Here is a 144,179-nt window from a genome sequence, read left to right as displayed (position 1 = left end):
ACTTTCATTACTTTTTACCTCTCTCCCCGCTGTTGAATTGGTAAGCCGCTCCTCACTGCTCCCACAAAGGTCCGATGCTCTGGTCGGGCCTCGCTGCCGGTTTTAAGCTCCGCCGCTCCTCACTGCTCCCATACAGGTCCGATGCTCTGGTCGGGCCTCGCTGCCGGTTTTAAGCTCCGCCGCTCCTCACTGCTCCCACACAGGTCCGATGCTCTGGTCAGGCCTCACTGCCGGTTTTAAGCTCCACTGCTCCCACAGGTCTGTGATGGTTGACCAATCCTACGGGGGAAACGCGCTGCGTCACGGGGGGGCGTTTCATGGCGTGTGTGGGCGGGGCCTAATCCTACAGCCTGCCGTTAGTGCAGGAGCGGGAAAAACCGGAGCGGGAGCTCATCAGGGGTCAGCCCGACCGAAAGCGAGGTGAGCAGCGACGGCGGTCCAGAGCGGTAGCCGCCGCGCACGGGGGCTCCGGGTCACCAAGGCCGGGCTCTGAGTCCTACCCCTTCCCCGCGGTCTCAACCGCATGGCCCGAGAGCCCAGGGGAGAGGGAAGCCGGCTCTATTACAGCCCCGGGGGGCTCGGGGTGTGTGAGAGAGACTCGGCGCCATTCCCTCCTTCCTCCCTGCCCCCACACACCTGGGGGGGGGCGGGGGGGGGGGGCTGGGCTCAGCTCACACTCAGTGTGAAAGAGGAGGAGGAGGAGGCCGGGGATCCTCGGCCTACCACCTCAACGTCAATCCCCGAGCTCAGAGCTTTAGCAAAGCGCAGAGAGAGAGAGAGACTCACCTCAGATGGTGTCCAGTGGGGCTGCGGAGAGTCTCCATCTCCTCACACAACACACACAGCCCGAGCGATGAGAACCTCTGGCTTCACCTACATCTCCTCCCTCTGGATCCTTTAAAAAAAAAATTAAACCCACAATCTCGCCTTCTTCCTTCCTTCGGCCGCCTCGATTCAAACTTCCCGCCGACCTCACAAAATGGCGGCCGCCCTTCTTCACCCGCCGGGCTCTGAGTCCAGCCCCTTCCCCGGGGTGTCTTCCTCTCTTTATCTCCTTCCCCCTCTCTCTCTCTCTCTCTCCTTCCCTCTCCTTACCCCCTCTCTCTCTCCTTCCCCCTCTCTATCTCTCCTTCCCTCTCTCTCCTTCTCTCTCCCCTTCCCCCTCGGTCTCTCTCTCCTTCCCCCTTTCTCTCTCTTCCCACCCCTCTCACTCTCCTTCCCTCTCCTTCCCTCCCTCTCCTTCCCCCCTCTCTTTTTCTCTCCCTCTCCTTCCCCCTCTCTCTCTCCTTCTCCCCCTCTCTCCTTCCCCCTTTCTCTCTCGCTCCTTCCCCCTCTCTCACTCTCCTTCCCCCTCTCTCCTTCCCCCCTCTCTCTCCTTTCCCCCTCTCTCTCTCTCTCTCCTTCCCCCTCTCTCTCTCCTTCCCCCCTTCTCTCTCTCCTTCCCTCTCCATTAACAAAAAACGAAGTTAAAGAACCACCTCCTGGGTGCTTAGGAAGAGTTCTTCAATCCCAACAGTTTTATAAACATGGCAGCGGTTTCTTCATTTCCCTCGGAAACGCCGGGTACTCCAGCTAGTATATAATAAATGGATGTCTGTCTGTGTGTATGTCTGCGGTAAACTCAAAAGTTATAGAGCGTACCTACACATATGTTATATCAAAACAAAGCTTATGATTAGGGGAGTTTCATAGGCATATTTACTTTTTGGTCAGACAAAAATTGCTCCGACAGTATACAGAAAACGTTCAAAAAATGGACAAAATCCAGTCATTAGCGTTGAGTGACATGATGGTTGACCAGTCCTACGGGGGAAGCGCGGTGCGTCACGGGGCGTTTCATGGCGTGTGTGGGCGGGGCCTAATCCTGCAGCCTGCCGTGAGTGTGGGAGCGGGAAAACAGATACACAGACATAGACAGAGACAACCACATGGCCCGAGAGACAGCGAGCATTCACACACAGAGACAGATACACCCGCGCGGCCTGAGAGCCATCGAGCGGGAGCGGCGGGCCGGAGTGCAGATACACCCGCGCGGCCTGAGAGCCCGAAAGACATCGAGCAGGCGAGCGGCGGCCCGGAGCAGGAGCTGAGCTGGGGTCACTCGAGCCGGGCCTGAGGCGCTACGCCGTGCACGGGGGCTCCGGGTCCAACCCCTTCTCCGGGGTGTCTTCCTCTCTTCTCTATCTCCTTCCCTCACTCTCTCCTTCCCTCTCTCTCTCCTTCCCTCTCTCTCTCTCTCTCCTTCCCCCTCTCTCTCTCTCTCTCTCCTTCCCCCCCTCTCTCTCTCTCTCCTTCCCCCCCCTCTCTCTCTCTCTCCTTCCCCCCTCTCTCTCTCCTTCCCCCCCTCTCTCTCTCCTTCCCTCTCCCTCTCCCTCTCTCCCTCCTTCCCACTCCATTAACAAAAAACAAAGTTAAAGAACCACCTCTTGGGTGCTTAGGAAGAGTTCTTCAATCCCAACAGTTTCATAAACAGTTTTATAAACATGGCAGAGGTTGCTTCATTTCCCTCGGCAACGCCAGGTACTCCAGCTAGTATATAATAAATGGATCTGTCTGTCTGTCTGTGTATATGTCCGCGGTAAACTCAAAAGTTATAGAGCGTACCTACACATATGTTATATCAAAACAAAGCGTATGATTAGGGGAGTGTCATAGGCATATTTACTTTTTGGTCAGACAAAAATTGCTCGGACAGTGTACAGAAAACGTTCAAAAAATTGACAAAATCCACTCATTAGCGTTGAGTGACGTGGTGGTTGACCACTCCTATGGGGGAAGTGCGGTGCGTCACAGGGGGTGTTTCATGGCGTGTGTGGGCGGGGCCTAATCCTGCAGCCTGCCGTGAGTGCGGGAGCGGGAAAACAGATACACATAGACAGAGCCAACCACGCGGCCCGAGAGACAGCGAGCATTCACACACAGGCCGCGCGGGTGTATCTGTGCTCCGGCCCGCCGCTGCCGCTCGATGACTTTCGGGCTCCCAGGCCGCGCGGGTGTATCTGTCTCTGAGAGCCCGAAAGTCATCGGGCGAGCGGCAGCGGCGGGCTGGAGCACAGATACACCCGCGCAGCCTGAGAGCCCGAAAGACATCGAGCGGGCGAGCGGCGGCGGCCCAGAGCGGGAGCTGAGCTGGGGTCACTCGAGCCGGGCCTGAGGCGCTACGCCGCGCACAGGGGCTCTGGGTCACCAAGGCCGGGCTCTGAATCCAACCCCTTCCCCGGGGTGCCTTCCTCTCTTCTCTATCTCCTTCCCTCACTCTCTCCTTCCCCCTCTCTCTCTCTCCTTCCCCCCTCGCTCCCTCTCTCTCTCTCCCCTTCCCTCTCTCTCCTTCCCTCTCCTTCCCCCCTCTCTCTCTCCTTCCCCCTCTCTCTCTCCTTCCCCCTCTCTCTCTCCTTCCCCCTCTCTCTCTCTCTCCTTCCCCCTCTCTCTCTCTCTCCTTCCCCCTCTCTCCTTCCCCCTCTCTCCTTCTCCCTCTCTCCTTCCCTCTCTCCTTCCCCCCCTCTCTCTCCTTCCCCTCTCTCTCCTTCCCCTCTCTCTCTCTCCTTCCCTCTCTCTCTCCTTCCCCCTCCCTCTCCTTCCCCCTCCCTCTCCTTCCCCCTCTCTCTCCTTCCCCCCTCTCTCTTTCCCCCCTCTCTCTCTCTCCTTCCCCCCCTCTCTCTCATTAATGTCAATGATAACATTGCAAAATTATAATTCTGCTTGCTACCTCCAAATTCACATAGAAGGAAAACTGTAAAACCTGGAGTATATGGCTACTGGCGATCCCCATTAACAAAAAACGAAGTTAAAGAACCACCTCCTGGGTGCTTAGCAAGAGTTCTTCAATCCCAACAGTTTTATAAACATGGCAGAGGGTTCTTCAGTTCCCTCGGCAACGTCGGGTACTCCAGCTAGTAAGATCGCCTCTCATTCTTCTGAATTCCAATGAGTAGAGGCCCAACCTACTCAACCTTTCCTCATAAGTCAACCCCCTCATCTCCGGAATCAACCGAGTGAACCTTCTCTGAACTGCCTCGAAAGCAAGTATATCTTTTCTTAAATATGGAAACCAGAACTGTATGCAATATTCCAGGTGTGGCCTCACCAGTACCCTGTATAACTGAAGCAAGACTTCCCTGCTTTTATACTCCATCCCCCTTGCAATAAAAGCCAAGATTCCATTGGCCTTCCTGATTACCTGCATACCAACCTTCTGTGTTTCATGTACCAGGACCCCCAGATCCCTTTGTACTGTAGCACTTTGCAGTTTCTCTCCATTTAGATAATAACTTGCTCTTTGATTTTTTCTGCCAAAGTGCATAACCTCACACTTTCCAACATTATATTCCATCTGCCAAATTTCTGCCCACTCACTTAGCCTGTCTATGTCCTTTTGCAGGTTTTTTATGTCCTCCTTACTCACTGCTTTCCCTCCCATCTTTGTATCGTCGGCAAACTTGGATACGTTGCACCTGGTCCCCTCCTCTAAATCGTTAATATAGATTGTAAAGAGTTGGGGTCCCAGCACTGACCCCTGCGGAACACCACTAGTTACTGATTGCCAACCCGAGAATGAACCATTTATCCCAACTCTCTGTTTTCTGTTAGATAGCCAATCTTCCACCCATGCCAGTATATTACCCCCAATCCCGTGGTTTTTTATCTTGTGCAGTAATCTTTTGTGTGGCACCTTGTCAAATGCCTTTTGGAAGTCCAAATACACCACATCCACTGGTTCCCCTTTAATCCACCCTGTTTGTTACATCCTCAAAGAATTCGAGCAAATTTGTCAAACATGATTTCCCTTTCATAAAGCCATGCTGACTCTGTCCGATTAAATTATGCTTATCCAAATGTCCTGTTACTGCTTCCTTAATAATGGACTCCAACATTTTACCAACCACAGATGTTAGGTTAACTGGTCTATAGTTTCCAGCCTTTTGTCTACCTCCCTTTTTAAATAAGGACGTTACATTAGCAGTTTTCCAATCTGCTGGGACCTTTCCTGAATCCAGGGAGTTTTGGAAAATTACCACCAATGCATCCGCAATCCCTACTGCTACTTCTCTCAAGACCCTACAGGAAAACTATTTTTTATCCGGCACCAACGGGACCGGCATGGTGCCAGTTGATCAAAAAGTCCGGATTACAAAGAAGTATACTTACCAAGGTACGAGAGTCCCGTACACGGCCACAGGTGCAGGAGCCCCGGTTACACAGCACTTGTTCAGGAGTCCCGGTTACACGGCCACAGATCCAAGAGTCCCTGTTGCACGGCCACAGATCCAGGAACCCCGGTTATACGGCCACAGGTGCAGGAGCCCCGGTTACACAGCACTTGTTCAGGAGTCCCGGTTACACGGCCACAGATCCAAGAGTCCCCGTTGCACGGCCACAGAACCAGGAACCCTGGTTACATGGCCACTAATATATAGTAAAACTTACCTGAACCTACTCCTGAATTTTGCCGGCTAAGAGAGATTTCCGGATATTTAGGTGCCGGTTAAATGAGAGTTTCCTGTACACAGTTCTATCAGAATCTGTAAAGATGACAGGCTAACATTTTGGATAAACTCTTCGTCAGAACATTCGGGGGAGAAAGTCAACTTGGTTTAATCAGTTTTTTTGAGTGTAAAATTTTAGCACGTGATGTTCCAACGCCCAAACTCCCCGTCTCGGGTGGCCGTCTGAAAGTGGTGGCGGGGCTTATTACATTCAGTTGTGAGAGCTCCCCCATTCACTGATTCTTAAACCTGCCCAGTAATTCTTGTTGACACCAGTCAGGAGGCAAGCTTTTTTTTTTAATTCACGGGATGTGGGCGTTGCTGGCAAGGCCAGCATTTATTGCCCATTCCTAATTGCCCCTTGAGAAGGTGGTGGTGAGCCGCCTTCTTGAATACAACTGACTTGCTAAGCCATTTCAGAGGGTAGTTAAGAGTCACATATCGGCCGGACCGGGTAAGGACGGCAGATTTCCTTCCCTAAAGGACATTAGTGAACCAGATGGATTTTTACGACAATCCGGTAGTTTCATGGTCACCATTACTGATACTAGCTTTTTATTTCAGATTTATTTATTTGAATTTAAATTCCCCAGCTGCCATGGTGGGATTTGAACTCACGTCTTCAGTCAGTAGTCCTAGTCTCTGGGTTACTAGTCCAGTAACATAACCACTATGCTACCGTACCCAAGCTGTAGCAATGTTATTTAAAGGGATCCACAGCTACATTCTAAATTGCCAAGTGGTGGCAGTACAACTCCAAACTCTCACTTGCCAATACCCTGTATATATTGGCGTCCAGAAAGGACAAGGGCTATCTCTTCAAAATCAGACAGCTGCTTCAGCACAACTGGCACAATGGTCCTTTCCCAATGTGAACTGTCTTGGCGTGTAAGCAGGAGTACAATAATGAAACTGTTAGCAAGTGCCTGAGCATACAAAATAGAAGCCCTGTGAAGCCCATTGAAACTGGGTCTCTTTACACAAGTCTGCATGGTGCTTTTCTAACATAGCACTTTTACAACTGAACAGTGAAGGATTGTGTGTGCAGTATTAGAAGGGGAGGAAGGCCTGCAATATCGCGGCACGTAGCGCCACGAGCAGTTCAACATTCCGTGTCGAGTCTGAAGAAAAAGTGCACGTGTAATTCAAGGTGGTGCACAGACCTTAGCTCTTTTGGTGCCACTAAACCTGTTCCTAATTTATTTCCAGGTACAGCAGACTGCATTCACTTCACGAGTGACCTGCATCTATGCAGCTTGCACCTGGCCAACAACACCACCCTCCTTCACTTCTTGCATCAGCGATTCCAAGGAATCATTACTGAAGGCTTTGAGCCATCCTCAGCCCACACAATGCTAAATCTCTTGTCCCTTCAAGTACAACAGACAATTCCCCTTCCATGTCCTTTAAGAGCTGTTGGTTTGACCAATTTATAACTTCTGGCCAATCAACCTGCATACATTCTCCAAGCACAAAGAGTCGTTTCTAATAAAGGATTGGGGCTTGCCTATAAAAATTTAGCAAAACCAGCCCTCCCTGGTATTGGTGGTCCATACCACGGAATAGCACAGCCCCAACCTTGCCATAATTGGAAAAATAATCAGGACTAATTGTATACACCCCCGCCCCTCTGGCCTTGAGGTTCCTCTGCTGTGGAGATGCATTTTTAGTACAATCTGGGCAGGTAAAAAGAAAACGATTATATAGCGCCTTTCATATCCTCCAGGCATCCAAAGAGTTTCACAGCCAATAAATTGCATTTGAAGAGCAGTCATTGGTATTTGTGGTGTTGAGGGAAAAGATCTTGGCCTGGACATCAGTAGAACTGCCTTGCTCCTCTTTAAATAGTGCTATGGGAACCTTTATGGTCACCCAAACAGAGTGACATTTGGGTGGACAGGCCTTGGTTTTACCTCACCTGAAAGATGGCATATCAGACTATGCAGCACTTCCTCAGTACTACACCAAAGCGTCAGCTTAGATTGTGTGCTCAATTCACCAGAATGGGCCTTGAACCTTCTGACGTTGAGGTAAGGGTGCTACTGCTGAGCAAAGATGACACTCAAGGGGGGGAAAATTGAGTCGCGCCCCCTTTGCGGCGCTAACTTCGCCCCGGAAAAACTAGTGCCCCCGCGGTTGAAACTGAGTGGTAGCTGTGGTAAACCGCTTTTATCGTTCACTATCGTTACACTATGGTTATCACTGTTTACACTGTTGTATCGCTACACAAGGTCACCTCTTGCCACGCTGTTATACCTGGGCTGACCACAGCTGACTCCGCCCATGGCTCCGCCTGCTTGCCCAGGTATAAAGGTGGTCGACTGGCTGGTATTCCTCCTTGTTGGATCCGATCACCCACGAGGGTGGGCTCTGTTATTTAGCCAATAAAAACCTATAGTTACTAACTTAACTCGTCGCTTTTCATGAACTGAATTGATAGGTATATCAATTTTATTGGCTAAATTTTGAAATGTCTACAACGGAGCAGCCAAACGACCAGTCAGGCGTACAGCCTCAGCCAAACGGCCATCTACAACAGCCCCAGCAGCCGGCCTGGCTACGAGCCCTCCAGCCGCCGTACCTGGATCTAAACCCACAGGCTGCGAATTCAGCCCTCGACTTCGAACACTGGCTGAGCTGCTTCGAAGCCTACCTGGGAGAATCCGGCGTGCCTCCGGCATCCAAACTAAGAGTTCTGACCGCTCAGGTGAGCCCTAAAGTATTTGCACTCATCCGGGACATTGCCACATACGAGGACGCCCTCAACCTGCTAAAAGAACAGTATCGGAGCCCTGTAAACTCAGTGTACGCCAGGCATCTCCTAAGATCCCGCTCGCAACAGCCAGGAGAGTCGGTTGATGATTTCTTACGGGCGCTGCAAATACTCGGCAGGGACTGTGACTTTAAAGCCGTAACAGCTGCAGAACATACAGATGGAAACATCCGAGATGCCTTCGTGAAAGGCCTTCGGTCAGACTACTCACGGCAAAGACTGCTGGAATCAAAGGACCTCGACCTGAAAACAGCTGCTATCCTCGCTCGCTCCTTGGAAGTGGCCCATCGGTACCTCGAGGCGTACTCCAGGTACTTTGCTGCGCGACCCTGGGACTCGGGCCCGACCCCGGCCGCAATACCCCTCGCACCGCCGCCTCTGGGACCTACCACAGCGTCGGTGTCCCGGAACCGATCGGGACCGCCACCCCCGGTACCGGCTGCGACATCGGAGCCCCGCGATCGGGCCGCCGGCTACTTCTTCTGTGGCCAGGCGAAACACCCGAGGGCGCGCTGCCCTGCAAGAAACGCGACCTGCTCCGACTGCCACAAGAAAGGCCACTTCGCGAAGGCCTGCAGGGGGAAAGCCACAGACACCAGCAGTGCCTCATGGAGCTTCCACTCCCCCACTGTCCAAAGGCGCTGAAGAGAACCCTGGGGCTCTTCGCCTACTATGCCCAATGGGTGCCCAATTATGCGGACAAAGCCAGACCCCTCATGAAGTCCACCTCCTTCCCCCTGACGGCAGAAGCATGCGCAGCCTTCTCCCTCATAAAGGGAGACATTGCTAAGGCCACATTGCACGCGGTGGATGAGTCTATCCCTTTCCAAGTGGAGAGCGATGCATCCGACTTCGCCCTAGCTGCAACCCTTAACCAGGCGGGGAGACCTGTGGCCTTCTTCTCAAGGACTCTCCAGGGCCCTGAGATCCGACACTCTTCGGTCGAGAAGGAGGCCCAGGCGATCGTGGAGGCAGTACGACGCTGGAGGCATTACCTGGCAGGCAAACGATTTACCCTCCTCACCGACCAGCGCTCGGTCGCTTTTATGTTTAATAACAAGCTGAGGGGCAAAATCAAGAACGACAAGATCTTGAGGTGGAGAATCGAGCTCTCCACCTACGATTATGATATCTTGTAAACTGAACGAACCCCCAGATGCTCTATCACGAAGTACATGTGCCAACGCGCAAATTGATAGACTGCAGACCCTCCACAACGACCTCTGCCACCCCGGGGTCACCAGACTTTACCACTTCATTAAGGCCCGCAACCTGCCCTACTCCATCGAGGAGGTCAGGACCATGACCAGGAACTGCCAAACCTGTGCCGAATGCAAACCGCATTTCTTTAGGCCGGACAGAGCAAGCCTGATCAAGGCCACCCGCCCCTTCGAGCGCTTGAGCATCGATTTTAAGGGGCCCCTCCCGTCCTCTGACCGTAATGTGTACTTCCTCAACATTATTGATGAGTACTCCCGTTTCCCCTTTGCCTTCCCCCGCCCAGACATGACCAGTACCACGGTCATCAAATGCCTGAACGACCTCTTCGCCTTGTTCGGGTTCCCGAACTATATACATAGCGACTGGGGCTCATCCTTCATGAGCGAGGAACTTCGCCAGTTCCTACTAGCGAGAGGTATTGCTGCAAGCAGGACCACCAGCTACAACCCCCGAGGGAACGGCCAGGTGGAAAGAGAGAACGCGACTGTCTGGAAGGCCGTTCTCTTAGCCTTAAAGTCTAAGGGCCTCCCAACCTCTCGCTGGCAGGAAGTCCTCCCGGCAGCGCTGCATTCCATCCGGTCACTGCTTTGCACTGCCATTAACGCCACCCCCCCATGAACGAATGTTTGTTTTCCCCAGGAAGTCGACTACGGGAACCTCGCTACCAACATGGCTGACTTCTCCGGGGCCCGTCTTGCTGCGAAAGCACGTGAGGGCCCATAAAACGGACCCCCTGGTCGAGAGGGTGGACCTCCTGCACGCCAACCCCCAGTACGCCTATGTGGCATACCCAGACGGGCAGGAGGACACAGTCTCCTTACGAGACCTCGCACCCTCGGGCACCCCTGAGACACCACCGTTACCCCCCACCACCACCCCAAATCCAGCCCAGGTAGACGGCATGCCGGAACCCCACGAGCCTTCGCCGACCACGCAGACACCAGCATTAACATCGGATACTGCACCACCGCCGCCGCTGCTGTGCCGATCAGAAAGGCTTACGAGGCCTCCGGACAGACTGACATACCCGAACTGGTAGTACACTTCACCCCGCCGGACTCAAATTTAAACAAGTGGTGAATGTGGTAAACCACTTTTATCGTTCACTATCGTTACACTATGGTTATCACTGTTTATATCGTTACACTATGGTTATCACTGTTTACACTGTTGTATCGCTACACAAGGTCACCTCTTGCCACGCTGTTATACCTGTGCTGACCACAGCTGACTCCACCCATGGCTCCGCCTGCTTGCCCAGGTATAAAGGTGGTCGACTGGCTGGTATTCCTCCTTGTTGGATCCGATCACCCACGAGGGTGGGCTCTGTTATTTAGCCAATAAAAACCTATAGTTACTAACTTAACTCGTCGCTTTTCATGAACTGAATTGATAGGTATATCAGTAGCGCCCCAAGAGGGAAGCGGGGCGCTACTAGAAGCACCCCGCCTCCCTCTTGGGGAGCTGCGAGGGAATATCATGGTGCGGTATTGCAGGCCTTCCTCCCCTTCTTAAAGGGGAGGGGCCTTGCGCAGCGCGACCCGGGGCCCAGCTGGGCCACCGGGGATCGGAGTGCCGGCAAAAGAGTCTGGCACACAAGTTAATTGCCAGGCTCATGGAGCGCAGCCGGCACTCCTTGGGGGAGGGGGGGCGGGTCAGGTGGCCGGGGACGGCAGCGGAGGAAGGTGCTGTCAGGTGGCCAGCTACAAAAACGGCCGCCCGGCACCTCGCCTTTAAATAGCACCGCCCTGGCCACAGGTAGGCCCCCCTGACCCCGTCGGGCATAGCGTCCGGCAGTAAGTCAGGGTGCGCTACCAAAGTTTGCTGAATTTCGTGGGAGGCGTTGGTGGTGCCGCGTCCAGGCGCTAGTTGCTTAGGGCGCTAACGGGAGGCGCAAAGCAACCGAATTTTTCCCCCAAGGAGCTTTAGCAAGAGACGGAATTTGGGGGGGGGGTTTCTATTCTACTAAATCTCTGCCCCTTTATACATCCGTCCAAAATTCCCCAGCTACTATGGCCCTGCAAAAGAAGTGCCTGCACCCAATACAGTGCGTGTATGGAAATAACAGGATCATGGTGGGGGGTGAGGTCGCTGTCCTAAACCCTATCATTTCCAATAGATTTGCACCCAGTGTTAGAGACACCTGTATAAAGCAGTCACGCCTGCTGGATTCTTATTTGTAAACAACTTCTTGCAGCTACCCAGGGGCTTTAAAATGTAGCAGTAACACAGGTGCCTCTGACCTGCTCTTGTAGCCACAGTATTTATGTGGCTGGTCCAGTTAAATTTCTGATCAATGGTGACCCACAGGATGTTGATGGTAGAGGATTCGGTGATGGTAATGCTGTTTCTAGCCCCGGCATACAAACCGCTCATCAAAAGAGTGAGAACATCAGTGAGATCAGTGAAAGTATGGCCAGAGGGGACAGTCTCGGAGCTTCAGGATTGCTTCGAACGCACTGATTGGGGCATGTTTGCCCATAATGACATCGAGGAATAGGCATCCACAGTGCTATTCTACATTAACAGTTGCGTCGAGGTCGTCACAACCCATAAAAATATCAGGACATACCCAAACCAGAAACCCTGGATGAACGGAGAGGTCCGCTCGCTGTTGAAAGCACACGACGCAGCATTTAAATCTGGCGACGCGGCGGCTTACAGTGCAGCTAGGACCAACCTAAAAAAGGGTATCAGGACTGCCAAAAGGAAACAGACACTGCGGATAGAGGATCATTTCCACAACAACTCGGACCCCCGGCGCATGTGGCAAGGCATCCAATCCATCACTGACTACAAGAGTAAAAACACCAGCCCCCCGGTTAGCGATGCCTCCCTTCCGGAGGAGCTTAACAACTTCTACACTCGCTTTGACAGGGACAACAGGGAGCCGGCTACCAAAGCCTTGCCACCCCCGGAAGACCAGGTGCTCACTCTGTCGACCTCCGACGTAAGGGGTGTTCTACGCGGAGTGAACACACGAAAGGCTGCTGGACCGGATAGCATCCCTGGACGGGTACTCAAGGAATGTGCTGATCAGCTGGCTGATGTCTTCACCGCCATCTTCAATCTGTCATTGGCCCAGGCAGTAGTCCCTACATGCTTCAAGACCGCTACCATTATTCCTGTGCCAAAGCAAACGGCTGTGACGTGCCTGAACGACTATCGACCTGTCGCACTCACACCCATCATAATGAAGTGTTGAGAGAGACTGGTCCTGGCTCACATCAAAGCCAGTGTTCCCACCTCTCTTGACCAACATCAGTTTGCCTATCGTGCAAACAGATCAACGGAGGATACAATCACAACTGCTCTACACTCTGCACTGAATCACTTTGATGGTAAAGAGACCTACATCAGAATGCTGTTCATAGACTACAGCTCAGCATTCAACACTATCGTCCCCAACAAGCTGGCCACCAAACTCCACAATCTTGGCCTGAACACTTCCCTCTGCAACTGGACCCTGGACTTCCTAACAAACAGACCCCAGTCTGTCAAATTAGGTAACCACACCTCCCCCCCGACCCTGAACACGGGGGCCCCACAAGGATGTGTGCTGAGCCCCCTCCTCTACTCCCTCTTCACCCACGACTGTGTGGCTGTTCATGGTTCCAACACCATCATCAAGTTTGCGGATGATACCACGGTAGTAGGCCAGATCACCAACAACGATGAGTCAGCCTACAGGGAGGAGGTCCAGCATCTCGTGAAGTGGTGCGCCGATAACAACCTGGCCCTTAACATCAAGAAAACCAAAGAAATCATTGTGGACTTCAGGAAGTCTAAAGCCGGAAGTCACACCCCCATCCACATCCATGGGGCTGTGGTGGAAAGGGTGGACAGCTTTAAGTTCCTCGGAGTCCACATCACGGAAGACCTCTCCTGGTCCCTCAATATTTCCTAAGGAGGCTGAAGGGATGTAACCTGTCACCCCTGATCCTCTCTAACTTTTACCGCTGCACAATAGAGAGCACCCTGACGAACTGTATCACAGTATGGTATGGCAGCTGCAGCTACTATGACCGGAAAGCCCTGCAGTGGGTAGTCAAAACTGCCCAACGAATTACCGGCACCCGGCTACCGACCATAGAGCACATATACCAGAAACGCTGTTTACGGAGGTCACGGACCATCATCAAAGACCCTACCCACCCCAGCCACAGTCTGTTCGCCCTCCTGCCATCTGGGAGACGCTACAGATGCATTCGCACCCTAACGACCAGATTTAGGAACAGCTTCTTTCCCAGGGCTGTCATCCTACTGAACTCCACAAATAAACTCTAAAGCCTGCACATCTGCCAATGCACTTTATTATGGTTATGTTTATGTTAATGTATTACAAGCCAAATGTATGTTGAATGTTTAAATGTCTTAATCAAAATGTACACTCTCGGGAGCCGCAAGCCTACATTTCGTTGTACTGCACTTGTGCACTAACAATGACAATAAAGTTGATTATTATTATTATGATTATTATGAATGTCATGGGGAGGTAGCTAGACTCTCGCTTGTTAGAAATGGTCATTGCCTGGCACTTGTTTAAAATTGTTTAAGTCGCGCCACACATCATAAGAAGGAGTACACCATCCGACATCTACAAGAATGCATATACCCTGGCGTTCTCTCCATGATACGAGCTATGCATCAGGTGGCTGTGCTTTATGTGGGAAGTACTGCGGCAGCTAGGTGATTTGCTACATGACCTTCAACCTAGTTCAAGCATTCGGATGATACTTTCAATCCGTGTCAAAGTCACCATCGCCATCAATTTCCTCACCACCAGCTCCTTTCAGAGTGCAATAGAGGACCATGCCAACACAAGTCAGTTTTCTGTCTACACCCGATTTGTCAGGTCACTGATGCACCGTTTAGTAAGGCTGCACAGTTCATCGACACCTACACATCTCCCATCAGCAGAATCAGAGGGCAGTGACCAGGTTACCGAGGAGTTGGCTTCACCAGAGTCTAAAAGGTAATAGATGGTACTTGTGTGGCAAATCAGGATACCATCTATTAATCCCCTCAATTATCTGTATAGAAAAGGTTCAACCCGTAAGGGACTGGCACAGCAATATCCCTCACATGAATGAATGCCAATATTTTGGCTGCAGCAATCCAGCATCTTGACTTTATTTCAACTAGAGGGGGGCATATCTTGTTGACATCTGAGAGACAAGAACTACCCACTGCTATCATGGCTCCTGACAGCAATGCATGCTACCAAGAACTGTAATGAGGAACAGCCTGTGCATCAAGCCACATCGTCATAGAGCACAGCACTATAAGGCTGAAGGACAGATTCTATTGCCTACACGGTCCAGGGGAACCCCAGTATATCCCTCACTCTACCATCACCATCAATCCAGATAACCAACCCTGGTTCAATGAGGAGTGTAGAAGAACATGCCAGTAGCAGCACCAGGCATACCTGAAAATGAGGTGACAACCTGGTGAAGCTGCAGCACAAGGCTGCATGCATGCTAAACAGCAGAAACAGCATGCTATAGATAGAGATCCCACAACCGACGGATCAAGTCAGAGCTCTGCAGTCCTTCCACATCCAGTCGTGAATGGTGGAGAACAATTAAACTAACGAGAGGAGGAGGCTCCACAAACTGCACACATGGACTGCAGCAGTTCACCTTCTCAATGTAGGTAAAAAGAGGGAGGAGGTCCTACAAGCTGAATTTAGGGAGTTAGGAGCTAAATTGAAAAGTAGGACCTCAAAGGTAGTAATCTCTGGATTGCTACCAGTGCCACGAGCTAATAAGTTTAGAGAGAGTAAGATAGATAAGCTAAATACGTGGCTTGAGCAGTGGTGCAAGGGAGAGGGATTTAAATTCTTGAGGCATTGGAACCAGTTCTTGGGGAGGAGTGACCTGTACCAAGGGGACGGTCTACACCTGAACTGTGAGGGAGCCGATGTCCTCGGGGTAATATTTTCTAGGGCGGTTCGGGAGGATTTAAACTAATTTGGCAGGGGGATGGGAACCTAGGTAGTGCAAAAGAGGGAAGTCATATGAAGTCAGAAATAGATGGTAGAAAGGTGAGAAGCAATAAGCAAAGGAGAGAAACACAAAGGGCCAAACTAATTCATAATGAGAGTGTGAAAAAAGCAAGCCTGAAGGCTTTGTATCTTAATGCTAGAAGCATTAGGAACAAGGTGGATGAATTAGTTGTGGAAATAGAGGTAAACAAGTATGATTTGATTGGGATTACAGAAACGTGGCTGCAGGGTGGGCAAGGCTGGGAACTTAACATCCAGGGATATACAATATTTAGGAAGGATCGGCAAAAAGGTAGGGGAGGTGGGGTAGCATTGCTGGTAAAGGAGGGGATTAATGCAATGGAAAGGAAGGATATTAACTCGGATGAAACGGAATCTGTATGGGTAGAAATGAGAAATAGCAAGGGGAGGAAAACGTTAGTGGGTGTGATATATAGGCCTCCAAATAGTAATATGGAGGTGAGGGAAGGCATAAAAAGGGAAATTAGAGAAGCGTGCGATAAGAGCACAGCTGTCATCATGGGTGACTTTAATTTACATATTGATTGGACTACCCAAATTAGTAAAAATTCTGAGGAGGAGGAATTCCTGGAATGTTTTCGGGACGGTTATCTGGACCAATATGTCGAGGAGCCGACTCGAGATCAGGCCATTTTAGACTGGGTATTGTGCAATGAGAAGGGACTTATCAACAATCTTCTTGTACGAGGCCCCTTGGGTCAGAGCGATCATAATATGATCGAGCTCTCAGTCGAGATGGAGAGTGAGGAAATTGAATCAGAGACTAAGGTCCAGAACTTAAATAAAGGGAATTACGAGGGTATGAGACGGGAATTGGGTAAGATTGATTGGGTGGTGTTTCTGGGGGGATTGACAGTGGATAGACAATGGCAAGCATTCAAAGATAGAATGGAAGAATTCCAGAACATGTTTATACCGGTTTGGCATAAAAATAAACCTAAAAAGGTGGCTCAACCGTGGATAACGAGGGAAATTAGGGACAGCATAAAATCAAAAAAAAGGGCATATCAACTGGCAAAAAAAAGCACCAGACCGGAAGACTGGGGGCAGTACAGGATACAGCAAAAGAGGACAAAGGGATTAATCAGGAAGGGGAAAATAGAATACGAAAGTAAACTTGCAGCAAACATAAAGACAGACTGCAAAAGCTTTTATCGGTATATCAGGAGGAAAAGACTGGTAAAATCCCAAGTCGGTCCCTTGCAGTCCGATTCGGGAGAATATATAATGGAGAATAAGGAAATGGCAGACCAATTAAACTCATACTTTGGTTCTGTATTCACAAAGGAGGACACAAATAACCTCCCAGGAATATCGGCAAACATAGGGACTAATGAGAGGGAGGAGCTGACAGAAATTAGTATCTCTAGGGATATGGTGTTGGGTAAGTTGAGGGGACTGAAGGCCGACAAATCCCCGGGGCCTGATAAACTACATCCTAGGGTACTTAAGGAGGTGGCCCTGGAGATAGCAGATGCTCTAAGGATCATCTTCCGGAACTCCATTGACTCGGGAACAGTACCCGTGGATTGGAGGGTAGCTAATGTTACCCCAATATTTAAAAAGGGGGGTAGAGAGAAAGCAGGGAATTATAGACCAGTAAGCCTTACATCGGTTGTGGGCAAAATGCTAGAGTCCATTATTAAGGATAAAATAGCGGAGCACTTGACAAATGGGGAAAGGATCGGACAGAGTCAACATGGATTTACAAAGGGTAAATCGTGTTTGAATAATCTGCTGGAATTTTTTGAGGAAGTAACTGGTAAAATAGATGGGGGAGAGCCAGTGGATGTGGTGTACCTTGACTTCCAGAAAGCCTTCGATAAGGTTCCACACAAAAGATTATCATGCAAAATTAAGGCTCATGGGATTGGGGGCAAAGTATTAACGTGGATAGAGAACTGGCTGGCGGATAGAAAACAGAGAGTTGGAATAAACGGCTCGTTTTCGGAGTGGCAGGCAGTGACCAGCGGGGTGCCGCAAGGATCTGTCCTGGGACCCCAGCTGTTCACAATATATATAAATGATCTGGATCAGGGAATTGGATGCAATATTTCCAAATTCGCTGACGACACTAAACTAGGAGGAGGGGTGGGCTCTGATGAGGATGTCAGGAGGCTACAGTGCGATTTGGACAGGTTGGGGGAATGGGCGGATACGTGGCAGATGCACTATAATGTGGATAAATGCGAGGTTATCCACTTTGGGGGTAAAAACAGGAGGGTAGATTATCTAAATGGCAATAGATTGGGAGATGGGGAAGTGCAGAGGGACCTGGGTGTTCTTGTGCACCAGTCACTGAAGGAGAGCATGCAGGTGCAACAGGCGATTAAGAAGGCAAATGGTATGTTGGCCTTCATATCAAGGGGGTTCGAGTATAGGAATAGGGATACCTTACTACAGCTGTACAAGGTGCTGGTGAGACCGCATCTGGAGTATTGTGTACAGTTTTGGTCGCCCCATCTGCGGAAGGATGTTCTTGCCATGGAAAGAGTGCAGCGGCGATTCACCAGGCTGATACCTGGAATGGCGGGAATGACCTACGAGGAGAGATTGAATAGTTTGGGCTTGTACTCACTGGAGTTTAGAAGATTGAGAGGGGATCTCATCGAAACATATAAAATTATGGCAGGCCTGGACAGGCTGAATTCAGAGAGAATGTTTCCAATGGCAGGGGAGCACAGAACCAGGGGCCACAGTCTAAAAATAGCGGGCAAATCATTTAAAACAGAGATGAGGAAGAATTTCTTCACTCAAAGAGTGGTGAGCCTGTGGAATTCCCTGCCACAGAGGGCTGTGAAGGCTAATTCAATAAATATTTTCAAGAGAGAATTGGATATATTTCTGAAGGCTAAGGGGATTAAGGGTTACGGAGAAAAGGCGGGGACGGGGTACTGAACTGGTAAGATCAGCTAAGATCTCAGACGAAGATCAGCCATGATCTCATTGAATGGCGGAGCAGGCTCGAAGGGCCGAATGGCCTACTTCTGTTCCTATCTCTATGTTTCTCTTATGTTTGTTTCAAGAGCAACTAGGGATGGGGAATAAATTCCGGCCTTGTCAGTGACACCCATATCCCAAGAATTATAGAATTAGAATGGTTACAGCAGAGGAGGCCGCCATTTGGCCTGTCGAGCCCGTGCCGGCTCTCTGCAAGAGCACTTCAGCTAGTCCCACTCCCCCGCCCTTTCCCTGTAGCCCTGCAATAGTCAAGTCTAGAGGTAACAAAGGCATGGATGAGGTTTCAGCAACAGATGAGCTGAAGCAAAGGCGGAGTCCGGCAATGTTACATGAGGTGGAAATTGGTGGTCTTAGTGATAGCACAGATGTGTGATCGGATGCTCATCTCAGGGTCAAATATGACACCAAGGTTGCCAACAGTCTGGTTCAGCTTCAGACAGTTGGATGGAGTCAGTGGTTATGGAACGAAGTTTGTGGCAGAGACCTAAGACAATGGCTTCGGTCTTCCCAATATTTAGTTGGAGAAATTTCTGCTCATCCAGTACTGGATGCTGGACAAGCAGTCTGATAATTTAGAAACAGTGGAGGGGTCGAGAGAGGTAGTGGCCAATCATCATTCTAGGCCCAACCATCTTCAGCTGCTTCATCCAGCATCTTCCCTCCACCAGAAGTGCAGCTTTCTGCTGATGGTTACAGTATTCAGCTCCATTTGCAAGTTTTCAGATAATGAAGCAGTCCATGCTCGCACACAGCAAGACCTGGACATATCCAGGCTTGGGCCTAATATGTGGCAAGTATCATACACGCCACACAAGTGCCAGGCATTGACTAGCTCCAACAAGAAAGCTTAGCCACCTCCCCCTGACATTCAATGACATTACCATGACCGAGTTCCCATCATCAACATCCTGGGAGTCATCAATGACCAGAAACTCAACTGGATCAAAGGCTGGGTATTCTGTGGTGAGTGGCTAACCTCCTGACTCCCCAATGTCTCTCCACCATCTACAAGGTACAAGTCAGGAGTGCGATGGTGCACCCTCCAGTTGCTTGGATGAGCGCGGTTAAAATAACACTCAAGAAGCTTGACACTATGCAAGACAAAGTAGTCAATTTGAATGGAACCTCATCAACCAACCTAAATGTCCACCCCCTCCATATACCGTGGCTGCAGTGTGTACTATTTACAGGATGTACTGCACTTCAGCAGCACATTCTAAACCCACAACCTCCACCTCCTAGAAGGACAAGGGCATCAGGTGCATTGGAGCACCATCACCTCCAGGTTCCACACCATCCTGACTTGGACAAATATCGCCGTTCCTTCACCGTCACTGGGTCAAACACCTGGAACTCCGTATCTAGTGGGAGCACCTTCACCACATGGACTGCAGCATATCAAGAGGGTGGCCCAGCACTGCCTTGTCAGTGCAACTGGGGATGGGCAATTATCATCGGACTTACATAGAAGATAGGAGCAGGAGTAGGCCATTCAGCCCCTCGAGCCTGTTCCGCCATTTAATGAGATCATGGCTGATCATCCAAGTTCAGTACCCTGTCCCTGCTTTCTCCTCATATCCCTTGATCCCTTTAGCCTTAAGAAATATATCTAACTCCTTCTTGAATATATTTAATGAATTGGCCTTAACTGCCTTCTGTGGTAGAGAATTCCACAGGTTCACCACTCTCTGGGTGAAGAAATTCCTCCTCATCTCTGTCCTAAATGACTTACCCCTTATCTTTAGACTGTGACCCCTGGTTCTGGTCTGCCCCGCCATTGGGAACATCCTTCCTGCATCTAGTCTGTCTAGTCCTGTTAGAATTTTATAAGTTTCAATGAGATCCCCTCTCATTCTTCTAAACTCTAGCGAATATAAGCCTAATCGACCCAATCTCTCCTCATACGTCATTCCTGCCATCCCAGGTATCAGTCTCTTCGCTGCACTCCCTCCATGGCAAGAACATCCTTCCTCAGATAAGGCGACCAAAACTGCACACAATATTCAAGGTGTGGTCTCACCAAGGCCCTGTACAACTGCAGCAAGACATCCTTGCTCCTGTACTCGAATCCTCTCACTATGAAGGCCAACATACCATTTGCCTTTTTAACCGCCTGCCGCACCTGCATGCTTACCTTCAGCGACTGGTGCACAAGGACTTGGCAGCTATGCCCACATTCAGAGAATGAATATTTTAAAAAATCTATCTCGCTTCACACCAGCCAATCTGTGGCTCCCCTAAATAAGATTATCCATTTTTTTTTGCTAATCCTGAATTAGGGACTTCATTCTGTGGGTCAATGCAGCATAAGACTTGGATTGAGACTGCCCAAATTAATGGCAGGGCATTTTTAAACATTTTTTTAACCAAAGTAGTAGAATCAAAAAATCTGTTTGAGATGTTTTGTCAAATTTAAGCTGAAGAAAAAAAGCTGGAATGCCATTATCCAACGCAGGCAACTGCTCTGGGTGGGAAACACCCATTTTTACATTTTGTACAGTTTGAGTACCATAAAGTGGTGAAATACAGGTTTGTAGTCACGATTCCCCTCACTTTTTCTGTCAGTGGGAAGTGTCAAGCCAAGATGAAACATTTCCCACACACCTCTTAGTTGTTAACTAAAGAACTGCATTAATGAGGATGAGTTGATAGACTCACCATCTTACACCAAGGAAGTGACATGCAGTGCTGGAAAGTAATGAAAAGGAAAAAATAAATAAATTAGTAGGTCCAGATGTAGACTTAAAAGAACTAGTTTCCTAAGAATGCTGGATAAATCTAAGTTAAGATTCTGGAAACTGGTTTAGAGTTATACAAATACTCGAAGAGCTGGAACATTTCTCCAAGGATCTAACAGTATTACTATTAAATAAATCACAGAATCACAGAAACCCCACAGTGCAGATAGAGGCCATTTCGGCCCATCGAGCCTGCACCGACACATATCCCACCCGATCCCTGTAACCCCTACACCAACACATATCCCACCCTATCCTCGTAACCCCACGTATTTAATCCCCCTAACACTAAGGGTCAATTTATCATAGCCAATCAACCTAACCTGCACATCTTTGGACTGTGGGAGGAAACCGGAGCACCCGGAGTAAACCCACGCAAACACGGGGAGAATGTGCAAACTCCACACAGACAGTTGCCCGAGGCCGGATTCGAACCCGGGTCCCTGGCGCTGTGAGGCAACAGTGCTAACCACTATGCCACCGTGCTGGAATAAAAAGCTGGAATAAAAAGCGAGTATCAGTAATGGTGACCATGAAACTACCAGATTGTTGTAAAAACCCATCTGGTTCACTAATGTCATTTCGGGAAGGAAATCTGCTGCCCTTACCCGGTCTGGCCGATATGTGACTCCAGACCCACAGCAATGTGGTTGACTCTTAACTGCCTTTTGAAATGGCCCAGCAAGCCACTCAGTTGTCAAGAAGGCAGCTCACCAGCACCTTCTCGAGGGCAATTAGGGATGGGCAATAAATGCTGGCCTTGCCAGTGACGACCACATCCCATGAATGAATAAATAAAAAAAATTCTTAATGAATTTTAAAAAGAGCCAGAAGTAAAAAAGAGACAAATAAAATTTTAAAACTATTTCTCCATGCAACCAGCGAGAGGTGGTACCTTCAGGACCAGGGGATTAATGTTTTTTGGGGTGAGCAGATTCCAAGACATTTCTAAATACCTTACTGAGCTGAAGGCACATCCACAGTATAACAACTTCCATTTAAATAGCACCTTTAAGATAGTAAAACATTCCAAGGCACTTCACAGGAGCAATTATCAAACAAAATTTGACACCGAGATATCAGGAAAGGTGACCAAAGGCTTGGTCAAAAAAAGGTAGATTTTAAGGAGCATCTAGAAGGAGGAGGTAGAGATAATTCTAGGAGAGAATTCCAGAGCTTAGGGCCAAGGCTGTTGAAGGCACGGTCGGCAATGGTGGAGCGATTAAAATCGGGCATGCGCAAGAGGCCAGAATTGGTGGAGCGCAGAGATCTCGGAAGGCTATAGGAGATTACAGAGATAGGGAGGGGCGAGGCCATGGAGGGATTTGAAACAAGGATCAGAATTTTAAAGTCGAGGCGTTGCTGGACCAGGTGCTAATGTAGATCAGCGAGCACAGGAGTGATGGGTGAACGGGCAGATTGATGTCTTCTAATCCTTCAACAAGTTTCAGTATTTCTGTAAAGGAATGCTGAACAACTATGAGTGGATTAACACCCATTGAAGGTTAAATGCTTTTGGAAAATGTTCACCATATAGCTTTTCTCAGAATCAGAGCAGTAAACTTTTTAAAGTATTTTAGTTTCTCTTATGCTTCCCATTAGCAAATACTGCAATATTTTCCCACTGTTCTTTGCTGCATAGAATCTGATTCCAGAATCATTCTGGAATGCAAAGACAAATCCCGGCTCCTGTTCTCTATTGCTAACCATCTTCTTAAACCCGTCTTCTTAAACCCCTCTCCCCTGTCTCCTTCACACTCACCTCCAATAACAAGTGTGAGGAGCTCATGGACTTCTTTGTCTCTAAGATTGAGACCATCCATTCAGCTGCCTCTGACACTTCCCTTCCTTCCCCTAGCCCACTGGGCCAAACTTCCTCTAAGGTTTCCCCCTGTCCTAAACTCACATCTTTCTCCAGTTTCTCTCTGATCTCCCCTCATGGCCTCTGTGCTCATCTTGTCCAGGAGACCCACCTCCTGCTCCCTCGACCCTATTCCCACCAAACTGCTGACCATCCAACTTCCTTTTCTGGCTCCCTTAGCTGATATTGTTAACGGTTCTCTCTCCTTAGGTACTGTCCCCCTCTCCCTGAAATCTGCCGTCATCACCCCTCTCTTCAAAAAACCAACCCTTGACCCCTCCGTCCTTGCAAACTACCGCCCCATCTCCAACCTCCCTTTCCTCTCCAAAGTCCTTGAATGTGTTGTCGCCTCCCAATCCGTGCCCATCTTTCCCACAATTCCACATTTGAATCCCTAAAATCAGGTTTCCTCCCTTGCCACAGTACTGAAATGGCTCTCATCAAAGTCACAAATTACATCCTTTGTGACTGTGACAAAGATAAACTATCCCTCCTCGTCCTTCTTGACTTGTCTGCAGCCTTTGACACGGTTGATCACTCCATCCTCCTCCAACGCCTCTCCACCGTCGCCCAGCTGGGTGGGACTGCACTCGCCTAGTTCCATTCTTATCTATCTAATCGTTAACCAGAGAATCACCTGCAACAGCTTCTCTTCCCACTCCCGTATCGTTACCTCTGGTGTCCCCCAAGGATCTATCCTTGACCGCCTCCAATTTCTCATCTACATGTTGCCTCTTGGTGACATCATCCGAAAACACAGCGTCAGTTTCCACATGTAAGCTGATGACACCCAGCTCTACCTCACCACCACTTCTCTCGATCCCGCCACGGTCTCTAAATTGTCAGACTGCTTGTCCAACATACAGTTCTGGATGAGCAAAAATTTTCTCCAATTAAATATTGGGACGACCAAAGCCATTGTTTTTGGTCCCCACCACAAACTCCGTTCCCTAGCCACTGACTCCATCCCTCTCCCTAACATCTGTCTGAGGCTGAACCACACTGTTCGCAACCTTGGTGTCATATTTGACCCTGAAATGAGCTTCCGACCACATATCCGCAGCATAACAAAAGACCGCCTACTTCCACCTCCGTAACATCGCCCGTCTCCGCCCTTGCCTCAGCTCATCCGCTGCTGAAACCCTCATCCATGCCTGTTACCTCTAGACTTGACTATTCCAACGCACGCAACACATTCCACCCTACGTAAACTTGAGGCCATCCAAAACTCGGCTGCCCCGTGTCCTAACTCGCACCAAGTCCTGTTCGCCCATCACCCGTGCTCGCTGACTGATCTACATTGGCTCCCAGTTAAGCAACGCCTCGATTTCAAAATTCTCATCCTTGTTTGGGGGGGCGACAACACGTTCTTTGGAGACGAAAGGCAGGTTGGAGATGGGGCGGTAGTTTGCAAGGACAGAATTTTTCAGGAGGGTGATGACGGCAGATTTGAAAGGGCGGGGGGGGGTGGGGGGCGGTACTCTGCCTGAGGAGAGGGAATTGTTTACAAGATCAGCTAGCTTGGGAGCCAGGAAAGGAAGTTGACTGCTCAGTAGTGGGAACAGGGTCGACGGAGCAAGAGGTGGGTCTCGTGAACAAGATAAGCTCGGAGAGAGCATGAGGTGAAATAGATGAGAAATTAGAGAAAGACACAAAGAACGATGAGAAAGAAGCAGAACAATCCCACTGAAACATAAAATTCTTAAGGGGCTCGACAGGGTAGATGCTGGGAGGATGTTTCCCCTGGCTGGTGAGTCGAGAACTAGGGGTCATATTCTCTGAATAAGGGATCGGTCATTTAGGACTGAGACGAGGGAGAATTTCTTCACTCAGAGGGTGGTGAATCTTTGGAATTCTCTACCTCAGAGGGCTGTGGAGGCTCAGTCATCGAGTATATTCAAAACATAGAAGATAGGAGCAGGAGTAGGCCATTCAGCCCCTCGAGCCTGCTCCGCCATTCAATGAGATCATGGCTGATCATCCAAACTCAGTACCCTGTCCCTGCCTTCTCCCCATATCCCTTGATCAAGACAGAGATCGATAGATTTTTGGATATTAAGGGAATCAAGGGATATGGGGATAGTGCGGGAAGGTGGAGTTGAGGTCGAAGATCAGCCATAATCTTGATGAATGGTGGAACAGGCTCGAAGGGCCAAATGGCCAACTCCTGCTCCTATTTCTTATGTTCTTATGTACAATGGCACACCCACTGGTGCCCAGATTGAGAATTGGAATATTTTGCTGTTAGACCCCACAGATTACCAACAGAGTGCTATGCAAGAGTTCAGGAAAATAAGGGGGAACTGTGTTAATTAAGAAAATCTGACATAATGCCTCTCCGCTGGCAGGAGGGTTGGTAACCAGAGGACACAGATTTGAGATAATACGCAAAAGAACCAGATGCAAAATGAGGAGATTCTTTTTTTAAACCACAACTGTTGTGATCTGGAATGCGCTACCTGAAAGGGCGGTGGAAGCAGATTCAACAGTAACTTTCAAACGCAAATTGGATAAATACTTGAAAAGAAAAAATTTCCAGGGCCACTGAGAAAGTGCAGGGGAGTGGGACTAATTGGAGAGCTCTTTCAAAGAGCTGGCACAGGACGAATGGCCTCCTTCTGTGCTGTATGATTCTATGAATTGATAGTGCCATGTAGTAGAAGTTAAAGGAGTCTTTTAAATGAATGCGGAGATGAATTGTGTACTTGGGCGTACAGATTGTTGCTTCCTTGCCCTTGGTAGCATTGTTATATTGCATGCCAGTAGAGAAAAAAAAACTGTCAGATGACCCTTCAAATCATTACTGAAATGAAAATTCAGTTTCCCATCACAGGCTTTTTTTTTTGCAATGAAACTGATGAACATATCTATATAGATACGTTGGAAAATTTATGTCAAATTATTGAAACTCCAGTTAATGAATTCAACGTAAAAAAAATTGAGGTAAATAATTCAAATGGAGGAAGGCAAGTAACTCATGGGGCTGCATGCGCTCAGCAACTTCCAGGCATGGGTTCCTGGTGGAGCGAGGCTGAAAATTGTACTTACATCTCTGCTTTACCCGTATTCCTCCTTTCAGGATATGTTAAACACAGAGCAGGGCTAAGTCTCCTTACAGGTACTTTGACATCTCTGGACAATGTATATAGCTCAGGAGGAATGCACTCCATATCAGCCGTGGCTTAGTGGGTAGCACCCTCGCCTCTTAGTCAGAAGGGACTTGAGCACAAAAATCTAGGCTAACATTCCAATGCAGTGCTGAGGGAGAGTTGCACTGTCAGAGGGGCCGTCTTTCAGATGAGACATTAAACCAAAGACCCGTCTCCCCACTCAGAAGGTCGTTGAAGATCCCTATTAAAGTGCCGCCATTCCCACCCGCTTTCCCCCGCCACACGGTGTCCAAGCCAATATTTATTCCTCAATCAACATCACTAAAAGATTAATTTATTGCTGTTTGTGGGAGCTTGCTGTGCGCAAATGGGCTACTACGTTTCCAACATTATAACAGACAACACTCCATTGGCTGTAAAGTGCTTTGGGACATCCTGAGGTCATGAAAGACACTATAGATATGCAAGTGTGCTCTGTGTGAGTGATATGCGCGAGCCCGGGGGGCTCAGTGTGTGGGCCCGGGGGGGGGGGTTGCTGTGTGTGGGCCTGGGGGGGGGCCCTCAGTGTGTGTGGGCCCGGGGGGGGGGGGGGCTCAGTGCGTGTGGGCCCGGGGGGGGGCTCAGTGCGTATGGGCCCGGGGGGGGGGGGGGGGGGGTCTCTGAGTGTCCGGTCCCAGGGTCTTTTGGTGTCCGGGCCCGGAATCTCTGAGTGTCTGGTCCCGGGGTCTGAGTGTGTGTGGGAGTGTCCGGTCCCGGGGTCTCTGTGTGTCCGGTCGCGGGGTCTCTGTGTGTCCGGTCCCGGGCTTTAAACTAACCAGTGGGGGGGAGGTTCCTAGAGAGCAAATAATAAAAATGACAACAGAGAAGGTCATAGACTTAGGTAGCAGTGGGGAAATTAAAAACCAGAGCGTGTCAGGAAGGGGCAGAAGGTATGGAGTAAAAGGTATAAAGTAATAAAAAGGGCAAAAGCAGGAACTACGTGTCACAAAACATCTTTGAAAGTTCTCTATCTGAATGCACGTAGCATTCGTAACAAAATAGACGAGTTAATGGCACAAATAACTACATATGGGTATGATCTTGTGGCCATTACAGAAACATGGCTGCAGGGTGACAATGCCTGGGAATTAAACATACCAGGTTATTTAACGATCAGGAAGGGCAGGCAGGAAGGAAGGGGAGGTGGGGTGGCTATGTTAATAAAGGAAGGAATCACTAATACAGAGACATGATATTGGGTCAAAAGATCAGGACAATGAAACAGTTTGGGTGCAGGTAAGGAATAATAAGGGGAAAAAAACACTAGTGGGCGTAGTCTATAGGCCTCCGAACTGTGGCAACTCTGTTGGACGGAGTATCAATCAGGAAATAGTTGAGGCTTGTAATAAGGGAACATCTATAATTATGGGGGATTTTAACTATCATATTAATTGGACAAATCAAATTGGGCAGGGCTGCCTTGAGGATGAGTGCATTGAGTGTATTAGGGATGGGTTTCTTGAGCAGTATGTAACTGAACCAACCAGGGGTCAGGCAACCTTAGATCTGGTCCTGTGTAACGAGACAGGATTAATTAAAAATTTCCTAGTAAAGGATCCCCTTGGAATGAGTGACCATAACATGGTTGAATTCCATATTCAATTAGAGGGTGAGAAGGTTGGATCTCAAACAAGCGTGCTCAGCTTGAATAAAGGAGACTATGAAGGTATGAGAGCGGAATTGATTAGAGTGGATTGGGAAAATAGATTAAAGGGTAAGACGATACATGATCAGTGGTGTACATTTAAGGAGTTATTTTACAACTTCCAAAAAATATATATTCCACTGAAAAGAAAAGGGTGTAAAAGAAAAGACAGCCATCCGTGGCTAAGTAAAGAAATTAAGGATAGTATTCGACTAAAAACAAGGGCATATAAGGTAGCCAAATCTAGTGGGAGGATAGAGGATCGGGAAAACTTTAAAAGACAGCAAAAAATAACAAAAAGATTAAGAAAGGGAAGATAGATTATGAAAGTAAATTAGCAAAAAATATAAAAACAGATAGTAAGAGTTTTTATAGTTATATAAAAAGAAAAAGGGTGGCTAAAGTAAATGTTGGTCCCTTAGAGGATGAGACCGGGAAATTAATGGTGGGAAATATGGAGATGGCAAAAACACTGAATGAATATTTTGTATCAGTCTTTACAGTAGAAGACACTAAGAATATCCCAACACTGGACAAACAGGGGGCTAAAGGGGGGGGAGGAGCTAAACACGATCAAAATCACTAAGGAACTGGTACTCGGTAAAATAATGGGACTCAAGGCGGATAAATCACCTGGACCTGATGGCTTACATCCTAGGGTCTTGAGGGAAGTGGTGGAAGGGATTGTGGATGCATTGGTAATAATTTTCCAAAACTCCCTGGACTCGGCAAAGGTCCCGGCAGACTGGAAAACTGCTAATGTAACACCCTTATTTAAAAAGGGCAGTAGACAGAAGACTGGAAACTATAGACCGGTTAGCCTAACATCTGTGGTAGGTAAAATTTTGGAGTCCATTATTAAGGAGACAGTAACAGGACATTTGGATAATCATAATTTAATAGGACAAAGTCATGTTTGACAAATTTGCTGGAGTTCTTTGAGGAAGTAACATATAGGGTGGATAAAGGGGAACCAGTGTATTTAGACTTCCAAAAGGCATTTGACAAGGTGCCACACAAAAGATTATTGCTTAAGATAAAAAATCACGGGATTGGGGGTAATATTCTAGCATGGATAGAGGATTGGCTATCTAACAGAAGGCAGAGAGTTGGGATAAATGGTTCATTCTCAGACTGGCAATCAGTAACCAGTGGTGTTCCGCAGGGGTCAGTGCTGGGTCCCCAACTCTTTACAATCTATATTAACGATTTGGAGGAGGGGACCGAGTGTAACATATCAAAGTTTGCAGATGATACTAAGATGGGAGGGAAAGTAGTGAGTGAGGAGGACATAAAAAACCTGCAAGGGGACATAAGACAGGCTAAGTAAGTGGGCAGAGATTTGGCAGATGGAATACAATACTGGAAAGTGTGAGGTTATGCACTTTGGCAGGAAAAATCGTAGAGCAAGTTATTAGCTTAATGGCAAGAAACTGGAAAGTACTGAAGTACAAAGGGATCTGGGGGTCCTGGTGCACGAAACTCAAAAGGTTAGTATGCAGGTGCAGCAAGTGATTAAGAAGGCCAATGGAATGTTGGCTTTCATTGCTAGGATAATAGAATATAAAAATAGGGAGGTATTGCTTCAGTTGTACAATTATTGGTGAGACCGCACCTGGAATATTGCGTACAGTTTTGGTGTCCATACTTAAGAAAGGACATACTTGCTCTCGAGTCAGTACAAAGAAGGTTCACTCGGTTAATCCCGGGGATGAGGGGATGGACATATGAGGAGAGGTCGAGTAGATTGGGACTCTACTCATTGGAGTTCAGAAGAACGAGAGGCGATCTTATTGAAACATATAAGATTGTGAAGGGGTTGGATCGTGTGGATGCGGGGAAGATGTTCCCGATGATGGGTGAAACTAGAACTAGGGGGCATAGTCTTAGAATAAGGGGCTGCTCTTTCAAAACTGAGCTGAGGAGGAACTACTTCACTCAGAGGGTGGTAGGTCCATGGAATATGCTGCCCCAAAAAGCTGTAGAAGCTACATCATTACATAAATTTAAAACAGAAATAGACAGTTTCCTAGAAGTAAAGGGAATTAAGGGTTACGGGAAGCGGGCAGGAATTTGGACATGAGTCTAGGTTCGGATCGGTCATGGCCCTGTGGGTAGCGGAGCGGGCCCAGGGGCCGTGTAGCCTGATCCTGCTCCTATTTCGTGTGTCTAATTCTGTTAGATTCAGGAGATGGTTCTGTGATAGTGGATTGGCGGTTAGGATCAGATCAGCCATGATCTTATTGAATGGCGGAGCAGGCTCGAGGGGCCGATTGGCCTACTCCTGCTCCTATTTCTTATGTTCTTGTGTCTCTGAGTGTCCGGGCCCGGAGTCTCTGGGTGTCCGGTCCCAGGGTCTCCGAGTGTCCGGGGTCTCTGAGTGTCCAGGCCCGGGTCCTCTGCGTGTGTGTGGGCCCGGTGTCCAGGCCCGGGGTCTCGGAATGTCCGGGCCTGGGGTCTCCGTGTGTCCGGGCCCGGGGTCTCCGTGTGTCCGGGCCCGGGGTCTCCGAGTGTCCGGTCCCGGGGTCTCTGGGCATGTGGACCCGGTGTCCGGTCCCAGGGTCTCTGGGCGTGTGGACCCGGTGTCCGGGCCCGGGCTCTCTGGGCGTTTGGACCCGGTGTCCGGTCCCGGGGTCTCCGAGTGTCCGGTCCCGGGGTCTCTAGGCGTGTGGACCCGGTGTCCGGGCTCTCTGGGCGTTTGGACCCGGTGTCCGGTCCCGGGGTCTCCGAGTGTCCGGTCCCGGGGTCTCTAGGCGTGTGGACCCGGTGTCCGGGCTCTCTGGGCGTTTGGACCCGGTGTACGGTCCCGGGGTCTCTGAGTGTGGGGGTGTCCGGGGTCTCCGAGTGTGGGAGCGTCCGGTCCCGGGGTCTCTGAGTGTCCAGGCCCGGGATTTCTGAGTGTCCGGGCCTGGGGTCTCTGAGTGTGGGGGTGTCCGGGCCCGGGGTCTCGGAGTGTGGGGGTGTCCGGGCCCGGGGTCTCGGAGTGTGGGGGTGTCCGGGCCCGGGGTCTCGGAGTGTGGGGGTGTCCGGGCCCGGGGTCTCGGAGTGTGGGGGTGTCCGGGCCCGGGGTCTCGGAGTGTGGGGGTGTCCGGGCCCGGGGTCTCGGAGTGTGGGGGTGTCCGGGCCCAGGGTCTCGGAGTGTGGGGGTGTCCGGGCCCGGGGTCTCGGAGTGTGGGGGTGTCCGGGCCCGGGGTCTCGGAGTGTGGGGGTGTCCGGGCCCGGGGTCTCGGAGTGTGGGGGTGTCCGGGCCCGGGGTCTGAGCCGCCCCGCCGGGTGACCGCCCTCAGCACGCGGCCGTTCCCGCCCAATCGGGCGACGCCGCGCAGGCGCGGGACTCCCCAAGATGGCGCCCCGCCCCAGCCCGCCCAAAACTCGGGACTGAGGGAGATGGCGGCGGCGGCTGTTCCCAGTATACACACCCACTTATATATCCCACCCAGTCTACGACGCCTCATCTCCCCCCTCACCATTTAAGTTGAGGAGAGGCGGGGACTAGGCCCCCAAATGGATCCTCGGTGCTCAAGTAGGCTTTGCCAGCGACCTTCCTCCGCGGGCCGAACCCGAGCCGCACGCGCCGCCTTTTGAATGGAAACGGTCAGCGAGCTGCGCGCGCACCTCCACTCCTGGGATTGTTGACGTCATCCCCACACCCCGGCAGGCACGTGATGATGTCAATCAAACCCAAAGCCCCGCCCACCCTTTTCCGCACACACAGGGACAGAGGGGCGTATCCTCCTTAATTGCTGCCTAATCTGTTTCTCTTGACCTCTTCCAATGAAAAGGGGATATGGTAGCATTCGTTCATGGGATGTGGACATCGCTGGCAAAGCCAGCATTTATTGCCCATCCGTAATTGTCCTTGAGAAGGTGGTGGTGAGCCACCTTCTTGAACCGCTGCAGTCCGTGTGGTGAAGGTGCTCCCACAGTGCTGTTAGGGAGTTCCAGGATTTTGACCCAGCGACGATGAAGGAATGGCCGATATATTTCCAAGCCAGGCTGGTGTGTGACTTGGAGGGGAACTTGGAGGTGGTGGTGTGTCCATGCGCCTGCTGCCCTTGTCCTTCTAGGTGGAAGAGGTCGCGGGTTTGGGAGATGCTGCCGAAGAAGCCTTGGCGAGTTGCTGCAGTGCATCTTGTAGATGGTACACACTGCAGCCACGGCGTGCCGGTGGTGGAGGGAGTGAATGTTTAAGGTGGTGGATGGGCTGCCAATCAAGCGGGCTGCTTTGTCCTGGATGGTGTCGAGCTTCTTGAGTGTTGTTGGAGCTGCACTCATCCAGGCAAGTGGAGAGTATTCCATCACACTCCTTACTTGTGCCTTGTAGATGGTGGAAAGGCTTTGGGGAATCAGGAGGTGAGACACTCACCGCAGAATACCTAGCCTCTGACCTGCTCTTGTTGCCACAGTATTATGTTACTGGACTAGTAATCCAGAGGCCTGGATGAAATAATCTGCAGACGCGAGTTCAAATCCCACCAAAACGCTACAACAAAGTCACACGGACTGCAGCGGTTCAAGAAGGCGACTTGGATGGGAAATAAATGCTGGCCTTGCCAGTGGTGCCCACATCCCATGAATGAATCAAAAAATAGTTACCTCTAGACTTGACTGTTCCAATGCATAAACAAAATCCTGGGGATGCTGGAAATCTGAAATAATTTTTACACGGGTAAGGGAAACAGAAACCAATTAAAATGAACAAGGTCCAATGCATTCCTGGCCCAGCCTCTGCTGCCCCGAATCCCAACTCGCACCAAGTCCCATTCGCCCATCACCCCCACTGTGCTCGCTGACGCACTCCTGATCATGTGGAGCCCTGCAGTATACACCGTACAGGGTCTCCGGAATGGTCGTGGTCTGCTGTGCACAGAGGAGGAGGAGCTGGCGGAGGAGGACAGAGCGCCGGTCTATCGACCAGCAGCAGCGGCAGCACGCGAGCACATGGCTGCCCGTGATGCAAGGGATGAACTTATCCTGGCCAGATTTGCATAGGTTGCCCAAGCTGGCACGTGTCCTTGGTTCCATCTTAAGACTTCACAGACAATGAACATGACTCTCTGGCCTCCTTTCACTCTGGCCACCAACCTGACAACGCAAGTGTCGCGGAGCCCGCAATGTGGAGCTGCCTAAGGCGAAAGAACAGATGCCATGACGCCAAGATTTTGCCATCAAATAATTTTAATGCTTTCCAACAGGGATGGCATTTCATCAATACGCATAATCATTCACCCAATCTGCACACAGATCTGGAGGTTATATCCCTTGCCAGCTGGACCCACACAGCCTTGGTTTCTTTGGGAGGCCTCTTCCTCCAAGATGAGGGGAAGAGCACCTCCCGGCTAGCTCTCGCCCCCTCAACCAACATTTGCAGCGCATCATCCAAGAGCCTCGGGGAGGCCCTTGCCTTGGAATTAGACAGAGTGGTATCTCAGAATATGTTGCCGGTGGTGCAGCATTGGCAGAAATCCAGCGGAATGATCCAAGGCAGCCCTTAAATCAGGCTGGAAAAGTGATGTCAGCAGAGGAGAGTTTCAGTCCCAAAACACTCATTGACCAAGGGCAACCCACACCTCTAAAATCAAGTGGCCAATCAGGGGAAAATCGCAATTTTTTCAAACCTATCAGTGGAGGCGGGTTTTGAATCCACCCAAACCGAAACCCGCCTCCAGTGAGAAAATCGCCCCCTAAGTGCCACCAAACAGAAACAAAATCAGTATGGCAAGTACGGCACCATTAATATAATGAACAATCATTTTTTCTCTTGAGGTTAGGCCTCAGCTGGAGTATTGTGTCCAATTGTGGACACCACACTTTAGGAAGGATGTCAAGACCTTCAAGAGGGCGCAGAGGCGATTTACTCAAATAACAGGGATGAGAAACTTAAGTTATGTGGAGACTAGAGAAGCTGGGCTTGTTCTCCTTAGAGCAGAGAAGGTTAAGGGGAGATTTAATAGCAATGTTCAAAATTATGAAGGGTTTGATGAAGTAAATAAAGAGAAATAAGGAATCGAATACTTTAAGGGGAGAAATTTGCAAAGCTATGAGGAAAGGGCAAGGGAATGGGACTAATTGGAGAGCTCTTTTAAAGAGCCAGTACAGGCATGATGGGCCGAATGGCCGTCTCCGATGCTGTATCATTCTATGAACTTACTAATGCTAATCTACTGCTTCAAGGTGCTTCCTCGGTAAGACAAGTTTGAGAGATGGGGGTCTGGATTGGTCCCCTTGTAGTCTTAAGAGATGACTCTCATCTCAGGGTTGCAGCTGTTCCAGGTTCTGGCAGCTTTTCTTTTACAGTGATGATGAGATGTAGAGCACATTGTCCCTTTAAATGAAATGGCCTTGAAGACTGGCTGCAGCCCTTGCGGCAGTCTGTGTGAGTTGGCAAAGTGGTTTTGAGTAAGGAAGGTGCTTTTTTGCAGAGGTTTCCCTCTGGAGAAGTGAAGTCCCTAATGCTGAGAGTGAAAGAGTACGAAGGGTACAAGAGGTGACTGAAGGCTGTCTGATTGGTATTGGCAAGCTACTCTTGTGAAGTATTGATCCTCCTGCAGCACTGACTTTGTCACGTCCCTCCCCATTCCTCTGATGGAGCTTACCCCCACCCCCCCCCTTTCAGTGCCAAACAATCTTGCTCTTTTAAGAACATAAGAATTAGGAGCAGGAGTCGGCCATGTGGCCCCTCGAGCCTGCTCCCCCATTCAATAAGATCATGGCTGATCTTCGACCTCAACTCCACTTTCCTGCCCGATCCCATCCCTTAATTCCTCTGGAGTCCAAAAAGCTGGATTTTCTCAATGGAGACGTGATGGAGGTGGGACTGCTGCTTGCCGGGTCTATGTCCCGCCTCCATCAGCCTCTGGCCAACCTGCGGGATTTTCCTGATTGACCTGGTTAAGCCCGCCCAGCGGGCTCAGCAGGCCAATTAGGGGGAAGTCACTGACAGAGCACATCAATGTCTGACGTGCCATCTGTCAAGATTTCTTGAAAGAACAAATGGCTCTGTGAAGCTGTCAAACACTGACATTCTGTGTAGTTTGATGAGTCCTTGTGTTTAGGGCTCATCAAACCTTTCAACTTTGCAGAAATCACCTGGCTGTTGGTTTGGAGGATCCAACAGCCAGTCTGTGAAATCTACAATGATGTCGGGACTCCGGATCTACCGCGGCTGAAGGCTGTAGGCAGAAACAAAGGTAAGTGAACATTTTTATAAGACTTAGCTCTCACCTTACATACTTACCACTCCACACTTGCACCCATCACTCACCTCTACATCTCACTTTTAGACCCCTCCTACCCCCGCAGACCTCCTTCACGTCTCCTCCACCCCGGCGGGGTTCTCCGAGGTCAGGAAGCCTGCACTTGAAAAGGTAAAATAGGACTAATCTTTTTTTCTGCCTGTTAACTAACTGTTAACAGGCAGTTAAAAGGATTTAATCCCTTTCCCGCCTCGAGAAGATTGGACCCGGGGCAGGAGGGCTTTCCGCCTCCTGGCAAAAGGGCAGAGGCGGGATGGGGGCGGGTTTGCCAGCCGCCCCCACATTCTGCAACTTTACTGGCAGTCCCGCCTCCATACCCGCATCCTCAGGGCTGACAAAATCCAGCCCTATATCTCAGCCTTGAATATACTCAACGACTGAGCATCCACAGCCCTCTAGGGCAGAGAATTCCAAACATTCACAACCCTCTGAGTGAAAAAAATCCTCCTCATCTTAGTCTTAAAAGGCCGGCCCCTTATCCTGAGACTATGCCCCCCTAGTTCTAGACTCTCCAGCCAGGGGAAACAACCTCTCAGCATCTACCCTGTCAATCCCCCTCAGAATCTTGTTATGTTTCAATGAGATCACCTCTCATTCTTCTAAACTCCGGAGAGTATAGGCCCAATCTACTCAATCTCTCATCATAGGTCAATCCTCTCATCCCAGGGATCAATCTAGTGAACCTTTGTTGCACCTCCTCTAAGGCAAGTATATCCTTCCTTAAAAAAGGAGACCAAAACTGTGCCCAGTACTCCAGGTGTGGTCTCACCAAGGCCCTGTACAATTGTAGCAAGACTTCCTTACTCTTGTACTCCAACCCCCTTGCAATAAAGGCCATCATGCCTGACTTCTGGCAAAAAGGACTTAAGGGGATGCGTCTGATAATCTATGCGCCCTTACAGTTACTGACATTCCCGAGACCAGTGATGCTTTAGCTATTTTTTCCAGTGATACTCCATCACCAAGACCGCCTACTTCCACCTCTGTAACATCGCCCGTCTCCGCCCCTGCTTCAGCTTATCTGCTGCCAAAACCCTCATCTGCTCCTTTGTTACCTATAGACTAGACTATTCCAATGCCTCCCACCTTCCACCTCCGTAAACTTGAGCTCATCGAAAATTCTGCTGCCTGTATCCTAACTCGCACCAAGTCCCGTTCACCCATCGCCCCTCTGAGTAAGCTTTTAGTCACCTCTCCTAATATCTCATGTGGCTCGGTGTTAAATTTTGTTAGCGAATTGGGATTTTTTTACTACGTTAAAGGCACCATATACAGGAAACTTTTTTTTATCTGGGACCGACGTGGTGCCGGTTCATCAAAGATTCCGGATAACCGAGAGCTATAGTTAAAAGATACGGAGAGCTCCGTATAAAGCAACAAACCCTGTTGCTTAGCAACAGGTTCAGAACAATGGCCACAAGTTCCAAGCGTCTCTGTAGCTTAGCAACAGCTGCAGCCACACCCTTGCACAGCAACAGATCGAGGAAGGCAAGTAATAAAACTTACCTGAACCTACTCCTGAATTTTGCCGGTTAACCGGGATTTCCGGTTATTTAGGTGCCGGTAAATCGAAAGTTTCCTGTAAATGCAAGTGGCTGTTGTTGTTTCATTTAATTGGCTGCAGCCCTTACGCACCAGAACTGTATTTCTCTCCCTTCCAGTAGCAGTAAATCTAGGGAGTGGCATTTCCACTCTAAACTTGCCCTGCATGGCAAACTAAGGTTCTGGGAGGAAGTTGCAGTGGGTTAGTGGCGGATTCACATTGGTGGGACTCCTACTTTGCCACTAATAGGAGGGAAAATCCAGACCCTGCTCTCCCAATCCTGCACTTCCTTTGCCAAATTACTCCTTTGGCACAGGACCACCGATATGGCCCTTATAAGCATCTCTTGTTCACTTCCTAACAGTCAGCTGAAGAGTGGCAAAGGCGTAGGTGTGGGATGAGGTTGCCAATTTGCTTTCCTGGTTTACATAGAATTTACAGCACAGAAACAGACCACTCTCGGCCCATCCAGTTCATGCCGGCGTTTATGCTCCACACGAGCCTCCTCCCACCCTACTTCATCTCACCCCATCCTTTCTCCCTCATGTGCATATCTAGCTTCCCTTTAAATGCTCATAAGATGTGGCTTAATAAGTTTGGAAAATAGGACCAACAAGTCAATTTTTACAAACGGGAGCAGGGGAAGAAACATCAAAATATGCACAATCTTTGCAAGGATTTAAGCAGGGATTAAATGTATTACCTTGCAATTAGCAGGAAGCAGTAACTCGGACATTTCCAAATAGATTAATGAACAAGAGCCAGAAGGCAGAACTAATTGGCAATAAGATCTTTATTGCACACATTCTTACAAGTTTTTTTTTAAAGTACCAGGGTTCACTAACATAACTACTGTCTTCAGCCTTTTCTTAGAGTGTTTTACTTAAGAAGACATACCCCACACTGTCTTTCCACACAGGTCAGAAGAGGGTAGAAAAGTCCTGGTTCTGTCATTTATTCTGCTTTGGTTTCTGCTTCTGCTTCCGTTTGTGGTTCTGGTTCTGGTGATTTTGGTTCTGGTGTTGTTGCTCCTGGTGTCGCTGCTTTTGGTGTCGCTGCTTTTGGTGTCGTTACTCCTGGTGTCGTTGCTCCTGGTGTTTTTGCTTCTGGTGTCGCTGCTTTTGGTGTCGCTGCTTTTGGTGTCGCTGCTTTTGGTTCTTCTTTAACAGGCTTTGCTTCTCGCTTCTCATCCTCTCCTTGCTCCTTGGTCATAACATCAGCAAGAGATTTAATGCTGTCTAACAGACCATCCATCTTGGTTCCCAATGCATCAATCCTGCCATTTACCTTTTTAAATCCCTTATCAACAATGGAAGGCAACTGCTGGTCACTGCTTTTATCTTTCACGTCGGTTTTGCTGGATTTTGGAGTCGTTGCAGTGTCTTCTGATTTTGAAGATCTTTCTTCCATCGGGCAACTAGCACCTGCCTCTGTTGTCTTCTCCTCTTCTGCAGAATCAGCCTTTGCAGCCTCTGCTGTTTTTGAAGAACTATCTTCCGCAGCTGGCTCTGGTGTCTTCTCCTCTGTGGGGGAAGCTGAGGTGTCCTCTTTACTTGGGAAAAACATTGGGCAGCTAGCACTGTCTTCAGTCTTTTCAGGCTCCTGAACACCTACATTAGAAAACAAAGACTACAATATGAATGGAATCTAAAATGGGTACAAAGCAATAACTTATATTTGTACAGTAACTTTAATGTAACATTCCCAGTGCTTCAAATAGGAGACAAATGAACCAAGCACTAGCAGAAGAATGATGAGAATTGACCCAAATGCAGAGCTAAAAATGCAGAGACAAGATAGTAGATTTGCCACTAAGTGAGAAGCATTAGGACAGGAGGATGCATAACTGGAGCACAGATGGATGGAGCTAGGATATAGGGCTGCAGTAGGTTGCAGAGAAGGATATGGAAGGCCATGGTTTGGAGGACAATGCAGGTCAGCTAAAACATGAGCATTGGGCGAGGCAGGACTTAGTTTGGGATAGGATGCAGATGGCAGGGATTTGCATGAATGGAGTTTGTGTTGGGTTAAGCTTGACTAACGAGGGGGACACTGGGAAGTCCACGTAACAAAACCATGGATAAGGGTTTCAGCAGCAGAGTGAGTGAGGTAAGAGTAGAGACAAGAAGTGTTGTGTATATGGAGGTATGTGCTTTCAGTAATGGATAAATTATTGGGTTTCAAGCACAGCTCAGGACACTCAAGTCATGCATTGTCTGTTCAACCTGAATAGATAGCCACGGAAAGAGATAATAAAGACACCTTTGGTGGTGAATGGAATGGTGCCTGAGCAAAAGAGAGCCATTTATGATGTCAGCGAGCATTGTAGCAAGAAGAGGTACTTAAGTGTTCAGGAGTTGGCTGGGGAAGGGGTCAAGAAAACAGCAAATAGGCCTCTTGGAGGAGATGAGCCTGGGGAGGACTGGTGGAGATGAGGAGAAAACTTCAGTGATATGAGGGGCAATTTATTACAGCTGGCTGACCATTCCTTGCCTGGATAAATAAATGGGCAGCAATTGAAAATCGGGAGGGGGGGGGGCGGTGGGGGAAGAGGGGGCACCTTGGTCGCCCCAGTGACACCCACGGCCCGTCTGATGCAATTTTCAGGCAGGCCTATAAATAGGCAAGCGTTCCGCCCACCTGAAACAGGTGAAGGCTGCTTAAATTGTAAGTATGGGTCATTGATTTGTACCAGCCATTGAGCAGCCTAATTGGCCTGGGAGAAGAAGAATTGGAGGAGCGCAGAGACCTCGGAGGGTTGTAGGGCTGGAGGAGGTTACAGAGATAGGGAGGGGGGGGACGAAGCCATGGAGGATTTGATAACAAAGATGAGAATTTTAAAATCAAGGCATTGCCAGACCAGGAGCAAATATAGGTCAGCAAGCACAGGGGTGATGGGTGAACAGGACTTGATGCAAGTTAGGATATGGGCAGCAGAATTTTGGATGACCTCAAGTTTACGGAGGGTGCTAGGTGGAAGGCCGGCCAGGAGAGCATTGGAATAGTTCAGTCGAGAGGTAACAAAGGCATGGATAAGGGTTTCAGCAGCAGATGAGCTGATGCAGGGGCGGAGATTAGCGATATTACAGAGTGGAGGTAGGCTACGAACACTTATGAAGGAGCACCTCATTAGGAAGTGAGATATATACACCATACACTGGCCCCCAACAATCCACAGCAAGTCCTTTGCCCGTCAGAATTGGTATTCCTCCCCAAAAATGTCCCTCACCCCTCCATATTTCTGATAATTTTAACGCTTCATGTGAACATCCTGCCGAGTTCCCAGCCACCTATGTAACGTTCTGACAAAAAGTCATCGACTTGAAACGTTGACTCTGTTTCTCTCTCCACAGATGCTGCCTGACCTCCTGAGTCTTTCCAGCATTTTCTGTTTTTATTACCTATTTAATGTACATTAGAATGGGACCAGTGGGCACTGTAGCCCTGAATTTCCCGATATTATGCTTGCAATGCACGCGGGGTAAGTTAGAATACAAAACGTAATAATAATCATCAATAATAATAATCAACTTTATTGTCATTGTTAGTGCACAAGTGCAGTACAACGAAATGTAGGCTTGCGGCTCCCGAGAGTGTACATTTAGATTAAGACATTTAAACATTCAACATTCATTTGGCTTGTAATACATTAACATAAACATAACCATAATAAAGTGCATTGGCAGATGTGCAGGCTTTAGAGTTTATTTGTGGAGTTCAGTAGGATGACAGCCCTGGGAAAGAAGCTGTTCCTAAATCTGGTCGTACGGGTGCGAATGCATCTGTAGCATCTCCCAGATGGCAGGAGGGCGAACAGACTGTGGCTGGGGTGGGTAGGGTCTTTGATGATGGTCCGTGACCTCCGTAAACAGCGTTTCTGGTATATGTGCTCTATGGTCGGTAGCCGGGTGCCGGTAATGTGTTAGGCAGTTTTGACTACCCGCTGCAGGGCTTTCCGGTCATAGTAGCTACAGCTGCCATACCATACTGTGATACAGTTCGTCAGATGCTCTCTATTGTGCAGCGGTAAAAGTTAGAGAGGATCAGGGGTGACAGGTTACATCCCTTCAGCCTCCTTAGGAAATATAGGCGCTGCTGGGCCTTCTTCACCAGAGAGGAGGTATTGAGGGACCAGGAGAGGTCTTCCGTGATGTGGACTCCGAGGAACTTAAAGCTGTCCACCCTTTCCACCACAGCCCCATGGATGTGGATGGGGGTGTGACTTCCGCCTTTAGACTTCCTGAAGTCCACAATGATTTCTTTGGTTTTCTTGATGTTAAGGGCCAGGTTGTTATCGGCGCACCACTTCACGAGATGCTGGACCTCCTCCCTGTAGGCTGACTCATCGTTGTTGGTGATCTGGCCTACTACCGTGGTATCATCCGCAAACTTGATGATGGTGTTGGAACCATGAACAGCCACACAGTCGTGGGTGAAGAGGGAGTAGAGGAGGGGGCTCAGCACACATCCTTGTGGGGCCCCCGTGTTCAGGGTCGGGGGGGAGGTGTGGTTACCTAATTTGACAGACTGGGGTCTGTTTGTTAGGAAGTCCAGGGTCCAGTTGCAGAGGGAAGTGTTCAGGCCAAGAGTGTGGAGTTTGGTGGCCAGCTTGTTGGGGACGATAGTGTTGAATGCTGAGCTGTAGTCTATGAACAGCATTCTGATGTAGGTCTCTTTACCATCTAAGTGATTCAGTGCAGAGTGTAGAGCAGTTGTGATTGCATCCTCCGTTGATCTGTTTGCACGATAGGCAAACTGGTGTTGGTCAAGAGAGGTGGGAACACTGGCTTTGATGTGAGCCAGGACCAGTCTCTCGAAACACTTCATTATGATGGGTGTGAGTGCGACAGGTCAATAGTCGTTCAGGCACGTCACAGCCGTTTGCTTTGGCACAGGAATAATGGTAGCGGTCTTGAAGCATGTAGGGACTACTGCTTGGGCCAATGACAGATTGAAGATGGCGGTGAAGACATCAGCCAGCTGATCAGCACATTCCTTGAGTACCCGTCCAGGGATGCTATCCAGTCCAGCAGCCTTTCGTGTGTTCACTCCGCGTAGAACACCCCTTACGTCGGAGGTCGACAGAGTGAGCACCTGGTCTTCCGGGGGTGGCAAGGCTTTGGTAGCCGGCTCCCTGTTGTCCCTGTCGAAGCGAGCATAGAAGTTGTTAAGCTCCTCCGGAAGGGAGGTATCGCTAACCGGGGGGCTGGTGTTTTTGCTCTTGTAGTCAGTGATGGACTGGATGCCTTGCCACATGCGCCGGGGGTCCGAGTTGTTGTGGAAATGATCTTCTATCCGCAGTGTCTGTTTCCTTTTGGCAGTCCTGATACCCTTTTTTAGGTTGGTCCTAGCTGCACTGTAAGTCGCCGCGTCGCCAGATTTAAATGCTGCATCGCGTGCTTTCAACAGCGAGTGGACCTCTCCATTCATCCAGGGTTTCTGGTTGGGGTATGTCCTGATATTTTTATGGGTCATGACGACCTCGACGCAACTGTTAATGTAGAATAGCACTGTGGGTGCGTATTCCTCGATGTCATTATGGGCAAACATGCCCCAATCAGTGCGTTCGAAGCAATCCTGAAGCTCCGAGACTGCCCTCTCTGGCCATACTTTCACTGATCTCACTGATGTTCTCACTCTTTTGATGAGCGGTTTGTATGCCGGGGCTAGAAACAGGGAGAGGTGGTCAGACTTCCCAAGGTGGGGGCAGGGAATGGCCTTATAAGCATCTACAATGCTCGTGTAGACTTGATCCAGTGTGTTCTCCCCTCTTTTGGGGCAGGAAACATTCTGGTGGAATTTCGGTTGTACAGATTTTAGGTTTATGTGATTGAAGTCCCCCGCGACAATAAAGGCTCCGTCTGAGTGCGCAGTTTGTTGTTCGCTGATGGCCCTGTAGAGGTCCTTCAGTGCTAGTTTGGCATTAGCATGTGGTGGGATGTAGACCGCAGTGATGATAACAGCCGTGAATTCCCGAGGCAGGTAGAAGGGTCTGCACCTTACCATGAGGAATTCCAAATCAGCCGAACAGGATCTATCGATTATGTCCGTGTTAGTGCACCAGGCATTGTTAGTGTAAGGTGCAGCTTGTAAGAATATTATGTTTTTACATTACTTTTATTTCTAACAAAGACAAAACAGTAATATAGACAGTGAATAACGTAGACAGAATTGGTTTAAATCGTGTTATCGAAAAGATTGTCTTTCCCCCTCAATGGTGACAACGACTTGCATTTATACAGCGCCTTTAACATAGTTTCAGCAGCAGATGAGCTGAGGCACGGCGGAGTCAGTCGATGTTAGGTGGAAGTAGGCAGTCTTGGTGATGGAGCAGCAGATATGTGGTCGGAAGCTCAACTCGGTGTCAAATACGACACCAAGGTTGTGGAAGGTCTGGTACAGCCTCAGACAGTTGCCAGGGAGAGGGATGGATGGAGTCGGTGCCTTTCAATTTTGATGCAATCTTTTTTTTTTGCATTCAGTCTGCACAGCCTTGAACTTGCTTCTGGCTGCCTTTGGGGCTTAAAACACCATGAGACTTTGGGGCCGATTTTCCTGCAGGTGTGGGGAATTGTCGGGTTCCCTGAATGTCGGGGTTCCCACACAAATGTAAATGGGTCTGCCAGATTGATACAATTTTCCCTCAATTGGCCAATTAATTTCCAGCGTGTGGGAAGCCTTGCTAATTGACTATTTCCAGTCAGAAAGTCGCACAGTATGATGTCATCATTCGTGGTGCTTTTAAGGTCCACAGCAAGCATTGCTTCCTCTGCAGGCTTCCAAACGAACCATACAGGATGGCAGAGGAGCCTGCAGCAGCTGTGGCCAGTGCCAGACCCCGAGCTGCCTCCAAATTCGACGAGGCTTCACTGCAGGCATTATTGGATGGGATCAGGGCCCACAGGGAGGTCCTCTTCCCTAGGTCAGGGAGGAAGAGGCCTCCCACTGAGACCAAGGCTGCATGGATGCAGGTGACAGCAGAAGAACCTGGATACAGTGTCGGAAACGATTCCATGACCTTCACCGTACAGGAAAAGTAAGTATGAAGTTTCCATCACCCTCAAACTGATCCCCATTGCCTTTCCCCACCAGCACTCAGCTTTAGCACTCTCTTCCTCCACATCCCACTTCACAGTCACATCCATGCACCCTTACCCATTCCCTCTCTCTCTATGCTCACATTCACCTAACTATTCCACCATGCAGCCCTCACACTCCCTCTCACTCTGATGCTTTGAACACAACTGACAACGCACAGGGAGGGCCCTTGGTCTTGCAGCCTCACACCATCTTTGTCTCCCCCTAAGTATCTATGCTATGCAATCTCTACACTTCATTCTCACTCAAACTCCACTTGTCTCCCTCATTGCAGGAAAAGAGAGCTCACAACAACAGAGAGCGAGCCAGGACTGGAGGAGGCCCACCCTCAGTAGCCCACCTGACCCCCTGGGAGGAAGGAATGCCAGAAATTGTCGGGGCTGATGTGGCTGCGAAAGTTGGGAAAGGAGAGACGGGGGCAGTCCCGCAAGCTGGTGACAGAATAGTTTTCCATCTCTCTCATTGACATAGCATGAGTCGCTGTTATGATTCTGAAGCTACATCATTTGGACTTATCATCTGCAAAATCCAATGTGCATGTAACCTTGGCATCACATCTCTAACTCTTTCCTTTACTCCCCCACAGGACCATCCAGAGCTCCCGTCCCCACTGCGGAGGAGGAAGAGGCTGAGCAGCCAGACTCTTCAGAGGAAGCTCCAACCACTGAGGGCGCAATGTCAGCAGAATTCAGCGCACCCAGCACCAGCGCAGACACTCATACCTCGGTGGGACCTTCGCGAGATAGAGTAGTGTTATCACCTGGTGTATCACAGCTCACAAGTGAGCATCAGCAGATGGTGGAGACAGGGACAGCAGTGGAGAGTCCTCGTCGGAGGGCACAGGACTCTGCCAGCTCAGCTGCATGTCAACCCTCTGCCTCTGGGTCCATCCGCAAGAGAAGAGGTGATGGATCTCCATGCACAGATGCAGGAGTCTCTGGCAGGTTTTGTCTCCAGGGTCGCTGCAAGTGTGGAGCGAATGGAGGAGTCCATAGCGAACATGAGCAGAGCCTTTGTGGAGTCATTGGCGCATGAATGCATCACCACGGAAAAGATGGCAACCTCCGTGGAAAGGATGGCTACAGTAGAGGAGAGGATGGCTACGGCCATGGAGGAGCTAAGGCGCCAGAGTGTTGAAAACATGGTGAGTGTTCAGAATAGACTGACATCTCTGGAGGAGCGATGGAACAGAGAAACCAGACCTTCATGGCAGACCCTCTGAGTAGGACTGCCATTGTAGAAATGGGTCCCCATGGCCCCCCTGATGTGCAGCAAGCTGCTCTCAAGCCACTTGCAGGCACTGAGGGGGACCTGACCCATGAGAGGGAGGTTGGTGGCAGACCTCAAGGAAGTGGGGGCTCCTCTCCAAGCGCTCACACTTCCATGCCACTGCAGAGCCCTCGGTCAGAGCCCCGCCGGAGTCCACACCCAACTGAGATAGACGTCTCAACTCCTGCACAGCCGCAGGAGCAGCAGACTGCTGGCGAGCCCTCACAGGCTCGCCATCCCAGAGGACACCCGCCAAAGGTGTCGAGACAGGAGCAGCAGGAAAGTGAGCAAGGGGCCTCCACATCTGCTGAAGCCACAGAGGAACCACTACGTAGGAGCACGCGTAAGAGGAAAATAAGGCACTAATAGTCACAAGGGTAGTCACTTGGGTGAAATGTTGTGTTTACTTGAAAAATGCCATCAGTTGGTTATTGTAAATAAAATTTCTGATGGCAACTTCTGCAGTTGTGGCGTGTGTCATTTCGCGAATGGGGCTGGAGGTCCTCTAATGCCAAGAGGGGAAGGAAAAACAGGCCTCCCATGCTTCTGGTAGGTGCCTCAGTTGAGGAAGCGCTGAGTGAGGGTGGCGAGAGGGGCTTCCCAGGAGCTCACACTGGAGAAATGTGTGAGGCTCCAACCTTCCACAGCTGTGCCTAAGCCTCGAACAAGTTGCCCCAAGCCTGAAACAACAAGGTCCTGCAACCTACAAATGATGTCTGATTAAATCTCTTCTTTCCTGATTGACCTGCAGCTGATAGTCAGCAATCCGATATTGTTCACGCCAGGTTTCATCAGCGGGGTTCCCACCAGGCGTGTTTAACGTGGGAAAAGGCTGAAAATAGCAAGGGCCCCTTAAAATGGCATTATAGATGCCAATTATTGGTAAGGTGCCTGAAGACCAGTCCCACCTGCTGTGGGCGGGAGTGATTCAGGTCGGACAGAAACGCCTGGGTGAAAATCGGACGGGGCGGGGAATCAGGCGGGGGAGGGGTCGCGACCCCCTATTTTTGCGATTCCCCCCCCCCCCCCCCAACATGCCTGAAAGCCCGTCTGACGGCTCCAGGAAAATCGGCCCCTTTAACTCCACCCCCCCCCCCCCCCACCCCTAGTGAGAGGTTCTTGGGATTAGCTATTGCATGCCATTATCATGGAAGAGAGAGACAAGTAAAAGCAGGAGAGGATGGAGAGTGAAGCAGCATTTCTAAGGATGTGCCCCACCAGCTATTACCTCCCTCCCTGAAGAATATTCAGGCAACACTATTTGGACCTTTAGTGAGGAGATGACTATTAGAAAAATGCATTTCACCAAAAAGGCACCAGAGGAGCTTTCAGCTACTGCATGAGGACCAAATTGGCATAAAAGCACAGGAGCATCAAGTTAGGGCCATCCAGTTTTATGGGGTTTATGGCTTTCCCAAGATCAAGAGAGCAGTAAATGTTTTGGAAGCTCCTACAGTCACCCCTTCAACATCCTCAAGAGAACAGTCTTGTACTGCCAGGGTAGCACGGTGGCATAGTGGTTAGCACTGTTGCCTCACAGCGCCAGGGACCCGGGTTCAAATCCGGCCTCGGGTGACTGTCTGTGTGGAGTTTGCACATTCTCCCCGTGTTTGCGTGGGTTTCCTCCGGGTGCTCCGGTTTCCTCCCACAGTCCAAAGATGTGCGGGTTAGGTTGATTGGCCATGATAAAAATTGGCTCTTAGTGTTAGGGGGTATTAAATATGTGGGGTTACGGGGATAGGGCTTGGGTGGGATGGCTGTCGGTGTAGGGACCGGGTGCTAGGGTTTGGATGATCAGCCATGATCTCGTTGAATGGCGGAGCAGGCTCGAAGGGCCGAATGGCCTACTCCTGCTCCTAGTTTCTATGTTTCTAATGTACAGATTGTGTGTGACAACGTGCAAGGTTCCTGCACGTCAATGCAAGTTGCTTTCGGCTTTTGGAATTCATCCCTCTGTGAGCTCCTTTTTTAATTGATTCTCGGGATGTGGGCGTCGCTGACAAGGCCGGCATTTACTGCCCACCCCTAGCTGACCCAGGAAGGTGGCGTGGGCCTTCTTCTTACACCGCAAGCAGTCCGCGTGATCAAGGTGTTTCCATAATGCTGGTACATAGGAGTATTCTTCGCAGTGGTTAGCTACAATTGAGTGGGCTTGCTGGCCACTTCAGACGGCAATTAAGAGTTAACTGCGTTGGTGTGGGACTGGAGTCACATATAGGCCAGACCGGGTAACGACAGCAGGTTTCCTTCCCTAAAGTTCATCAGTGAGCCAGTTGGGTTCTTACCACAGTCCGACAGCTTCACGGTCACTTTCACTTGTACCAGCCTTTTTTATTAAGCAGAATTCAAACTCTCAAACTGCCAGGGAGGGATTTGAACCCATGTCTCCAGATTACTAGCCTAGTAACATAACCACACTACCATACCCAAAAACAAAAACTGCCACACCTTTCAAGGAAGAAAGTCGTGTTAACGAATGGCGTGTGGGTGACGAGATGTACCCCTCTCCTCTCATGGATATCGACCCCAAGAGTTGCCCGAACAGCAGCAGAGGAGCACTACATTTAAGCACACGCCTGTGCCAAAGTGGTTATCAGGGGAATTACAGGAACATAAGAACAGGAGGCCATTCAGCCCCTCGAGCCTGTTCCGCCATTCAATTAGATGATGGCTGATCTGTACCTCAACATCATGTACCTACATTTTCTCCATAACCCTTGATATTTTTCCAAACAAAAATCTCACTCTTGAAAATTGCAAATTACTCCCACAGCCTTTTGGGGGAAGAGAGTTCCAGATTTCCACTACCCTTCGTGTGAGAAAGGGCTTCCTGATTTCACTCTTAATATTAAGATTATGCCATCTTGTTCTGGATTTCCCACGAAGAAATATTTTTTGGGTATCCTTCAAAATCCTTTTATCATTTTAAACACCTCAATTGGATCGCCCCTCATCCTTCTAAACACCTGTTTTTGCAACCTCATAATTTAACCCTTCAAGCCTTAGTATCATGCTGGTGAATCTGCGCTGCACCCCCTCCAAGGCCAATACATCTTTCCTGAGGTGCGGGGCCTAAAATTGAACGCAGTTACTCCAGATGGAGTCTGACCAAAGCTCTGTACAACTGAAGCATCATTTCTTCACTTTTGTATTCCAATCCCCTTGCGAAAAAAGCTAACATTCCATTTGCCTTATTGATTACTTTTTGCACATGTACACTAGGTTTTAGTGATTTGTGTACATGGGACACTTAAATACCTTTCCTCCACCAAAGCTCCGAGTCTCTCGCCTGTAAAAGAAATTCCAAATTGTCTTTCTCAGATCAAAATTGGATAACCTCATGTTTCCCCACATTGAATTCCATCTGCCATAGCTTTTCCCACTCACTTAGTCTGTCTATGTCCCTTTGTAACTTCCTGATCCAATCTACACAACTTACTATACCTCCTAACTTAGAGTCATCTGCAAACTGGATATACAACTCTCTATTCCTTCATCCAAGTCATTACTATATGTGGTGAAAAGCTGAGACACCATTTCAGATCCCTGGGGAACACCACTTGTCACATCCTGCCAATCAGAGATCATTCCCTTTATTCCAACTCTGTCTCCTACCTCCCAGCCATTTACCAACTCATGTCACAAGGTTACTTCCAATAATGTGCACTTTCATTTTTGCTAATGATCTCTTGTGCGGAACCTTATTGAATGACTTTTGAAAGTCCTTATAGACAACATCCATAGACACTCCCCTCGCCACCATGTAAGCGGCCGGCTCAGAAATTAGTCATACATGGCCTACCCTTTCCAAATCGATGCTGACTCTCTTTAATCAGCTCATAGTTGTCCAAGTGCTCAGTTACTCTGTCTCTGATGATAGATTCCAGTAACTTCCCCACAAGTGATGTTAAACTGACATGTTTGAAGTTACCTGGTTTCTCTCTCCCTCCCTTTTTAAATAATGGAGTGACATTTGCAATTTTCCCATCTAAACATACAATTCCTAAATCAAGAGAGCTTTGTAAAATTATGACGAATGTATCTTCAATTTCTTCATTTCATTCAATACTCTGTGGTGAAAACCTGAAGTCCCATTATTTTCTCCATTACCTTTTTTTTTGACTCCACTAAATTCTCCTCCCCTTGATTTATATTTAGGATCCCTCGTAACTCTTTTTTCATAATCCTCTTTTGCATCTCTCATTGCATTTCTGTGTTGCTTTTTACAGCTGTCTGTCTGCTGGATTTCCACTTTTCCTTGCATGTAAGCCTTTTCTTTCAGCTTACCTCATTTGTTGATCAACTGCACAAGCTGAAGAAGCTGCTTCTCACTACTTCCCGCCTGTTCCGTGCAGGCATTCGGCCGATGGCATGTCAATGAGGCCCAACGGGTAAAACTGTGTAGCCTAAATCTGCTGCAGGCGGGTGAGAATCTGACTGGACCACGCGGTTTTCCGCTGGAAACCCGCTGGCAGTTAAAATCCCTCCACAGTCTAGTCAAATATGAGATCCTTGACTTTATAAATAGGGGTGGTGTGGATAGCCAAGTTCCGCACTCATGAGGACGGCCTCAACCGGGATCTTGGGTTCATGTCACACTACATGTAACCCCACCTGACGTAGGATCACCCAGACTCGAGTCGTTGTTGGCTTGTTCTCTCTACACAGATGCGGCCGGACCTGCTGTGATTTCCAGCAAAAAAAATGTTTTTTTTGTTTTTCATACAGATCCCAGCATCTGCAACATTTGACCCCTTGTGACCCCACCTCATTGTTCTTTGATGTAATGTTTTCCTGACTGACCTGTTTGGACACCATTCACACCTTTGATTGCTGTGACTATCTGCCGAGGTGTGATAAATGACAGTTAGAAAGATTACCTGTAATCATCTGGCATTATTCTCTGACTATATAAGCTGTGTCTTTATGCATCTCTCCACTTCACCTGACGAAGGAGCAGCGCTCCGAAAGCTTGTGATTTCAAATAAAACTGTTGGACTATAACCTGGTGTTGTGTGACTTCTTACATTTATAAATAGAGGCGTAAGAGTACAAAAGCAAGGAAGTTATGCTTAACTTTTATAAATCATTGGTTAGGCTTCAGCTGGAGTATTGTGTCCAATTCTGGGCACCACACTTTAGGAAGGATGTCAAGGCCTTGGAGAAGGTGCAGAGGAGATTTATTAGAATGGTTCCAGGGATGAGGGACTTCGTTATGTGGAGAGACTTAGAGAAGCTGAAGAGTAGAGAAGGTTAAGGAGCGATTTAATAGAGGTGTTCAAAATTATGAAGTTGTTTTGATAGAGCAAATAAGGAGAAATTGTTTCCACTGTCAGGAAAGTCAGTAACCAGAGGAAATTGGCAAAAGAGCCAGAGAGATGAGGACAGTTTTTTTTTAAACGCAGCAAATTATGATGGTCTGAAATGCACTGCCTGAAAGGGTGGTGGAAACAGAAGCAATAGTCATTTTCAAAAGGGATTTTGATATATATTTGAAGGGGAAATAATTTTTCAGGGCTATGAGGAATGAGCAGGAGAGGGGGACTAACTGGATAGCTCTCTCAAAGAGCCAGCACAGGCACGATGGGCTGAATGGCCTCCTTCTGTACTGTCTCATTCTAGGATTGGTCTTAAATCCATACCGACTATTTCTTCGCCCCTTGTGCTCTTAAAATGAGCATTCATCATGCATTTGCCCCACTACAGATATTAAGCTCATTGGTCTCGACAGTTCACTTCTGGGTCACTGAAATCCCTCATTTATTATATTCAGTTTTCTGCAGCGTCTCTTAGGATGCATTTATAGTGGAACTTTAGTATTGTCATGCAACAATTTCCACAATGCAACAAGAACTTGCGTTTTTATAGCGCCTTTATGTACTATAACGACCCAAGACACTTCACAGGAGTATTATCAAATAAAGTTTGACACTGAGCCACATAAGGAGATATTAGGACAAATGACTGAAAGCTTGGTCAAAGAGGTCGGTTTTAAGGAGCGTCTTAAAGGAGGAGAGGTAGAGAGGCGGAGCGGTTTAGGGAGGGAATTCCAGAGCTTAGGGCCCAGGCAGCTGAAGGCACAGCCGCCAATGGTGGAACGCAATTAAAATTGGGGGATGCACAAGTGGCCAGAATTGGAGGAACGCAGATATGTCAGAGGTTGTAGGGCTAGAGGAGCTAACAGAGAAAGGGAGGGGAGAGGCCATAGATTTGAAAATAAGGATGAGAATTTTAAAAATTGAGGTGTTACTGGACCAGGAGCCAATGTAGGTCAGCGAGCACAGGGATGATGGGTGAACCGATAATGCGAGTTAGGACACGGGCAGCAGAGTTTTGGATGAGCTCAAGTTTATGTAGGGTAGAAGATAGGAGGCCAGCTTAGAGAGTCATTGGAAGAGTCAAGTCTAGAGGTAACACAGGCATGGGTGACGGTTTGAGCAGCAGATGAGCTGAGGCAAGGGCGACAATAACAATGCGATTATTACTCCAGAGGTGGGTCCCAACCTAAATCCAGAAGTTAATGGTGTGAAAACCCCAAGGAGAAGGCTGTCTCACATTGCTTGGATTTGGCATTGCCCTGAAGTAGCCAGCATAACCCAGCAGAGGATCAGCACAGGCACAGCATCAGGTCCAAGTTGGGATAGGGGTCCATATTCCCAAAGATAAAGGGCCAATTTTTGCTTTTGTTTTTGTTTAACGTATTACAATTGGCCGTCTGATATAAAGGCACTGCTGGGAGCAGCTTCTTCCCCTTCCTGGGGCACTTCTGCCCCACTCCCTGACTCGTGGCCTCAGTTGCAAGGCCCCGAGGGTGCTTCATGTGCTCTCCTGCGGTGTTTTGGCTCTCTATACCCTTCTTAGTGTGATCTCATTTTTCATGTTCTACTGGCAGCCATACTTCTGTGATGTCACTAATATCACAGAAGTATGGCTGCCAGTAGAACCTGAAACCCAATCTAATTCCCAAGGTTTATTCCTAAATCTCCTTGCATTAGTACAAAAATATTTAATCTTCCCATATTCCATCCTTTTGTTACATTTGCAATTCATTCTCCTAACGTTACATCAAACACGAAAATTGGAACAAAAGAATAATGTGCTTACTGTTAGGAGGAACTGCACTAACTTCAAAATCAACAGGATCGACTTTAAATCCCGGGCAGGAATGTAGCCTAGCGAGCGGCCAATCCATCCAGGAGTGGGAGCTGGGAGGCCCAGATGGGCCTCATTTGCACGTCGCTGGCCGACTTCCCCAACCAAAAGAGCCTGGTGGTCAGCGGGAAGCGGCTGCCCTGGCCGTTAAAACCATACGGCTGGAGGCTGCCACTGGGGACCAGAGGGAATGGATCCCAACACTAAGGTAAGTCTTTAGGAAGGGGAGGGGGTGTCCGACAGGGATCACCCGCTCGGAGAAGAGGTGGCAAGCCCGCACCAGGGGAGGCCCAACCTTTCTTTCTGGAGCCTGCAGAGCCTCCTGGCTCACAAGGAAACTTAAAAAAAAAAAATTTTTTAATCTATCCTTCTGGCCCTGGATCCATTTCCTGACAGCTTTGGCCTGGCAGAGAAGCTAACATGGCTCCCTTTGATCAGGCCTCGGGTTAATATAGCAGTCAGGCTCTGATGACATCATCCGAGCCTGATCTACATATCTGCAAGTCTTTCTCCATTTTTCCTAATGTTACGTTAAACACCAAACTGAAACAAAAGACTACGTGCTAACTGTTAGGGGGAACTGCACTAACTTCAAAAATCAACGGGATCGATTTTAAATCCTAGACAGGAATGCGGCTTTGGGCGGGTGTCCTTGTCACCTGCAATTTTAGTCAGGTAGATCAGGGCAGGAAGCCAGTCGATAGGTCCCCCACATTACATTAGCTGCTGCCACTGCCCCCCCGCCCCCCCCCCCCCCACACAGTTTCTGCTGGATGGACGGGCTTAGAGTTCAATGGTCTGTGGAAGAACATGATATGCTTTCTCTCATTCTCATGTTCAAAACTTCTTACAAAAGCTTTTACTCTTCACCTAATTTGTATCTTCCTTACCAGCATCTGCTTCATCAGCGGATGATTTTTCCTGTGCATCTCCTTCTGATCTCCCACATACAGAATCTGGAGAGCTATGGCAAGATGTATCTTCTTCAGATGGAGGAGCAGGTGAGGCTGCCTCAGCTTTTTTATCTATTGATGCCAGATCCTCAGCAGAACATACACCAGCATCTCCTTTAGCACTAGCTGCATCAGGTTCATCCTTCAAGTGAATTTCTGATACTCTCTGAATTGTAGATTCATGGTATACGATTACGGGTTCAAGGCAAGTTGATGAATCACTATAGTTCACAATGCAACATTTTGTGGAAAGGTGCATGAAAATGGGCTTATTGGTGGGTAATGTATCATAATTACCTCCATCAGGACTTCCTTGATTAAAGGGTGGGGCCTTACACACACTATTCTGTGGACTAAATGTTGTTGATGGATCTGTAGACGCATTGTCCTCTGCACCATATGCAGATGATGGAGCCTTATACAAACATTGCAATGTAGGAGCCTGGGGGTCTTGGAGACTTCCACGAGAGGCTTTTTGGGTACATTTTTCACAGACCCCACATGGTTTAGATTCTTGAGATGAGTCCTTCCTACAATGATCACATGAATGCTCTTGACCAGCAGATGAGATATCGCTAATTAGAGTCGATGATGCCTTCTTGCATTGAGCACATGAAGGATCTTGACAACCAAATGAGACACTGCCACTTGGAGCAGTTGAATAATCTCGACGAGTAGATGACACATTCCTACATTGATCACATGAATGGTCCTGACAACTAGATGAGGCATTGGTACTTGGAGCAGTCGAATAATCTTGACGAGTAGATGACACCTTCCGACATTGATCACATGAATGGTCTTGACAAGCAGATGAGAGATCACCACTTGGAGCAGACGAATAATCTTGACGAGTAGATGACACCTTCCTACATTGGTCACATGAATGGTCTTGACAACTAGATGAGGCATTGGCACTTGGACCAGATGAAGACTCTTGACGAGTAGATGACACCTTCCTACATTGATCACATGAATGGTCTTGACAACTAGATGAGGCATTGGCACTTGCACAAGTCGAGTACTCTTGACGAGTAGACGACACCTTCCTACATTGATCACATGAATGGTCTTGACAACTAGATGAGGCATTGGCACTTGGACCAGATGAAGACTCTTGACGAGTAGATGACACCTTCCTACATTGATCACATGAATGGTCTTGACAACTAGATGAGGCATTGGCACTTGGACCAGATGAAGACTCTTGACGAGTAGATGACACCTTCCTACATTGATCACATGAATGGTCTTGACAACTAGATGAGGCATTGGCACTTGGACCAGATGAAGACTCTTGACGAGTAGATGATACCTTCCTACATTGATCACATGAATGGTCTTGACAACCAGTTGAGAGATCACCACTTGGAGCAGACGAGAACCGTTGACTGGTAGATGACTTCTTCTTACATTGATCACATGAAGGGTCTTGACAGCCAGTTGAGAGATCACCACTTGGAGCAGATGAAAACTGTTGACAGGTAGATGACGTCCTGCTACATTGATCACATGAAGGGTCCTGACAGCCAGAAGACAGATCACCACTTGGAGCAGACGAGAACCGTTGATGGGTAGATGACTTCTTCTTACATTGATCACATGAAGGGTCCTGACAGCCAGAAGACAGATCACCACTTGGAGCAGACGAAAACTGTTGATTGGTAGATGACTTCTTCCGACATTGATCACATGAAGGGTCTTCGCAACCAGGTGAGAGATCACCACTCGGAGCAGACGAGAACTGTTGATTGGTAGATGGCTTCTTCCGGCATTGATCACATGACTCTTCTTGACAACCAGTTGAGAGATCACCACTCGGAGCAGATGAGAACTGTTGATTGGTAGATGCCTTCTTCCGGCATTGATCACATGACTCTTCTTGACAATCAGTTGAGAGATCACCACTTGGAGCAGACAAGAACTGCTGATTGGTAGATGACTCCTTATTACACTGATCACATGACTCATCTTGACAACCAGATGAGAGATCACCACTTGGAGCAGAAAAGAACACTAGACAGGTGGATGACTCCTTCTTACATTGATCACATGAATGGTCCTGACAAACAGATGAGAGATCACCACTTGGAGCAGACGAGAACTGTAAACGAGTAGATGACTTCTTCTTACATTGATCACATGAATGTTCTTTGCATACAGTTGCGACATCGCCACTTGGAGCAGCCGATAACTGTTGACAAGTAGATGACTTCTTCTTACATTGATCACATGAATGTTCTTCGCATACAGTTGGGAGATCACCACTTGGAGCAGACGAGACCTCTTTACAGGTAGATGACTTCTTCTTACATTGATCACAAGAATGTTCTTCGCAAACAGTTGGGAGATCACCACTTGGAGCAGACGAGACCTCTTTACAGGTAGATGACTTCTTCTTACATTGATCACAAGAATGTTCTTCGCAAACAGTTAGAAGATCACCACTTGGAGCAGACAAGACCTCTTGACAGGTTGATAACTTCTTCTTACATTGATCACAAGAATGTTCTTCGCAAACAGTTAGGAGATCACCACTTGGAGCAGACGAGACCACTTGACAGGTAGATAACTTCTTCTTACATTGATCACAAGAATGTTCTTCGCAAACAGTTGGGAGATCACCACTTGGAGCAGACGAGACCTCTTGACAGGTAGATGACTTCTTACATTGATCACAAGAATGTTCTTCGCAAACAGTTGGGAGATCACCACTTGGAGCAGATGAGAACTCTTGACAGATAGATGACTTCTTCTTACATTGATCACATGAAGGGTCTTGACAACCAGTTGGGAGATCACCACTTGGAGCAGATGAGAACTCTTGACAGGTAGATGACGACTTCTTACACTGATCACATGAATGTTCTTCGCAAACAGTTGAGACATCGCCACTTGGAGCAGACGATAACTGTAAACGAGTAGATGATTTCTTCTTACATTGATCACATGAATGTTCTTCGCAAACAGTTGAGACATCGCCACTTGGAGCAGCTGATAACTGTTGACGAGATGACTTCTTCTTACATTGATCACATGAATGTTCTTGACAAACAGATGAGACATCGCCACTTGGTGCCAGTTTATCTTGAGAAGTAGATTGGGCCTTCTTACACTGATCACACGAATGGTCTTGACAAACAGTTGAGACATCGCCACATGGAGCCAGTTTATCTTGAGCAGTAGAGTGAGCCTTCTTACAGAGATCACATGGCTGGTCTTGGCAAACAGATGACACATTGCCACATGGAGCCGGTTTATCTTGATGAGTAGATGGGACCTTCTTACACTGATCACATGAATGGTCTTGACAAACAGATAAGATCTCGCCACTTGCAGCAGGTGGATTTTCTTGACGAACAGAGGGGCTTATCTTCAAACCCTCATATGGAATAGGTGATGGGAGCCTCACACTTTCTTGTGGAACAGATGTACATATTAAAGTCTCACCTGGAGCTAGTTGATAAACAGACTTATCCTCAATTGGCCGAGAAAAAGTTTCATACTGAGCAGGTACTGTTTGTTGACCAATTAATGGGTACTTATTTTCATATTGAGAAGCTGTTGTTGGTTGATAAAGAGGAGGGGACTTAGTGGTGTATTGAGGTGATATGGGCTGGTAAACAACTGGAGCCATATTTGCATATTGAGTAGGTACCCCTTGATAGTAAGATGGAGGTATAGGCTCAAATGGAGATGGTATAGGTTGTGAATAAACAGGTGGGGACTGATATTGAGGTGCCATTGCTTGTTGGAAACTAATCGGGGACTTTCTTTCAAACTGAGAAGATGAACATTCTTGAAGAGCAGGTGGGGATTTAACCCGTACAGATTCCTGACGAACCTCTGAGGTTTTACTACTATAAGTAACAGGTATCAGTTCAGTACAAGTAGGCGAGGACAGACTCTCATGTTGAGAAGATGCAGCTGGTGGACAGACAGACAGGGACTTGGTGTCACTTGCAGTAGGTACAGTTCCTTGATGACCAGGCGATGAATTTGCGTCATACGGGGAACGTAAAACCTCCTGACGAACAGGAGAACTTTTAATCCTGTAATCATACGCAGCAGGCACAGGTGCTTGACGAAGAGGCTGAGTCATAATCACAGTTTCATATGAAATAGGAACAGGAATAGCTTCTGGACGCATAGCTGGGGCTACAATCACAGGTTCAAATGAAGCAGGTATGGCTTCTTGATAATATGGAGCCCTGATGTAAGGGTCATATGGAACAGGTACGACTTCTTGATAATATGGAGCCCTAGCCAAAGAATCATACGGAATAGGTACTGCTTCATGACGAACATATGGTGCCCTAATCATAGGTTCGTATGGAACAGGCACAGCTTCATGACGGACATATGGCGCCCTAGGGAAATTCTCATGTGGACCAGATACAGCTTCTGGATGAGGGAAGGTTCGATTTGGAGTAGGTGCAACTTCTTGATCTACAGAAGGATCCTTAATCATAGGCAGAGATGGACAAGGTACGGCTTCATGACGAACAGAAGGGGTTTTCTCACCAAGAATTTTAGACATAACTTCCTGATTAATAAGTGAAGAATCCTTAGACAGTGATTTTACATTTTGATCATCGGAGCTTGATCGGCGTGCCTTCCCATCAATATTTACAGCTATTATGATTTGTAAAGAAAGAAGTAAAAGTAGTTTTAGTTAGAGTAAACTAAAGAGCCAATAGTAATAATTTTCATCAACATAATACACTTTTTTCACAGTAGTCCACTATACTTATACACTAAACAGCACAGTGGGGGTGAATTTCATAGAATTACATAGAATTTACAGCACAGAAACAGGCCATTCGGCCCATCTGGTCCGTGCCGGTGTTTCTGCTCCACACGAGCCTCCTCCCACCCCCTCTTCATCTCACCCTATTCCACAAACCCTTCGATTCCTTTCTCCCTCATGTGCTTATCTAGCTTTCCCTTAAATGCACCTGTGCTATTCGCCTCAACCAGTCCCTGTGGTAGCGAGTTCCACATTCTCACCACTCTCTGGGTAAAGAAGTTTCCTCAATAACAACAGAAAATGCTGGAAAAACTCAGCAGGCCAGGCAGCATCCGTGGAGAGAGAAACAGAGTTAACGTTTCAGGTCGAAGACGAAAGGTCTTCGACCTGAAACATTAACTCTGTTTCTCTCTCCACGGATGTTGCCTGGCCTGCTGAGTTTTTTCAGCGTTTTCTGTTGTTATTTCGGACTTCCAGCATCCGCAGTATTTTGCTATCGTCAAAGAAGTTTTCTCGTTGTTTGCAACATTTTAGCAGTGCTGGAATGGCACTAGCAATTTTTCCAGCGAAGAAAGTTGTGGGGAAGCTGGTACCAGTGTTTATCTGCCTTTCATCAGCTTCCTCCCGAGTTTGCTCGTGTATTTGGAGCAGTTCTGTGATCAGCCTGCTCAATGGCTTCATTTCCATATGCCCGCCTGAGTGTGGCGTTGTGGATGCAGTTTCTTCAATCAGTGCGTTCGGGGCAAGTTACACTTGTTTCAATGCGGCACAACAGTTGTCAGGATCATCCCGGTGTCGGGAGCGGCAGTACAAGGCTTACCAATCTCGCAGACCGGCGGCGGCGGCACAATTCAAAAAGTGACGTGGGCAAGTGGAAGCAGCTGATTGGGTGAGTACGGCCAGGTGAGTATTTATACTACGCTATAGTTTGACAGTTAAGGTTAATAAAATTCAGAAGGTCTTAATTTTTGTGGTTATAGTTTCTAAGGTCTCTGTTGTGTAGCGGGCAGTGCTAGTAAACAAGGGCCCTTGAGTATATCATTTAATTGTAGTGTAATTAGTGGTATTGATTTGATTTAATTTAATTAAAGGGTAAGTCATGGCAGCACAGCTCGGTCCCATGGTATGCTCTTCCTGTGCTATCTTGGAAATCAGGGACACTTCCCGTGTCCCTGACGACCATGTGTGCGGGAAGTGTATCCAGCTGCAGCTACTGGCAGACCATCATTGCGGCGCTGGAGCTGCAAATGGATACATACTGGAGCATTTGCGATGCTGAGGACATCGTGGATAGCACGTTTAATGAGTTGGTCACACCGCAGGTATAGGCTGCACAGGCAGGAAGGGAATGGGTGACCGCCAGGCAGAGTAGTAGGCGCAGGCAGGTAGTGCAGGGGTCCCCTGTGGCCATCCCCCTCTCAAATAGATATACCACTTTGGATATTGTTGAGGGAGATGGCTTATCGGGGGAAGGCAGCAGCAGCCAACTTCCTGGCACCATGGGTGGTTCTGCTGCACAGGACGGGAGTAAAAAGAGCGGGAGAGCTATAGTGATAGGGAATTCTATTTTGTAAGGGGAACAGATAGGCGTTTCTGCGGCCACAAACGAGACTCCAGGATGGTTTATTGCCTCCCTGGTGCAAGGGTCAAGGATGTCTCGGGGCGGCTGCAGGGCATTCTGGAGGGGGAGGGTGAACAGCCAGTTGTCGTGGTGCATATAGGTACCAACGATATAGGTAAAAAATGGGATGAGGTCCTAAAAGCTGAATATAGGTAAATTAAAAAATAGGACCTCAAAGGTAGTAATCTCAGGATTACTACCAGTGCCACATGCTAGTCAGAGTAGAAATAGAACGATATTTCAGATGAATACGTGGCTAGAGGAATGGTGCAAGGGGGAGAGATTCAAATTCCTGGGACAATGGAACCGGTTCTGGGGGAGGTGGGACCAGTACAAACTGGATGATTTGCACCTGGGCGGGTCCGGGACCGATGTCCTAGGGGGAGTGTTTGCTAGTGCTGTTGGGGGGGTTTAAACTAAAATGGCAGGGATTTGGGAACCTGTGCAGGGAGACAGAGGAAAGGGAAGCAAGGATAGAAACAAAAGACAGGAAGGAGAAAAGCAAAAGTGGCAGTCAGAGAAATCAAGGGTGTAAATCAAACAGGCCTACAGTAAATAATAATTCTAAAAGGACTAACAGTGTTAAAAAATCAAGCCTTAAGGCTTTGTGTCTTAATGCGAGGAACATTCGTAATAAGGTGGATGAATTAGCTGCGCAAATAGATGTTAACGGATATGATATAATTGGGATTACGGAGACATGGCTCCAGGGTGGCCAAGGCTGGGAATTCAACATCCAGGGGTATTCAATATTCAGGAAGGACAGGCACAAAGGAAAAGGAGGTGGGGTAGCATTGCTGGTTAAAAAGGAGATTAACACAATAGTAAGGAAGGATATTAGCTCGGATGATGTGGAATCTGTATAGGTAGAGCTGCGAAATACCAAGGGGCAGAAAACGTTAGTGGAAGTTGTATACAGACCCCCAAACAGTGATGCCGAGGTTGGGTTGGCATTAAACGGGAAATTAGAGATGCGTGCAATAAGGGCACAGCAGTTATCATGGGTGACATTAATCTACATATAGATTGGGCTAACCAAATTAGTAACAATACTGTGGAGGAGGAATTCCTAGAGTGTATACGGGAGGGTTTCCTGGACCAATATGTCGAGGAACCAACTAGAGATCAGGCCATCTTAGACTGGGTATTATGTAATGAGAAAGGATTAATTAGCAATCTTGTTGTGCGAGGCCCCTTGGGGAGGAGCGATCATAATATGATAAATTCTTCATTAAGATGGAGAGTGAAGTAGTTGACTCAGAGGCTAGGGTCCTGAATTTAAATAAAGGAAACTATGATGGTATGAGGTGCGAGTTGGCTAGGATGGATTGGGGAGCGTTACTTAAAGGGTTGATGGTGGATAGGCAATGGCAAACATTTAAAGATCGCATGGATGAACTACAGAATTTGTTCATCCCTGTTTGGCATAAAAATAAAACAAAAAAGGTGACTCAACCGTGGCTAACAAGGGAAATTGGGGATAGCATAAGATCCAAGGAGAGGACATATAAATTGGCCAGAAAAAGCAGCAAACCTGAGGTTTGGGAGCAGTTTAGGATTCAGCAAAGGAGGACAAATTGATTAATTAAGCGGGGGGAAATAGAATATGAGAGTAAGTTTGCAGGGAACATAAAAACTGACTGTAAAAGCTTCCATAGATATGTGAAGAGAAAAAGATTGGTAAAGTCAAGCGTAGGTCCCTTGCAGTCAGAATCAGGGGAATTTATAATGGGGAACAAAGAAATGGCTGACCAATTAAATACATACTTTGGTTCTGTCTTCACAAAGGAGGACACAAATAACCTCCCAGAGATGTCGGGGAACATAGGGTCTAATGAGAGGGAGGAATTGAATGAAATCAGTATTTGTAGGGAAATGGTGTTAGGGAAATTGACGGGAGTGAAGGCTGATAAATCCCCAGGGCCTGATAATCTACATCCTAGGGTACTTAAGGAAGTGGCCCTGGAAATAGTAGATGCATTGCTGGTCATCTTCCAAAATTCTATAGATTCTGGAACCGTTCCCATGGATTGGAGGGTAGCTAATGTAACCCCACTATTTAAAAAAGGTGGTAGAGAGAAAACGGGGAATTATAGACCGGTAAGCCTGACATCGGTAGTAGCTAGAGTACATTATAAAAGATGTAATAGCAGAGCACTTGGAAAACAGTGACCGGATCGGACAAAGTCAGCATGGATTTACAAAAGGTAAATCATGCTTGACTAATCTACTGCAATTTTTTGAGGATGTAACTGGTAGAATAGATAAGGGAGAAACATAAAAACATAGAAACATAGAAGATAGGAGCAGGAGTAGGCCATCCGGCCCTTCGAGCCTGCTCCGCCATTCAATGAGATCATGGCTGATCATTGAAATTCAGTACCCTGTCCCTGCCTTCTCCCCATATCCCTTGATCCCTTTAGCCTTAAGAAATATATCCAACTCTTTCTTGAATATATTTAATGAACTGGCCTCCACCGCCCTCTGTGGCAGAGAATTCCACAGGTTCACCACTCTCTGGGTGAAGAAATTCCTCCTCATTTCAGTCCTAAATGTCCTACCCCTTATCCTTAGACTATGACCCCTGGTTCTGGACTCCCCGACCATCGGGAACAACCTTCCAGCATCTAGTCTGTCCAGGCCTGACAGAATTTTATAGGTTTCGATGAGATCCCCTCTCAATCTTCTAAACTCCAGTGAGTATAAGCCCAATCGACACAATCTCTCCTCATACGTCATTCTTGCCATCCCAGGTATCAGCCTAGTGAATCTTCGCTGTACTCCTTCCATGGCAAGAACATCCTTCCTCAGATAAGGCGACTAAAACGGCACACAATACTCAAGGTGCAGTCTCACCAAGGCCCTGTACAACTGTAGCAAGACATCCTTGTTCTTGTACTCGAACCCTCTTGCTACGAAGGCCAACATACCATTTGCCTTCTTAACCGCCTGCTACACCTGCATGCTTACCTTCAGCGACTGGTGCACAAGAACACCCGGGTCTCTTTGCACTTCCCCTTCTCCCAATCTATTGCCATTCAAATAATAATGTGACTTCCTGTTTTTGCCACCAAAGTGGATAACCTCACATTTATCCACATTATAGTGCATTTGCCATGTTTCTGCCCAATCACCTAACCTGTCCAAATCGTACTGGAGTTTCATGACATCCTCCTCGCAGCATACCCTCCCACCCAGCTTTGTGTCATCTGCAAATTTGGAGATATTACATCCAATTCCCTCGTCCAGATCATTAATATATATTGTGAACAGCTGGGGTCCTAGGACCGATCCTTGCGGTACCCCACTAGTCACTGCCTGCCACTCGGAAAACGACCCGTTTATTCCAACTCTTTGCTTTCTGTCCGCCAACCAGTTCTCTATCCAAGTCAATACCTTGCCCCCAATCCGATGTGCCTTAATTTTGCACGCTAATCTCTTATGCGGGACCTTATCGAAAGCCTTCTGAAAGTCCAAATACACCACATCCACTGGTTCTCCCTTATCTATTTTACCAGTTACATCCTCAAAAAATTCCAGTAGATTAGTCAAGCATGATTTACCTTTTGTAAATCCATGTTGACTTTGTCCGATCCTGTCACTGCTTTCCAAGTGCTCTGCTATTACATCTTTTATAATGGACTCTAGCATTTTCCCCACTACCGATGTCAGGCTTACCGGTCTATAATTCCCCGCTTTTTCTCTGCCACCTTTTTTTGAATAGTGGGGTAACATTAGCTACCCTCCAATCCATGGGTACTGTTCCAGAGTCTATCGAGTTCTGGAAAATGACCAGCAATGCATCTACTATTTCTAGGGCCACTTCCTTAAGTACCCTGGGATGTAAATTATCAGGCCCTGGGGATTTATCGGCCTTCAGTTCCATCAATTTTCCTAACACCATTTCCCTACAAATACTGATTTCTTTCAGTTCCACCCTTTCATCAGACCCTCTGTTCCCCGGTATTTCTGGGAGGTTATTTGTGTCCTCCTTTGTGAAGACAGAACCAAAATATGTATTTAGTTCGTCTGCCATTTCTTTGTTCCCCATTATAAATTCCCCCGATTCTGACTGCAAGGGACCTACGCTTGACTTCACCAATCTTTTTCTCTTCACATATCTATAAAAGCTTTTACAGTCAGTTTTTATGTTCCCTGAAAGCTTACTCTCATATTCTATTTTCCCTTTCTTAATTAATCCCTTTGTCCTCCTTTGTTGAATCCTGAACTGCTCCCAATCCTCAGGATTATTGCTTTTTCTGGCCAATTTGTATGTCCTCTCCTTGGATCTTATGCTATCCCTAATTTCCCTTGTTACCCACAGTTGAGTCACCTTTTTTGTTTTATTTTTGTGCCAAACTGGGATGAACAACTTCTGTAGTTCATCCATTCGGTCTTTGAATGTTTGCCATTGCCTATCCACCGCCACCCCTTTGAGTGCCATTCCCCAATCAATCCTACCCAACTTGCTCCTCGGACCATCGTAGTTTCCTTTATTTAAATTGAGGACCCTTGTTTCTGAGTCAACTACTTCATTCTCCATCTTAATGAAGAATTCGATCATATTATGATCGTACCGACCCAAGGGGCCTCGTACAACAAGATTGCTAATTAATCCTTTCTCGTTACATAATACCCAGTCTAAGATGGCCTGATCTCTGGTTGGTTCCTCGACATATTGGTCCAGGAAACCATCCCGTAAACACTCCAGGAATTCCTCCTCCACAGTATTGTTACCAATTTGGTTAGCCCAATCTATATGTAGATTAAAGTCACCCAATATTCCGGGGTACAGAATCTTCAGGCGAGACAGAGGGGGAGGTATAAGAGGAGGGGGTGTCGCAATATTAATTAAGGAGTCAATTACTGCACTAAGGAGGGATGATATATTAGCAGGGTCCTCTAATGAGGCCATATGGGTGGAGCTTAAAAACAAAAAGGGGGCAAGCACTTTGCTGGGAGTGTACTATAGGCCTCCAAACAGTCAGGGGGAGATAGAGGAACAGATATGTAGGCAAATCTCAGAGAAATGTGCAAATAATAGGGTAATAATAATGGGGGATTTCAACTTCCCCAATATTAACTGGGATAGTCAAAGTGTGAAAGGCTCAGAGGGTGTAGAATTCTTAAAGTGCATCCAGGAGAGCTTTTTGAGCCAGCATGTAGAAAGTCCTACAAGAGAGGGGGCGGTACTGGACCTAATTCTAGGGAATGTGGCCGGCCAAGTGGAAAAAGTGCTAGTAGGTGAGCACTTTGGTGATAGTGACCATAATATGGTAAGATTTAAGGTGGTCATGGAAAAGGACAGGGATGGGCCGGAAATAAAGGTTCTAAATTGGGGGAAGGCCGATTTTAATAGGATAAGGCAGGATCTGGCCAAAATGGACTGGGATCAGCTACTTGTAGGAAAATCCGCATCGGAGCAATGGGAGGCTTTCAGAAGGGAGATAGAGATCATACAAGGGCAACATGTTCCCATAAAGGTCAAGAGTGGTTCCAAAAACCACAGGGAACCGTGGATGTCAGGGGATATACGGGAATGGATTAGGAAAAAAAGGAGGGCTTTTGGTAGATACAAAAGGCTAAAGACGGAGGAAGCCCTAGAGGAGTACAAAAAGTGCAGGGGGATACTTAAAAAAGAAATTAGGAGATCAAGGAGGGGCCATGAAATAACACTGGCGAGCAAAATAAAGGAAAATCCGAAGATGTTTTATAAGTATATTAAGGGTAAAAGGATAACTAGGGAAAAAATAGGGCCCATTAGGGACAAAAGTGGCAATCTGTGTGTGGAGCCGGAAGATGTAGGAGGGGTTCTAAATGAATTTTTTGCATCTGTTTTCACTATGGAGAAGGACGATGTAGACATAGAAATAGGGCGGGGGGACTGTGATATGCTCGAACATATTAACATCGAGAGGGAGGAGGTATTGGCGGTTTTAGCTGGCCTAAAAATGGATAAATCCCCAGGCCCGGATGAAATGTACCCCAGGCTGCTGTGTGAGGCAAAGGAGGAGATTGCGGGGGCTCTAACACATATATTCAGGACCTCTCTGGCCACAGGGGATGTGCCAGAGGACTGGAGAACCGCTAATGTAGTACCATTATTCAAGAAGGGTAGTAGGGAAAAACCGGGGAACTACAGGCCAGTGAGCCTAACATCAGTGGTAGGAAAATTACTGGAAAAAATCCTGAGGGACAAAATTTGTCTCCACTTGGAGAGGCAAGGATTAATCAGGGATAGTCAACATGGCTTTGTCAAGGGAAGATCATGTCTGACTAATTTGATTGAATTTTTTGAGGGGGTGACTAGGTGTGTGGATGAGGGTAACGCAGTGGATGTGGTATACATGGATTTCAGTAAGGCCTTCGATAAAGTCCCGCACAGGAGACTGGTCAAGAAGGTAAGAGCCCATGGAATCCAGGGTGCCTTGGCACATTGGATACAAAACTGGCTTAGTGGCAGAAGGCAGAGGGTGATGGTCGAAGGTTGTTTTTGTGACTGGAAACCTGTGGCCAGTGGGGTACCACAGGGATCGGTGCTGGGTCCCTTGCTGTTTGTGGTCTACATTAATGACTTGGATATGAATGTAAAGGGTATGATCAGTAAATTCGCGGATGATACTAAAATTGGTAGGGTGGTAAATAGCGAGGAGGGTAGCCTCAGTCTGCAGAACGATATAGATGGGTTGGTCAGATGGGCGGAACAGTGGCAAATGGAATTTAACCCGGAAAAGTGCGAGGTGATGCACTTTGGGGGGTCTAACAAGGCAAGGGAATACACAATGAAGGGAAAGACCCTAGGCAAGACGGAGGGTCAGAGGGATCTGGGTGTGCAGGTACACAGATCCCTGAAGGCGGCGGAACAGGTGGATAAGGTGGTAAAAAAGGCATATGGGATACTTGTCTTCATTAGCCGAGGCATAGAATATAAGAGCAAGGAGGTTATGATGGAGCTGTATAAAACACTGGTTAGGCCACAGCTGGAATACTGTGTGCAGTTCTGGTCGCCACACTACAGGAAAGATGTGATCGCGTTAGAGAGGGTGCAGAGGAGGTTCACCAGGATGTTACCAGGGCTGGAGCGCTTCAGCTATGAAGAGAGACTGGGCAGATTGGGTTTGTTTTCCTTGGAGCAGAGGAGGCTGAGGGGGGACATGATTGAGGTGTACAAAATTGTGAGGGGCATAGATAGGATGGATGCTGAGGAGCTTTTCCCCTTAGTAGAGGGGTCAATAACTAGGGGGCATAGATTCAAGGTAAAGGGCGGGAGGGTTAGAGGGGATTTGAGAAAGAACTTTTTCACCCAGAGGGTGGTTGGAGTCTGGAACTCACTGCCTGAAAGGGTTGTGGAGGCAGAAACCCTCACAACATTTAAGAAGCATTTGGATGAGCATTTGAAATGCCATAGCATACAAGGCTACGGGCCAAATGCTGGAATATGGGATTAGATTAGACAGGGCTTGATGGCCGGCATGGACACGATGGGCCGAAGGGCCTCTATCCGTGCTGTATTACTCTATGACTCTATGACTCTATGATGACTGCTGTGCCCTTATTGCACGCTTCTTTAATTTCCCTTTTAATGCCATCCCCAACCTCCGCCTTACTGTTTGGAGGTCTATATACCACTCCCACTAATGTTTTTTTCCCCTTAGTATTTCTCAATTCTACCCATACAGATTCCACATCATCAGAGCTAATATCCTTCATTACAATTGTGTTAATCCCTTCTTTAACCAGTAATGCTACCCCACCTCCCTTTCCTTTTTGCCTATCTTTCCTGAATATTGAATACCCCTGGATGTTGAGTTCCCAGTCTTGGCCATCCTTGAGCCACGTTTCCGTAATCCCAACCAAATCATATTCGTTTACCTCTATTTGCGCAGCCAATTCATCCACCTTATTACAAATGCTCCTCGCATTAAGACACAAAGCCTTCAGGCTTGTTTTTTTAACGCTCTTAGACCTATTAGAATTATTATTTACTGTGGCCATGTTTGATTTAAACCGTTGATTTCTCTGACTGCCACTTTTGTTTTTCTCCTTCCTATCTTTTGCTTTTATCCTTGTTATGTGGTGTGGTGTATTTGGACATTCAGAAGGCTTTCGATAAGGTCCCACATAAGGGATTAGCGTGCAAAGTTAAAGCACATGGGATTGGGGGTAAGGTACTGACTTGGATAGAGAACTGGTTGGCAGACAGGAAGCAAAGAGTTGGAATAAACGGGTCTTTTTCCGAGTGGCAGGCAGTGACTAGTGGGGTACCGCAGGGATCGGTGCTAGGACCCCAGCTATTCACAATATTTATTAATGATCTAGATGAGGGAACTAGATGTAATATCTCCAAGTTTGCAGATGACACAAAGCTGGGTGGGCGTGAGTGCTGTGAGGAGGATGCAGAGAAACTCCAGTATGATTTGGACAGGTTGGGTGATTGGGCAGATGCATGGCAGATGCAGTATAATGTGGATAAATGCGGTTATCCACTTTGGTGCCAAAAACAGGAAGGCAGATTATTATCTGAATGGCAATAGATTGGGAAAAGGGGAAGTGCAACGAGACCTGGGTGTCCTTGTGCACCAGTCGCTGAAGGTAAGTATGCAGGTGCAGCAGGCGGTTAAGAAGGCAAATGGTATGTTGGCCTTCATAGCGAGAGGATTCGAGTGCAGGAGCAAGGATGTCTTGCTGCAGTTGTACGGGGCCTTGGTGAGACCACACCTTGAGTATTGTGTGCAGTTTTGGTCACCTTATCTGAGGAAAGGAAGTTCTTGCCATGGAGGGAGTGCAGCGAAGATTCACCAGACTGATACCTGGGATGGCAGGAATGATGTATGAGGAGAGTTTGAGTCGATTAGGCTTATATTCGCTAGAGGTTTAGAAGAATGAGAGGGGATCTCATTGAAACTTATAAAATTCTAACAGGACTAGACATACTAGATGCAGGAAGGATGTTCCCGATGGCTGGGGAGTCCAGAACCAGGGGACACAGTCTAAGGATAAGGGGTAAGCCATTTAGGACAGCGATGAGGAGGAATTTCTTCACCCAGAGAGTGGTGAACCTGTGGAATTCTCTTCCACAGAAGGCAGTTGAGGCCAATTCATTAAATATATTCAAGAAGGAGATAGATATATTTCTTAAGGCTAAAGGGATCAAGGGCTATGGGGAGAAAGCAGGGACAGGGTACTGAATTTGGATGATCAGCCATGATCTCATTAAATGGCGGAACAGACTCGAGGGGCCAAATGGCCTACTCCTGCTCCTATGTTTCTATTAAAGACGGAAGCGAGCTGTTCCTCAAATTGAGAGAAGGCTGAAAATCTTTCGTTGAAGATCTCTGAAGGTAGGAAAAGATTTTAAGATGTGTTTCTTTTTGAATTCTACCTACAAGACACCTGCACCTGCTTTTGACTGCTTCTCAGAGGGTCAGAACGCCAGCAGATATTCAGACCCTCACAGACACCACCGCCCCCCATCCAACCTCAGGTGTACTCAGGACGAAGGATATATGGTGCTTTCTATGGGGGCCTATTCGTGCTTCCTCTAGGTGTTTGAAGTGGTTGGCTCCTCATGCTCTATAAAAGTGTCATGCAACTGAGGTTGCTGCCCTTGTCCAATGGCAGCTGGCACGGAATCACTGTTGGCTGCATTTCTAGAGGATGCTCCTGGGCAACCTGGTCTCACTTTCCATGTTCCACTGGCATGATGCCCTGAGGGGTACGGCTAGAGGCCTGTCATGTGCTGCTGTCCTGAAGGACAGCAGTATCACGCAGCTGTGACTCCTGGGTGGCGTAGTCTTCATCATTATCCTCTTCGCCATCATCTTCCTCCTCCTATGCCACTCATTGCACTGGTAGCTCTGCAGGAAGGGAAGAATTCCCCTTTGAGATTACAGAGACAGAGATGGTGCTGTCTGTGTGGTATTTCACAGGGGTATCAGGGCAATAGTGCAGGTGCTCAGTCAAGAAACTGCTGACCTCAACATCTCCCATGGCAAAAGCTGAGTGCTTCCCCACAAGCGGTCTGGCCTTGGCCTCGAAGCGGGTGAGGAGATTGAAGGATTTTGGAATTTTCAATACGTTTCAAGGAAACTTGAAGATTGGCTAGAAACCTGGATTAATTACCTGCTAAAGGAGCTGAGATTGGTTAAAAGTATGATTTGAACCAAGGAACTGATAAACTGACTATTCAAGGTGGCATTGCTGGGAAGGTTGGTGACGTGCAAAAAGTGTTATTCAGACTGTCTGGAAGGCTACAGATAAGGAGGCCTTGGAAGACTTTGGGAAACAGTGGTAAACACCAGGTGCTATTTTCATAGCATCAGTCTGTGTAACGTGAGAGGGGAAAGTTACAGAGAAGCTTGATTTTGTCAGTAAGAATGGTGTAAGAGCAGCCATTCTAAAGTGAAGGAAGGAGAGTCCATCAGAAGAACACCATGTAGGATGTCGATGGAGAATTAACCTCTCAGTCTCCCGAAGCAGAACAATTGGCCGTTCGGAGTTTAGAGTTGTACTTCGAATTAAGGTTGTATTAATCTCTATCTGTAAAACTTGTATTTTAAATGTTAACAAAACCAATTGTTAGAAAAGTTTAAATCTTTGGATGATCTTACCTCTGATTAAGTGAGGCTGAGAAATACTTGGAAAGCACATTTCTAGAAGTGGTCACCCCGCAGCCTCAGAATGTGCAGGCAGAGAGGGAATGGGTGACCACCAGACAGAGAAGGAGGACTAGGCAGGTAGGGCAGGAATCTCCAGAGTGCGTCTCACTCACTAACCTGTTCACAGTCCTGGAAACTGGGGGGGGGGGGTGATGTCTCCTCTGGGGAGAGCAGCCAGAGCCAAGGCCCCGGCACCATGGGTGGCTCAGCTGCACAGGCGGGGGGGGGGGGGGGGAGAGGAAGAAGAGTGGAAGAGCAATAGTGATAGGGGATTCATTGGTTAGGGGAACAGATAGGCGTTTCTGTGGATGCAGACGTGACTCCAGGATTGTATGTTGCCTCCCTGGTGCCAGGGTCAAGGATGTCACCGAGCGGCTGCAGGACACTCTGAAGATGGAGGGTGAACAGCCAGAGGTCGTCCATATCGGTACCAACGACATAGGCAGAAAGGGGGATGAGGGCCTGCAGGCAGACTATAGGGAGCTAGAAAAGAGATTAAAAAGCAGGACTTCAAAGGTAGTAATCTCTGGATTACTCCCGGTGCCACGTGCTAATGAGTACAGGAATAGGAGGATAGAACAGATGAATGCGTGGCTGGAGAGATGGTGCAGGAGATGGGCTTTAGATTCCCAAGGCATTGGGACCATTTCTGGGGAAGGTGGGACCTTTACAAGCCAGACAGGTTACACCTCAACAGAGCCAGGACCAATATTCTCGCGGGGAGGTCTGCTAGTGCTGTTGGGGAGGGTTTAAATTAGCTTGGCAGGGGATGGGCACCAGCTTGTAGGAGTGGAGGGGAGGAATGGGGTGCATGGAAGAGTGAGTGTGTTGGATGGTACTGGAGGGGAAGGTAGTGCTGGAGTCGGAAGTAGTGCCATATTAGGTAAGACTACGAAAAATTCAAAAATGGGTTTAGAATGCATGTATGTAAATGCACAAAGTGTGGTGAATAAGGTTGGTGAGCTACAAGCACAATTAGCCGTGTAGCAATATCGGAAACGTGGTGATATACCTATCAATTCCTCCAATAAAAGGCGAAGAGTTACGAAGGTGACTAAAGGTTTTTATTGACTAAATAACAGAGCCCACTCTCGTGGGTGATCCGATCCAAGCAGGAGGAATACCAGCCAGTCGCTCACCTTTATACCTGGCCTGGTGGGTGGAGCCAAGGCGGAGTCGGCAGTGGTCATCCCAGGTATAGCAGTGTGGCAAGAGGCGACCTCGTACCGTGATACAATAGTGGTCAGTGATACAGTTATAACGAACAGTGGTGAACAGTGCTAACTACTAACAGTGATACGATAGTGAACGTGGTTTACCACATTCACCCCTTGTTTAGAATTAAGTCCGGCGGGGTGAAGTGTACTACCAATTCTGGTAGGTCAGTCTGTCCGGAGGCTTCGTAAGCCTCTCCGATCGCCGCAGCGGTGGTGTTGCCTTATCCGGTGCTGGTGCCTTATCCGGTGTTGATGCTGGTGTTTGCGTGGTCGGCGAGGGCTCGTGGGGTTCCGGCATGCCGTCTACCTGGACTGAGGTTGGGGGGGGTGGTGGCGGTGTTTCCGGATCGGCTGAGGGTGCGAGGTCTCGTAGGGAGACAGTGTCCTCCCGCCCGTCTGGGTACGCCACGTAGGCGTACTGGGGGTTGGCGTGCAGGAGGTTCACCCTCTCGACCAGGGGGTCCGTTTTATGGGTCCTCACGTGTTTCCGCAGCCAGACCGGCCCCGGGGCGGTCAGCCAGGTTGGTAGAGTGGTTCCCGTAGTCGACTTCCTGGGGAAAACGAACATTCGTTCATGGGGGGTGGTGTTAGTGGCCGTGCAAAGTAATGACCGGATGGAGTGCAGCGCTGTCGGGAGGACTTCTTGCCAGCGGGAGGTTGGGAGGCCCTTAGACTTTAAGGCTAAGAGGACGGCCTTCCATACCGTCGCGTTCTCTCTTTCCACCTGACCGTTACCTCTGGGGTTGTAGCTGGTGGTCCTACTTGCTGCAATACCTCTCTCTAGGAGGAATTGCCGGAGTTCCTCGCTCATGAAGGAGGAGCCCCGGTCGCTGTGTATATAGTTCGGGAACCCGAACAAGGCGAAGAGGGCATTCAGGCACTTAATGACCGTGCTACTGGTCATGTCGGGGCAGGGGAAGGCAAAGGGGAAACGGGAGTACTCATCAACGATGTTGAGGAAGTACACATTACGGTCAGAGGACGGGAGGGGCCCCTTAAAGTCGATGCTCAGGCGCTCGAAGGGGCGGGTGGCCTTGATCAGGCTTGCTCGGTCCGGCCTATAGAAGTGCGGTTTGCACTCCGCACAGGTCTGGCAGTTCCTGGTCATGGTCCTGACCTCCTCGATGGAGTAGGTCAGGTTGCGGGCCTTAATGAAATGGTAGAGTCTGGTGACTCCGGGGTGGCAGAGCTGGTCGTGGAGGGTCTGAAGCCTATCGATATGCGCGCTGGCGCATGTCATTCGTGAAAGGGCATCAGGGGATTCGTTCAGCTTGCCTGGCCGGTACAAGATCTCATAATCGTAGGTGGAGAGCTCGATTCTCCATCTCAAAATCTTGTCATTCTTGATTTTGCCCTTCAGCTTGTTATTAAACATGAAAGCCACCGAACGCTGGTCGGTGAGGAGGGTAAATCGTTTGCCTGCCAGGTAGTGCCTCCAGCGCCGTACTGCCTCCACGATCGCCTGGGCCTCTTTCTCGACCGACGAATGTCGGATCTCGGGGCCCTGTAGGGTCCTTGAGAAGAAGGCCACTGGCCTCCCCTCCTGGTTTAGGGTGGCGGCTAAGGCGAAGTCGGATGCGTCGCTCTCCACCTGAAAGGGGATGGACTCGTCCACTGCGTGCATCGTGGCCTTGGCTATGTCTCCCTTAATGAGGGAGAAGGCCGCGCACGCCTCCTCCGTGAGGGGGAAGGAAGTGGCTTTCAGGAGGGGTCTGGCTTTGTCCGCGTAATTGGGTACCCATTGGGCATAGTAGGCGAAAAGCCCCAGGGTTCTCCTAAGTGCTTTAGGGCAGTGGGGGAGGGGTAGCTCCATGAGGGGGCGCATTCTTTCGGGGTCGGGGCCGATGATTCCGTTCTCCACTACGCAGCCGAGGATGGCAAGGCGCGTGGTGTTAAACACGCATTTCTCCTTATTGTAGGTGAGGTTCAGCCGTTGGGCCGTACGGAGGAATTTCTCCAGATTCGCGTCATGTTCCTGCCGGTCGCGGCCGCAGATAGTGACGTTATCTAGGTAGGGGAATGTAGCCTGCAGTTCGTTCTGGTCAACCATCTGGTCCATCTCCCTTTGGAAGACCGAGACCCCATTAGTGACACCGAAGGGGACCCTAAGGAAGTGGTATAGGCGCCCATTCGCCTCGAAGGCGGTATACTGGCGGTCCTCAGGGTGGATAGGGAGTTGGTGGTAGGCCGACTTCAGGTCGATGGTCGAGAATACTTTATACTGTGCAATCTGATTGACCATGTCAGATATGCGGGGGAGGGGGTATGCGTCCAGCTGGGTATATCTGTTTATGGTCTGGCTGTAGTCGATGACCAGGCGGTTTTTATCGCCGGTCTTTACGACTACGACCTGGGCACGCCAGGGGCTGCTGCTCCCCTCGATAATGCCCTCTTTCAGGAGGCGCCGCACCTCAGAGCTAATGAAGGCTCTGTCCCCGGCGCTATACCGCCTGCTTTTGGTAGCGACGGGTTTGCAGTCAGGGGTAAGGTTAGCAAACAGAGAGGGTGGCGGGACCTTGAGGGTGGAGAGGCTGCAGGTGTTACGCGGTGGGCGGTTTAACGTTTGCTGGTTGTTGACTGTGAGTGGGGGGAGGGGTCCACCGTATGCTAGGGTTACGCTTTGGAGGTGGGATTGGAAGTCCAGCCCTAGTAGGACGGCAGCGCAGAGATGGGGGAGGACGAGGAGTTTAAAGTTTTTATACTCCGTGCCCTTAACCGACAGGGTCACGACACAGTAGCCGCTGATGTCCGTGGCGTGGGACCTCGATGCCATCGAGATTCGGCTGCGCGTTGGTAGGACAGAGAGGGAGTAGTGGCTCACCGTGTCTGGGTGGATGAAGCTCTCCGTGCTTCCGCTGTCGAACAGGCAGGTCGTGGCGTGGCCGTTCACTTTGATGTCCATCATTGACTTGGACAGATGGTGCGGGCGGGCTTGGTCCAGGGTGACGGAAGCTAGTGTGTAGCTGAGCGAGTCGTTGTCATCTGCGGGCGAGGCGGTCGGGCGTGGTGAGTAAAATGGCGTCTCCCACGAGGTAGGGCCCCATGAGGCACTATTGGGGTCGGTTGCCTTAATCAAAGATGGCCGCCCCCATGACTCATGTGTGGGGATGCTGGCCTCAGTTGCCCTAAACAAAGATGGCCGCCCCCATGACTCATGTGTGGGGATGCTGGCCTCAGTTGCCATAAACAAAGATGGCCGCCCCCATGACTCATGTGTGGGGATGCTGGCCTCAGTTGCCCTAAACGAAGATGGCCGCCCCCATAGTTCGCATGCGGCACTGCTGGCCTCTGAGGATCCGCTCCTGCAGGCCTTGGAGAAGTGGCCTTTCTTCAGGCAGGTTTTACATATGGAGTTCTTGGCTGGGCAGCGCGACCTCGGGTGCTTCTCCTGGCCACAAAAAAAACAGCCGGCGGCCCGATCGCGGATGCCCGATGTCGGGGCCGGTGCCGGGGGTGGCGGGGCCGGTCGGGTCCGGGACGCCGACGCAGAGGTAGGTCCCGGGGGCGGCGCTGGGAAGGGTGCTGTGGTAGGGGTCGGGCCCGAGTCCCAGGGTCGCGAGCAGTACCTGGTGAATGCTTCCTGATCTTGGTGGGCCACTTCCAGGGAGATAGCGAGGGCTTCAGCTTTTTCCATGCTGAGGTCTTTAGCTTCCAGCAGTCTTTGCCGTGAGTACTCGGACCGTAGGCCTTTCAGGAATGCGTCGCGGATATTATCTTCAGTATTTTCGGCTGCCGACACCGATTTAAACTCACAGTTCCTGGCGAGTGCATATAGCGCCTGTGAGAATTCGGCTACTGATTCTCCTGGCTGTTGCGGCCGTGATCTTAGGAGGTGCCTAGCGTACATGTAGTTTACCGGGGTCCGGTACTTCTGTTTCAGCAGGTTGATGGCGGTCTCGTAGGTAGTCATGTCCTCGATGAGAGTGTATACTCTCGGGCTCAGTTGTGCCTGCAGGACACTTAGTTTGGATGCCTGAGGGACGCTGGATTCTCTCAGGTATGATTCGAAGCAGACCAGCCAGTGTTTAAAGTCTGCGGCTGAGTTTGCTGCTCGTGGGTTCAGGTCCAGGTACGGCGGTCTGAGGGCTCGCAGCCAAGCTGGCTGGTGTGGCTGTGCTCCTGGGAGCTGCGCTGGTGGCTCCTCCGCCGGTTGTGACTCGTTGTCGGACATCATTAAATTTAGTCAATAAAATTGATATACCTATCAATTCCTCCAATAAAAGGCGAAGAGTTACGAAGGTGACTAAAGGTTTTTATTGACTAAATAACAGAGCCCACTCTCGTGGGTGATCCGATCCAAGCAGGAGGAATACCAGCCAGTCGCTCACCTTTATACCTGGCCTGGTGGGTGGAGCCAAGGCGGAGTCGGCAGTGGTCATCCCAGGTATAGCAGTGTGGCAAGAGGCGACCTCGTACCGTGATACAATAGTGGTCAGTGATACAGTTATAACGAACAGTGGTGAACAGTGCTAACTACTAACAGTGATACGATAGTGAACGTGGTTTACCACACGTGGCTTAACAACAGTGAGGACTGGGCACTTAATATTCGAGGGTACAAGGTGTTCAGAAAAGATAGGGAAGCAAAAAAGGGAGGTGGGTGGCAGTGCTGATTAAGGAAGACATTATAGTGTTGGAAAGGGAGGATGATCTTGAGGGAACAAGGACAGAATCCATTTGGTTAGAGTTGAGGAGCAAAAAGGGTATGATCACGCTATTGTGGGTATTCTACAGGCCTCCAAATAGTGAGAGGGAGGTGGAGGAGCAAATCTGCAGGAAAATCACAGAGATATGCAAGAGCTGTAGAGTGGTGATATTGGGGGACTTTAGTTACCCAAATATCAATTGGGATAATGCTAGGGTAAAGGGAAAGGAGGGGGAGAAATTTCTGAAATGTGTTCAGGAGAATTTCCTTGACCAGTATGTTCTTGGTCCAACTAGGAAGGAGGCATTGCTGGATCTGGTGCTGGGGAATGAGGTGGGCCAGGTCGGCCAAGTGTCTGTGGGAGAACACTTGGGTACGAGCGATCATCGTATCATAAGATTTAGATTAGCATTGGAGAGGAGCAAGGAAGAATCTAGAGTGGAACTTCTAAACCGGAATAGGGCTAACTTCAATGGGATGTGAAAGGATCTAGCCAGGGTAAAATGGAACCAAAGACTTGACAGGAAAAACTGTAATGGAACAATGGGTGATCTTTAAAGGAGGAGATGTTCCAAGTACAGGCTAGGTACATTCCAACAAGAGGGAAGGGTAAGGGAACCAAAGCAAGGGCTCCTTGGATGACAAGGGAGGTTGAGAAGATGATTAAACATAAAAAAGAGGGTGTATGATGAATGTCAGGTGAATTCTTCAAGGGAGAACCAGACCAAATACAATAAGTTGAGAGGGGAAGTGATGATGAAAGTAAGATTGGCAAAGAGAGAATATGAGAGTAGAATGGCGGTTAACATAAAAGGGAACCTAAAAATCTTCTACCAGCATGTAAACAGTAAGTGGGTAGTAAGAGGTGGGGTGGGGCCTATTAGGGACAACGAAGGTGATATAATCTTAGAGGCGCAGGGCAAGGCTAGAATACTCAATCAGTACTTTGTATCGGTGTTTACTAAGGAGGTGGATGCTGACAAAATATCGGTAGAAGTGGAATGGAAGGGGTGGTGAAAATTGATAAGCAGGATGTACTAGAAAGATTGGGTATGCTTAGAGTGGATAAGTCGCCTGGTCCAGATGGCTTGCATCCCAGATTGCTAAGGGAATCGGGGGAGAAGATAGCAGAAGGGCTTGCCATAAATTTCCAATCTTCCCTAGATGCGGGGGAGGTGCCTGAGGATTGGAAAGTGGCAAATGTGACACCATTGTTGAAGAAAGGGTGTAAGGACAATCCTAGTAACTACAGGCCGGTCAGTTTAACATCAGTGGTGGGTAAAGTTTTAGAAACAATAATCAAGGAAAAAATGAACGGGCACTTGGAGAGATTTAAGCTAATTAAGGAGAGCCAACACGGATTTGTAAAAGGCAGATCGTGTTTAACTAATCTAACTGAATTTTTTGATGAGGTAACAGGAAGGATTGATGAAGGGAAGGCAATGGATGTTGTCTACATGGATTTTAGGAAGGCGTTTGACAAAGTACCACATAGAAGGCTGGTTAACAAAATTGAGGCTCAATGAATAGGTGGGTCAGTGGCAGCTTGGGTAAGGAATTGGCTTAAGGACAGAAAACAGCAAGTTGTGGTAAATGGCTGTTTTTCAGACTGGAGGATGGTAGACAGTGGTGTTCCCCAAGGGTCAGTGCTGGGGCCACTGCTTTTTTTGATATATATAAATGACCTGAATATTGGAATACAGAGTAGAATTTCTAAATTTGCCGATGATACCAAACTTGGGGGTGTGGCAAACAGTGAGGATGATACCAATCGACTGCAACAGGACATAGAAAGGCTAGCAGAATGGACAGACAAGTGGCAGATGGAATTTAATGCAGAGAAGTGTGAGGTGATGCATTTTGACAGAAGGAACAGGGAGAGGCAATATACACTTAATGGCACAGTTTTAAAGAGTCTGCAGGGACAGAGGGACCTGGGAGTTAATGTGCATAGGTCCCTGAAGGTGGCAGGACATATTGAGAGAGTGGTTAGCAAAGCATATGGGATCTTGGGCTTCATAAATAGAGGTATTGAGTACAAAAGTAGAGAAGTTATGCTGAACCTTTATAAAGCGCTGGATAGGCCACAATTGGAGTATTGCGCCCAGTTCTGGTCACCACACTTTAGGAAGGATGTGAAGGCACTTGAGAGGCTGCAGAGGAGATTTACCAGAATGGTTCCGGGGATGGGGGATCTTAGCTGCAAGGACAGGTTGGGTTTGTTTTCATTAGAGCAAAGGAGGTTGCGGGGTGATTTGATAGAGGTGTACAAGATTATGACGGGTTTGGATAGGCTAGACGGGGAAAGGCTGTTCCCACTAGTTGATGGTACAAAGACTAGGGGACACAGATTTAAGGTTTTGGGCAAGAGATACAGGGGGGATGTGAGGAAAAACTTTTTTACGCAGCGAGTGGTGAGGACCTGGAACTCGCTGCCGACGGATGTGGTGGAAGCGGAGACACTCAATGTAGAGCGGGGGAATGGGACTGACTGGATTGCTCTACAGAGAGCCGGCACGGACTCAATGGGCCGAATGGCCTCCTTCTGTGTCATTATGAGTCTATGACTCTATGATTACCCTAAAGAATAAAGAGAGTTGGCCCATCTGCTGCCATACTTTTGGTGGGAATTGTGTGCCAATTTATCCTGCAGAGAGATAAGTAAATGAGGGTAAGGCTTGCAGTTAAGTAGTGTGTGGCTGGAAGATATGTGGGGGTGTGAGGGGGGTTAAAAGTGCAGGACAGGGTTTTGGGGTTGTGCAAGGCAGTTGTGTGTTTGGGTAACCGTGTAGTCATAGTGTAGGATAGGTAATTAGAGGCGCTCTTAACCAGAGTATAGTGGAGGCCTTGTTGAGGATGTGGAACTTCTTGCAGCATTGTTCTGCAGTCCTGGGTGTGAGGAAGTTGGCAGTTAGTGCCAGTGGCACAAGTGATAACTCCGGGTGACTTGGTAATGCCCAGGGGTCTGGTCATCCAGCCTTCACTGCTCCGCAGGAGGTCCGAAGGAGTGAAGTTTTGCATGTTTCACACCTCTGCCTTGGTGCCATGCCATAATTCTGTCCTTGTATAGTAAAAATATTGACATGCAGTGAAGTGATGAGAGAGAAATGAAAAAGTCAAGCAGTGTTACTGTACTGCTTTACCTTCTAGTACACCAGTGTTTTGCTGAATAGCAGAAGCTGAACAATGCATTTACAAGGCTGCACGGAAGTTTCCTGCTGGTTCAGCTGCTTTTTTATCATTCGTTTATGGGATGTGGGCGTCGCTGGCTAGGCCAGCATTTATTGGCCATCCCTAATTGCCCTCGAGAAGGTGGTGGTGCCGCTGCAGTCTGTGTGGTGAAGGTACTCCCACATTGCTGTTAGGGAGGGAGTTCCAAGATTTTGACCCAGCGACGATGAAGGAACGCCAATATACTTCTAAGTCAGGATGGTGTGTGACTTGGAGAGGAACTTGGAGGTGGTAGTGATCTCATGTGCCTGCTGCCCTTGTCGTTCTAGGTGGAAGAGGTCGCGGGTTTGGGAGGTGCTGCCGAAGAAGCCTTGGCGAGTTGCTGCAGTGCATCTTGTAGATGGTACACACTGCAGCCACAGTGCGCCAGTGGTGGAAGGAGTGAACATTTAAGGTGGTGGATGGGGTGCCAATCAAGTGAGCTGCTTTGTCCTGGATGGTGTTGAGCTTCTTGAGTGTTGTTGGAGCTGCACTCATCCAGACAAGTGGAGAGTATTCCAACACACTCCTTACTTGTGCCTTGCAGATGGTGGAAAGGCTTTGGGGAGTCAGGAGGTGAGACACTCGCCGCAGAACACCCAGCCTCTGACCTGCTCTTGTTGCCACAGTATTTATGTGGCTGGTCCAGTTAAGTTTCTGGTCAATGGTGAACCCCAGCATGTTGATGGTGGGGGATTCGGCGATGGTAATACCGTTGACTGTCATGAGGCAGTGGTTAGACTCTCGCTTGTTGGAGATAGTCATTGCCTGGCACTTCTGTGGCGTGAATGTTACCTGCCACTTATCAGCCCAAGCCTGAACGTCGTCCAGGTCTTGTTGCATGCAGGCATGGACTGCTTCATTATTTGAGGAGTTGTGAATGGCACTGAACACTGTGCAGTCATCAGTGAACATTCCCATTTCTGACCTTATGTTGGAGGGAAGGTCATTGATGAAGCAACTGAAGATAGTTGGGCCTAGGACACTGCCCTGAGGAACTCCTGCCACGGTGTCCTGGGGCTGTGATGATTGACCATCAACCACCACAACCATCTTCCTTTGTGCTAGGTAGGACTCCAGCCAGTGGAGCGTTTTCCCCCCCGATTCCCATTGACTTCAGTTTTACTAGGGCTCCTTGATGCCACACTCGGTCAAATGCTGCCTTGATGTCAAGGGCAGTCACTTTCACCTCACCTCTGGAATTCAGCTCCTTTGTCCTTGTTTGGACCAAGGCTGTAATGAGGTCGGGAGCCGAGTTGCCTTGGCAGAACCCAAACTGGGCATCAGTGAGCAGGTTATTGGCGAGTAAGTGCCGCTTGATAGCACTGTCGATGACAGCTTCCATCACTTTGCTGATGATTGAGGGTAGACTGATGGGGTGGTAATTGGCCGGGTTGGATTTGTCCTGCTTTTTGTGGACAGGACATACACTAATGCTTGCATCAACAGATATACAAGTAAGCAAATTCAGGAAACTTCCATGCATCTCCTTCTAGAGATCAGTGGTGAATGTAAAAGTTTTTTCTTTTTTTTACAGGTGCAACAGCAATATAAATCACTGAGGAAATTCTGGGCCAGTGTATTTCAATAACTTTAAATATATATTCACTTTTCTGTGAAAGAAACTAGAAAGGATAACTGCATTCCTTTTAGAAAGTATTTTTTTAATTATGCATTGTACAAATAACTTTCATAATGCTTTCATACCAAAAACTAAGTACATTAATATAATTCAAGCTAAATTCAACATGAATGCACATGTTGAAACATACTCTAGATCACATTGCATTCTTCTCCTCTTGTAATATTACAGAACATAGAATTTACAGTGCAGAAACAGGCCATTCGGCCCAACAGGTCTTTGTCGGTGTTTATGCTCCACAGAATCCTCCTCCCACCTGACTCCATCGAACCGGATCAGCATATCCTTCTATTCCTTTCTTCTTCTTATACTTATCTAGCTTCCCTTTAAAGGCATCTCTGCTATTCGCCTCGACCACTCCCTGTGGTAGCGAGTTCCACATTCACACCACTCTCTGGGTAAAGAAGTTTCTGCTGAATGCCTCAGTGGATTTATTAGTGACTGTCTTATATTGATGGCCCCCGGTTTTGGGGCTTTCACTTACACTAAAAGTGTTCAGGTTTTGTCTCTGCGGCAGCAGATCGGTTGCTTAAAAGAGAAGATTGACCAATTAACATACTTGGTGGATTTTGATGACTTCTTGACTGGGACGAAACGTAAGTCATCATTGTCTGGCATTGATATTACTGGATTTTTCACCACTCTGGATTCTTTTGTTGCTCCAAATAAGTATGCCCTGCTTCTTGATTTGGAGGATGCAACAGGCAGTGAGGTCAGCACCCGTGACACTGGTCAACCTCAATGCTCATATCAACATATTGGAAAAGGTAAGGGAAAGGCTGCAAAGTCCAAGAAGACATCGTTGGGTGAACAGCCAAGGAAGAGCAAGAGACAGCATGCAATCCTTATAGGGGACTCCATCATCAGGTGTACAGATAGCACCCTATATAGAGGTACGGCTCTGTCAAGAGCAGTCTTTTGTCTTCCAGGGGCCAAGGTAGCTGATCTCCAGGATCGTGTGGATGATCTGATCGAAGGTGAGTGCCAAGGTACTGAGGTAGGTTTACATATTGATGCTAATGATATAATGAATAGAAATCCATTTGTTTTGCAGGATTCCTACAAAGGCCTCATAGCTGACCTTCAGCAAAGGGGTGCAAAGGTAGTAGTGTCCAGGCTATTACCAGACATGTTCAGATCACTGGAGAGGATGAGCCAAATCGTAGGATTCAACATCTGGCTTCGGGACCTTTGCAAAAAGAAGAAGCTCCACTTCATCGATAATTGGGATGTGTTCGCTGGACAAGGTAAGTTGTCAAGGTGGAGGGACAGCAGAGTGTGTTGAGCATGCTTTCAGAAAGTATTTAAACTAATTCAGCAAGAGGATGGTGCAGATTTTTTTATTCACTGGATGTGGGCGTCGCTGGCAATGCCAGCATTTATTGCCCATCTTTAATTGCCCTTGAATTTCAGTCCGTGAGGTGTTTTCCTAGTGGTTTGATACTGAGTGGCTTATTAAGCAATTTCAGAGGTCATTTAAGAGTCAATCACATTGCTGTGGGTCTAGAGTCACTTATAGGCCAGACTGGGTAAGGGCAGCAAATTACCTAAAGGACATTAGTGAACCAGATGGGTTTTTACGACAATCCGGTAGTTTCATTGTCACCATTACTGATACTAGCTTTTTATTCCAGATTTATTTAATTTAAATTCCACATGGTGGGAATTGAACCCATGTCTCCGGATCATTAGTCCAGGCCTCTGGATTACTCGTCCAATGACATAACCACTATGCTACCGTTCCTGTTGGATATGTTTAAAGATAGCCTTACTGACCTTGATAATTACATAGATTCTAAGCATGCCATTAAACCAGGTAGAAAGCATACAAAAATAAATAACTCTAAGAAGTTAGATGAGAGACCTTTAAATTATTTTTATGTAAATGAAAGGAGTGTTAGAAACAAATTATGAGAACTGCAATCCTACGCAGTGTTGGAGAAATTAGACACATTGGGCTGGATTTTCCAAGCCCCGTGGAGGTGGGTTTGGAGGTGGGAGTGGGGGGAAAATTGCAGAATGATTAGTGCCAATTAACTGCCTGTTATCAGGTAGTTAACAGGCAGTTTTTGGCCTAATCCCTATTTTTAGCCCTGAAGTGTGGGCTTCCCGACGGCTCCAAACCACGCCAAGTTAGCGAGGCGGACCGTCGGGCTGAAGGGCTTGGAGGGTTCGAGATGTCCGGTGTTCAGGTGAGTGATGGGGGCATGATTCAAGATTCAAGATTCAAGATCATTTTATTGCCATATGTAACTGGTACAATGGAATGCTTACTCCCCACTCACTCCCAGAGTGCAGAGGTAAGTGTGTTTGGTGTGTGTAAAGTGTTTAAATAAGTTTTACTTACCTTTACTTACTAATGCAGGCTTCCTTCATTCAGGTCTCGGGAATCCCTCATCTCACCGGCACAGAAAGCAGAATGGCCGCGAGCTGTCAAAAGTTGCAGCATTCAGCATTTTGTTCTGGAGAGATTTCTAACTGAGTCTGTGGAGAAGGACTCAAGTTAGAAGCCAGATTGTCAGTGTTTGACAGCTTCACAGAGCTGTCAAACGCTGATATTTCATCTGTCAAATGCTCTTGACAGATGAAATGTCAATCCCTGACGTCACCTGTAACCGGGTGTCCCTTAATTGGCCTGCTGAGCCCGCTAGGCGGGCTCAACAAGGTCAATCAAGGGAAATTCGCGTGGGTTGGCCACAAATCGATGGAGGCGGGACTACAACCCAAAAAGTGGGAGTCCCGCCTCCATCACGTCCCCATTGACAAAATCCAGCCCATTGTGTATTTCTGAGACGTGGCTAGACTAAAGTGATGGGACAGAAATTCACCTAAAGGGCTACAAGGGATTCAGAAAGGATAGAGTCGGTCAAAGGGGAGGAGGGGTTGCTATTTTTATCAGTGAGAATCTAACAGCTAGAGAAAGACTTGATATTGCCTCATCAAGTACAGCTGAGGTTATCTGGGTTCAAGTGGAGCAAGCTCACGGGCAGGGATTAATTATCAGTAATTGTTATAGGCACCCGGGTCAGACACCTGAACGTCGGTTTTCACCCTTGAAGATGCTCAACTATTAGAATTTAATAATGTTACTAACAAAACTAGTAATATTTACAAAGATGAACATATTGTTTTAGAAAGAATTAAGAGCTTGAAAATAGATAGAGCAGCCAGGCCAGATGATATCCACCTGAGGGTCCTCAGGGAGATGGGACAGATGCTGTGCGAGCTCCTAACCTGTATTTTTAATAGCTCACTGCACTCTGGAATGGTTCCTATAGACTGGAAGGAAGCTAATGTAGTCTCCATCTTTAAAAAAGGTGACAAGACAGACCCGGGTAACTATAGGCTCATTAGTTTAACATCAGTAATAGGTAAGATGCTTGAGGGAATCATTAGGGATGCAATATATGAATGCTTGGATAGAGTGGGACATATTAGGGACACCCAACATGGCTTCATAAAAAGGTCATGTCTTACAAATCTAATTGTATTTTTTGAAGAAGTTACAAAGTTGGTAGATGAAGGAAGCCCTGTAGATATTGTCTATTTAGACTTCCAAAAAGCTTTTGATAAGGTACAGCACAAGAGGCTTCTCTATAAGATCGAAGCCTCTGGTATTAGTGGTAATATATTGAGCTGGATTGAGAATTGGCTGGCAGGACGTAGGCAAAAAGTAGTTATAGTTGGATTTGGATCTGTTTGGAGACCGGTCACCAGTGGTGTCCCGCAGGGATTGGTGTTGGGACCGTTGCTCTTTACTATCTTTATTAATGATCTGGATGTAGGTGATGGGGGCATGACCTGCAAATTTGCAGATGATACCAAGATCTGTGTGAGTATTAGGACTGTAGATGATGCTCGTCTACTTTAGGCAGATCTTAATGCGTTAGGAGATTGGGCTCATGACTGGAAAATGATGTATAACTTCGACAAGTGCAGTGTTATGCAGGTGGGCCGGGCAAATGCTCAACATTCATACACCTTTCAGGGAAAAACATTAAAGAAGGTGGAGCTAGAAAGAGATTTGGGCATTCTAGTACATACATCTTTAAAAGGTACATGAGCAATGCCGTGAAGTGATAGCTAGAGCAAATAGGGTGTTGGGTTGTGTCCATAGGACAATTGAGTATAAGATGAGGCACACTACTTTGTCCTTGTACAAGACCTTAGTCAGGCCGCACTTGGAATACTGTGTCCAGTTTTGGTCTCCTCACATAGTGGGTGATATTGAGGCTTTGGAGAGAGTGTCGAGGAGGGCCACTAGACTAATTCCCAGTCTAAAGCATCTTAGTTATCAAGATAGGCTCAAAGAGTTGGGAGTCTATACTTTAGAGAAGCATAGATTTAGAGGGGATCTGATTGAGGTTTATAAGGTAATGAAGGGAATAGATTGTGTTCCAGTTGACAGTTTGTTTCAATTGAATAGGTTAGGGAGGACCGGGGTGACAAATTTAAATTGTATAAGGCTAGATCGAGGTTAGATGTCAGGAGGTGGTTCTTTTCCCAGAGAATATTGGACCTCTGGAACAGGCTGCTGTCTCGTGCGGTGGATGCTGATTCGTTGAATTTTTTCAAGCGAGAGCTGGCCCTGTTTCTGGTTGGGGCGGAGATCACCTCTTACAGAAGGTAGGTACTGCAAGAAATTCAGGGCCAGAGTGATCTCCTGGACTAGTTTCCATCGCCTAGATGGGTCGGAGAGGAATTTCTCAGATTTTTTTCCCCTAAATTGGCCTGGGTTTTTTATCTTTTTTTTTGCCTTTCCCAGGAGATCACATGGTTTCGGGTAGGGTGGAGAGTGTATGTTGTGATACACAAGATATCGCAATTGTGTGGGACAGGCTCGAGGGACCAGAGGGTCTTTACCTGTCCGTCATTGCTTGTATGATCGGATGTTTTGGTCTCCCCCACAAGTGGAAACATCTTCTATATGTCTACCCTATCAAACCCCTTCACAATTTTAAAGACCTCTATTAGGTCACCCCTCGGCCTTCTCTTTTCTAGAGAAAAGAGCCCCAGCCTGTTCAATCTTTCCTGATAGGTGTAACCTCTCAGTTCCGCTGTCATTTTTTGCACCTCCTCCGGTGCCTCTAGATCCTTTTTAGAATATGGAGACAAGAACTGTTCACAGTGCTCCAAGTGTGGTCCAACCAAGGTTCTAAACAAGCTTAATATTCTCAGCTTTGCCTCTCCATCTCAAAAAAATACTATTGTTTCTACTGTACACTGGTACTAACTCCAGTACAGTAGAGTTGACCAGCAAACAGCTGCTTTGAATTAACCCAATTGGTCAAATTGCATTTCCAAAACTACACGTTTGTAGCACAGTTTCAGATTTTGAATTGTGGGTCAGATAAGGGATGTCACCGGGGCTTGAGGCAGGTTTTGTGTTGTGGGAAGGGGATGAGAGATCTGGCTATAGTTGTCCACTCTGCTACTCTTTGGTGCACACTTGTTGACAGTTGCTTCACATCGCTTCCAACTACCCCAAGACTGACCCCATCCATCCATTTATGCATCATCTCCATTTTAGCGCTCTATGCTATCCATATATTAGTCCAAGTCCCCAATCATCCACTAGGATGACGTCAAAAGGCTCTAAACTACCAACCCCTCCTCTGCCTAATTGCCCTATGCCAACTATCACCCTCACCAGGCTGATCCTGACAATTTTGTTTCCTTAAACCCTTACTGTGTAATAGCTTTAGTGGGCAGGGAGGTATTTTTTTCCTTTAAAGCTTTATAACGCTATTAAAAAGGCAAAGGGCGCTGAGCAACAATTGTAGGGCTCAGGAATAGGTCAGAGAGTGAGCAACAGTTGGAGTACCAAAAACAGTTATTATAAAAGTGAAGCCGGGTCAAATAGGGGCAGGTCAGTGGGCAGGGAGAAGAAAAATGAAAGAGTGGGCTGAATAGTAGCCGTTGCTATTTCTTATTCAAAGCAGACAATATCTCAAGGCATTACCAATATTAAAGGAGTGTCACTAAATTGTGACCATGGGAAATAGGTGTGAAAAAAAAGAGGAAAACTCAAGTAGTTTAATATATTCTCCCCATTAACCTTACCTTAGTACCTTGTCTGGAAACCAAAAAGAATCAAAAAAAGCTATTTGCCAAACACCTGGGCCATGTGATGCCCAAACTAGTTCATCTAGAATTTATGGTGTGGAGATGCCGGTGTTGGACTGGGGTGGACAAATGTAAGAAGTCACACAACACCAGGTTATAGTCCAACAGCTTTATTTGAAATCACAAGCTTTCGGAGCGCTGCTCCTTCGTCAGGTGAAGTGAAGAGATGCCTATAGACACAGCTTATATAGTCAGAGAATAATGCCAGATGATTACAGGTAATCTTTCCAACTGCCATTTATCACACCTCGGCAGAGAGATAATCACAAAGGTGTGAATGGTGTCCAAACAGTTCAGTCAGGAAAACATTACATCAAAGAACAATGAGGTGGGGTCACAAGAGGTAAAATGTTGCAGATGCTGGGGTCTGTATGAAAAACAAAAACAGACAAAAAACATTTTCTTTGCTGGAAATCACAGCAGGTCCGGCCGAATCGACTCGAGTCGTCGTTGGCTTGTTCTCTCACACAGATGCGGCCGGACCTGCTGTGATTTCCAGCAAAGAAAATGTTTTTTGTCTGTTTTTTGTTTTTCATACAGACCCCAGCATCTGCAACATTTTACCCCTTGTGACCCCACCTCATTGTTCTTTGATGTAATGTTTTCCTGACTGACCTGTTTGGACACCATTCACATCTTTGATTGCTGTGATTATCGCTCTGCCGAGGTGTAATAAATGGCAGTTAGAAAGATTACCTGTAATCATCTGACATTATTCTCTGACTATATAATCTGTGTCTTTATGCATCTCTTCACTTCACCTGACGAAGGAGCAGCGCTCCGAAAGCTTGTGATTTCAAATAAAACTGTTGGACTATAACCTGGTGTTGTGTGACTTCTTACATCTAGAATTTAATTAGAGAAAGATGATTTGTATATAACAAGTGCCAATTATTCGCTATCATCAACTACTAAGGTATCCAAACAAAACTGACCATTTCCAAACTTGATCTATCCATCTCTGATCTCCTCTTCCTGCTGCCATGAATCATAGAAATTTGCGGCACAGAAGGAGGCCATTTGGCCCATCGTGTCTGTGCCAGCCGAAAGAGCTATCTAGCCTAATCCCACTGTCCAGCTCTTGGTTCGTAGTCCTGTAGGTTACGGCACTTCAAGTGCATATCCATGTGTCTGCCTCACTGGTTTGAAAGTAGGTAAATTCTTTGTCCAGCAGTTTCATGATATATTAATCATTAAATTGTAGATACAATTTAATTGTTTTAACAAATGGTAATGCAAATAAATAGTTTAGTGGAGGAAAACAAAAAACACTAAAGCACAATCTTAATCCATAATAAGTATTAATCAATGCAGCTAAAAAAAGTTAAGCAGATTATTCCCCATTCAGTAAATTATTCTTACCTCTGCTCAAATGGAACATTTTCACGAGGTCACATGTATCAAGAGCTGAATTCCCTGTACAACAGATGGAAGTATAATAAGCTGAGCTGTATTTTACAAAAAATTGGGATTCGATTATATTTGAAATACTCAACAAAGAAATAAATGAAAGCAGAACACAAACCATCTCGAAAATGCAGCAACTCCGTGAAATATGATGAGGCAAAATGGTGTATGTTATCAGGCTGGTCTTGCACAACAGCTCTGCCCAATGCCTCTAGCAGAGACTTCAAACCATCAGGCACCACAAGTTTACCGTGAGAAGGCATCTTGCTAAATTCCTGTTATATCTGAATTAGAGAGAAAGAAAAACATATGTAAATGCGATGCAAGTGAAAATAACCTAATTTCGAAACATTCAAGCAGTATTGTAGTACAGTACTGATCTCTACAAGAGATAGTAAACATATAAGAAACTAAGGTACAACAGGTTAGAGCAGATCTTCCTACTCTTCCCAAAAAGAATATCCATACTAGTCCACCACAATGTTGCCTCTAATTTTTTTTGGCACCGCGCAGGCCATTCAAAATACCACGCAAAACATACTGGTTTTTGTATTAAAAAGCCGGCTGCGTGCGTCCCTTGGAGCGAGTGCGGCAGCGCCGCTTAAAGGTAACGCTGGTCCACTACGCAGCCTACTCCTGATAGTTTGAAGTTTTTTTTTGCAGTAAAAATTGAACAACAACTTGCATTTATATAGCATCAAGGCTCTTCACAGGATCGTTATCAAACAAAATTTGACACCAGGATTGGAGGAGCACAGTGATCTCGGAAGGTTGTAGTGCTGGAGGAGGTTACAGAGATAGGGAGGGTTGTAGGGGCTGGAGGAGGTTAGAGAGAGAGGGAGGGTTGTAGGGGCTGGAGGAGGTTACAGAGATAGGGAGGGTTGTAGGGCTGGAGGAGGTTACAGAGATAGGAAGGGTTGTAGGGCTGGAGGAGGTTACAGAGATAGGGAGGGTTGTAGGGGCTGGAGGAGGTTACAGAAATAGGGAGGGTTGTAGGGCTGGAGGAGGTTACAGAGATAGGGAGGGTTGTAGGGGCTGGAGGAGGTTACAGAGATAGGGAGGGTTGAAGGGCTGGAGGACGTTACAGAGATAGGGAGGGTTGTAGGGCTGGAGGAGGTTACAGAGATAGGGAGGGTTGTAGGGGCTGGAGGAGGATACAGAGATGGGGAGGGTTGTAGGGCTGGAGGTTACAGAGATAGGGAGGGTTGTAGGGCTGGAGGAGATTACAGAGATAGGGAGGGTTGTAGGGCTGGAGGAGGTTACAGAGATAGGGAGGGTTGTAGGGCTGGAGGAGGTTACAGAGATAGGGAGGGTTGTAGGGCGGGAGGAGGTTACAGAGATAGGGAGGGTTGTAGGGCTGGAGGAGGTTACAGAGATAGGGAGGGTTGTAGATACTGGAGGAGGTTACAGAGATAGGGAGGGTTGTAGGGGCTGGAGGAGGTTGTAGAGATGGGGAGGGTTGTAGGGCTGGAGGAGGTTACAGAGATAGGGAGGTTTGTAGGGGCTGGAGGAGGTTACAGAGATAGGGAGGGTTGTAGGGGCTGGAGGAGGTTACAGAGATGGGGAGGGTTGTAGGGCTGGAGGAGGTTACAGAGATAGGGAGGGTTGTAGGGCTGGAGGAGGTTACAGAGATAGGGAGGGTTGTAGGGCTGGAGGAGGTTACAGAGATAGGGAGGGTTGTAGGGGCTGGAGGAGGTTACAGAGATGGGGAGGGTTGTAGGGCTGGAGGAGGTTACAGAGATAGGGAGGGTTGTAGGGCTGGAGGAGGTTACAGAGATAGGGAGGGTTGTAGGGCTGGAGGAGGTTACAGAGATAGGGAGGGTTGTAGGGCTGGAGGAGGTTACAGAGATAGGGAGGGTTGTAGGGGCTGGAGGAGGTTACAGAGATAGGGAGGGTTGTAGGTACTGGAGGAGGTTACAGAGATAGGGAGGGTTGTAGGGGCTGGAGGAGGTTACAGAGATAGGGAGGGTTGTAGGGCTGGGGGAGGTTACAGAGATAGGGAGGGTTGTAGGGCTGGAGGAGGTTACAGAGATAGGGAGGGTTGTAGCGCTGGAGGAGGTTACAGAGATAGAGAGGGTTGTAGGGGCTGGAGGAGGTTACAGAGATAGGGAGGGTTGTAGGGCTGGAGGAGGTTACAGAGATAGGGAGGGTTGTAGGGGCTGGAGGGGGTTACAGAGATAGGGAGGGTTGTAGGGCTGGAGGAGGTTACAGAGATAGGGAGGGTTGTATGGCTGGAGGAGGTTACAGAGATAGGGAGGGTTGTAGGGCTGGAGGAGGTTACAGAGATAGGGAGGGTTGTATGGCTGGAGGAGGTTACAGAGATAGGGAGGGTTGTAGGGGCTGGAGGGGGTTACAGAGATAGGGAGGGTTGTAGTGCTGGAGGAGGTTACAGAGATAGGGAGGGTTGTGGGGCTGGAGGAGGTTACAGAGATAGGGAGAGAGCGAGGCCGTGGAGGGATTTGAAAACCAGGAAGAGAGTTTTAAAATCAGGGCGGTGCAAGACTGGGAGCAAATGTAGATCAGCGAGCACAGGGGGTGATGGGTGAATGGAACTTGGTGTGAGTTAGGATACGGGCAGCAGAACAATCCAATAATCTGAATTAAGCATCATAGATTTCAGAGCAAAGTTAGAATTTAGGCTAAAAATTTTTTGATTTATTTGATAATTTTAATGAAGAGGAGCAGACTGTAACCGTATCACATTCATGGGTCAGGCTATAGAAACCTGAGACTGTTATTTGATGGGGTTCAGGGTTCTTGCTGGTGAATTTACATGTACCTACGTCACCAATGCAGACACCCAAAGTTCTGTACCAAAATTTTTCAACAGCAATATCAGTGCCATATCAACCTCCAAAATTTAACTAATTGCAGTAGTAAATTATACCATTAAAAACATGACATTTTTGACCATATTCGACTAATACTTAGAAGAGACAATGGATTCCCTTCCGTTTCTTGGCCTGTCCCAATGAAAGGCAAATTTGCTTCTTGGTCATCTTAATTGTCTATTTCTTAAAGACAAAATGGCATCGTAACACCCCATCTCCAGGGTGGAGAATTTCGTATTGTAAGGATCTGGTATTGTAAGAGTTCGGTATTGTACTCAAAACAAAACTAGCTCATGCGTGAAGGGAACTCTTTACCTATTATTACTGGGTCTTCCTGGCTTTCAGGTTCTAGTTTGCAGCTAAACCGATTAAACAAAGTATATTGTGCCTCATTAAGTCTGGTATTCAGACTGCTATTTAGCGGAGGTTCCACTTCTGAATTGTTTCAATAAAACTATTTTAATGAAACAAATTTGAGGAACTAGAGTCATGGATTAAAATGGAAAAATTAAGGCATAATCGCAGCAACTGAAATGTGGTTACAGCTGGATCATGATTAGCAATTAAATCGGGATGATAATTGTACAATTTGAGTGCAAGTCCAGCGTGAGGGGTTGACAGATAGGGCAGAACCCAGATCTGCTGGGTTTCTGCTCTTTTTACAGAGCCCTGCAATTGAGTTGGGGAAGAAGTGAGTGCTTCTTCTGCCTGCACCCTCTTGCATCACTACAAGCAGTTGGGGTGACTAGTGGTGTTCCTGGGCTGTCCTACCAATCCAACCAGATGTGCCCAATTGGCCCTGCTGGGCATAGCTTTAGGTTCCATTCGGGGCTTTAAGTAGGCTCCAAAGTTTAAAAAGAAAAGGCAAACAGCAATCAATCCTGGAGGGATCAATTGCCATTGCGCACCGATATGGCTGTCACTGGACAGCAATTTAAATAACTGTGAACGCCTTTTTCTCTTTGGCCCAAGGTGCCTCTTGCTCCCGCTGTCAGAGTGGCGCGCTGACCCTCCGAGTTTCCACTGCCTCTGTGGGGCGCGCGCCCACTTGTGACATCACAGGTGCTCGCTCCTATTATTTAAATGACCCCATCATTGGAATTTGGGACGAGGTCAGGGCCAGGTGAAGTATCAAAACACTAGCATTTTAAAAAAGCGGTCATAAAGTGAATCTCTTTGGAAAATTCATATCAAGGGACAGCTGTAGCTTTATAGTAAAAAGCAGTAACACATGTGACATTATTGGGTGTATTTTCCAATTTGAACAGTCCATCAGGGGAATGGTGCACAGAAGGTTTTGTGCCTGCCACACTCTGCATGATTGTTCTCCCTCAATTTCGTTTTGAAGCTTCATTATACATTCGAAGCAACCTCCCAGCATTCAATCCGACAGTCACTAGGAGCTTGCAGGGAGGGGAGGTTACCAGGCACTTAAAGGGCTGCAGCAGCTTTTCAAGGAAAGAGAGTTTTGGGCAGTTTTCAGTTCCAGCTGCAGAGCGTAATCCTGGCCTCCTAGAAGCCATTCTACATGTGTACATTCTCATTCAAATAAACCAGGCACAGAGGGTGGTCTTAAAATAAAAGAATTATTACTGCCACCTGGGGCATGTGCATTAACCTACACGATGAGGTGTGAATCCTTGCAGTTCCCAACTACGTGGAGTTTGTGTTTCGAGGCCCAGATGATCACATGGGCAGCATGAATAATTGTATGTAACAACAGAAAATGCTGAAAACACTCAGCAGGTCAGGCAGCATCGTGGAGAGAGAAACAGAGTTAAAGTTTCAGGTCGATGACCCTTCGTCAGAACTGGAAACAGTTAGAGAAGTAACAGATTTTTAAACAGGTGTAGGGGCAGGGAAAGGGAACATAAGAACATAAGAAATAGGAGCAGGAGTAGGCCAATCGGCCCCTCGAGCCTGCTCCGCCATTCAATAAGATCATGGCTGATCTGATCCTAACCGCCAATCCACTATGACAGGACTATCTCCTGAATCGAACAGCATTAGACACACGAAAACAGGAGCAGGATCAGGCTACACGGCCCCTGGGCCCGCTCCGCTACCCACAGGGCCATGACCTATCCGAACCTAGACTCATGTCCAAATTCCTGCCCGCTCCCCGTAACCCTTAATTCCCTTTTCTACTAGGAAACTGTCTATTTCTGTTTTAAATTTATGTAATGATGTAGCTTCGACAGCTTTTTGGGGCAGCATATTCCATGGACCTACCACCCTCTGAGTGAAGTAGTTCCTCCTCATCTCAGTTTTGAAAGAGCAGCCCCTTATTCTAAGACTATGCCCCCTAGTTCTAGTTTCACCCATCATCTGGAACATCCTCCCTGCATCCACCCAATCCAACCCCTTCATAATCTTATATGTTTCAATAAGATCGCCTCTCATTCTTCTGAACTCCAATGAGTAGAGTCCCAATCTACTCAACCTCTCCTCATATGTCCATCCCCTCATCCCCGGGATTAATCGAGTGAACCTTCTTTGTACTGACTCGAGAGCAAGTATGTCCTTTCTTAAGTATGGACACCAAAACTGTATGCAGTATTCCAGGTGCGGTCTCACCAATACTTTGTACAACTGAAGCAATACCTCCCTATTTTTATATTCTATCCCCCTAGCAATGAAAGCCAACATTCCATTGGCCTTCTTAATCACTTGCTGCACCTGCATACTAACCTTTTGAGTTTCGTGCACCAGGACCCCCAGATCCCTTTGTACTTCAGTACTTTCAAGTTTCTTGCCATTAAGATAATAACTTGCTCTACGATTTTTTCTGCCAAAGTGCATAACCTCACACTTTCCAGTATTGTATTCCATCTGCCAAATCTTTGCCCACTTACTTAGCCTGTCTATGTCCCCTTGCAGGTTTTTTATGTCCTCCTCACTCACTACTTTCCCTCCCATCTTAGTATCATCTGCAAACTTTGATGTGTTACACTCGGTCCCCTCCTCCAAATCGTTAATATAGATTGTAAAGAGTTGGGGACCCAGCACTGACCCCTGCGGAACACCACTGGTCACTGATTGCCAGTCTGAATATGAACCATTTATCCCAACTCTCTGCCTTCTGTTAGATAGCCAATCCTCTATCCATGCCAGAATATTACCCCCAATCCCGTGATTTTTTATCTTAAGCAATAATCTTTTGTGTGGCACCTTGTCAAATGCCTTTTGGAAGTCTAAATACACTACGTCCACTGGTTCACCTTTATCCACCCTATATGTTACTTCCTCAAAGAACTCCAGCAAATTTGTCAAACATGACTTCCCCTTCATAAAACCATGCTGACTTTGTCTTATTAAATTATGATTATCCAAATGTCCTGTTACTGTCTCCTTAATAATGGACTCCAAAATTTTACCTACCACAGATGTTAGGCTAACCGGTCTATAGTTTCCAGCCTTCTGTCTACTGCCCTTTTTAAATAAGGGTGTTACATTCGCAGTTTTCCAGTCTGCCGGGACCTTTGCTGAGTCCAGGGAGTTTTGGAAGATTATTACCAATGCATCCACAATCCCTACCGCCACTTCCCTCAAAACCCTGGGATGTAAGCCATCAGGTCCAGGTGATTTATCCGCCTTGAGTCCCATTATTTTACCAAGTACTACTTCCTTAGTGATTTTAATCGTATTTAGCTCCTCCCCCCCTATAGCCCCCTGCTTGTCAAGTGTTGGGATATTCTTGGTGTCCTCTACTGTAAAGACTGATACAAAATATTCATTCAGTGTTTTTGCCATCTCCATATTTCCCACCATTAATTTCCCAGTCTCATCCTCTAAGGGACCAACATTTACTTTAGCCACCCTTTTTCTTTTTATATAACTATAAAAACTCTTACTATCTGTCTTTATATTTTTTGCTAATTTACTTTCATATTCTATCTTCCCTTTCTTAATCAATCTTTTTGTTATTTTTTGCTGTCTTTTAAAGTTTTCCCAATCCTCTATCCTCCCACTAGATTTGGCTACCTTATATGCCCTTGTTTTTAGTCGAATACTATCCTTAATTTCTTTACTTAGCCACGGATGGCTGTCTTTTCTTTTACACCCTTTTTTTCTCAGTGGAATATACTTTTTTTGGAATTTGTAAAATAACTCCTTAAATGTACACCACTGATCATGTATCGTCTTATCCTTTAACCTATTTTCCCAATCCACTTTACTCAATTCCGCTCTCATACCTTCATAGTCTCCTTTATTCAAGCTTAGCACGCTTGTTTGAGATACAGCCTCCTCACCCTCTAACTGAATATGGAATTCAACCATGTTATGGTCACTCATTCCAAGGGGATCCTTTACTAGGACATTTTTAATTAATCCTGTCTCGTTACACAGGACCAGATCTAAGGTTGCTTGCCCCCTGGTTGGTTCAGTTACATACTGCTCAAGAAACCCATCCCTAATACACTCAATGAACTCATCCTCAAGGCAGCCCTGCCCAATTTGATTCGTCCAATTTATATGATAGTTAAAATCCCCCATAATTATAGATGTTCCCTTATTACAAGCCTCAACTATTTCCTGATTGATACTCCGTCCAACCGAGTTGCGACTGTTCGGAGGCCTATATACTACACCCACTAGTGGATGTAGTATATAGGGAGGAAAGAACAAAGGGAAGGTCTGTGATCGGTGGGAAGCAGGAGAGATTAAAAGATAAAAGGGATGATGGTGCAAGGCAAAAGGAGATGGTAATAGGACAAATTAAGAAATAAAAGATGACTCTAGATGAAGTGTAAATGACACTGGCAGAATCATCAAGAGAGAGAGAGAAAAAAAAGAGAAAAAAAATATAGGGGCCGAGGTTATAGTCTATAATTGTTGAACTCGATGTTGAGTCCAGAAGGCTGTAAAGTGCCTAATCGAAAGATGAGGCGCTGTTCCTCGAGCTTACGTTGAGCTTCGTTGGAACAATGCAATAGCCCGAGGACGGAGAGATCAGAGTGGGAGTGGAGCGGAGATTAAAATGACAGCCGACCGGAAGCTCGGGGTCATGCTTACGGACTGAACAGAGGTGTTCCGCAAAGTGGTCACCCAATGTAGCGAAGACCGCATCGTGACTTCCATACTAGTGCTTCTGATATGTCTTCCTTTTTCCTCAACCGAGGATTCCCCTCTACTGTGGTTGACATGACCCTCGACCGTGTCCATTCCATTTCCTGCACTTCTGCTCTCACCCCTTCCCCTCCCTTCCAGAACCACGATAGGGTTCCCCTTGTCCTCACCTTTCACCCCGCCAGCCTCCATTCAAATGATCATCCTCCGCCATTTCAGCCACCTCCAACGTGATCCCACCACCAAACACATCTTCCCCTCCCCTTTCAGCATTCCGAAGGGACCGCGCCCTCCGAGACACCCTGGTCCACTCCTCTATCACCCTCAACACCCCTTCCCTTTCCCACGGCACCTGCTCGTGCAAGCGCAGGAGATGCAACACCTGCCGTTTTACCTCCTCCCTTCCCACTGTCCAGGGCCCCAAATACTCCTTCCAGAAAAGAGTATATATAAATAATGCGATTGTATATTTATACACTCAGGGATATACCTGTTTATACACTGTATGAATAGAACTGCGTTTATGTGTTCAACCATAAATGTATTATGATGCTTTGGCAACATAAGATGTACCTTATCATGCCAATAAAGCAATTTGAATTTGAATTTGAATTTGAAACAACGATTTACTTGTACTTCTTGCAATTTAGTATACTGTATTCGCTGCTCACGATGTGATCTGCTCTACATTGGGGAGACCAAACGCAGATTTGCGCAATACCTCCGTTCAGTCGGTAAGTGCGATCCCGAGCTTCCGGTTGTCTGTCACTTTAATTCTCCCCTCCACTCCCACTCTAATCGCTCCATCCTCGGCCTCTTACACTGTTCTAATGAAGCTCAACGTAAGCTCGAGGAACAGCACCTCATCTTTCAACATCAAGTTCAAGAATTTCAGACTATAACTTCGGCCCCTATATTTTTTATCTTTTCTTCTCACATGGCAGCTGTTAATGATTCTGCCATTGCCATTTACACCTCATCTAGAGTCATCTTTTGTTTCTTAACTTGTCCCATTGCCATCTCCTTTTGCCTCGCACCATCATCCCTTTTTGTCTTTTAATCTCGACAGCCTTCCAGCCTATCACAGACCTTCCCTTTGTTCTTTCCTCCTTTTCCTTGCCCCTACTTTTTCCAGTTCTGACGAAGGGTCATCGACCTGAAACGTTAACTCTGTTTCTCTCTCCACGATGCTGCCTGACCTGCTGAGTGTTTCCAGCATTTTCTGTTGTTTTCAGATTTCCAGCATCTTCAGTATTTTGCTATTGTATGAATAATTAGATGTCAGGAGGTGGTTCTTTTCCCAGAGAACAGTGGACTTCTGGAACAGGCTGCTGCCTCGTGCGGTGGATGTTGATTCGCTGATTTCCTTCAAGCGAGAGCTGGCCCTGTTTCTGGTTGGGGTGGAGATCACTTCTTACAGAAGGTAGGTACTGCAGGGAATTCGGGACCAAAGTGCTCTCCTGGATTAGTTTCGATCGCCTAGATGGGTCGGAGAGGAATTTCCCAGATTTTTCCCCCCAAATTGGCCTGGGTTTTTAATCTGTTTTTTTGCCTCTCCCAGATCAGATCACATGGTTTCGGGTATAGTGGAGTATACATGTTGTGATACACAAGGTATTGCAATTGTGTGGGACAGGCTCGATGGGCCAGAGGGTCTTTACTTGTCCATCATTGTTCATATGGTCGTATGCAACCTCCTAGACTTCAGGGAATCCTGCAAAATGAAAGAATTGCAGAGCTCTTCCATTTTGCTGTTGCAGTTCAACCGGGAAACTGGGTTTTGCCCTGGTGAACAAAGCATCAGTGATCTGCATGGTGCATCGGTGCCCTGCCGATTGACTGGTGTTGCAAATGTTCCCTGCTGTAGCCTGAAAAGACCCAGAGGCATAGAGGCTCACGGCAATTGTGACATCGCAGTGCTGTCCCTGTGGTAGAGGATGCAGCAGATGGCACACTCCATTGTTAGTCTCTCTCATGAATCTGAGCCTGCATTCACAGTAGACTTCAGAAGGTCCCAGGTGGCCGAGTTGTACCTGGATTTGTAAACCTGGCTGTGAGTAATAGCAGGGATCAGTATATCAGGTCTGGTGAGGGCAAATATTCCCAATATCTCTTCTTTCATCGTATTAATTCATCTACAAAAAAAACCTCAACTATATAGTCATTTTGTTGAATTTAGTTTGCAGCAATCATATTACAATTCACTTCAAGGTATTGCTTCTTGAAAGGCCAGACTATTACTGGCCTTTAAGGTGGCACTATTGTATGGGTATGCATTGCACATTCCCAGCATTCAGAACTGGAAATTGTATGAAGACACACTGACATCTAATTTGCAGTAAATTACCAGATAAAACAAAGCTCTTGCACATTCTGTGCTAAAGCGACTCCCACGAGCAATGGACCAGGTAAAGAAAATTGGGTGGTGTGGAAAACAACAACAACTTGTGTTGTAGCAGCTTTAATGTAATGAACATCCCAAGGCACTTCACAAATATGTATCGCAATAATGGACCCTGAGCCAGCAACACAGATGTTTGGAAAAGTAATCAAAAGCTTGGTTGAAGAGATGGATTTAAGAAGACTTTTAAAGGTGGCGAGAGAGGTGAAAAGGTGGAGAGTTCAGGGAGGGAGTTTCAGAGAGTAGCACAATGATGGCTGAAGGCTCTGGAACCAATGATGCAGCGAAGGAAGAGGTGATGCCCAAAACACCCAAGTCAGAGGAACAGAGCATGGGGGGGGGGGGGGTGCAGGGGGGAGGGAATATAGGACTGAAGGAGACTGCAGAAAAAGGGTAGGACAAAGCCATGAAGAGAGTTATAGACAAGGACAAAGATTTTTAGCTTAATGCATTGGGGAAATGAAACCAATGTAGGTTAGCAAGGGGTGATGGATGAGGAGGATTTAGCATGGGGCAGTACATGTGTGGTAGAATTTTGGACAAGTTAATAGTGGCTGGAGAATGGAATGGCAGCAAGGAGAACTTTAGAGTGGTGAAATCAGGTGACAATGACACAAAGATTTCAGCAGCAGGAGCGCTGAGGTAGGGGAAGAGGCAGGTAACATTATACAGGCGGAAGTAAGTGGTCGTGGTGATGGATAGGTTGTAAAGTTTAAAGCTCAGCTCATTGTTTTAAGCCAAGTTCAGGGTTGATCAGCGGGATAACACTGATATTGGAAAGTGTGGCATTTCCTGATGTTCCCCCACTTGCCTGAATTGTGCCAGCAAGAATAATCCTACTGGTCATAAAATTGGTTGCTAGATCACAATAAATGATGCATGAACATGTCACGTTCATCTAGCTCATCCTTCCATTAAAAAAACTATGGTTTCCTCCATCATGGCATCTAACTTCAATTTGAATGATTCTAGACTTTTGTTGCATCAAATAACAGCATACATTTGTACAATGCACTTAACATGGAAAAATATCTCAAGACACTTTGCGAAGGCATAGGAAAAAAATGGACACCAGGGGAAAGAAGGAGCAGGATGGATTACCAAAACCTTGGTTAAAGAGGTGAGTATTAAGGAGGGTATTAAAAGGAGGTGGGCGAGCACGGGGAGCTTAAAGTGGGAATTCCAGAGTATGGGGCCTCAGCAGCTGAAGGCACTGGAGCAAAGGAGGGAGAGGATACACACAAACAACAACAACATGCATTTGTATAATGTCTTCAATGTAGAAAAATCTTGTTCCTACGGCACTTTACAAGGAAAAAAGTGGAGGCAACGCCAAAGAAGAAATGAGGAAGGATAACAAAAAGCTTGGTCAAAGAGGTAGAATTTAAGGAGGGTAGTCAAGGAAGAAAAGAGGGTGGAGAGATGGAAGATCTTAAAGAGGAAATTACAAACTGTGGGGCCCAAGCAGCTGAAGGCATAGTTGCCAATGGTGATGTGAAAGAAAGAGAGGATACACAGGAGGCTGGAGGCAGAGGAATGGAGAACTTGGTGGGGCGGTGAGTTTGTAGGACTGGAAGAGATTACAGAGGTATGAAGGGGAATGGCCACGACGGGATTTAAACACAAGAATAATTTTTTTTAATTTGAGGTGTTGGGAGGTCAGGAGTTAATGTGTAGGTCAGCAAGGATAGGGAAACAGGAACAGGAGTCGGCCATTCAGCCCCTCGAGCCTGTTCCGACATTCAATTAGATCATGGCCGATCAGTTCAACTCAATTTACCCACCTTTGATCCATATCCCTGGATACCTTTACCTAATGAAAATCTGTCGATCTTGGTTTAAAAATTTCAATTGACCCATAAAAAGTGCTTCCTGATTTCACTCCGGAATGGCCTGGCTTTAATTTTAAGATTGCGCCCTCTTGTTCTGGATTCTCCCACCTGAGGAAATAGTTTCTCTATATGTGCTCTATTGAATCCTTTTATAATTTAGAGCACATCAATTAGATCACCCCTCAACCTACTAAACTCTCGGAATAAATGGCAAGTTTATGCAACCTGTCCTCATAATTTAAGGCCATTAGCCCTAATATAATTTTGGTGGCCTCCAAGGCCAATATAACCTTGTTGAGGTGTGATGCCCAGAACTGAACGCAGTACTCCCAATGGGATCTCTGACCAAGGCTCTGTACAAATGAAGCATAACTTCCCTCCCTTTGTAATCCAAAGCTGAATAGGATCAGCCACAGGAGGATTTGAATATAATTGGGAATTGGGCAGACAAAAGATCAGAGGGTCCTGATTGACAATAAATGGCAACAATGCTCGGCGGCAGTTAGTAAAGCAAATCAGATGTTGGGATCAATTCTCCCGCGCAGCCGGCTTTTTGATATAAAAACCGTGCATGAGCGGTATTTTGAATGGCCCGTGCGGCGCCAAAAAAATTAGAGGGAACCTTGGTTGGGATGTATTAAAAGGTCAATATTGAGCCAAAATGGTGAGGAACTCTTGCCACTTTATAAATCATTGGTGCAACCATACTTAGAATACTGTGTACAGTTCTGGTCGCCAGAGTATAAAAAAGGATATTGCAACTATTGAAAGGATACAGAAGAGAACAACCAGAATGACTGAGGGGATTGAGGATGATACTTCACCACAATCTGTAATCCTGGTATATCCCTCACTCCTCCATCACCATCAATCCAGATGACCCACCCTAGTTCAATGAGGAGTGTGGAAGAGCATGCCAGGAGCAGCTCCAGTCGTACCTATAAATGAGGTGGCAACTTGGTGAAGCTACAACACGAGACTGCATGCATGCTAAACAACGGAAACAGCGTGCTTCTAGACAGAGATAAACGATCCCACAATCCATGGATCAGGTCAAAGCTCAGCCGTCTTGCCATATCCATTCATGAATGGTGATGATTTAAATTATCTTGTTTCTTTAATAGCTTCATTAAAGATTTTACTTTAAGGCCTTAGACTCTAGAAAATGACCAGACTTGGTCTTGAGATTGCTACCTAGAGCTGTGACTTTATTAGCTGAATGCAGATTGAGCATGTGCAATATTTTTCAGAATGACTCAGTAACATTTTGCTTCTCGTCAGTATGTTTTTTGAAATTATTTGAAGAAAAGCTAGAGGAAAAATGTCAAAAGCTTTATTGAAGTAGAGTTTATATTGTGTTTTATTTAAAATAGAGAAGCTGAGAAATACATGACATTATGCTGATTGCCCATCTGCTGTAGCTTTTAGATTAAAATTATAAATATTCTATTGTTTATTTTCCTCAGTAGAAATATGTCCATCGTGGCTTGTGTTCTTTTTTATTATTTTGATACAAATTAGATGAATGAATAGGTTTTCAAGTAAACTTTTTAAAAAATGTTTGACCTCAGCAAGTGCATCAAGCAGAAAAACTGCCTTTCCTCATCCTAATTTGAATTAATTTTCTCCATTAACAATTTTCAGTTTTGAAATATTCTATGGTACCATCTGTGTTTTGTTGATACAGTAGTTAGAAAATATAAACATTGCAAATATTGGCAGTTGTGTGTGCAAGACAAGGAGGGGGAGAGGCACACAGAGGCATACCCAAGAGCCACTCATAAGACAATATTTGCAGAGATTTTTTTTTAAAGAAAGAGGGACATGGTGAAGCAAGGGCAAGGAGGGAGGGAGAAGGAAGAGGAGAGAGTAAAAGGAAGCAGAGGAAAGTTGGAGGAAGTTTGAGGAGAAAGAAAGGGAAAAGCACGAGACGTGGGTTGGGGACAGGGGACAAAAGAGAAGATGGTTGGAGGAGGCAGGGAGAAAAAGGGAGAGGGTAGGGCAAGAAGGTAGAGGAGAGAGTGAGTAGATTGGAGGGGAGCAAAAGGGAAGAGAGAGAAGAATGGGCAGGAACAGGGGAGAAGCAATAGAGGGGCAAAGCGGGATGAGAGAGAAGGAAAGGGGTGGGAGGAAAGAAATACTTTGCATTCATATTGCGCCATTAATATCCTCAGGCCATCCATTGTGTTTCACAGCCAATTAATTACTTTTGAAGTGTAATCACCGTTGTGTTGGAGGCAAAAACAGCAGCCAATTTGTGAACAAGGTCCCATAAATAGCAAATGACACCAGGAGAACTTCCTGCTCTTCTAAGTGGAATCATTTGTGCTTACCTGAACAAGCAGACTGGCCCTCAAATTAACATATCATCCAAAAGACAGCAACTCTGACAATAATGCACTCTCTCAGTGCTGCACTGATGTGTCAGCCTACATCTAAGTACTCAGAATGGGAAATATTTAATTTAAAATAATCTGGAAAACAACCACATGGGTATAATAGAATACACTTGCCAGAAGTCTAACTAGATCATAGAAACAGAATACATATAGAAAACTCTCCTAAATATTCATGAACAACATTAGCCTGGATTTTGCAGTCAGCGGTGAAGTGACAGCGCTCGCCGCTGACCTCGAAGAAAGCTGCCCACAAAGATTTAGCGGGCTCTGTGGCGTCGATTTCCCCTATTACGACGTCAATTTCATTCTGGCACCATCTTATAGGGGATCTGTGGCGTCCAGGAACATTGACGTCATCAAGCAGCCCAACCAGCCAATCAGATTGAATAAGTCTCACAGACAGCAAACCAGGAAGTAAAATGCACGGATTATCATTCACTTTTTAATAATTTTACAGAGAACGGAATAAAGATTGGGACATACACATGGTATTAAGGGTAGAAGCTGAAATATCAAACAATTTAAAAAAAAATTTAAAATTGAATTTTATTATTTTAAAAATCTATCGAATTTTTATCATGGAATGGAGGGAATGACACTCCAGACTTCTAAAATTAGTTTTTCCAGGCCAGAGAGGTTATTTAGCAGTAATTATGACTTAGCACGCTGTTAGAAATTCAGTTATACCCCATTCAACAAAGCTTAACTTTTTTAAAGGGTTTTTACTGCGAGAATAGTGTGTAAAAAGTTGAAGTTCACATCAAATCACTGATTCTGTGCCGAATGCATCTGGAGGGATTGCCACAACGCACCCTGTGGAGGAACAGGGCACCACTGACTCCAACTTACGGATTTCCGCATTTAACTGCGCATGTGCGGACGTCAGGAGTTGCTGTCAGTTTTACACAGAACGCCGACAGTTTCGCCATCATTACAACCGCAAATTCCGGGCCAATGTTTTTATTACACATCATAAAGGAACCAAAATAACACAAACTGAGAAAAGTTAGTATCACTTGAATATTCAACGGTATACGACCTGTTACTATTTTTAAAAGAAGTTTAAAAAAGTAAAATTTAGCTTCCTTACTACAAATCCTCTCTGATGGGATTGTCTTCACTCAGTCTGGAATTTGGATTTAAATGTTAGCATTTGAAAAATTATGCAAATGACTAGGATAAACGACTACATTGGTTCTAACCAACATTCTCCTATAATTCTGAAGAGTATTTATAAAGTTATTTTAAATGTCTTAAATTTGCAGAAACGATTTCAGAATTAAATAGTTGGTGGAAAGCCCCGAAAATAAAGCTACCACCAGTGACAGGATAAACTACAGTGACCATCATTTAGGATCACTCATCCTAATTTATTACTTTTATGCAATTTTATCTCAGACAGCAATAATTTTAATACCGTATCGCGCCTTATTAAAATGGGCTGATTTTGTAAGAGTACATTGAAGTGAACACTCAAGTGCGATTCGTTTCTATAGTCAGATGCAGAAGTGTACGTTACCTGTCAACAACCGAAAAAAGTTCCTTTTAGCTCTCTTCAGAAAGAATCATATCACCTTGTTCCACACTTTCAAGAGCCCTGGAAAATTTTGAGTATAGATTTAGTCCTTTTTCAGATTGCAACTGTAATCTTGCATACATTATTTCCTCACTTTTTTCCATTTTCCCTTATACAGGAAACTCTTTTTTATCCGGCACCGACGGGACCGGCGTGGTGCCGGTTGATCAAAAAGTCCAGATTACAGAGAGGTATACTTACCAAGGTACGAGAGCCCCGTACACGGCCACAGGTGCAGGAGCCCCGGTTACACGGCCACAGATCCAGGAGTCCCTGTTGCACGGCCACAGATCCAGGAGTCCCTGTTGCACGGCCACAGGTGCAGCAACCCCGGTTACACGGCCACTAATATATAGTGAAACTTACCTGAACCTACTCCTGAATTTTGCCAGTTAAGAGTGAGTTTCCTGTAATAGCTTTTTCCTTATCCAATTTTGGCCTTTCACGACCTCAGGACATCCCAAAGCGCTTTACAGCCAATTTTATAATGTAGGAAATGCAGCAGCCAATGAGCACAAACTAGCAAAAAATATAAAAACGAATTGTAAAAATTTCTATAGGTATGTGAAAAGGAAAAGATTGGCGAAGGTAAATGTAGGTCTTTTACAGTCAGAGACGGGAGAATTTATAATGGGGAATGAGGAAATGGCAGAGAAATTAAATACTTTGTTTCTGTCTTCACGGAGGAAGACACAAAAAACCTCCCAGAAATATGAGAAAACCAAGGGTGTGGCGAGAATGAGGAACTTAAAGAAATTATTAGTAGTAAAAAAACAGTACTAGCAAAATTAATGGGACTAAAAGTCGATAAATCCCAAGGACCGGATGACCTACATCCTAGGGTTTTGAAAGAGGTAGCCATTGGGATAGTGGATGTATTGGTTCTCATCTTTCAAAATTCTATAGATTCTGGAACGGTTCCTGCAGATTGGAGGATAGCAAATGTAACCCCGCTATTTAAGAAAGGAGGGAGAGAGAAAACGGGGGACTATAGACCTCTTGGCCTCACATCAGTAGTTGGGAAAATGCTGGAATCTATTATAAAGGATGCAATAACTGGGCACTTAGAAACTAATAGTAAGATTGGGCAGAGTCAACATGGATTTATGAAAGGGAAATCCTGTTTGACAAACCTATTGGAGTTCTTTGAGGATGTAACTAGTGGAGTAGACAAAGGGGAACCGGTAGATGTGGTGTATTTGGATTTTCAGAAGGCCCACATAAGAGGTTGGTGAACAAAATTATGGCACATGGAATTGGGGGTTATATACTAGCATGGATTGAGAATTGGTTAACAGACAGAAAACAAAGAGTAGGGATAAACGGGTCTTTTTCAGGATGGCAGGCTGTGACTAGTGGGGAACTGCAAGGATCGGTGCTTGGGCCCCAGCTATTCACAATCTATATCAATGATTTGGATGAGGGGACTAAATGTAACTGTGGTAAACCACTGTTTGTATTCCACTGTGTACATGCCTGTACATGTCTCGGCTGGCTCCTCCCACGAGTCCAGGTATAAAGGTGACTGCTCCACAGTCCCTCTACATTCTGGACCGGTCGACCACTCGAGGCACACCTTCATTCTCTTGTTAATAAAAGCCTGTTAATTACTCGCTTAATCTCAGTCTTTTGAGTTATTGATAGCGCATCAATTTTATTAACAAGATTTTTATAATGGAGAAGATCCTCACACCAGCATGCCTGGACTTAGATCATTGGGAGGCGGACTCATCCACCAAGTTTACTCACTGGCTTAGGTGTTTCGAAAAATTCCTGACCGCCTCCGCTGCAATCAAATCGGACGAGGACAAACTGGATGTCCTGACCTCCAAAGTGAACCACCGAGTGTACTCGGTCATCCAGGACGCGGCCTCGTATGCGGATGCTATCAAGCTCAAGGACCAGTACACTCACCCAGTGAACGAGGTGTACGCTAGGCACCTCCTGGGGAGTCGTAAACAACCTGGGGAATCGACCGAGGAATACCTTCAGGCACTGTCTGTGCTTGGCCGGGCCTGTGGTTGTAAGGATGTAAAGGCCGCCGTGTACACAGAGGAACTTATCCGGGACGCTTTTGTAGCGGGCCACAGGTCCAATTACACCCGACAGCGACTGCTGGAGCAGAATGACCTCGATCTCAACAAGGCCTCTGAACTCGCACTATCATTGGACGCAGCCTACCGGGGCATGGATGCCTACTCCTCTGCACCGTGGACGCCGCGGGGAACGACAGCCTGGGACATGGTAGGACCGTCTCATAGCGCCGTGCCACCCCAGCCACAGCCCAGCAACGGCCCAACTACCGCAGCAGTGTCCCAAGGCCAGACAGCAGTGCCCCAAGGCCAGAAATGCTACTTCTGTGGCCAGGCCAAACACCCCAGAGCGCGCTGCCCGGCGAAAAATGCGACCTGCTCGGGCTGCGGGAAGAAGGGACACTACGCCAGCGTCTGCAGAGCCAAAGCCACCCCGAACCCCAGCAGCGCCGCGTGTGGGCCGTGCGGGCTGCCATCTTGGGCCTCCCCAGCCATGTGCGAACCACCGGAACAGCAGCCATTTTGGACGCCTCCAGCCACATGGGGATCATGGACGCCGCCATCTTGGACGACAGCCGGGACACAACAGGCCCCCAACACCGCCTCATCTGATACCCGCAGCGACACACCGACCCCTACGCTGGCATCCGTTACGCTGGACCAAGCGAGACCGCACCAACTGGCCCGGTCCACAATGGACATTAAGGTAAATGGTCACGAAACAATCTGCCTTTTTGACTCTGGGAGCACGGAGAGCTTCATCCACCCCGACACGGTGCGGCGTTGCTCTCTCCCAGTCCTGCCTGCGCACCAGCGGATTTCTATGGCCTCCGAGTCCCAGTCGGCGGACATTGGCGGCTACTGCGTGGTGACACTCGTAGTAGACGGGACTGTGTACGATAATTTTAAACTTCTGGTCCTGCCCGACCTCTGCGCTGCCGTTCTACTGGGGTTAGATTTTCAGTGCCACCTTAAAAGTGTTACGATGGCATACGGTGGACCCCTCCCCCCACTCACAGTCCGCAGCCAGCAGCTTCAAAATTGCCCGCCGCGCACCAGGTGCAACCTCTCTACACTCAGAGTCACCCCCCCCCCCCCCACTGTTTGCTAACCTCACCCCCAACTGTAAGCCCATCGCCACAAAGAGCAGGCGATACAGTGCCGGGGACAGGGTTTTCATTAAAACCGAAGTGGAGCGGCTCCTGAAGGAGGGGATTATTGAGGGCAGCACCAGCCCCTGGCGAGCCCAAGCTGTGGTCGTTAAGACCGGCGAGAAGCAGCGCCTGGTCATCGACTACAGCCAGACAATAAATCGCTACACCCTGCTGGACGCTTACCCACTCCCCCGCATAGCTGATATGGTCAACCAGATCGCGCAGTACCGCGTCTTCTCGACCATTGACCTGAAATCAGCGTACCACCAGCTCCGTATCCGCCCTGAGGACCGCCAGTATACTGCCTTTGAGGCAAACGGCCGCCTCTATCACTTCCTTAGGGTTCCCTTTGGCGTCACCAACGGGGTCTCCGTCTTCCAAAGGGAGATGGACCGGATGGTCGATCAAAATGCGTTGCAGGCCACTTTCCCATATCTGGACAATGTGACCATCTGCGGCCATGACTTGCAGGACCATGACGCAAACCTCGAAAAATTCCTCCGCACCACCCAACTCCTGAACCTGACGTATAACAAGGAGAAGTGCATATTCCGCACAACCCGCCTCGCCATCCTTGGCTGTGTTGTGGAACACGGAGTCATCGGTCCCGACCCCGACCGGATGCGTCCCCTTATGGAACTCCCACTGCCCCACTGCCTCAAGGCCCTGAAGAGGTGCCTAGGGTTTTTCTCCTATTACGCCCAGTGGGTCCCCTACTATGCGGACAAGGCCCGTCCGCTGATCAAGTCCACCTCCTTTCCCGTGACGGCAGAGGCCCGCTTAGCCTTCCACCGTATCAAGGAAGTCATTGCCAAAGCCACCATGCACGCAGTGGACGAATCCATCCCCTTCCAGGTAGAAAGCGACGCGTCCGACTTTGCCCTGGCCGCTACCCTTAATCAGGCGGGGAGACCCGTGGCCTTCTTTTCACGAACCCTCCAGGGCCCGGAGACCAGACACTCCGCTGTTGAGAAGGAGGCCCAGGCTATTGTGGAGGCTGTGCGTCATTGGAGGCACTACCTGGCCGGAAAACGATTTACCCTGCTCACTGACCAGCGTTCAGTTGCCTTTATGTTTAACAACAAGCAGAGGGGCAAAATCAAAAACGACAAGATCTTGAGGTGGAGAATCGAACTTTCCACCTACAATTACGAGATCTTGTACCGGCCCGGGAAGCTCAATGAACCCCCGGATGCTCTATTGCGTGGCACCTGCGCCAGCTCGCAGATCAATAGACTGCGGGCCCTCCACAATGACCTCTGCCACCCGGGGGTCACCAGGTTCTTCCACTTCATCAAGGCCCGCAACCTGCCTTATTCCATTGAGGAGGTCAGGACCATGACCAGGAACTGCCAAGTCTGCGCTGAGTGCAAACTGCACTTTTATAGACCAGACAGGGCTCGCCTGATAAAAGCCACTCGCCCCTTCGAGCGCCTGAGCGTTGATTTTAAAGGGCCTCTCTCCTCCTCCGACCGCAATGTGTACTTCCTCAACATTATTGATGAGTACTCCCGTTTCCCGTTCGCCATCCCCTGCCCGGACATGACCAGTGCCACGGTCATTAAATGTCTGAACGACCTCTTCACCCTGTTCGGTTTCCCCAGCTATATCCATAGCGACCGGGGCTCATCGTTTATGAGCGACGAACTCCGTCAGTACCTGCTAGCTAGGGGTATTGCCACAAGCAGGACCACCAGTTACAACCCCCGGGGGAACGGACAGGTGGAAAGAGAGAATGCGACAGTTTGGAAGGCCGCCCTGCTAGCCTTAAAGGCTAGGGGCCTTCCGACCTCCCGCTGGCAGGATGTGCTCCCCGATGCGCTCCACTCTATTCAGTCACTGCTCTGCACTGCCACTAACGCCACCCCTCATGAGAAAATGTTTGTCTTCCCAAGGAAGTCCACATCGGGGACATCGCTACCGCCATGGCTGACGTCCCCAGGGCCGGTCCTACTGAGAAGACACGTGAGGACCCATAAAACGGACCCCCTGGTCGAGAGGGTCGACCTCCTCCACGCCAACCCCCAGTATGCTTACATTGCGTACCCGGACGGGCGGGAGGACACAGTCTCCATACGAGACCTCGCACCCTCGGGGGCCACAGTAACCCACTACCCACTACCACCCCCCCCCCCACGATCCGATATCCAACCCCAGCAGACGGCAGGCCTGGGCCCTGCGACCCGCTCGATGCCTACGAGGACTACACACCAGTGCCCCAGCCTACGCGGGACTCGACGCCGGAAGCTTCACTACCCCTGCCGTCGCCATGTCGATCACAGCGGCAGACAAGACCTTCGGAGAGACTCCAATACACTAACTTTTAATACACTTCACCCTGCCGGACTCAATTTTAAACAAGGGGTGAATGTGGTAAACCACTGTTTGTATTCCACTGTGTACATGCCTGTACATGTCTCGGCTGGCTCCTCCCACGAGTCCAGGTATAAAGGTGACTGCTCCACAGTCCCTCTACATTCTGGACCGGTCGACCACTCGAGGCACACCTTCATTCTCTTGTTAATAAAAGCCTGTTAATTACTCGCTTAATCTCAGTCTTTTGAGTTACTGATAGCGCATCAGTAACATTTCCAAATTTGCTGATGACACAAAGCTAGGTGGCAGTGTCAGTTGCGAAGAGGCTTCAAGGGGATCTCGACAGGCTCAGTGAGTGGGCGAGAACATGGCAGATGGAATATAATGTGGATAAATGTGAAGTTATCCACTTTGGTAGAAAAAACAGAAAGGCAGAGTATTTCCTAAATGGTGAAAGATTGGGAAATGCAGATGCTCAAAGAGACCTGGGTGTCCTTGTACATGAGTCACTGAAAGTGAATGTGCAGGTGCAGCAAGCCATTAGGAAGGCAAATGGTATGCTGGCCTTCATTACAAGAGGATTTGAGTACAGGAGTAAAGAACTCTTACTCCAATTATATAGGGCCTCGGTGAGACCACACCTGAAGTACTGTGTACAATTTTGGTCTCCTTACCTAAGGAAGGATATACTTGCCATAGAGGGAGTGCAACAAAGGTTCACGAGATTGATTCCTGGGATGGCGAGACTTCGTATGGAGAAGAGATTGAGTAAACTAGGCCTGTATTCTCTTGAATTCAGAAGAATGAGAGGTGATCTCATTGAAGCATACAAAATTATTACAGGGCTTGATAGGGTGGATGCCGAGAGAATGTTTCCCTTGGCTGGGGAGTCTAGAACCAGGGGCCACAGCCTCAGGATAAAAGAGTAGGCCATTCAGGACTGAGATGAGAAGAAATTTCTTCACACAGAGGGTGGTGAATCTTTGGAATTCTCTATCCCAGAGGGCTGTGGAGGTTCAGTCATTGGGTTTATTCAAAACAGAAGTCGATAGATTTCTGACTAGTAAGGGCATCAAGGGATATGGTGATAGGGCCGGTGAATGGAGTTGAGGCAGAAGATCAGCCATGATCTCATTGAATGGCGGAGCAGGCTCGAAGGACCGAATGGCCGACTCCTGCTCCTATTTCTTATGTTCTTATTTGCACACAGCAAGGTCCCACAAACAGAAATGTCATAATTACCAGATTATCTGTTTTAGTGATGTTGGTTGAGGGATAAATATGGGGAAATCTCCCCTGCTCCTCTTCGAAATAGTGCCATGGGATTTTTATATCCACCTGAGAAAGCAGACGGGCCTCAGTTTAACGTCTCTTCCAAAAGACGGCACCTCCGACAGTGCGCTGCAGTGTCAGGATAGATTTTTGTGCTCAAGTCTCTGGAGTAGGACTACATAGGTTTACATAGGATATAGGGAACAGAAACAGGCCATTCGGTCCAACCAGTCCATGCCGGCATTTATGCTCTACTCGAGCCTCCTCCCGTCCTTCTGATTCAGCGGAAAGAGTGCTACCAACTGAGTCACATGGCTTTCTAGAAGGCATTGACTTCCATTAGTACAATGGTCAACATTCACCCTCTGACACCTCACCACAAGTGGCCATTGTTCATCTTCAGGCCTACAGAGACAGTGTTGGCAGGCCATTTCATTGTTAGCATCGCAGCCTGATCCAGCCACACACATGCACTTGGCTAGCAATCAGTGTGGGCACCCTGGTTGCTTGTCCCTTCCTAGCCCAGAAATGCTGAGGCCAATTATACTGCCATCACCTTAACTCAGCAAAGACCAGAAATTGAACTAGTGACATTACATAGAATTTACTGTTCAGAAACAGGCCATTTGGCCCAACTGGTTCATGTCGGTGTTTATGCTCCACACCAGCCTCCTCCCACCCTACTTCTTTTCACCCTATCAGCATATCCTTTTATTAATTTCTATATCGTGTGCTTAACTAGCTTCCCCTAAAATGCATCTATGCTATTCGCCTCAACCACTCCATGTGGTAGCAAGTTCCACATTCTAACTACTCTAGGTAAAGCAGTTTCCTCGCTGTTTCCAGTACTTTAGCAGTGCTGGACTGGCACTAGCAATTTCTCCAGTGAGGAACGTTGTGGGGAAGCTGGTACCAGTGCTTATATGCCTTTAATTGGCTTCCTCCTGCGTTTGCTCATGACCCTCAGACTGGGAGCACATTCTCTCTTTATCCCCCACCCATTACACCTGGATCACGTTCTCCCTCCCCCCTACCCCACCCCTGACCGGGATCATGTTTCAGAGTCAAATCGAGGTGGGAGGCTGCTCAATGTGGAGACCTCACTCTCCCAGCAGACGGGAGTTTTTACAGATCCTGCTGATAGTGTGCCGTGCATGACTCCAGGTTCACAATGAATGGTACAAATTGGTGCCGTGCAACCCTCTATAGAGTAGGGTCTGGTGTGGCAGATTGGCCAGTCCTCACAGCTACTTCATTCACCTGCTTGTCCGTTTGGTCAGCCCTAAACCAGGGAAGTAACTACTGTGCTGCTCCTTTGCCTGGCTACAGAGCGAGTGTTGTGCCTCCTGAGTTTTCTTAGTACCTGCATGACACTTCCAACGATTACCATCCACCGCCGGGTGGGCAAGATTCTGTGGGAATCACAGTAGAAGCCCTTACAATGGCAGCAGTTAGCTCGCAACGAAGTGCAGGGAAACACTGTGATACTGAAGAGCGGCACAACCTTATGATGCACAAGTCAGTTGGTTGTCCTTTGCAACCCTTAAGGTGCTGAATGCATAGAGAAAGCATCTGAGCGGCTTGGTGCCACCAGAAGGACCCTTCCTGCACCTGATCCACCCATTCCGACATGGCATCCTGTTTATTCAAGCAACAGCTCAGATGCACCCATTCAGGGAAGCGGTATTACTGACTTAGTGCAGATATTACTGGGTGGATCCCAGAGCAGCAGTGAGCAGAAGGAGCTGAGGGCAACTTTAAGGAGACATCTGTCTCTCCCCGGAGGTGACACAAGCAAGAGGCCTCAGCTGAGGATTCCATGATATCAGGGGCTCAGGCTGTTATTAATCAATGATTCAGGAGCATTGGTCTCGCATGCAGGCAGTGGAAACAATCTCTTCTCTCATGGTGCTGATGACAGGACAATTGGAGGTGTCCAGAACCTGTAGCCTGCAATGCAATGAGGGAGGCATTGAGGAAGATCCTGGTGACTGTGGTAGTTCAGAAGATCAATGCAGCTGCCAGACAGACATTAGAAGGCAGGTATAAGAGCTGTTTTTTTTTATTTTTTTATTCATTGATGGGATGTGGGCGTCGCTGGCTGGCTAGGCCTGCATTTAGTGCCCATCCCTAAGTGCCCTTGAGAAGATGGTGGTGAGCCGCCTTCTTGAACCGCTGCAGTCCATATGGTGTAGGTACACCAATGCTGTTAGGAAGGGAGTTCCAGGATTTTGGCCCAGCGACAGTGAAGGAACAGCGATACAGGTCCAAGTCAGGATGGTGTGTGGCTTGGAGGGGAACTTGTAGGCGGTGATGTTCTCATGCGTCTGCTGCCCTTGTCCTAAGTGGTAGAGGTCGCGGGTTTGGAAGGTGCTGTTGAAGGAGCTTTGGCGAGTTGCTGCAGTGCATCTTGTAGATGGTACACACTGCAGCCACAGTGCGCCGGTGGTGGAGGGAGTGAATGTTGAAGGTGGTGGATGGAGTGCCAATCAAGCGGGCTGTTTTATCCTGAATGGTGTCGAGCTTCTTGAGTGTTGTTGGAGCTGCACTCATCCAGGCAAGTGGAGAGTATTCCATCACACTCCTGACTTGTGCCTTGTAGATGGTGGAAAGGCTTTGGGGAGTCAGGAGGTGAGACACTCGCCGCAGAATTCCCAGCCTCTGGCCTGCTCTTGTAGCCACAGTATTTATATGGCTGGTCCAGTTCAGATTCTGATCAATGGTAACGCCCAGGATGTTGATAGTGGGGGATTCAGCAATGGTAGTGCCATTGAATGTCAAGGGGAGATGGTTAGTCTCGCTTGTTGGAGATGGTCATTGCCTGGCACTTGTGTGGTGCGAATGTTACTTGCCACTTGTCAGCCCAAGTCTGAATGTTGTCCAGGTCTTGCTGCATATGGACACGGACTGCGTCAGTATCTGACGAGTCTCGAATGGTGCTGAACAGTGTGCAATCATCAGCGAACATCCCCACTTCTGACCTTATGATGGAGGGAAGGTCATTGATGAAACAGCTAAAGATGGTTGGGCCTAGGACACTGCCCTGAGGAACTCCTGCAGTGATGTCATGTGATTGAGATGAATGACCTCCAACAACCACAGCCAACTTCCTTTGTGCTAGGTATGATTCCATCCAATGGAGAGTTTTCCCCTTGATTCCCATTGACTTCAGTTTTGCTAGGGCTCCTTGATGCCACACTCGATCAAATGCTGCCTTGATGTCAAGGGCAGTCACTCTCACCTCACCTCTTGAGTTCAGCTCTTTTGTCCATGTTTGGACCAAGGCTGTAATGAGGTCAGGAGCTGAGTGGCCCTGGTGGAACCCAAACTGGGCGTCAGTTAGCAGGTTATTGCTGAGTAAGTGCCGCTTGATAGCACTGTCAACGACACCTTCCATCACTTTGCTGATGATTGAGAGTAGACTGATGGGACGGTAATTGGCCGGGTCGGATTTGTCCTGCTTTTTGTAGACAGGACATACTTGGGCAATGTTCCACATTGCCGGGTAGATGCCAGTGTTGTAACTGTACTGGAACAGCTTGGCTAGGGGCGCAGCTAGTTCTGGAGCACAAGTCTTCAGTACTATTGCCGGAATGTTGTCAGGGCCCATAGCCTTTGCAGTATCCAGTGTCTTCAGCCGTTTCTTGACATCACGTGGAGTGAATTGAATGGGCTGAAGACTGGCATCTGTGATGCTGGGGACCTCAGGAGGAGGCCGAGATGGATCATCCACTCGGCACTTCTGGCTGAAGATAGTTGCAAATGCTTCAGCCTTGTCTTTTGCACTCACGTGTTGGGCTCTACCATCATTGAGGATGGGGATATTTTTGGAGCCTCCACCTCCTGTTAACTGTTTAATTGTCCACCACCACTCACGACTGGATGTGGCAGGACTGCAGAGGTTTGATTTGATCCGATGGTTGTGAGATCGCTTAGCTCTGTCTATCGCATGTTGCTTCCGTTGTTTGGCATGCAAGTAGTCCTGTGTTGTAGCCTCACCAGGTTGACACCTTATTTTTCGGTATGCCTGGTGCTGTTCCCGGCATGTTCTCCTGCACTCTTCGTTAAACCAGGGTTGATCTCCCGGCTTGATGGTAATGGTAGAGTGAGGGATATGCCGGGCCATGAGGTTACAGATTGTGGTTGAATACAATTCTGCTGCTGCCTCATGGATGCCCAGTTTTGAGTTGCCAGATCTGTTCGAAATCTGTCCCATTTAGCACGGTGGTAGTGCCACACAACACGGTGGAGGGTATCCTCAACATGAAGACCCAGTCTGGCAGCTATGTCCTTTAGGACTCAGCCAGCTCGGTCAGTTGTGGTGCTACCGAGCCACTCTTGGTGATGGACATTGAAGTCCCCCACCCAGTGACATTTTGTGTCACTTCTGTAATGGCAGCAGTTACTGCTTCCATAGATGGCAATCTGCCAAAGTAGCCATGACATCTCAGAAACTGCAGTTTCAATACAGCAGATGTTATAAATCTCATAATTCAAGAAACTACTCATGAAATAACGCTGGACGGCCAGCTGGTGGCGCCGTCCAAGGAGTATAAATATTCGGGCATCGGCCCCAGCTTTCCAGGGACATTTTGTAAGACAAGGAACTAGTGAAGTACAACTAGACCTCCATGTTCTGAAAAAAGTTGATTAAAGCCTTGCTTTATACTCAAACCAAGTGCGTAGTGAGTTTTATTACGTCAGCAGACATGACTCTTTGAATGACCACATTACAGGAAAGATGTGCTTGCACTAGAGAGGGTACAGAGGAGATTTAAGAGGATGTTGCCAGGACTGGAGAATTTTAGCTATAAGGAAAGATTGGATAGGCTGGGGTTGTTTTCTTTGGAACAGAGCAGGCTGAGGGGAGGCTTAATTGTGTATAAAATTATGAGAGGCCTAGATAGAGTGGATAGGAAGGACCTATTTCCCTTAGCAGAGAGGTCAATAACCAGGGTGGCATGGATTTAAAGTAACTGGTCGAAGGATTAGAGGGGAGTTGAGGAGGCATTTTTTCACCCAGAGGGTGGTGGGGGTCTGGAACTCTGCCTGAAAGGGTGGTAGAGGCAGAAACCCTCATCACATTTAAAAAGTACTTGGATATGCACTTGAAGTGCCGTAACCTACAGGGCTACGGACCAAGAGCTGGAAAGTGGGATTAGGCTGGATAGCTCTGTCAGCCGGCACAGACACGATGGGCCGAATGGCCTCCTTCTGTCTCGTAAATTATTATGATTCTATGATGACTCCAGGTCAAATCCATTTTCCAGAATCGCACCCATGCACTTGCATTTAGCCAGTCCTCCCACCCCTGTTTATTTGATTGCGGTGGGTGTGCTGCCAGCAGAACGATCGGGGTCACAGGGGAATCATGGGAGGAAACTCATGGCAGAAATCGAGGCGGCCAGTTCCGGTGTAGAGCTTGTGCTGAGGGGCTCTGTCTCACTTTGCTTGCTAGACCACCACCCAGAAATGGTCAGGTTTCCTTAGGAAAGTCCAGGCCTTTATGTCAGAGGAAGTCGTGAACAGTCTGCTGTTCAGACCACACCTCGACTCCCTTGTGCAGTGCTGGTCACTGAGGCACAAGGGAGCTACCGATGTGCTGGGGCCAGTGCAAACAGCCGCAAGGAAGATCACTAGTGTAGGAGAAAACAACACAGATTCAAATGTAGGAATGATATCATGAAATCATTCTTCACACAAAGAGGGATCTACACTTGATTCAAGGCGAGACAAATGGTCTTGGACATCCATAGTTACTTTGTGATCTCTTTTTTTTTGAACGAGGGAGAAAAGGAGAAATAGAAGAAGGAAGAGCAACATTCATAGATACAGAAGTGAAGCGGAGGCACTGGGCAGTTTGTGTCGCCTGCAAAGCCCACAGCTAACACCTGTATTCCAAAAGACACTGTGCGTTATCTGCAATAGTGGAGTAGAAGGCAATGCTGCTGACCGTTAGTTCTATACCTGTCTGCCATCCTTCCCGCAACTCCATATTTGAACCTCTCCAATCAGGTTACGGCCCTAATCAAAGTCAAAAGTGATATCCTCTGTGACTGTGGCTATGGTGCACTATCACTCCATCTTATTTCAGTAGCTTTTAACATGGTTAAGCATACCATCATTCTCCAAAGCCTCTCCTCCGTTGTCCAGCTCAGTAGGAATGCACTTGCTTTGTTCCACTATTACCTATCCAGTCATAGCCAGAGAATCTCCTGCAATGGCTTCTCTTCCCGTCCCGTCCCGTCCCTGCAATCATTACTTCTGGAGTCTCCTGTGGATCTTTCCTTGGCCTCATCTGATTTCTCATCTACAGGAAACTTTCTGATATCCAGCACTGACGGGACCGAGCTGGTGCCGTACCATCAAAAGTGCCGGACATACCAGCGTTAATGTTGAGAGATACGGAACTGAAAAGCTCCGTGTGAATCAACAAACCCTGTTACAGCTTCAAAACAGTCGGCTGCAGCTGCAAGCGTCTCTAGCTGAAGCTGTTGCTATAGCTACAGACCTTGCAGTGCCCGACTGGGGAAAAAAAAGCAACGAGAACTAAAAAAACTTATAGAAAACGGCTCCTGATTTTTGCCGTTAGAGCGAGTATTCCAGACATATAACCTCCGGATAAACCAAAGTCTCCTGTATATGCTACCCCTCGGCGACATCATCCGAAAACACAGCATCAGGTTCCACATGTACGCTAACGACACCCAGCTCTACCTCACCACCACCTCCAGTGCCTCTGTAGTCAAGACTGCTTGTCCAACATCCAGTCTTGGATGAATTGCAAATTCCTCCAATTAAACATTGGGAAAACCAAAGACATCGTCTTTGCCCACCTCCCCGCCACCACAAACTCCATTCCCTTGCTACGGATTCCATCCCCCTCTCTAGCCACTGTCTCAGGCTGAAACAGACTGTTCGTAAACTCAGCATCCTATTTGACCCTGAGCTGACCTTTCAACCCCATATCCTCTCCACCAGAAAGACCATCAACTTCCACCTCCACAACATTGCCCGAAACCGCCCCGCTTCAGTCCATCTGTTGCCTTTGAACTGGGATATTCCAACGCACTCCTGGCCGGCCTCCCACTTTCTATCCTCCGTAAACTTGAGGTCATCCAAAACTCTGCTGCCGTGTCCTAACTCACACCAAGTCCCGTTCACCCATCACGCCCTACAACCCTTGGGGATATCAGGGCTACGATAGCATAGTGGTTATGTTACTAGACTAGTAATCCAGAGGACTGGACTAATGAATCTGGCGACATAAGTTCAAATCCAACCAAGGCAGCTGCGGAATTTAAATTCAATTAAATAAATCTGGAATAAAAAGCTATCGGATTGTCGTAAAAACCCATCTGGTTCACTAATGTCCTTTAGGGAAGGAAATCTGCCGCCCTTACCCGGTCTGGCCGATATGTGACTCCAGACTCACAGCAATGTGGCTGACTCTTAACTGCCCTCTGAAATGGCCCAGCGAGTCACTCAGTTGTATTCAAGGTGACGGCTCACCACAACCTTCTCAAGAGCAATTAGGGATGGGCAATAAATGCTGGCCTTGCCAGCAACGCCCACATCCAGTGAATAAAATTTTTAAAACCCTATGCTCGCTGACCTACACTGGCTCCCGGTTAAGCAACAACTTGGTTCTAAAATTCTCATCTGATTTTCAAATCCCTCATGGCTTCACCTCTCCCTATCTCTGTAATCTCCTCCAGCTCCACAACCCTCTGAGATCGCTGTGCTCCTCCAATTCTGGCCTCTTGAGCATCCCTGATTTTCTTCGCTCCACCATTGGCAGCCGTGCCTTCAGCTGCCAAGGCCCTAAAGCTCCGGAATTCCCTCCCTAAACTTTGCCACCTCTCTTTCCTCCTTAAAGACGCTCCTTAAAACCTCCCTCTTGGACCAAGCTTTTGGTCACCTGCCCTAATACCTCATGGGGCTTGATGTCAATTTTTGATTGATAACACTCCTGTGAAGCGCCTTGGGACATTTTACTATGTTAAAAGATGTTATTGATGTTGGTAGTGTTTGCACTGTATGTTCTCTGAACTCGGTAGTGTTAGCACTGAGCCTTGTCTGAACTTTGTAGCCTGCCTGACAATGGCCCAGTAATTCCTGTCACAACACGTGAATACGGACGGGGTACTCACACGTGTGCCCGGAGGAATTGCCGGTTTTCAGCATGCACAGCGCATGTGCTGAAAACCGGCATTTCCTGTCCTCTGACCCAAGGGGTTAAGAGGCAGAATGCGTGCGACTGCACAGGCAGCGCGTGCGCAGTGAAATTCCTTTTTTTCCCCTCAGAGTTGCCCAAGTGTAAAGGCCTCCGGTTTTTACGCGTGGAAAAAACAGACGTAAGTACTTAGTTTTACAGGTAAGTGGTCTTTTAGTACAATTTAGAAAACATTTTTCCACAGGTTTATTATTTTTAAAGAATTTACAGTAAGGTAAGTTTAGTTTTAGACCCTATTTTTAAAAAATTTATTTTTTTCAAAAATTTGATTAATTGTTTAAAATATTTTTTTAAACTTATTTATAGTTAATATAATCAGTGGGATGTTTTTTAAAATTTTATTTAAAGTTTAAGTAGTGTTTTGGCAGCCCATACTTTTCATGAGAATGAGGTTTCCCCTCCCCTGATTGGCTGCACAGTGCTCACCTGATCCCAGCCGGCACATCGCACTAACTACGCCGCTGGATCAGGTAAGCACATCGCGCCGACATCTGAACCGGGCCAGTGACAGGAAATGCAAGCAGGCCCGGGCTTCAGATGTCGGCGCGCCGGGTGAGTGCACATCGGGGGCTTGCACACGCGGCAAGCCCCCGATCCTAATTTCAGGGCCATTGACTAGATCAAATTACACATTGTCGAGAACTTCAATTACACTACAGCAGACTGGATCAAATTACACATTCCAAACAAAAGGTTGGATGAATATTATTCTCATCAAGAGGAAGTGGGAAGACAAGATATTCCTGTATTTGCACCATAATGGTGTCAATAGCTGCAGCCAAAAGGTGTTGCTCTAATAATACGTCAACAACAACTTGCATTTCTAGGGCATCTTTAACATAGTAAAAGCATCGCAAGGCACTTCAAAGCTGCGTGATGAGACACAAATTGGACACCATGCCACATCGAGATATTAGACAGGGTGGTCAAAAACTTGGTCAAAGTGGCAAGTTTTAAGGAGGGTCTTAAGGGAGGAGAGAGGTAGAGAGGTGGAGAGGTTTAGGGAGGGAATTCCAGAGCCTAGGGCCCAGGCAGCTGAAGGCACGGCCGCCAATGGTGGAGCGAAGGAAATCGGGGATGCGCAAGAGGCCAGAATTGGAGGAGCGCAGAGATCTCAAGAAGTGGCCCTATAGAGCAACTCAAAATGTTATTAAGCATCAGCCTGGATTTCAGCAGCAAATCGGCCGAGGTAGGGGTGTAGGAAGAATTTGTGATGCAGCCAATAGTTAGTACACAGTTGGGCACTGCTATATAGTTTTTGAGTAACTTTTTCAAGGAAAAGATTTAATAAAATGGGCCCGTATTCTCTGGAGTTTAGAAAAATGAGAGGTGATCTCACTGAAACGTATAAAATTCTTAGAGGGCTTGACAGGGTAGTTGCCGAGAGGCTGTTTCCCCTGGCTGGAGAGTCTAGAACTAGGGGACAGAATCTCAGGATAAGGGGTCAGCCATATAGGACTGAGATGAGGAGAAATTTCTTCACTCAGCGGGTTGTGAATCTTTGGAATTCTCTACCCCAGAGGGCTGTGAATGCTCAGTCATCGAGTATATTCAAGGCAGAGATCAATAAATTCTTGGGCACCAAGTGAATCAGGAGATATGGGGATAGGGTGGGAAAGTGGAGTTGATGTCGAAGTTCAGACATGATCTTACTGAATGGCAGAACAGGCTCGAGGGGCCATATGGCCTACTCATGTTCCTATTTCTTATGTCATTATGGTTGTGGTTGTAGGGGGCGAATCATCTCAGCCCCAGGATATCACTGCAGGAGTTCCTCCGGGCAGTGTCCTAGGCCCAACCATCTTCAGTTGCTTCATCAATGATCTTCCCTTCCTCATAAGGTCAGAAGTGGGGATGTTCACTGATGATCGGATGCGTGGAGTGCTCCTCCTGTGCTATGTGGGAAGTCAGGGACACTTTCGGTGTCCAGGGCGAACACATGTGCAGGAAGTGTCTCCAGCTGCAGCTACTCGAAATCCGCGTTTCGGAGCTGGAGCTGCGGCTGGAGTCACTGTGGAGCATCCGCGAAGCTGAGATCTTTGTGGATAGCATGTTTAACGAGGTGGTCACACCGCTGATAAAGAGTGCACAGGCAGACAGAGTAAAAGAACTAGAAAGGTAGTGCAGGAGTCCCCTGGGTTCATCTCCCTCTCCAACAGATTTTCCGTTTTGGATACTGATGGGGGAGATGGTTTCTCAAGGGAATGCAGCAGGAGCCAAGTCTGTGGCACTACGAGTGGCTCAGCTGCACAGGAGGGGAGGAAAAAGAGTGGGAGAGCAATAGTGATAGGGGATTCTATCGTAAGGGGAACAGATAGATGTTTCTGTGGCCGCAGATGTGCCTCCAGGATGGTATGTTACCTCCCTGGTGCCAGGGTCAAGGATGTCACTGAATGGCTGCAGGGCATTCTGAAGCGGGAGGGTGAACAGTCAGAGGTCGTGGTTCACATTGGTACCAACGACATGGGTAGAAAGAGGGATGAGGTCCTGCAACAAGAATTTAGGGGGCTAGGCAGCAGATTAAAAAGCAGGACCTCAAAGGTTGTAATCTCTGGATTACTCCTGGTGCCACGTGCTGGTGAGTATAGGAATAGGAGGATAGAGCAGATGAATGTGTGGCTAAACAGTTGGTGCAGGAGGGAGGGCTTTAGTTTCCTGGATCACTGGGTCTGCTTCTGGGGAAGGTGGAACCTGTACAAGTCGGATGGGTTGCACCTGAACCGGAACGGGACCAACATCCTTGCAGGTAGGTTTGCTAGTACTGTTGGGGGGGGGTTTAAACTAACTTGGCAGGGAGATGGGATACAGAGTGGAGCTATAATAGGGGGTGATGCACAGCCAAATATAGAGGAAGAAACAAGTCAGCCTGGAAGGCAGAGCAAATATGTAACGGCACAAGGGAGCATGGCAAGGCTGGATGGCATTTATTTTAATTCAAGGAGACTTGCGAGTAAGGCAGATGAATTGAAGGTGTTGATGAACACATGGGAGTATGATATTGTTGCTATCACAGAGACATGATTGAGGGAGGGGCAGGACTGGCAGCTCAATATTCCGGGGTATACAATCTTCAGGCGAGACAGAGAGGGGTATAAAAGAGGAGGGGGTGTCACAATATTAATCAAGGAGTCAATTACTGCTGTAAGGAAGGATGATATCTTAGCAGGTACCTCGAATGAGGCCATATGGGTAGAACTTAAAAACAAAAAGGGGGCAAGCACTTTGCTGGGAGTGTACTATAGGCCCCCAAACAGTTAGGGGGCGATAGAGGAGCAGATATGTAGGCAAATAGAAACATAGAAGATATGAGCAGGAGTAGGCCATTCGGCCCCTCGAGCCTGCTCCGCCATTTAACGAGATCATGGCTGATCATCCAAATTCAGTACCCAGTCCCTGCTTTCTCCCCATATCCCTTGATCCCTTTAGCCTTGAGAAATATATTTAACTCCTTCGTGAATATATTTAATGAACTGGCCTCAACTGCCTTCAGTGAGAGAATTCCACAGGTTCACCACTCTCTGGGTGAAGAAATTCTTCCTCATCTCTGTCCTAAATAGCTTACCCCTTATCCTTAGACTGTGACCCCTGGTTCTGGACTCCCCGACCATCGGGAACATCCTTCCTGCATCTAGTTTGTCTAGTCCTGTTAGAATTTTATAAGTTTCAATGAGATTCCCTCTCATTCTTCTAAACTCCAGCGAACATAAGCCCAATCGAACCAATCTCTCCTCATACATCATTCCTGCCATCCCAGGTATCAGTCTAGTGAATCTTCGCTGCACTCCCTCCATGGCAAGAGCATCCTTCCTCAGATAAGGCGACCAAAACTGCACACAATACTCAAGGTGTGGTCTCACCAAGGCCCTGTACAACTGCAGCAAGACATCCTTGTTCCTGTACTCAAACCCTTTTGCTACGAAGGCCAACATACCATTTGCCTTCTTAACCGCCTGCTGCACCTGCATGCTTACCTTCAGCGACTGGTGCACAAGGACACCCAGGTTTCGTTGTACTTCCCCTTCTCCCAATCTATTGCCATTCAGATAATAATCTGCCTTCCTGTTTTTGCCACCAAAGTAGATAACCTCGCATTTATCCACATTATACTGCATCTGCCATATCACCCAACCTGTCCAAATCATACTGGAGTTTCTCAGCATCCTCCTCACAGTACACACACCCACCCAGCTTTGTGTTGTCTGCAAACTTTGAGATATTACATCTAGTTCCCTCGTCTAGATCATTAATATATATTGTGAATAGCTGGGGTCCTAGCACCGATCCCTGCGGTACCCTACTAGTCACTGCCTGCCACTCGGAGAAAGACCCGTTTATTCCAACTCTTTGCTTCCTGTCTGCCAACCAGTTCTCTATCCAAGTCAGTACCTTACCCCCCAATCCCATGTGCTTTAACTTTGCACGCCAATCTCTTATGCGGGACCTTATCGAAAGCCTTCTGAAAGTCCAAGTACACCACATTCACTGGTTCTCCCTTATCTATTCTACCAGTTACAGGAAACTTTGGTTTATCCGGAGGTTAACTGTCCGGAATGCTCGAGCCACCGGCAAAAATCAGGAGCCGTTTCGTTAGGTTTTTTTTCTTTTCGTTGCTTTTTTTTCCACCAGTCAGGCTGTGCAAGGTCTCGCTGAAGCTGTTGCTAAGCTACAGAGACGCTTGCAAGGTACGGCCGACTGTTTAGAAGCTGAACAGGGTTTGTTGCCAGATACGGAGCTCAAAATCTCCGTATGTTTCAACATTAGCGCTGGTTTGTCCGGCAGTTTTGATGGGACGGCAACAGCTCGGTCCCGTCGGTGCCGGATAGCACAAAGTTTCCTGTACATCCTCAAAAAATTCCAGTAATTAGTCAAGCACGATTTACCTTTTGTAAATCCATGTTGACTTTGTCCGATCCTCTCACTTTTTTCCAAGTGCTCTGCTATTACATCTTTTATACTGGACTCCAGCATTTTCCCCACTAACGATGTCAGGCTTACCGGTCTATAATTCCCCATTTTCTCTCAGAGAAGTGTAGAAATAATAGGGTAATAATAGTAGGGGATTTCAACTTCCCCAATATTAACTGGGATAGTCAGAGTGTGAAAGGCTTAGAGGGTGCGGAATTCTTAAAAGTGCATCCAGGAGAGCTTTTTGAGCCAGCATGTAGAAAGTCCTACAAGAGAGGGGGCGGTACTGGACCTAATTCTAGGGAATGTAGCCGGGCAAGTGGTAGAAGTGTCAGTAGGAGAGCATTTTGGTGACAGTGACCAAAGTTCGGTGAGATTTAAGGTAGTCATGGAAAAGGACAAAGATGGACTGGAAATAAAGGTTCTAAATTGGGGGAAGGCCAATTTTAATATGATACGGCAGGATCTGGCCAAAGTGGACTGGGATCAGCTACTTGTAGGAAAATCCACATCAGAGCAGTGGGAGTCTTTCAGAAAGGAAATAGAGAGAGTACAACGCCAACATGTTCCCATAAAGGTCAAGGGTGGGACCAACAAGTCCAGGGAACCCTGGATGTCAAGGGATATACAAAAATGGATTAGGAAAAAAAGGGAGGCTTTTGGCAGATACAAAGGACTAAAAACAGTGGAAGCCCTAGAGGAGAATAGAAAGTGCAGAGGGGTACTTAAAAAAGAAATTAGGAGAGCGAAGAAGGGACATGAAAAAAACACTGGCAGGCAAAATAAAGGAAAATCCCCAGGTGTTTTATAAGTATATTAAGGGCAAGAGGATAACCAGGGAAAGAGTAGAGCCCATTAGGGGCCAAAGTGGCAATCTGTGTGTAGAGCCGGAAGATGTGGTGAGGTTTTAAATTAATATTTTGCATCTGTGTTCACTATGGAGAAGGACGATGTAGGCATAGAAATCAGGCAGGGGGATTGTGATATACTTGAACAAATTAGTATTGAGAGGGAGGAGGTACTAGCGGTTTTAGCGGGCTTAAAAGTGGATAAATCCCCAGGCCCAGACGAGATGAATCCCAGGCTGCTATGTGAGGCAAGGGAGGAGATTGCAGGGGCTCTGACACAAATTTTCAGATCCTCTCTGGCCACAGGGGGGGTGCCAGAGGACTGGAGGACAGCTAACGTAGTACCATTATTCAAGAAGGGTAGTAGGGATAAACCAGGGAATTACAGGCCAGTGAGCCTCACATCAGTCATAGGGAAATTATTGGAAAAAATTCTGAAGAACAGAATTAGTCTCCATTTGGAGAGGCAAGGATTAATCAAGGATAGTCAGCATGGCTTTGTCGGGGGGAGATCATGTCTAACCAATTTGATTGAATTTTTCGAGGGGGTGTCTAGGTGCGTTGATGAGGGTAGTGCAGTTGATGTAGTCTACATGGACTTCAGTAAGGCTTTTGGCAAAGTCCCGCATGGGAGACAGGTCAAGAAGGTAAGAGCCCATGGGATCCAAGGCAATTTGGCACATTGGTTCCAAAATTGTCTTAGTGGCAGGAGGCAGAGGGTGATGGTCGAAGGTTGTTTTTGTGACTGGAAGCCTGTGTCCAGTGGTGTACCGCAGGGATTGGTGCTGGGTCCTTGGCTGTTTGTAGTGTACATTAATGATTTCGATATGAATGTAGGAGGTATGATCAGTAAGTTCGCAGATGACACGAAAATTGGTGGAGTGGTAAATAGCGAGGAGGGAAGCCACAGGCTACAGGACGATATAGACGGGTTGGTCAGATGGGCAGAACAGTGGCAAATGGAATTTAACCCTGAAAAGTGTGAGGTGATGCATTTTGGGAGGACTGACAAGGCAAGGGAATACACAGTGAATGGTGGGACCCTAGGAAGGACAGAGAATCAGAGGGACCTTGGTGTGCATGCACATAGATCCCTGAAGGCACCAGGACAGGTAGATAAGGTGGTTAAAAAGGCATATGGGATACTTGCCTTCATTAGCCGAGGCATAGAATATAAGAGCAGGGAGATTACGATGGAGCTGTACAAAACGCTAGTTAGGCCACAGCTGGAATACTGTGTGCAGTTCTGGTCACCACACTATAGGAAGGATGTGATTGCATTGGAGAGGGTGCAGAGGAGATTCACCAGGATGTTACCTGGGCTGGAGTGCTTCAGCTATGAAGAGAGACTGGAGAGAGCAGAGAAGGCTGAGGGAGGACCTGACTGAGGTGTACATAAGAAATAGGAGCAGGAGTAGGCCATTCGGCCCTTCGAGCCTGCTCCGCCATTCAATGAGATCATGGCTGATCTTCTGCCTCAATTCCATTCACCGACCTTATCGCCATATCCCTTGATGCCCTTACTAGTCATAGAAAATAGGAGCAGGAGTAGGCCATTCGGCCCCTTGAGCCTGTTCCGCCATTTAATGAGATCATTGCTGATCATCCAAATTCAGTACCCTGTCCCTGCTTTCTCCCCATATCCCTTTAGCCTCAAGAAATATATCCAACTCCTTCTTGAATATATTTAATGAATTGGCCTCAACTGCCTTGTGTGGGAGAGAATTCCACAGGTTCACCACTCTCTGGGTGAAGAAATTCCTCATCAGTCCTAAATGACCTACCCCTTATCCTTAGACTGTGACACCTGATTTATGAGGGGTATAGATAGGGTAGATAGAAAGGAACTTTTCCCCTTAGTAGAGGGGTCAATAACCAGGGGGCATAGTTTCAAGGTAAGGGGCAGGAGGTTTAGAGGGGATTTGAGGAAAAACTTTTTCGCCCAGAGGGTGGTTGGAATCTGGAACTCACTGCCTGAAAGGGTGGTAGAGGCAGGAACCCTCACAACATTCAAGAAGCATTTAGATGAGCACTTGAAACGCCATAGCATACAAGGCTACGGACCAAGTGCTGGAAAATGGGATTAGATTAGACAGGGCTTGATGGCCAGCGTGGACACGATGGGCCGGCGGGCCTCTTTCTGGGCTGTATAACTCTATGACTCTATGATTGCACAGTGTTCAGTTCCATTCGCCACTTCTCAGATAACGAAGCAGTCCGTGCCAGTATGCAGTAGTATCTGGACAACATTCAGGCTTGGGCTGATAAGTGGCAAGTAACATTCGCTCCACACAAGTGGTAGGCAATGACTATCTCCAACAAGAGAGAGTCTAACCACCTCCCCGACATTCAACGAGATTACCATCGCCGAATCCACCATGAACATCCTAGGTGGGCACCATTGACCAGAAATTTAACTGGACCAGCCACAAAAAACTGTGACTACAAGAGCAGGTCAGAGGCTGGGTATTCTGCGGCAAGTGACTCACCTCCTGCCTCCCGAAAGCCTTTCCACCATCTACAAGACACAAGTCAGGAGTGTGATGGAATACTCTCCACTTGCCTGGATGAGTGCAGCTCCAACAACACTCAAGAAGCTCGACACCATCCAGGACAAAGCAACCCGCTTGATTGGCACCGCATCCACCACCTTAAACATTCACTCCCTCCACCACCAGCGCACTGTGACTACAGTGTGTACCATCTACAAGATGCACTGCAGCAACTCGCCAAGGCTTCTTCGGCAGCACCTCCCAAACCCACAATCTCTACCTCCTAGAAGGACAAGGGCAGCAGGCGCATGGGAATAATATCACCTTCAAGTCACACACCATCCTGACTTGTAAATATATCGCCGTTCCTTCATTGTCGCTTGGTCAAAATCCTGGAACTCCCTCCCTAACAGCACTGTGGGAGTACCCTCACCACACGGACTGCAACGGTTCAAGAAGGCAGCTCACCAGCACCTTCTCGAGGGCAATTAGGATGGGCAATAAATACTGGCCTTGTTGTATTACAGGGCACAAGGATACGCAACCTTTTCTTTAAGATGCTGCCTGACCAGCTTAATATTTCCAGCATAATTTATTTTCCTTTCAGTATCTCTAATAGCCTTGGGAAAGTCCACAACGTTGGTGATTCCCACCTTCCCAGAGAAAAACAAGGTTGAATTAATACTAATAAAATAAGCAACAGCACCAACAAAGAATACCTAAAATAAGTTTGCAATGATTTTCTGAAAAATCTGTTCTGGAGCACAAATATTTAATTACTGCCTTTGACTTGTCATTACTATGTCATAGGAAGCATGACTCGTGGCCAAGTGAGAACAGCACGACTTTCAAATTCACATACAGAACAATTTGCAGTTAATAGCACCTTGAATGTTTAAAAAAAAATTCCCACGGTGCATCACCGAGGCATAACAAAAAAAAAGACATCAAGCCAAGGAGGATATTTGGGAGAGTGGCCAAAAGCTTGGTCAATGAAGTAGGTTTTAAGGAACATCTTGAAGGAGAGCGAGGTGGAGAGGCAGAGAGGTTTAGAAACATAGAAAAATAGGAGCAGGAGTAGGTCATTCAGCCCTTCGAGCCTGCTCCGCCATTCAATATGATCATGGCTGATCCTCTATCTCAATACCATAATCCCGCTCTCTCCCCATACCCCTTGACGCCTTGTGTGTCTAGCAATCGATCTATCTCCTTCTTAAATATATTCAGTGACTTGGCCTCCACAGCCTTCTGTGGTAGTGAATTCCACAGGTTCACCACCCTCTGAGTGAAGAAATTTCTTCTCATCTCAGTCCTACCCCATATCCTGAGACTGTGACCTCTCGTTCTAGACCCCCCCAGCCAGGGGAAACATCCTCCCTGCATCCAGTCTGTCTAGCCCTGTCAGAATTTTATACGTTTCAATGAGATTCCCTCTCATTCTTCTAAACTCTAGTGAATACAGGCCTAGTCGACCCAATCTCTCCTCATACGACAGTCCTGCCATCCCAAGAATCAGTCTGGTGAACCTTCGCTGCACTCCCTCTATGGCAAGTATATCCTTTCTTAGGTAAGGAGACCAAAACTGCACACAGTACTCCAGGCCCTGTATAACTGTAGTAAGGCATCCTTGCTCCTGTACTCAAATCCTCTTGCAATGAAGGCCAACAACATACCATTTGCCTTCCTAACTGCACCTGCATGTTTGCTTTCAGTGACTGGTGTACAAAGACACCCAGGTCCCTCTGTACATCAACATTTCCCAATCTATCACCATTTAAATAATACTCTGCCTTTCTGTTTTTCCTACCGAAGTGGATAACTTCACATTTATCCACGTTATACTGCATCTGCCATGTATTTGCCCACTCACTCAACTTGTCTAAATCGCCCTGAAGCCTCTTTGCATCCTCCTCACAACTCACAATCCCTTCTAGTTTCGTGTCGTCAGCAAACTTGGAAATATTACATTTGGTTCCCTCATCCAAATAATTGATATATATTGTGAATAGCTGGGGCCAAGCACTGATCCCTGCGGTACCCCACTAGTCACCGCCTGCCACCCCGAAAAAGGCCCATTTATTCCTACTCTCTGTTTCCTGTCTGTTAACCAATTTTCAATCCATGCCAGTTTACAGAGGAAATTCTAGTGCTGGGGAACAGCCACCGATGCTGGGGCGAAGGAAGTCTGAGATGCACAAGAGGCCAGATTTGGAACAACACCTGGCGTACTGAGTCCTCCGAAGGTTGTAGGAGGTTACAAAGAAAGGGAGGGGGGCGATCGCGGCTATGGAGGGTTTTCAGCACAAGCATGAAAATGTTAAATTCAAGGCGTTGGTGGACTGGGAGCCACTCTAGGTCAGTGAGCACCATACGTGATGGGCTACAAGGGATTAGAAAGATAGGGAAAGGAAAGCGAATGGAGGTATTTAAACTCAAGAGTGAGATTTTTAAATTGGAGGCATTGAGGAACCACAAGCCAATATAGGTCAGTGAGGATGGGCGAGCAGGACTTGGGGGTAGGGGAGTAGGGTACAGGCAGCAGAGGTTTGGATGAGCTGTAAGTTATAGGGAGTGGGTGGATATTAAGAAAGCAACAGATTAATTGAGTCTGGGGGTAACAAGCACGTCTGAGGGTTTGAGTGGCAAATGGGCTGAGGTAGAGATGTAGGCACAGATGTTACAGAGGTAAGCAGCCTTTGTGATGGAGGGGATGTGGCATTGGGTCAGCTCAGGGTCAAACAGGATGCCACAGTTGCAGCCTCAGACTGGGAAAGGGAGTCAATAGCAAGGATAAAGATGATGGCTTTGATCTTCCCAATGCTTAGCTGGAAAAAGCTACAGCATATCCAAGACTGGATGTTGGACAAAGTCTGACAGCACAGAAGCAGAAGGGGTCGAGAGGAAGCGAAGAGGTAGAGTTGGGCATCGTCATGCAGGAAGTTGACCCCATGTGTGCAGATGATGTCCCCATTGGGCAACGCGTAGAAGAGGAAGCATGCTCCGAGGAAGAATCCTTGGGGAACTCCGTAGGTAACAGTGCAAGGGCAGGAGAAGCATCTGTTGCTAGAGATGCTCTGGCTACGATGGGTTAGGTAGGAGCGAACCAAATGAGGGCAATCCCATGAGCTGAACAATGGATGAGAGGCATTGGAGGAAGACGGTGTGGTTGACCATGGCAAAGGGTGCAGAAGAGGTCGAGACGGGGTAATGCACTCACCAAAAAAGCCGTTCGTGACTAATATTAGGGCCTTTTTAGTGTGATGGGACGGTGCACAGGCTCCAGACGGTCAAGTTGGCACCATCACTTCTTCTAGCCATTTGATCACATGCAGAAGAATGTAACATAAAGTTTAGGAGCAGGAGTAGGCCACCCGGCCCCTCGAGCCTGCTCCGCCATTCAATAAGACCATGGCTGATCTTCGACCTCAATTCCACTTTCCCGCCCAGTCTCCATATCCCTTGATTCCCCTAGAGTCCAAAAATCTATCTATCTCAGCTTTGAATATACTCAACGATTCAGCATCCACAGCCCTCTGGGGCAGAGAATTCCAAAGATTCACAACCCTCTGAGTGAAGAAATTCCTCCTCATCTCAGTCTTAAATGGTCTAAATGCAGAAATATCAACTTCCAGACATGTTCTCGCTCTCCCTCAATTGGACTCAAGAGCCAAGGCTTTTGGTTCCCAGCCATTACTCTGAATAAAAAAAATGCTCACTGACTACACCGATTGAATCTACAATTCACTGCATGGACCCCCATATCCCCCACACTGTATATAGACCCCCATATCCCCCACACTGTATATAGACCCCCATATCCCCCCACACTGTATATAGACCCCCATATCCCCCACACTGTATATAGACCTCCATATCCCCCGACACTGTATATAGACCCCCATATCCCCCCACACTGTATATAGACCCATATCCCCACTGTATATAGACCCCCATATCCCCCACACTGTATATAGACCCCCATATCCCCCCACACTGTATATAGACCCCCATATCCCCCACTGTATATAGACCCCCATATCCCCCGACACTGTATATAGACTTCCATATCCCCCCACACTGTATATAGACCCCCATATCCCCCACAATATCCCCCACACTGTATATGGACCCCCATATCCCCCACACTGTATGTAGACCCCATATCCCCCCACACTGTATGTCGACCCCCATATCCCCACACACTGTATATAGACCCCCATATCCCCCACACTGTATATAGACCCCCATATCCCCCACTGTATATAGACCCCCATATCCCCCACACCGTATATAGACCCCCATATCCCCCACACCGTATATAGACCCCCATATCCCCACAGATTCTATATTGACCAGATCTCCAGGTGCTTCCTCTCACCTATGAGAGCAGCAAACAGCTCTGGCTGGCTGTGAGGAGGCGTGGATTGCAGTGACCCCCCAGCTGATGCTCTGACTCTATCTCCCTTGCTCTGACTCTCTCGGTGCTCTGGCACTGCGCGCTTCTCTCTCCGCCTAGGCCAGCCGGCTTCCCGCTGCTGTCGCCTCTCGCGGACGCGCAACGCGTTTTGAAATGAAACGGCCGGCGCCGCGCGACCCCGGCCCGGCCTGGCCCCGCCCCCCGCACAGAGGGCGATTGTCCGCGTCAGCGGGCCCGCCAATCACCTCACACCGCGCCCACCCAGTACATACCACGCCCCCTCACCGCCTGCCAATCAAATCAAAGCACGCCGTCTGCTGTCAATCAACTGGGACGACGACCCACCGTCAAATCAGACCACGCCCCCCGTCAACACAGACCACGCCCCTCCCCTTGGCCACCAGCTGGGTTGATTTTATGAATGGATAAGTTTCCCACAGCGGGGAGCAGGTGCTCAGTGGGAACCCCTGAACCCAGGCTCTCTATTAAAAAGGCGAATTTACCCCCGTGTGCGTATTACAAGAAGAATTGCACTGGGATTCCAACCTATACATTTTCCCCGCACTCCTACTGTTAGAGAGAACCTGCTATCCCACTGAGAGACTTCAGCATAAAAATGTAGGATGACACTCCCAGTGCAGTACTGAGGGAGAGCCGCACTGTCGGAGGGGCAGTAGTGAGGGAGAGCCACACTGTCGGAGGAGCAGTACTGAGGGAGCGCCGCACTGTCGGAGGGGCAGTACTGAGGGAGAGCCACACTGTGCGTGGGGCAGTACTGAGGAAGAGCCACACTGTCCGTGGGGCAGTACTGAGGGAGCGCCGCAATGTCGGAGGGGCAGTACTGAGGGAGCGCCACACTGTGGGAGGGGCGGTACTGAGGGAGCGCCGCACTGTCGGAGGGGCGGTACTGAGGGAGCGCTGCACTGTCGGAGGGGCGGTACTGAGGGAGCGCCGCACTGTCGGAGGGGCAGTACTGAGGGAGAGCCACACTGTCCGTGGGGCAGTACTGAGGGAGCGCCGCACTGTCGGAGGGGCAGTAGAGGGAGCGCCACACTGTGGGAGGGGCAGTACAGAGGGAGCGCCACACTGTGAAGGGGCGGTACTGAGGGAGCGCCGCACTGTCGGAGGGGCGGTACTGAGGGAGCGCTGCACTGTCGGAGGGGCAGTAGAGGGAGCGCCACACTGTGGGAGGGGCAGTACTGAGGGAGCGCCACACTGTGAAGGGGCGGTACTGAGGGAGCGCCGCACTGTGGGAGGGGCAGTACTGAGGGAGCGCCACACTGTGAAGGGGCGGTACTGAGGGAGCGCCACACTGTCGGAGGGGCAGTACTGAGGGAGCGCCGCACTGTCGGAGGGGCGGTACTGAGGGAGCGCTGCACTGTCGGAGGGGCAGTAGAGGGAGCGCCACACTGTGGGAGGGGCAGTACTGAGGGAGCGCCACACTGTGAAGGGGCGGTACTGAGGGAGCGCCGCACTGTCGGAGGGGCGGTACTGAGGGAGCGCCGCACTGTCGGAGGGGCGGTACTGAGGGAGCGCCACACTGTCGGAGGGGCGGTACTGAAAGAGTGCTGCAATGTCAGAGGTGCTGTCTTTCGGACAAGGTGTTAAACCGAGGCCCCGTCTGCTCTCTCCGGTGGATGTAAAAGATCCCATGGCACTATTTTGAAGAGCAGGGGAGTTATCCCCAGTGTCCTGGCCAATATTTATCCCTCAACCAACATCACTAAAAAAAAAATTATCTGGTCATTATCATATTGCTGTTTGTGGGAGCTTGCTGTGCCCAAATTGGCTGCTATGTTTCCTACATTAAACAGTGACTACACTTCAAAAAGTACTTCATTGGCTGTAAAGCGCTTTGGGACATCCGGAGGTCTTGAGGGGCGCTGTATAAATGTAAATCTTTCTTATCTAGACATTAAATACCAATTACTCGAATGGTGGAAGCACTCAGCAGGTCAGGCAGCGTCTATGGAATTCCAGACTAGCTGAGTGTTCCCAGCATTTTCTGTTTTTATTTCAGATTTCCAGCATCTGCAATGTTTTGCTTTGGTATTAATCGAAGTTCACGCACAAGCATAAAGGTGCTTTATTGTTGATTACACAAACATAAGAAATAGCAGGAGTAGGGCATATGGACCCTCGAGCCTGCTCCGCCATTCAATAAGATCATGGCTGATCTTCTACCTCAACTTCACTTTCCCGCACTGTCCTTGGATTCCCTTAGTGTCCAAAAATAATTCCACGTCGTGCCAACACATCTAAATACTTATATCCTCTAAATTTTCATCCGACCCCAACACAATGCACAATAACAGCACTGCGAGAGTACCTTCACCACACAGACTGCAGCGGTTCAAGAAGCCGGCTCACTACCAACTTCTCGAGGGCAATTTGGGGTGGGCAATAAATGCTGGCCTTGCGAGCGACACCCACATCTCATGAACGAATTTAAAGAAAATCCCAACCCCAGAGGAGCTTTTGACAATTACATCACTCAGCCAATGGTAATCAATCACACAGGTGAGGCTTACCTTCTCCAACTGCCTTGTCATCAGGTCTATCTGTGTCCACACTAACCCAAAATCCCTTCCACATATTCTTTTCTAGCCTGGTTCCAATCACATGCAAGTAAACACTAAAAGGATTAGTCAGAAACAGATATTTACCATCAACTCATTGGTTGTACTGGTTCTATTACTGCTGCTTTTCCTACTCACCAGGTTACCCGTTCCATGTTATTCACTTCCCCCTCCCTCAGTACTTCTCATCAGCTCATTTTTACTGCCACGTTTCGCTGGTTCCTCCCCCCCCCCATCCCAATGTCTCTTTTAAATGCTAATGGGCCGAATTTTGCGACCCCTACGGGTGCATAAGAGGTGTGTCTGCACCCATAGAGGCCGCGCAAGTGCCGGGTTTAGGCATGCGAAGCGCACGCGCTGAAACCCGGCACTTGCAATCTGTCAAGAATCTTCTTGACAGATCGCACCTATCCCCGGGAGAATCGCCTCTGCGGGTGGAGAGCTGCGCTTTTTGCACAACTTCCGCTCGCTGAAAGGCCATAGAATTCTTACGCCTGCTTGCTTTTAGCAACATAAGAGTTTAAAATAACATTAAAATATTTTTTTCCCCAATCATTTAAACATTAAAAAACCTGTGCAATAAGGTAGTTATTTTCTAGCCTGGTCGTTCACTGGTTCCAAACACAAAAATACATTTTTGTTTAAAATATTTAATTAAATGACATTTTAATTAATTTTAAGGTTTTTCTTTCTTTATTTCAGTGTGTTGGTGCATTTTTCCAGTCATCCCCATTCATACTTTTGACAGTTCTGTGCATATGGAACTGTCAGAAGTGTGAAGGGGGATTTCCTTCTTCCATTGGTTCGCCTGGCCCACGTGATCCCCGGGGCGCTTGCGAACCACGTGCGCCCCGGGATACCTGGGCCTCTGCGCATTTCGAAGAGGAGGGGCCCAGGATTGCAAGCCTCGCTATCTACAGAACCAGCATGCAAGTTCGTAGATTTTTTTCCGATAGGAGGCATCTGTCAATCAAATGAGCTGATTGCTGATAACCGCCTCTGTCAGACAGAAAATCTCTAGATTGAGCTACTTCTGCTCTCCTTAGAGACCTCTGGTCTACCTCTCTCATGGCATCTTTGTAGGTAGTCCACATTCTCTGCATCCCCTGCCTTGGCAAGACCAGCAAGGTGAGACCGCACCTTGAGTATGGTGTGCAGTTTTGGTCGCCTTACCTGAGGAAGGACGTTCTTGCCATGGAAGGAGTGCAGCGAAGATTCACCAGGCTGATACCTGGGATGGCAGGAATGACGTATGAGGAGAGATTGTGTCGATTGGGCTTATACTCACTGGAGTTTAGAAGATTGAGAGGGGATCTCATCGAAACCTATAAAATTCTGTCAGGCCTGGACAGACTAGATGCAGGATGTTTCTGATGGCCGGGGAGTCCAGAACCAGGGGTCATAGTCTAAGGATAAGGGGTAAGCCATTTAGGACTGAAATGAGGAGGAATTTCTTCACCCAGAGAGTGGTGAACCTGTGGAATTCTCTGCCACAGAGGGCGGTGGAGGCCAGTTCATTAAATATATTCAAGAAAGAGTTGGATATGTTTCTTAAGGCTAAAGGGATATGGGGAGAAGGCAGGAACAGGGTACTGAATTTGGATGATCAGCCATGATCTCATTGAATGGCGGAGCAGGCTCGAAGGGCCGAATGGCCTACTCCTATCTTCTATGTTCCGCCTGTTCCGCTGGGTCTTCAGCATATTTGAATCCTTGGATCATAATCCAGTTTCACCACCTGCTTCACACAACTATAAAGTAATAGATCAAACTTCAGTTCTTCCACACACTCTCATTGTGTTTATGTCAAATACTCCCTAGTTGGGCTGTACAATAGGTGAACTTGGCTCATATGGTAGATGTGCCAGAGTGTGGCTTCAGTACTAGATTGTTCTCCTTAGAGCAGAGAAGGTTAAGGGGAGATTTAACAGAGGTGTTCAAAATTATGAAGGCTTTTGATGAGAGTAGATAGGGAGAAACTGTTTCCAGTGGCAGGGGGGTCGGTAACCAAAGGGCACAGATTTAAAATAATTGGCAAAAAAATCCACAGGGGAGAGGGAAAATTTATATATATTTTTTTACGCAGCGAGTTAAGATCTGGAATGCACTGCCTGAAAGGGTGGTGGAAGCAGATTCAATTCTAACTTTAAAAATGGAATTGGATTAATACTTGAAAAAGAGAAATTTGCAGGGCTGTGGGGAAAGAGCAGGTGGGGGGTGGTGGGATTAAATGGAGAGCTCTTTCAAAGAGCCGGCACAGGCACGATGGGCCGAATAGACACTTCCTGCGCAGTACGATTCTATGCACTGCAGCATCTCACAGACTTTACTCTGACAGTACCTCCCAGCCCAGCAACCTCTAATACCAAGGACAAGAGCAGCAACATCATGGGAGCATCATCACCTGCAAGTTCCCCTCCTCGTCACACACCATCCTGACTTGGGCATCCACCACGGTTTCTTCATCGTCATTGCATCAATATCCTGGAATTCCGCACCCAACACCATTGTGGGACCACCATAGCAGTTCAAGACGACCCGCCACCACCTTCTCATGGCAACTATGGATGGGCAATAACTGCCGGCCTTGCCAGTGACACCCACATATACCGAGAACAAATTTTTAAAAAACAGACTCAAGTTGTATGGTGGTTTAAGTTTGAAAAAATAACATTAAAATTTTGGATAGCATGTGTTGAAGCTGAAACCCAGTGTGGTGTGTTTAAACATATAATGTAGAATCTTGCCCAATAATACATTTGAGGTTATAATAGCACAATGCTTAGAAGCAATAGTTTTATATAATGATTCCCCCCCCCCCCCCCATAAAGTTCAGGTCAAATATTTTGAAATCGTTTCAAACCAGCTATAATGTGATGACCATTTGTATTACAGTTACAATACTTTGTAGATATCAACCACGACATATCTGGACAAGTGTCTTTTTTTTAATACAGCAGATTAATAGTCTACAGACAGTCAAAAATACAGTGACAGTTTTCATCACCGTCGAGTTAGTCAACATTTCCACTCATGTACACAATGAACAGACCCAGTTCTCAACCCCCCCCCCCCCCCCCCGGTCTCAAAGAGCATCACAGTAACTTAGTGTGTGATGGGCAGGCAGCAAAAAATTACAATACAGTATGTTTTAGGTTCCCCGATGGGAACATTTATAAGTGCTACTTCCTTCTGTAATCACGTCGCTTGGCAATGCAAGGTGGCCAATTTCTTCCTCCATTTATGAAATACAGTTACAACAACCAGGGGCACATTAATTCTTGGGTAATTTACAAGATTCAGCTCATCAACATTTTAAAATGTATTTTTTATTTCCCTTCCCCCCTGAGCAATATGTGTACTACAGCAAAAATGTTGATAACATTCTCCAGTGTAAGCAAATTGGAAAGATTCACATTACATTACTTGACCCACATGACCAATGTCAAAAACCTCAGTTATTTCATTCTACTCGAAAATAAAACAAAAATAGCCACAACATAGAATTATACAACATAGTGTAAATAAGGGGACTTAAATTCTAGGATCATCAGTTTGGAAACGCAGGACTACAGATTCCAAATTACAAATAAACACATTTGCTGAAAATTCAGAAAGGAAAGAAAAACCCAATGTAATCAGCAATGGTTCAGGCGAGTTTCTCCAAGGAGTTGCTTAGTCTGTACAGAAAGACCCCAGGTCTGTGCCAAGTCAACTGGCCACTTGGGCATGGTACCAGACGGCAACCAGCGCCTGTAGAAGCATGCCGCAGCAAGGAAGCCACGGCTTCAGGAAAGAGGGAGACAATTGGCGCAATGAACATTTGCGGTTGCTGGACAGTCCGCACAAGGTGTTGCAATGTGGATATAAACCCAAACGTGTACTATTCAGGAACAATGTACACTTTTTTTGGATTTTATTCCCGTTAGATCATGCCTCAGATTTCAGAACAGATTGATAAAAAAATACATTTTTAAAACCAATGGTGCTTCCAAGTGGCATCTGCAGCCAGGTGATATGTTCTTATTCAATGGTTCACACCCCTCTGGTAATGGTCCATAAATAACTTGGCATTGGCATAATCTAATACAGAATAAAATCTTGTTTTCCCTGTAAGATGCTAGTTACAGTATACAAACCCAACGTCATAACACGACAAAACGAACGACAAAGTAGATAATTAGACACTGAGATGCTACAAGGCAGTTTCATATGTCCATTACCCTGTTTCCCAGAGATATCCTTTACAAATGTATGAATTTTACAATTTTTTTTGTTTCTTTTACATCTGATCTACAACTGAGGTATTTAGATTTTTTTAAAGTATGCTAACACAGAAGATCTCAAGTAACATCTTAGTGTAGTGGCATCACAGGATTAAAGAAGCATTTCAAAAAAGACCTTGTAGATACTGCATCTTTCACTCATAATTTACTAACGACCCTGAGCAGATATGAACTCAAGTCCTTCGCTGCTGGTGTTCTGTGGGGTCTAATACAAAAAGGGATTAAAAAGTGCTAATAATATTTTACACGTTTTAAAATAACGATGGCGTTAAGTCTAGGCAAATTATAAATACAATTAGTGCAACAAAAATATGGCTATTAACAGGCCAAAGCCATGAACATTTCTTCCTTCCTGACCTACTGCTACCTCAATCAAAGCACATTATTAGAATCTGCGCCAATGTCGTGAATGGGCTCTGTGCTTTTGTTAAACTGCACCGATGCTAGAGTTGGGTCTAAATTGGACTACATAGTCATCAAAGTGGGGGGGGGAAAAAACAAGCAAGGCCACTTGATAATCCTTGGAACCCCTAAGCCTCCGCCTGTTTAACTACAGGAAACTTTCTGATATCCGGCACTGACAGGACCGAGCTGGTGCCGTACCATCAAAAGCGTCGAATATACCAGCGTTAATGTTGAGAGATACGGAACTGAAAAGCTCCGTGTGAATCAACAAACCCTGTTGCTTAGCAACAGCTTCAAAACAGTCGGCTGCAGCTGCAAGCGTCTCCAGCTGAAGCTGTTGCTATAGCTACAGACCTTGCAGTGCCTGACTGGGAAAAAAAAGCAACGAGAACTAAAAAAAACTTATAGAAAACGGCTCCTGATTTTTGCCGTTAGATCGAGTATTCCGGACATATAACCTCCGGATAAACCAAAGTCTCCTGTATCTATAATAAAGAAGCAACAGCTCCATTGCATCCCACATTTACCAGTGAAATTGCCCTGGCGCGTCCGAAGACGTTCTACATGCTTAGGTTTAATGCAGCCTTCATGAGTTCAGGCCAACCACTCTTACTTTCTTTGCTGTGTATTTACAGCATAAAGTGCAGAAACTGATCAAGTTCAATCATTATGTGCACTGAAGAGGATTCCTGTTTGGCAAAGATCACTGCGGAACGACTTCTTTCAATGATGCTAAAGCAGTATGAATACGGACATGAAGCCGGTTTTCGAAATCATACCCAGCAAACTCCTCCTGCAGAGGAAGAAAATGAGAATTAACTGGCGAGGATAAAACGTCTTCTGAACAATGTTCCCACTAATTTTAAATTAGGGTGCACGGTCCCTTCAATGGGCTGTGCGGCCCAAAGATTTGCGCATGCGCGGAATTTTATACTGAAAAGGCAAGGGAATACACAATAAATGGTAGGACACTGAGAAGTGTAGAGGAACAGAGGGACCTTGGAGTGCATGTCCACAGATCCCTGAAGGTAGAAGGACAGGTAGATGGACAGGTAGATGAGGTGGCATACAGGATACTTTCCTTTATTAGCCAAGGCATAGAATATAAGAGCAGGGAGGTTATGCTTGAACTGTGTAAAATGCTAGTTAGGCCACAGCTAGAATACTGCATACAGTTCTGGTCACCACATTACAGGACAGATCTGATTGCACTAGAGTGAGTACAGAGGAGTTTTACATGGATATTGCCAGGACTGGAGAATTTTAGCTATGGGGAAAGATTGGATAGGCTGGGGTTGTTTTGGGATGTCCGGTAGTCGTGAAAGAATCATAGAAATTTATGGCACAGAAGGACGCCATTCGGCCCATCGTGTCTGTGCCAGAGCGGCGCTATATAAATGCAAGTCTTTCTTTTTTTTCTTTAATGCATTATTGACTCGTACATTGGGAACTAGCCCGAAACTGGAAATGATCATTAAGAACTCATTTTCGGGGAACTGGGTGGCACTATGGGTTAGATCTGGCATTTTCCCCTCTGGTGCCTTGGTTCAAATCTAGTCCAGCCTAATGGGAAAAGTCTCCCCTCTCTATTGACTGGAAGGGTCACGTGTGGAATGAGTTTGGGCAATCGAGTTGGTGATTGTTAGCTTTTTCTACCCAGCCATGAAGAAAGATTGGATCAGCTGGATTTGTTTTCTTTGGAACAGAGGGGGCTGAGGGGAGTTTTAATTGAGGTGTAAAAATTATGAGGGGCCTGGATAGAGTGGATAGGAAGGACCTATTTCCCTTAGCAGAGAGGTCAATAACCAGGGGGCATAGATTTAAAGTAATTGGTAGAAGGATTAGAGGGGATTTGAGGGGAATTTATTTCACCCAGAGGGTGGTGGGGGTCTGGAACTCACTGCCTGAAAGGGTGGTAGAGGCAGAAACCCTCATCGCATTTAAAAAGTACTTGGATATGCACTTGAAGTGCCGTAACCTACAAGGTGACAGACCAGGAGCTGGAAAGTGGGATTAGGCCAGTTAGCTCCTTTGCAGCCGGCACAGATACGATGAGCCGAATGGCCTCCTTCTGTCACAAAAACTTTTATAATTCTATGATTTTTTTGAAAAATACAGTTAAATACTGCTAAACCTGTACAGACATTGCAATTCTCATCATGAAACTGGTAGATGATTTAATATGGCAGTGTTCTGTGGAATTTGGAAGCCATAAGCATCTAGGACAACCATGGGTGCCAAGAAATGTCTCGAGGTAGAATTGCTCGAATTGAAAGTTAGCTCCTGAGCCTGCTAAGCAGTTCGATACACTATATATGGGAAGAGAATGGATTGCTACGATCTATATTACCGGAGATGATAACCCCACAGTTTGAGAAGTATAGTGAGGAATGGAAATGAGTGACCATAGAACCATAGAATAGTACAGCACAGGAGGAGACCATTCGGTCCACTGAGTCAGCGCTGGCTCTTTTTCCGAGTGGCAGGCAGTGACTAGTGGGGTACCGCAGGGATCGGTCCTTGGACCCCAGCTATTCACAATATATATTAATGATCTGGATGAGGGAAATAGATGTAATATCTCCAAGTTTGCAGATGACACAAAGCTGGGTGGGCGTGTGTGCTGTGAGGAGGATGCTGAGAAGCTACAGGATGATTTAGACAGGTTGGGTGATTGGGCAGAAGCATGGCAGACGCAATATAACGTGGATAAATGCGAGGTTATCCACTTTGGTGTCAAAAACAGGAAGGCAGATTATTATCTGAATGGCAATAGATTGGGAGAAGGGGAAGTGCAACGAGACCTGGGTGTCCTTGTGCACCAGTCGCTGAAGGTAAGCATGCAGGTGCAGCAGGCGGTTAAGAAGGCAAATGGTATGTTGGCCTTTGTAGTGAGAGGGTTTGAGTACAGGAACAAGGATGTCTTGCTGCAGTTGTACAGGGCCTTGGTGAGACCACACCTTGAGTATTGTGTGCAGTTTTGGTCGCCTTATCTGAGGAAGGATGTTCTTGCCATGGAAGGAGTGCAGCGAAGATTCACCAGGCTGATACCTGGGATGGCAGGAATGACATATGAGGAGAGATTGGGTTGATTGGGCTTGTACTCGCTGGAGGTTAGAAGAATGAGAGGGGATCTCATCGAAACTTATAAAATTCTAACAGGTCTGGACAGACTGGATGCTGGAAGGGTGTTCCCGATGGCGGGTGAGTCCAGAACCAGGCGTCACAGTCTAAGGATAAGGGGTAAGCCATTTAGGACAGAGATGAGGAGGAATTTCTTCACCCAGAGAGTGGTGAACCTGTGGAATTCTCTGCCAAAGAAGGCAGTGGAGGCCAATTCATTAAATATATTCAAGAAGGAGTTGGATATATTTCTTGAGGCTAAAGGGATCAAGGGATATGGGGAGAAGGCAGGGACAGGGTACTGAATTTGGATGATCAGCCATGATCTCATTGAATGGCGGAACAGGCTCGAGGGGCCGAATAGCCTACTCCTGCTCCTATCTTCTATGTTTCAAAGCACAATCCAGTAAGACCCACTCCTCCACTCTTTCCCAAATCCCGGCATTTTTTTTTTACATCTGCCAAGAATTCTACCTGGAGCCATTTCTTGCAGCCATGGCTTATAAACTCTCTTATCATGCCAAGTTCCCTCCTTGGTCTGGCCCCGCCCACCCCAACTCTAAACTCCTCCAGCCCTACAACCCTCCGAGATCTCTGCATTCCTCCAATTTTAATCTCTTGTGCATCCCTTATTTCCTTTGCTTGCCACTGGCAGCCGTGCCTTCAACTGCTTAGGTGTTAAGCTCTGGAATTCCCTCCCTAAACGTCTCCGCCTCTCTCTCCTTTAAGGCGCACCTCAAAACCTCTCTCTTTGACCAAGCTTCTGGTCACCTGTCCTAATATCGGTGACTCGGTGTCAAATTTTGTTCGATAAGAACATAAGAATTAGGAGGAGTAGGCCATACGGCCCCTCGAGTCTGCTCCACCATTCAATAAGATCATGGCTGATCTTCGACCTCAACTCCACTTTCCCGCCCGATCCCCATATTCCTTGATTCCCCTAGAGTCCAAAATTCGAACTATCTCAGCCTTGAATAGACTCAACGATTCATCATCCACAGCCCTTTGGGGTACAGAATTCCAAAGATTCACAACCCTCAGTGTAGAAATTCCTCCTCGCCAGTCTTACATAGCCGACCCATTATCCAGAGACTATGCCCCCTACTTCAAGACTCTCCAGCCAGGGGAAACAACCTCTCAGCAATTAACCCGTCAATCCCCCTCAAAATCTTATATCTTTCTCATTCTTCCAAACTCCAGAGAGTACAGGCCCAGTCTAGTCAATTGCTCCTCATAGGACAGCCCTCTCATCCCAGGGATCAATCTAGTGAACCTTCGTTGCACCGCCTCCAAGGCATGTATGTCCTTTCTCAGATAAGGAGACCAAAACTGTGCCCAGTACTCCAGGTGTGGTCTCACCAAAGCCTTGTACAATTGTAGTAAGACTTCCTTACTCTTATACTCCAACTCCCTTGCAATAAAGGCCAATATGCCATTTGCCTCCCTAATTGCTTGCTGTATCACAGAATCACAGAAACCCCACAGTGCAGATAGAGGCCATTTCGGCCCATCGAGCCTGCACCGACACATATCCCACCCTATCCCCGTAACCCCACGTATTTAATCCCCCTAACACTAAGGGTCAATTTATCATA

General features: G+C 47.6%; 2 protein-coding genes and 1 long non-coding RNA gene across 4 annotated transcripts in view; all 3 read right to left on the bottom strand.

Annotated features, from left to right (window-relative positions):
* LOC147114512 (uncharacterized) overlaps nt 1-31,440 on the bottom strand; it is a 123,187-nt gene extending 91,747 nt beyond the window's left edge. The window contains exons 1-2 of the long non-coding RNA XR_015078950.1: nt 31,330-31,440; nt 21,128-21,157 (exon numbers count right to left, since the gene is read on the bottom strand). This is a non-coding gene — a long non-coding RNA (uncharacterized LOC147114512). The remainder of the gene's footprint in view (nt 1-21,127; nt 21,158-31,329) is intronic.
* A 5,996-nt stretch (nt 31,441-37,436) lies between these two features.
* Nucleotides 37,437-132,343, bottom strand: LOC147114511 (uncharacterized). Of its 2 annotated transcripts, XM_085992227.1 has the most exons (6): nt 132,153-132,343; nt 104,462-104,539; nt 88,528-88,693; nt 88,365-88,418; nt 53,071-57,768; nt 37,437-38,271 (listed from the first exon to the last, which is right to left on the bottom strand). In XM_085992227.1, exons 3-6 carry the CDS (start codon nt 88,670-88,672, stop codon nt 37,616-37,618), a joined length of 5,553 nt encoding a protein of 1,850 aa, XP_085848353.1. In that variant the 5' UTR covers nt 88,673-88,693; nt 104,462-104,539; nt 132,153-132,343; the 3' UTR covers nt 37,437-37,615. The 2 variants fall into 2 exon arrangements, with proteins under 2 accessions (XP_085848353.1, XP_085848354.1); XM_085992228.1 differs by lacking the exon at nt 53,071-57,768 and having other exon boundaries at nt 132,153-132,324.
* Nucleotides 132,344-137,696: 5,353 nt separating this feature from the next.
* ttc39c (tetratricopeptide repeat domain 39C) overlaps nt 137,697-144,179 on the bottom strand; it is a 150,923-nt gene continuing 144,440 nt past the window's right edge. The window contains exon 14 of the mRNA XM_085992226.1: nt 137,697-140,254. Coding sequence (XP_085848352.1) covers nt 140,165-140,254 — 90 coding nt within the window. The 3' untranslated portion in view covers nt 137,697-140,164. The remainder of the gene's footprint in view (nt 140,255-144,179) is intronic.

Source organism: Somniosus microcephalus, chromosome 7, assembly GCF_052327205.1.
Source record: "Somniosus microcephalus isolate GS21.2 chromosome 7, FLI_Smic_1.0, whole genome shotgun sequence".
Classification (NCBI taxonomy): domain Eukaryota; kingdom Metazoa; phylum Chordata; class Chondrichthyes; order Squaliformes; family Somniosidae; genus Somniosus; species Somniosus microcephalus.
The sequence above is the reverse complement of the archived record's forward strand: the minus strand, read 5'-3'. Positions and strand labels throughout refer to the sequence as shown.

Excerpts from the sequence above, each read along its gene's own strand:
- LOC147114511 (XM_085992227.1), bottom strand. The coding sequence starts at position 88,672 with ATGCCTTCTCACGGTAAACTTGTGGTGCCTGATGGTTTGAAGTCTCTG. Across the intron at positions 88,419-88,527 it reads GTTGCTGCATTTTCGAGATG|GGAATTCAGCTCTTGATACA; the intron begins GTTTGTGTTCTG and ends TCTGTTGTACAG. Across the intron at positions 38,272-53,070 it reads CGCTGATGAAGCAGATGCTG|GTGTTCAGGAGCCTGAAAAG; the intron begins GTAAGGAAGATA and ends TTTCTAATGTAG.